Source organism: Mya arenaria, chromosome 4 (genome assembly GCF_026914265.1).
Source record: "Mya arenaria isolate MELC-2E11 chromosome 4, ASM2691426v1".
Taxonomy (NCBI): Eukaryota; Metazoa; Mollusca; class Bivalvia; order Myida; family Myidae; genus Mya; species Mya arenaria.
In genome coordinates this window covers 5,221,795-5,335,890 of record NC_069125.1, presented here as the reverse complement: position 1 = coordinate 5,335,890, position 114,096 = coordinate 5,221,795, and the positions used below count along the sequence as shown (strand labels likewise).

General features: G+C 35.7%; 7 protein-coding genes across 13 annotated transcripts; 6 read left to right on the top strand and 1 right to left on the bottom strand.

Moving 5' to 3' along the window:
• The first annotated feature begins 15,975 nt into the window (after positions 1 to 15,975).
• Positions 15,976 to 23,297, top strand: LOC128229692 (myelin P2 protein-like). Its single transcript, XM_052941484.1, has 4 exons — positions 15,976 to 16,140; positions 18,526 to 18,701; positions 19,106 to 19,219; positions 21,343 to 23,297. The coding sequence occupies exons 1-4, from the start codon at positions 15,999 to 16,001 to the stop codon at positions 21,394 to 21,396; spliced, it is 486 nt and encodes a 161-aa protein (XP_052797444.1). The 5' UTR covers positions 15,976 to 15,998; the 3' UTR covers positions 21,397 to 23,297.
• A 3,769-nt stretch (positions 23,298 to 27,066) lies between these two features.
• LOC128232827 (myelin P2 protein-like) lies at positions 27,067 to 30,654 on the top strand. Its single transcript, XM_052946582.1, has 4 exons — positions 27,067 to 27,203; positions 27,971 to 28,140; positions 29,220 to 29,333; positions 30,367 to 30,654. Exons 1-4 carry the CDS (start codon positions 27,107 to 27,109, stop codon positions 30,418 to 30,420), a joined length of 435 nt encoding a protein of 144 aa, XP_052802542.1. The 5' UTR covers positions 27,067 to 27,106; the 3' UTR covers positions 30,421 to 30,654.
• Positions 30,655 to 33,494: 2,840 nt separating this feature from the next.
• LOC128231391 (uncharacterized) lies at positions 33,495 to 48,174 on the top strand. Its single transcript, XM_052944162.1, has 8 exons — positions 33,495 to 33,592; positions 36,558 to 36,721; positions 37,123 to 39,564; positions 40,626 to 40,801; positions 42,305 to 42,384; positions 43,476 to 43,565; positions 44,764 to 44,849; positions 45,751 to 48,174. The coding sequence occupies exons 2-8, from the start codon at positions 36,584 to 36,586 to the stop codon at positions 46,537 to 46,539; spliced, it is 3,801 nt and encodes a 1,266-aa protein (XP_052800122.1). The 5' UTR covers positions 33,495 to 33,592; positions 36,558 to 36,583; the 3' UTR covers positions 46,540 to 48,174.
• Positions 48,175 to 52,533: 4,359 nt separating this feature from the next.
• LOC128232275 (TRAF-type zinc finger domain-containing protein 1-like) lies at positions 52,534 to 69,410 on the top strand. Of its 2 annotated transcripts, none has more exons than XM_052945746.1 (12): positions 52,534 to 52,583; positions 52,788 to 52,860; positions 53,481 to 53,673; positions 53,949 to 54,390; positions 54,711 to 54,899; positions 58,340 to 58,401; positions 58,800 to 58,990; positions 61,042 to 61,159; positions 63,287 to 63,935; positions 64,497 to 64,599; positions 65,855 to 65,984; positions 66,858 to 69,410. In XM_052945746.1, the coding sequence occupies exons 2-12, from the start codon at positions 52,823 to 52,825 to the stop codon at positions 66,879 to 66,881; spliced, it is 2,139 nt and encodes a 712-aa protein (XP_052801706.1). In that variant the 5' UTR covers positions 52,534 to 52,583; positions 52,788 to 52,822; the 3' UTR covers positions 66,882 to 69,410. The 2 variants fall into 2 exon arrangements, with proteins under 2 accessions (XP_052801706.1, XP_052801705.1); XM_052945745.1 differs by having other exon boundaries at positions 52,536 to 52,656.
• Positions 69,411 to 71,025: 1,615 nt separating this feature from the next.
• On the bottom strand, positions 71,026 to 103,294 carry LOC128231315 (protein-tyrosine sulfotransferase 2-like). Of its 6 annotated transcripts, none has more exons than XM_052943968.1 (5): positions 92,114 to 92,136; positions 91,662 to 91,738; positions 89,977 to 90,046; positions 85,575 to 86,419; positions 71,026 to 78,207 (listed from the first exon to the last, which is right to left on the bottom strand). In XM_052943968.1, the coding sequence occupies exons 4-5, from the start codon at positions 86,399 to 86,401 to the stop codon at positions 77,853 to 77,855; spliced, it is 1,182 nt and encodes a 393-aa protein (XP_052799928.1). In that variant the 5' UTR covers positions 86,402 to 86,419; positions 89,977 to 90,046; positions 91,662 to 91,738; positions 92,114 to 92,136; the 3' UTR covers positions 71,026 to 77,852. The 6 variants fall into 6 exon arrangements, with proteins under 6 accessions (XP_052799928.1, XP_052799926.1, XP_052799925.1 ...); XM_052943966.1 differs by having other exon boundaries at positions 91,961 to 92,129; XM_052943965.1 differs by lacking the exons at positions 91,662 to 91,738; positions 92,114 to 92,136 and adding an exon at positions 103,208 to 103,294.
• Positions 103,295 to 107,307: 4,013 nt separating this feature from the next.
• Positions 107,308 to 109,926, top strand: LOC128232628 (X-box-binding protein 1-like). The gene is made up of 3 exons (XM_052946293.1): positions 107,308 to 107,620; positions 108,192 to 108,509; positions 108,683 to 109,926. Exons 1-3 carry the CDS (start codon positions 107,445 to 107,447, stop codon positions 108,852 to 108,854), a joined length of 666 nt encoding a protein of 221 aa, XP_052802253.1. The 5' UTR covers positions 107,308 to 107,444; the 3' UTR covers positions 108,855 to 109,926.
• LOC128229666 (uncharacterized) lies at positions 108,890 to 109,546 on the top strand. The gene has a single exon (XM_052941443.1). The coding sequence runs from the start codon at positions 108,890 to 108,892 to the stop codon at positions 109,544 to 109,546; it is 657 nt and encodes a 218-aa protein (XP_052797403.1).
• Positions 109,927 to 114,096: the final 4,170 nt, after the last annotated feature.

Sequence of the window (114,096 nt, the reverse complement as noted above, 5' to 3'; positions counted from 1 at the left end):
TAATTTTTACAATTCTTTAAGCTTTTTTGAAATCTTGGTATTTGAACCAAAATTGTGTTTTCAGTATCAAATATAAGCGTTACATTTGACAAAATCAATATCAGTAATACATTTGAAGGAAAAACTTTTTTATGACAAAATCCTAAAACCTTGGTTTTAAGAACAGTTTTTTATACTTATATTAAATAACATTTGGCTATTTAAATACCTAGCTTTAGTGGGCCTTTTAACTCTACTCTACATAAAACTTACGCACACGATCACGTGATCAATACGGCGGATAGCCTTGAACTTCATTGATCTGAAAGCGTCTAACTAGGTTAGTTTATCATAGAAAAGGTGTGAGATTTGGTGTGTGGAAGTGCTTTCCAGCTACGGTGATTTTGCTTAAATATTTAGTTGGAGTTGCCGAATGGTTAAGGTCGTTGTCTCCTAATCCAGCGGCCCGGGTTCGATTCCCAGGCGGGAAAGCTGGAAATTGTGAAACACATGTTTCCCACTCAACTAAAGGAGTTTTGGTAAGCAACCCAGCGTTACAGGATTGAACTCCAGGCATCCTTGCCGCTTGAAAACTAGCCAATTCTGGCTATCTAAAAGAGGGTGTTAAACCGAATATGAATAATATGAATATAAACAAATTTATGAAATATAAAATAGGGGTCTTACCATCATTTTTCACAAACAGCAATTACATAAAGATTTTGTAACGTTGAAACTTGTTACGTCGAATGATGTTTAGGCTACTTCAATGATGCGAGCGATGCAAATATTTACTTCTACCACATTTTGTGAAATATTTCACGGAAAGACCCCCTTTTTTATTTCATAAACTTGTTCGGAAATTTCCTAGCAAAAAGACTGCGTAAGTCGTTAGTAAATTGAATCGTTTTTCGTCGACCAAATCGTTCACCGAAGCTCGTATGGTACTACTCTAGGGTCAAAAGAATCGCGCATTTTTAAAAACACGCCCATCATAGTGACATTTTATGAAATTTCCGATTGACAACACTGACTTATATCATTCTGTTTCCCTTGTCAAGAGCATCCGAATGTTGTTTTTGAAATTATTGCAGCGAAAAAGCCAATTTTACTCCAGATACATGTACGTCAATTTTTCATTAATTGTATGAAACAGCCCTTTGATCTGAATCGTACAAATTGAAGGAGATGTGTCCGTGTATACATATGAATACCAAATATCAGGGCAATTTCTTATCTTTACTACATGTACCATTATTACGTCGACCTTAATGCACTCTATTCAAACGAATTGCGGTAGCATAACATATTAACGCATCTTAAAAACCAGCTATACCGGCTGATACCGATGTTGTTGTTGTTGATGTTGTTATTTCCCAGTTTTAGGACCCCCCCCCCCCCCGCCTCTATACGGGGACATTATGGTGTGGACATACCAGCTTTACATGGTATAGAGGAAGACCCCAGGTGCCTCTCCGGGTAATTTTCAGGCTCGAGTGGGCACCTGGGTAGAACCACCGACGTTCCGCAAGCTAGCTAGCTGGTTAGCTTCCTCACATGAAAGATCTTAACCGTGATCCTCAGTGGCGCAATGATAGCGCGTTTGTTTGATAAAGCGGATAAGTCTCGACAAAAGGGATATTTTTTTCGCCGTATCAAACCTTTGTCAATAGATGGATTTCAGATAACCTAAATTTATAGCGATAAACATAAAATAAACAATAAAGACCACAGATATTTGCTTTGCGTTTCTTGTTAGATGTAAACACCTAGTTCTATGTAATAGTTGAAGGCATCAAATTGTCATTCAATAAAGTAAGTTGATAAACAGGAATACTTGAGTCCAGTATAAGAAACTTTCTCATTCTCCCTATGACACGCTCAACATGTATTCTCACATGTGACAATTTTCTGGACGGTTCATTGCCAGAAAGTTGTTTTTTGCCCGGTGAATGAAGGAATCCTCAGTACAGTGCCGGAGGCTGCCATTTCCTCGGCAACAAGGACCCCACTATCTGTCAACTATTCATCACCGGGCAAAAGGATGGACATATATCCTGATTCCAAAGTTATTTGCTTGTCCCCCACACGTCCACCCCATCCATCAGTAATCAAATTTACTGTCGGCGATATAGATATCAAATATTTTATTGAATTGTTATGTTTGTAGTTGCTCCATGTTTGTGCTCTTGTTGTAAGATTATGCGGGCTTTCAATAAAAAATAAAAGATAATAGATTATTGAAATAACTTTGTTGTAACCAGGTTCAAATGCCTCAGGTATATTTGATTGTGCCACCTCCCTCTCTGGCCAAACAATTAATTGTTTCAAACATTTAGCTAAAATTGGTACCAATGTGTTCCAAATTCGAGGAACTGTTGCCCCAAAAGTGTTAAGCTATATGATATGTCTTTGTTTGAAAGACCTATTCCAATTTTTATTAGGACAATCAAGAGGTGGCCTTTAAGTGAAAGTCTTGCCAGTCTTTTTTTAAAGTGAAACTCTGATTCAAAATCAATACATGCACATGTATAACAAACATAAATTTTGAGTGATTAACCTTTAACTTCTTACTAAATGGTGCATTTATGAAAAATATTCATAACTGATATCAAGATTGTAACCGTGTATTTAATATCTGAAAACGCAAAAATATTAAATGATTGGTGAGTGCTAAAAGATTCACTGCAATCTTCTTTTGTCTAATTAGGTAGAAATCCCGTGTTTTCTGCACCTTTCTTTCAAACTCAACTCGGTATCCTTCAAGAACATTGTTTTTGACATGTATTTATCTTTTTTTGGTATATCAAAACATTTATATTAATTGTGGTAAATCTTATTTGGGGGAGAGAGTGCAACTTTAAGTACATAGGGTTCTATCTGAGTATATATCCACACAAATAAATCACGGGATATGCTTGTAAAAAATGTCACCTTGGTGTTGTCTATATTGTCATATGTTACTTCAGAATCTTTTTTTTCTGTATTGTCTGCAACAGCCTACACATGTATTCAATGTGTCTACTCAATGGGTATTTAGGAAATCTGTGCAAAGATATTCCCTTTTCTTTGTTTTGTCTATTTGCACACCCAACAACACATACACTATAAACCATTTCACCAATTTTACTTACAGAAAACATGTATAAACTGACCATACAAACACCAATGTATTGAATTTACTACTGGGGGCTTATCAGCAGCAGAGCGTTCTTGCCCCCACTAAATAATTCATGAGCTGTTCAGTCAGCCATGGTCTTAGTGAAATCCATCTATAGGAACAGATGACCTAATGGAATGGGGGTACATACAGGAATCCTTTTGCAACTTGAAACCCCTACAACTTTCAAGGTACACGGTAAAACATACTTAGAACATAGATCACGAAACCCTTGCTTTAAAGGTGCATGACTTTTTGTTAAGAACATGTTTTAGATCTAAATCTTTTTGTTACCTATAAAGGTATCATGCTTCAAGTATTTCAACAGGCTTAAGTTTTATTTTTCCAAGATTCGTTGAGATAGTACCTTTAACAGCCTCGTAACTTTGTGACATCGCATTATGTTACGCATACATGTACATGTATATAATTATTAATTTACATTCTGTACAATGTAGTGTAAGCATTCTGGAACTTATATTAGCGGTGATTTTGTCCTAAATTTTAGAAGAAACATCATTTTGTTATTGCATCCTACAAGTTGCACTAGTTTTGTAATAGCATGGGCTCGCGGGCTCATTACGAAAAATGCTATCGACGGTAAAATAGTACATTTTCCGGAGAGAAAGATTGTAAAAAAGGCAATTCATACGTGGAAAAGCACAATGTTTATGCCACCCCTGAAAGTGATGTCAAATACCCTTAACCATCTTTATGTCATTCATATATACCTCCAAAAAAAGGTGAAACGGGTGTGGGGTAGCCCAGTGGTTTTATTACCTGTGACGCTCCTCGTCGTTAGAAATTATTCATATTTCAGTATATTGTTGAAAAGACATCCTTCTTTGGATTTGGGGTATTTGTGTCACTTTTCGGGCGTTTTTAAGTAGTAAAAGTAAACAATTATATCAATATAAGGCATAGAATATGCAAATCGGTTGTGGGGAAGTCCCATGTTTTATGACCTGTGACGCCCATGACAATACGATGTTGTTCGAATTTAAGGGCCATAACTCCCGAACAGGTGGAGAAAATCCATTTTTTTCTTTCTGCACAACTAGGCATGGGTAGTAGTAATCCCTGAAAGTTTGAATCAATTCCGTCCAATAATGAATGAAGAGTTGCGGTCACAAAATGTTGCACGGACGCACGCACGGACGGGTGCCATTACCATATTCTTCTCCGATACCTATCGGTGGGGATAATTATGTTGTAAGTGTACCTTAGATGGGTTATGGTTAGGGTTTGGGTTAGGAGTTATTCTATAGGGGGTCACAATTATATGTGAGGGTCATTTTTCTACGTGTGGGGGAGTCATAATATTATGACCGGGGAGTCACTATTCTATAATAAATAATGGCCGGTGGTCATTATTCTATGGGGGTCAGTCTACAACGTTACACTGGCTCGGCGTTGATTTCACGCTCGGGGTTAACGTTAAGTAAGCCCATGCCTGACATTCGCTCGATAGACATGGTGCTACGTTGATGTCTTAACTCATCGCATCGTGAAAAATGAGCGTTCCACTGTTGCCGTAGCTACTGGTATGCACAACAGCACCAACATGCAAATTCTAATGTTAGGATACGATGCATTTGTAGATACTTCTACCTTTCCAAGGTTATGTATGAAGTAGGTGATGACATTGTCCACTTGTGTCGCTGTCATCTACTAGGTCTAGATGAAATTCGTCGTATATTTCCATCGTCTTTTCATATGCGAGACCTTCTACCTGCAATAAGGGCGGGGTTATTTTTTCCATACATTACAAAGACTTTGGTTTAATATAACAGTCTCGAAAGTCAAATGCCTATAAAGGTTGAGTTGTTTTCATATCTGTACAAGTGCAATCTTATTCCATAATTATTTTATAAAATGAAAACGGAAACAGAACTTGTGATGCATGTAGATAAAAAAAACTTACAGAACGCAAATTTGTCTACCACTGGCGGATCCAGGACTTTCTAAATGGGGGATGGGGGGCACAACTAATTATAAACATATAAAACATTTTTGGAATGCATTATTTTAATCATATAATGCCATGGAATAAACATTTGTTGTCGCTGTCAATGATGTTTGGCAGATCAATTGAATTAAAAAAAAATAGCATTAACAAATATAAGATAAACCTTTCACAAAAAGATATTATGCCGATGAGAAGAATCGAACAGGACTCGCCGGAATTGAAGCCAAAGTCGGTAACCACTTGTCCACCTGAGATACACATATATGAAGTAGAATAAATACTATATAAACCTACACAGTAACTTAAGTTTGTATTGATTGCACTCAACGATAATGTACTTCGGATGTCGATGTCATTCAAGTTAACTAAAGTAAAAACAACTTGACAACAAATTCCAGAAAAGGGTTTCAAATAAAGTATTCCGTATTAATTTACAAAGGCTGCAGCATGATTCCAAGAACTGGACGTTAATAAAGCTGCACTCTCACAGATAAACCGTTTTTACAACTTTTTTTTATTTTTTGTCCTAGAAAGAGCAAATGTTTGCATAAATATCTGCAAACCAATGGTACAAGATTGCTGACAAAAGATCAGATCGCAGATTTTCATATTTCTGTGCGAAAATTAATGTTTTATGGCTTTAACCGTTTCTTACCGTCCGATCTCGGATAATTCCGAAGCAGTTCGCCATTAGACTAGTTCCTGTTCGATTTTGCAATAGAAGATTAAGATTGGTAATCTTCTGATATGTGAAGCCTTGAAAATATAAGCAAATTAAAACCAGAGATTTTTTTTAAATAACTCTTTTAGAGAAAAATATCATAAATGCACAGTTGTTGAGAAAACTTCTCTTTTTTTATTTAAATATTTTTACATAAAAGAACAAACCACGAATGCGCAGAATGTATCTTACAATAATCTTAGAAAATCGGTGAACTAGTCTATTATCTGATTACCCGGTTATGACACGGATCAGATGCAAGCGTCCAGCAGACTAGGAATATCGAAGTGCTGGCTGTTGGGGAAAGGTATTTCCATTTTCTTTTTACGTAGTGAACTGAAAAACTATTGTTATTTTATATTTATCATTTTAAAAGCAGGTTTCGTGTCTTTCGATTTAAACAGTAGCACGTTTTTTTGCGTTATTTCTACTTTCATTTTGGACAACATTTGAAGCACAGGGGCAGGTTGCGTTGTTTTGAATTTGACACACCACGCCCACGTCGATTTTTTTTATCAATTTTTTTTTATCAAATTTTAGTAAGAATCTGATGTGGTAACTGTAACTTGTGAAATTTAAAACATATGGATGTTTCGATGCATTTCAATAAATAATTTAATGTATTTACAATTATTCACAATTTTATATAATGTTTAAAAAAAATAACTCTACAAGCTTACATTATTTCACAATATAATCTATTTTTTAGACATCATTTTGATATTTATTTATTTCGTACAAAATACATGACCTATAAACAAGCCTTCCTAAAAATTAATAACATTTTTTTCACTTTTTCTAACAAAATTGAATGGCTGAACAAATGAATGAAATCATTACTTGTATATAAATACTTAATCTTAATTATTATTCTGTAATTCATGCATCAATCTTTGATTTGTATAACCTGATTCAGAATTGACATCAAATTGCAAATTACCTGTCAATTCAGTCTTTCACATTTCGAATAAAGCTTATGAAATCAACCTTGAAACCTAACAACTTCACCTCAGTTTAATGTTTAGAGTTATTTTATTTCTCATGTTTCATGTTACCAGGTCTTCAGTGCTACACACACTTATCATGATATCATAACAAATTCCTTTCATACCTTTTTAGAGTGTGGCAACAAGTAAATGGACCTTGACAAATGTCCTCTATGTTAGAGCCAGTCCCTTACATAAGTGGCCTACTTTTGCACAGCTGAGGTTGTTATCAAACGCAGCAGTAGGTATGAAATGCGAAAACTGTTCCAACTTGATCTTCAACAGTTGAGTTACTCCTCATCACAATACCTGAACTGAAAACAATCGGTGACGATCCTTCACTTCACTTCTACCTCACAGTGCTCTTCCCTATATATAAACGCTAGAGGAAAGTTTGAAAATGGAAAACTTGTCATTGCAAGCGTGAAAAGACCAATTGATTCTTAACGAAACAACCTGCCTCAATGCTTTAGCTGACACATCAAGTCAACACAAGGCAATTTGTTTTTCTCGCTACCTGACCGGTATGTTGAATCTGATCAAAATTGTACACAACCACTGGTCAAGAATATAGAAATACAAGTTGTTTGATCAGTTACCTAAACTATTCTTGAATATTTGAACATATAATAAAAGGATATTTGTTAAAGTTATTCATATTGGGTGTATTGTAGGTAAGATCAATGTCAAGGTTATTTTGGCTAAAAAAAAGAAAGAAAATGAGTCTTGATTCATAACATCGATGAAATAGCAAGCCTTAAGTATTTTCGATAAAGTGATACATATATTTTGATAAAATATCACCAAATGGAATCTACGTCACGGAGGAGACGAGAAATTTGTATGCGTTTATGTTTGCGGATGATGTTGCTAGTTTCGCAGATACAGCCCGTAATCTACAAGCTCAAATTAACCTTATCGATAGGTTCTGTGACAGGTATGAACATTAATACGGACAAATCAAAAGTAATGGTTTTCCGAAACGGGGGCACGTTGCGGCATTATGAAAGATGGTGGTACAGGGAAATACAACTTGAAGTTGTGTCATCATATAAGTACCTCGGCTCATTTTTTACGCCTAAATTAAGATGGACTATGACAACCGATCATCTTTCAAAACAGGCAACGAAAGCAATTTCAGTTATATTCCGCTACCAAAATCATTTTGGTCATTTTCATATCAAAGATGCGTTTAAACTATTCGACTCTATGGTAACGCCAATTTTATGTTACTCGTCAGAAATTTGGGGATACAAATACTGCCAGAACATAGAAAAAGTGCATTATAACTTCTGCAAGAAACTGTGTGGGCTTAATAGAACAGTTTCAAACTTTTTTGCTTTGAGTGAGTGTGGTAGACTACCAATGCTGACAATTTATCTTCCAAAATGTGTTAGATATTGGATCAAAATTATGAACATGACCAGTAATAGATATCCACGTCAGTGTTACATTATGCTTTTGAATATGGATAATGCTGGTCGTAGTAGTTGGGCAACACACATTAAAAATATCATATTTGAACACGGCTTTGGATACGCATGGATAGCGCAAGATGTTGGTCAACCAAACATATTCATGAAAATGTTCACGAACAGGTTGAAAGACTGTTCCATACAGAACTTGTATGCAAATATTGAGTCGTCACCAAAAGCTGAACATTATAAACACTATAAAACTCTTCTTGACCCAGAACGTTATTTGTCAATAGACCTACCATATCCTTGGAAAAAATGTTTTGCAAACTTAAGATGCTCAGGTCATACGCTTATGATAGAAAAAGGAAGACACTTGAATATTTCACGGGAAATCCGATTCTGTCCATTATGCTCGAGTACTGGTTACAATGTAATAGAAGATGAGTACCACTTTCTTCTGGTCTGTCCTTTTTACGATGGTTTACGACGTGAACTGTTCCGGACTACCTGGCTCACTCATTCAAGCTTTCAATTGTTCAATAATATAATGTGCACTGATGCCACTAGTGAGATATTCTCGCTAACTAAATTCGTGTATAAAGCATTCGATTTGAGAAAGCAACTGATCTTACACAGATAATTTATTGTACAACTACTAATACATGAAATGGAACTATCTATATGTATATGTGTGTGTGTGTGTGTGTGTGTGTGTGTGTGCGTGTGTGTGTGTGAGTGTGTGTGTGTGTGTGTGCGCGCGCGCGTGTGTGTGTGTGTGTGTGTATGGTTATATGTTTACATATATTTGTATATGACCATTACTTTGATATGCTTGATTTGTGCAACAACATAAAACATGTTTTTATAAATATCCAATATAGTTCATATTTGACGTACTAGTATACTAAATACTACAATTTGTTACATGTATTCTGGGCTGGTGGCCTTATATTACAATAAACACAATGTTATGTTATGTTATGTTATGGTAATGTTATGTGGTGATGTCATAACATTGTTTTACTGTTTTTGAAGAGAAAGCACATGTTATAAATATATTATCACATTTGTGTTTTTTTAGCTCGACTATTTGAAGAATAAGGTGGGCTATACTATTCGCCCTGGCGTTGGCGTCCGGTTAAAGTTTTAGGGCAAGTTGGGATTTTCACTTATAAGTCCAATACCCTTCATTCAATTGACTTAATACTTCACACAGTTGTTCAGGGCCATCATATAATGGGAATAGATAACTCCTTTATACAAGTTATGGCCACTGATTGACTATCAAACTTAGGTTAAAGTTTTAGGGCAGTTTGGGATATTTATTAATAACTTCTATACCATTCTATACCATTCGTTTATTTAACTTAATACTTCACACATTTGTTCAGGACCATCACACAATGAGGTTACATAACTCTGTATTATCCTTAATACAACTTATAGCCCCTGATTAACTTAGGTTATAGGTTTAGGGCAGGTTAAAGTTTTAGAACAAGTTGGGATTTTCACTTATAAGTCCAATACCCTTCATTCAATTGACTTAATACTTTACACAGTTGTTCAGTGTCATCACATAATAAGGTAAGATAACTCCATATCATATTTTATACAAATAATGGCCCCTGATTGACTATGGAACTTAGGTTAAAATTTTAGGGCAGGTTGGGATATTTATTGATACCTTCTATACCCTTCATTCAATTGACTTAATACTTCACACAATTGTTCAGGACCATCACACAATGAGGTTACATAACTCCATATTATCCTTAATACAAGTTATGGCCCCTGATTAACTTAGGTTAAAGTTTTATGACAAGTTGGGATTTTAATAAAAAAAAACTTCTATACCTTCATTCAATGCACTTAATACTTCGCAGCTATTGATGACCATCTTACAACAAGGAACAGAACTTCATGTTAGCCCTAAATACAAATTATTGCCCTTGAATGTTTTTTTTTCTTTTTAACTCTTCTTATAATTTCTTTTATAAGGCACAATTTTATATTCCTTACCACATTTTCATAAAGGAAAAACAAGTTATTTACATGACCTGTGTCATTGTTCGGACGGGCTGGTGTTAGGGCAGCGTCAAAGTCAACTTATGTATCGAATAATTTTAGCTACGTGTGACATAAAGAGACCAAACTTGGTATTTGCAAAGAGTTTATGGAGACCTTTTATGGGAATGCGTTTGCGGCCCCTATGATCAAGGTCAAGGTTAATATTTATAGAAAAAGGGTTGGTTTTAAATAACTTAAGTAAGGGTCTTCATATTGGTACCAAATTTGGTATATACCGGTAGGAAGAGTTTATAGAGACCTTTCCTGAGATTGTGTTTTTGGCCCCGAGAGTTATGGTCTAGGTCAAGGTCAAAATAGAAATATGGAAAGTACTGAATAACTCAAATAAGGGTTGATACAGTGTGACCAAACTTGGTATATAGGACAAGTTTATGCAGAGCTTAAATGGATGATTTTTGGCCCCCTAGGGTCGAGGTCACTTTTACTAAAATAGATTACTGTTTCAGTTAAGGCTGACATACTGTGAGCAAACTTGATATATGTAAGAAGAGTTTATAGCTCGGACACGAGTTTGTGTTCTCTGACATTTAAATAGCTCGTGTGACCTTGATCTTTGAGTTATGGACCCTGGTCAATGTCACAGCTCATCATCTCAATGAGGACAACATTTGTACCAAGAAATATGGTAATCCATCAATGCATAAGTAAGTTATAGCACGGACACGAAATGTTACAGCCAGACGGACAGACAGACTGACGAAGTGTTTCTATAATCCCCTCCCCACTCTGGCGGGGGATTTGAGATTTGATATTTATGAAATAGTGTACTTCCATTTTTGCCATTGTTGTGTTTTACCATTATGTCAATATGTTAAGTAACAGTCGTGCCAATATCTTACAGTCACCATATATGACTACAGAATCGTAACATTATTTAATAACCTCATCATAATGATTACTTATCTTCCTATTGTTTTCTTAAATGTTCTGCAATTTCAATAATTATTTACAAAACATGTTCCTAAAATCAGAGACATTTGACAGTATTATAAGACTTCAAGGTTTTGTCTATCTGAACACTTCGCTAAGTTTATTTCCCATTAATGTTTAAATTAATTTCTTATATGTACATATATTTAACAATGTTCTGTTTTTCAACATCTTACTTAAACAGTTACAAAATGTTAATTTACAAGAAAGACTTGTATTTATATCACTATGTCATTTTGCCATGTCACCCTTCTTTACTACCTGTTATGCTTAAAGCTGCACTCTCACAGATTTACCATTTTTACAACTTTTTTATTGTTTGTCTTGGAAAGCGCAAATTTTGTGTAAATATCCGCAAACAGATGATTTAAGATTACTAACAAAAGATCAAATCACAGATTTTTATATTTCCATTTGAAAATTAATGTCTGGCTTTAAAAGCTGTTACTAACATTTTAAGAAAATTGCATAAAACATCAATTTTTGAACTTAAGTATAAAAATCTTTTTTGTCAGCAGTCTTATATAACTGGTTTCAATGGATTTTCGCAAAATATGGCTCGTTCCAAGTCAAAAAATAAAAAAGTTGTCAAAACGTTCAATCTGTGAGAGTGCAGCTTTAACTTTGATGATTATATCATTCAATGTCTCTTTTATAGGCACTGACTCTCCATTTACAAACATTAGAATTCATAATGCTTAAAAAAGTATGCCTGTTTCAACTTCTCAACTTACCCTGCTTTTTTGGCATGACCCTTAACCATTCTATTGTGTGTTGTTGTTTTTCATTTTCGTGATTTATGACTTTTCAAACAAAAAATAATGGCCTTTTGGCTATCAACCATATCAGCAATGCTTATACTGATAATATAAAACTCCAGGCATATCATTTATAGTTTTAGGTCTGACAACTTTCAACTTTTAAGTTAGTAAATCATTTAACAAATATACCTATTTTCAACCTGATTCATTCCAACATCACAACTGAAACTGAGTCTTTTTTAAGCCCCCCCCCCCCATGTAAAAGATATTATCACCCTATAAATAGTTTCATTCAAATACTGTGCATTTGCATATTACATGTAGGTACATATTACTAGGTTTTCATGTATTTTCATTTATATTCTTTTCTTTCATACCTGTTCTATTTCATTGCTTATGTCTTCTTGTATTGATATTCAACAATGTGAATACTTCAGTGAAATAGTGGCAGCATGTGTTTTAGTATTGTATTAATTTGTCTGTGTGCATTCTTATTCCATGTATTGTTCATAATGTATATGTCGCACTGACACCAAATTATAACAAATATTATTTCTATTGTTTATTACATTTTAGTACAACTCTACCATTCCCAGCATGCATACTAATTCTGTATATTTTTGTTATCATGATTGGTACTCATTTTTTGCATACAAAATGCATATAAACTGTCATATTGCTCATGTTCTTTCTTGTTTGTACATATGTTCACATTTCAGTAATACTCAATGCAGTATTTATTCTTATATTTTAATGTCATATTTTAAAGAATTGAGAAGTTCTACAGGCGAAATAACATCAACACATTTTCACCAAACTTTGTACAAATGCTTCACTTTTCATGTATTAAAACATATTCCACACTTCATTTCATTGTAACCTATAATTTTCAGCACTTTCTTCATAAATCTTTTGCGTCATTATATTTCCATACACATTAAGTGATCAACTTCCTAGTCATACCACTATCAACCTGCATCACATTTTTCTCAACATCTGCTTATATCTTATGCCTTAAAAGTGCATAATGCATGTTGATTACATTATAATGTTATTACCTATAAGTGTCATTATATGCAAAACTGATTTCTAAGTCATTACTCTGTGTCCACATACTTTTAAACTACTATTTATGTTATTTTATTCTTATGTTTGGACTTGAAGAGCATGTTCATTTCAGGAACAAGGTGTGTTTTTTTCACACTTAGTACCATGTACACTTCGCACATTTCTTAAAACAGCTTTCTTGTTCCATCCTGCATGCCTATAAATCATCTACGCCACAGAATAAGGAAAATGACATAAATAATGATGATCACACTTCTTTCAGCTCATGGATAACCAACTTCTTTTAGTTTATGTTAAATATATTTTTTTAATTGTGTTAAAATCTGTTACAAAAGCAAACAGTTTTATGTGTTTTTCAGTTAGAAGCAATGGCTTTGTAACACTTAATTATAACGGTCAACTTGTTTCGCGGATTATTAGCCAAAAGTAAACATTATTTTAAGCAGATGTCCTTAATTAGTTTTTGGATAAACCTTTGGTGCTACTCTTGTTTAAAGTCAACATTTCACCAAAGTACTTCAAATTCTCAACCATTCGAACTTTGCTCAGACTTTACCAAATCATGTTGGCATATTTAACATTTCAGCTATCATAACACCCACTCCAAAAGAAAACCAACACTGTGTCCATGTAGTATTTTATAAATGTGTGTATATTGATACAGTTCATGAATAAAGTTATATGCTACAATTATGGTTTCTGTCATAGACATACCATCAGTTGTACAATTGTTATTGTGTTACGTTTTATTTTCATTTCAAAACAACAGCCCAATTCTGTCATCTTTTAAGTAACCTCTTTTCACTGACATCTACAATCAATGTTAGCCCTTACTTTACTTACTTCGTTCTGACCCTACATATAGACTTGCATAACCAATAGTTGGCCCGCGCTAACATCCAATTGCTGCATCTTGCAGCAACTTTTTTACTTGTTCTCCAATAGTCGGAAACTGTAACAACATCCGGGTTAGCGCGGTGTTTTTTCCTACCAGCCCTTCTTGGTTTCGACGGGATTATATCAAATTCCGCGTCAACATTTGTAGCTTTTTCAAAGAGAGCGCCCCACACGTCTGGGTCGTTTTGCTCATTGTTCATTAGCTGAATGACGACCTTAGCCTCACCAATTGCATGTAATAGATTGCTGATCGTTTGTTATCTCCGTCGTTATTTAGTGTTTCAAGCGTATGAACTACAACGGAAAATGCGTTCTTGAAGTTCGCCAGGGCATCGGTGCGAATCGACCACCTTGTTTCGCACCAAGTACGCAGTTTCGTTCGCAGCTCCATTTCCTCTTTAGTGGTGGCATCTCGAGACAACTCGTCCACGAAAGCTGCTAACCGTTTCGCAGAGTAATCGAACATAAAACTTATGTCCTGGACAGTTGAAATCATTGTTGGAACACAAGGAATAATGAAGCTGTGAATAAAACGCGAGATCCGGCAATGCGATTTGCAGTGTACGTAGTTAGCATGCGGTGATCTTTCACGAACAAGAGCCTGAACTCCTCGATATTTCCCCGACATGTTTGATGCCCCATCGTAACACTGCGCTCGAACTTTTAATACGTCAAGGTCGGCTTCCTTGAGAAATGACATGATATTGACACAAAGTTCAATTCTTTTGACAGAGGCACACTGAACGAAGCCCAACATTCCTCTCTTACTGTACCCTTAATGTCAAATAATCTGACACAGAGCGACAACTGTTCTTTAGTTGATTTATCGGTAGCTTCATCGACAATTATTGCAAAGTATGGACAGATCCGACAGTCGCTAAGAATCCTTTCCTTGACTTGTTCAGCGCAAATGTCAATAAGTTCGTTTTGGATGTCAGGGGAAGTGTACTTGGCATTATATTGAGCTCTAGATATGTGCTCCGACAGAATTCCATCATTGTGTGCAAATGCAGTAAGTATTGCGTAGAAATTACTAGTTTCCTCTTTATGCCCTCGTAGTGGTATGTTTTGCTTTGCACAGAAAACTATTAGTTCAATTATTCTATGCAAGACATGTCTGTTGTTCTCCACTGTTGCCCTAGCGGAGTCCGACAGTTGATGTTAATGGACTCAATTTTTCCAAACTATATGTCTTGATAACTTTCAGCTCGAGCGGAAGCATTATTATGACACGTTTCATTTTCATGATGTTTAACCAACGATGACAAGTTCTTCCGGTTATACCAGATGTAAACGTCTTCTCTCGGTCATTAGTACCTCCAAAAAGGCAACAGTTCACACAATATATCGCATCCTTTGACTTAGAATACCGCAAACATTTGTTCTTCAATAGCCATTTACTATTCAGTTTTCGTTGTTTGTCTCCAAATGTCATGTTAAGCAAAAAACACGCGTCTAGTTTGTGCTTGTTGAGCGATTGCACCTTGGAGATTACTTCCTTCTGAACATGCATGCGACGTATACAGTTGTTTTATCGAAAAAATCTTGTAGATCTGGCTCGTGTCCATACATATGTCTCAATCTGAAATCTGCTAACCTTCATAACTTGTGAATGATAAAGATTGTATGAAATTTAAGAATATTTAATATGTAAAAATAAACGACCAAAGGTGGATTATTTGTTTATTATGTGTATCATAAAGTACTAAAACATATTTATTTTTTATTATCAGTACAAGAGATCACCCTTCCTTCGGGACCAATCGCTCGACTGGCCAAAAAATGCAGTCCAAATACCAAGTAACTGTGATTTAAGCATGAGTTTTAATTTTCTCAAAGTAAAAAAATATATCCCAATTGTGAAAAACAGGCGGTGAAAATAATTCCAAAAAAGTCACTGAATTTAGATAATTGCAGAAATGTGACATCGAAAGTGGAGAGATACGTTTTCACATTTCGTTAATCTTTCATTAAGAGCTGCACCATGTTTTGACGCTGTCGAACACGAGTGTTCGCTCTCTATGTCTCAAAACCCGGAAGTAAATTTTATATTCTTCTGTCAAAATATGTCATCCGAAGATCTCGCAGATATTAAGGAGAAATTTGCAGGAACATGGAAAGTTGACCGAAATGAACATTTTGAAGATTTTCTGGCCGGTGTTGGTAAGCAATTTTTAAACTTTTTAGACTGGAATTAAATTTCGGATATACGTAATTCGGACACTTAATTTATTTAGTTTCTTCGATAAAATAGTAAAAAGTAAATAGTGTTAAACTGATTGTTATAATTAAGTGTATATTTAAATAATGTCAGGCATAATTTAACAATAGCTTCCATAGGGACCTGTCAAATACGCCATTTCACAGTGGTTTGACTACGAGGCAAGCTGATAGGGTCTTCTTTGAACAACTTCAAATCATATTTATCTATCAAGTCAAGTCATAGTCATTTAATCTATCCTTACTAATGAATCGGAACTAACTATGCATAACCATTAATAAAACATGCACATTTAAAGTGATGAAACTCCAATTAAAATAAACCGCTGTGCACTATCACAGACACAAGGAAGTATGATGTAGAACCACATTTTTTGGTTGATAATCACGTCATGGGACATAATGCAACAACTTTTCATGAGTCCACGACAATATTTCCACATACAAGCAAAAGCTTAACATCCTCGAGGAATATGTTAAAGGACTAAACAGACAAATATTGTGGCCCACTGTATCATGGAGGTTGGCCCTGATTTCTCGAAACTGCTTTTAAAGTTTAACAGGCTTAAGTAGCTTATTTTGATTAGAAATCTCCTTATTTAAACTTGTTTTAATGAATAAAAGTTAGTTTATTGTGAATTTCTGACAGATAACCTTTATTAAAAGTTTTGAAACTTTCAAAATTAATATTACACAAATTATAGAAGAAGAAGTTTCGAGAAATCTACCCCTGTTCTGGTGTCTGTGGGCACTATGTAAACCGGATTACTGTCAGTGGTTGTGATACAATGGACATGTACATACGCAGTCTTTTGCAAATATTTGTTTCCAACAACTTATTTTTAATGAAGAATTTTTTTCCATCATGGACACTAATGGTCAATGCAGCTGTGACCCAGATATTTTGATGATATTTCGCAAACAAGTTATAATTTTGATTTGCTTACAACTTCCATTACTCGTAGTTAATTCACTTTACGTACATTGCAGTTTAAAAGAAAGAGATTTCGGAGATGAGATTCAATGAAATTACACGTTGTGTCAATGGTTATGCATTGCTAGTTCTAATTAATGTATCCGGGTATATACATACATACTCTGTCACGTGTCATCACTCATATATTACACAATTTTATTCAACGAGTCCAGTACCCTTTTTGTTTGGCGAGCTAACTTACATAATTTTTGACGAATAAAATTTTGTATGATATGATGAAGAGTGTCAGATTCATTTTATCACATGCCCTTTTCATTTAAAAACAAAACAAAGAAACTACCTGCCATGCCGTTTTCTATGGAAGGGTATTTAAGAAAAAAATGCATCTTGCGTTCTGACTTGTACGTTTTGCTTTCAGACATTTATTTACATCTGACTTGTACATCTTGCCTTATTGCATCCCTAATTCGTCATCTTAGCATCTTTTGGGTTAAAAGTTATATTGCCATGATGCTTGATGCTATATTCTGTTAAGTTTATTTTCAAAGTTAATACCGGATTTTTGATATCTGTTAACTTAAGTTACATGGTGCTATTTTAGGAGTATACACATTACTAAGAACTTCACATTCTCCTAATGACTGAAGAGCACACGTAAGCAAGCACTTTGAAACATGCCACAAAGCATGTAAAACAGCTCCTTCTTTTGAAAACAAAGGGCGCAAGTTTGTAAAGTTATAGAGAAGGGCGGACAATTAAACATTCGGCGCTGAGAAAGAGTTCCCTCCCTTGATAATTATTAAATTTTCTCAAACTTTGTTGAATTAGAAAAATGCTTCTATCAAATTGACCAGGACAACGTTGTCACAACGTTAAGTCTAAGGAATCATCGACAACAAGGTCTCGCAAAGTATTTTACACAACTTTAATTTAATGTTAACGTCCCATCAATAAAATATTGTTTTAATACTTGCAAAATATTATCAGATGGTTGCCTTGAATGTTTTAATCAATTACTCATAATTTAAATAATAATAAGTGAGAAATAGTTCCAAATAATTTGAAGCACTAAAGTTGACACAACGTTTTAAAGCGTTATACAATAACCTTATCATGACACAACCTTCACACAACGTTAAATTAATGTTATTTGTTTGCTAGAGTTAAACCGGAAACAAGGGTTAGCTTGTGAACAATCACTTGGAACTCCTCGGCCATTTTCTATCGAAAACAACCTCGGATGTATGCTGGTGAACAATATGATGTGTAAGATTAAGGCCCTAAGTCGCTCACCTTTTCTCCAACCACTGTGGTTCTGTACGGTGAATACATTTTTAAGGGTTATTTTGTATGACGGCAAGTCACTATGCCATGCTATGTAATATCTTCAGGCGTCAACTTCTTCATCAGAAAAATGGCGGGATTGGCTCGACCCACATCAGACATAGTCGTAGATCTCGACGATGAGACGATTACAATCACATTGAACTCCAAATTCATGAAGAAATGCAGCTCTTTCAAACTTGATACTGAGTTTGAAGACGAATTCCAAGGCCAGAAAACAAAGGTTCATTTTCTCTTTGGCTCTAACCCTAACCTGAGCTCAGGGCACTGTTCTTGGGTGGTATTCAATATTCTACTTAAGTTAATCTTATGGTCATACATCATTGACTCCATTCATTCTATCGGTCAGTGATTAATAAAAAGCGATCCGATTAGCTACATCAGTCTTAGATCCAATTAAGACCAGTATTGAATACCATCCCTGAAGTATTTCAATAATGATAGGGTCCTGTTTACATAATGATTCGTAAAAAAATCAAAATAAGAATTTCGGTAAAGTCAGTTATAGCTAGAATATACAATAAGTATAACGTCTTTGAGCCTTACAATTCAATTCTTATTTAAATGAAATGATATTCGAAAAACGTGTTGAATATTTAAAGTGAAACACCATTCTATCTTGCATAGGCAATAGCTACGTATGAGAATGGCAAACTTACTATTAAGAACACCCCAGAAGACACTTCTGTCAAACCAACGACCGCCACACGGGAGATCACTGGAGATGGAGAACTTTTACAGGTACTTGTACCAGTTATGCCCCTCTTCGAAGAAGGGGTATATTGCTTTGCACATGTCGGTCGGTAGAGAAAATCGTATCCGATTTATGACAGAAGAACGCTCTGGCCTAAGTCCCCAAACTTGGTATTGCGATTGATCTTGACCAGCAAATGACCTTGTGTTAAGAACAGTAGGTCAAAGGTCACGTTCGCGCTGACATTGAACACAATTAGCTTATCTAACTCAAACCGCCGCCTCTTTTGTCAAGGCATTCACCACCTGCCATTGGTCGTGACGATGACATACAAAAACTGAAAGAGATTTTGGATGATGTTTTGAGTAAAACTGACAGCACAAAAGATACATCTCACAAGATTCTGCTTGCTACTGACCATAAAATTGCTGTCAATTTGATGAAACTTATATACTTAAACTTAAATATTTCCGCTTATTGAGTTAAAATATGTACAGTAAAACAATTTAGCAAACTGTTTTGCAATACGATTTACAAAATTTAATAAAAAAATTAAAAATGTGTCTGCTGGACTGATTATGGTCTTTTTTTACCATGTATGTTTAATTATATTTTGCTGTTCCCAGAAACTAATTCATGGGCTGTTGATCAGTTTATTGCTGTAAATTGTGTTCAAACATTTGAACATTTACACTTATATAAATAAATCAAATAGTTATGTGATTTTTGTAGATTCAGTTTGCCTTTCCAATTTAGCTATGGAACTCTAAATTGTAAAGTGGACATGCATTCATGTATCAGCATTTCTTATCTCAGAGAGGCCAATTAAACCCTTAGATTTATGGCCTCTAAGGGTGAACATTTCTTCACACGGACCTGATAACATCTCTTAACCGTTAGCCCATTAGGCTCAGATCTGTGGGGAAATTCTGAAAATTGGAGTAACTGGGTAGGACTGAACTGGTAACTAGAGAACGCTTGTGCTTACGATCCTCAAACTCGGTATGGAGGATTTTCATAACCTGCAGATGACCCCTGTCGAATTTAAGGTCAGGAGGTTAGAGTATGAATAGGCCTAAATTTCTCAAACTTGGTAGGGAAGTTGGCCATGACCAGCAAATGACCTTATTGATGTAGAGGTCACTATACCAAATGAAACGGTCGCGGTGACCTTGAACACAAAAAGCTTATTTGGAATGAATGTTCATCAAATCCTAAAATTACCTATTAAACATAAATAAATGCGAAATTACTGATGGGCTGCCATCAATGGGGGAGCGCGATACAAGTTTCACACACATCTCTTGTTATAAAACGTGTCTCATGTTCAAGAAGAATAAAACTTTTAAAACTCTGCGATTTGGAGATTCAAGCTGATATTATTATATGATATTATTTTCTGATTTACTTGTAATTCCAGAGTCTGAAAAAAGTTTGATTTCTGCAAGCATCGAGTGTATGTGTAAGACTCTGTGTTTTGGACGCTATATTATCTCTCTTTTTTACATATTTAGATTTATAACTACCACCTCTCACGTTTTTTTCTACTGTATTTGTGATGAAATAAACATCAGCGTGTTCCCGTATACTAACTTATTATTACTTTACATGACATCTTACAAAACGTAAAGAAATAAAACAAAGGAAAAAAATGATAATTATGCACACTTTACAATTCTTTAAATTTTCAAAGCTAAAAGTCAATTACACCTATTCAATATTGATTGTACACATTATAATGACCGCTTTAAAGTCTCTTGACACTAGACATTTAACAGCAATGCTCTCTGGACATGACTGGAATTGGAAGTCAGAGTCGAAACATTGGTTAGCTCGAGATATTGGTTAGCTCGAGATATTTGGGCGGTCCCGAGAGTCCTCGAGTTCTCCGATAGTGGAGATATTCAAGGGCGGTCCCGAGAGTCCTCGAGTTCTCCGATAGTGGAGATATTCAAGGGCGGTCCCGAGAGTCCTCGAGTTCTCCGATAGTGGAGATATTCAAGGGCGGTCCCGAGAGTCCTCGAGTTCTCCGATAGTGGAGATATTCAAGGGCGGTTCCGAGAGTCCTCGAGTTCTCCGATAGCGGAAATATTCGAGGGCGGTTCCGAGCGTCCGAGACTTATCGTCATTCTAATGCATGTGATAATTTGATAATAATATTTGTTTTCAGACCATGTGTGTTGATGATGTGGTTTGCAAACGATACTGGACAAAAGTAACGTAAGGAAAACAGATTATCAACTCCAGTATTCCACGAATGACACGTGCAACAAGCCATTTAACTGGTCAATCGGCATATACATTGTAGACACTCACAAAACGCTTTGTCGACAGGAGAATTTTGTAAACTCTGCCAAGAAAGTAAAGATCCCTTGAATAATATATTAAACAAAAAACTACCTGTGAAATATTTGACTTTTGGGGCTATGGCTTGGTCATATATTGTAGCTCGTTTTTGTCCGCTAGGTCGCGAAGCCATGTATGACTACTGGGCTTACCTGTTCAATTGCTTTTTCGTGCTTTTTGCGGTATAAAGTTATTATATCATTTTAAGCCAATGAACCAGATCATGTAATAATTCTAGATTAAATTGGCATCAGGTTTCAGGGTGAACATGTGCATGTATATATGGCAATTCTAGGTTGTGCATCACAATAACCATAAACGGATTTATAATGAATTAAACACAGTTGCAAGGTATTATTAGGCTTCAGAAAATATGCGCGTTTAAAAAGAAAGGCAAAACAACAAATTTTGCTTCCGGTTGAAAATTCGAAATTCCTCGGCCATTTTCCATCGAAAACATTAACATACATCCGAGGTTATTTTCGATGGAAAATCGGGCCGAGGTGTTCCGAATGCCGATTGCACTGCCGAGAAATATATTGTTTGATGGGCGGAATTATGTTTTTCTAAATAAAGTTGTGCCTGAATATCATTTCCACACTGAAAATAAATACATTTTAGCATCTTTGTGCGTTGAATTCTTGGTACTTACTTAAATTGTGTATTATGATTGAATTGTACATGTACCTACTTTTACTTGTAAAAAGATTGTTATGTCCTTTGTCAATTACTCTGCCATTTTTTGCCATACGTATTTTAATTATGATGTGTTTATTTTTAGCTTACCTAAGCACGAAGTGCTCAAGGTCAGCTATTAGGATTGGTGTTCGTCCGCCGGTCGTCCGTCCGTCTGTTCGTCCGTCAACAATTGCTCTTAAACCATCAGGCCATTTCCAATAAAACTTCACAGAAAGCGTTCTATGGTGACCTTTTATGAAATACAACAAGACAAATATACCAACAAAACACCAACATGGCTGACTTCCTGTCTTGCTTTAAAAAATATCTCTGAAACTTCTGAGTCAAAATAATTGAAACGTATTGTCCAACAAAGCTTACACTGCCGAACTGATATCACAGCATGAACCACCATGAACCACCATGAACCACCACCATGAACCACCATGAACCACCACCATGAACCACCATGAACCACCACCATGAATCACCACCATGAACCACCATGAACCACCACCATGAACCACCATGAACCACCACCATGAACCACCACACATAGATTTCTGAACTTTTTTCCTGCCCTCCGAATATATAATAGCCAACATACTTACCACAGAAAGTCATGGATTCCATTAAATTCCAGACTGGTTACAGTCATCATCGAAATATAACAAAAAATATACGCCGACAACCACTTATTTATGTCAGGCGGCTGTTAGTCTCTTGCAATGATTGTTCTGGTTGCAGTGCTACTTACATTACTGATGCATGAACACAAAGATGAAAAAATATAGACCGACACCATCTGTAGATGACCTACTACATTGGGAATAACACATTTTATAAGCATTGCTTTTCCTTACATATATATCTCAGGTGATCGATTTAGGATCAACATCGACCTCTTGATATTTTAGTACGCGGATAGAATTTGCAATATTGTTTTGTTTTTTTGTTGTATGCTGTTAATGCCTATACGTAGATACAAAATTTATATGAGTGGGTTTAATTAATTGCTAGACTGAGCATTATATGTGCCATATTATATATGATATTACTGCATAATACTATTTGTATGACAATAAAATATTTTTAAACATTGACTCGACTAAAACATATTCCTCTACTGTTTGGCAAGTATCTCTATTTTTGGTTGACCGGTAGGTCCCGAATTATACCGGCTTTTGCAGTTAGTCGGTAGGTCCCGACCCATACCGGCTTTTACAGTTGGTTGGTACCGGCTTTGACAGATTGTCGCTAGGTCCAGACCGAAACCGGCTTTAACAGGTGGTCGGTAGGTCCCGACACATTCCGGCTTATACAGTTGGTCGAAAGGTCCCGACGAATACCGGCTTTTGCAGTTAGTCAGTAGGTCCCGACCCATACCGGCTTTTACAGTTGGTTGGTACCGGCTTTGACAGTTTGTCGCTAGATCCCAACCCATACCGGCTTATAAAGATGGTCGGTAGGTCCTAACTCATACCGGCTTTGCTGTTGGTCAGTAGATTCCGACCCATGCCTGCTTTAATAGGTGGTCGGTAGGTCCCGACACATTCCGGCTTATACAGTTGGTCGAAAGGTCCCGACGAATGCCGGCTTTTTGCAGTTGGTCGGTAGGTCCCTACAGATACCAGCTTTTATTGTTGGTCGATAGGTCCAGACCGAAACCGGCTTTAACAGTTGGTCGGTAGGTCCCGACCAATTCCTGTTTTTGCAGTTGGTTGGTAGATCTTGAACCATACCTGCTTTAAAGTTTATCCGTAGATATCGACCCATACTGGCTTTAACAATTGGTCGGTAGGTCCCGACACATACTGGCGTTTACAGTTGGTCGGTAGATCTCGGCACATACCGACTTTTTGCAGTTGGTTGGTAGGTCTCAACTCATACCAGCTTTAACAATTGGTCGGTAGGTCCCGACACATACTGGCGTTTACAGTTGGTCCGTAGATCTCGGCACATACCGACTTTTTGCAGTTGGCTGGTAGGTCTCAACACATACCAGCTTTAACAGTTGGTCGGTAGGTCCTGACCTATACCGGTTTTAATAGTTGGTCGGTAGGTTCCAACCGACACCGGCCTTTACAGATGGGGCGGCAGTCGATTTGTCCCGACCCGTACAAACTTTAACAGTTTGTCGGTAGTTCACGACCAATTCCGGCTTTAACAGATGGTCGGTAAGTCCCGACCAATACCGGTACTAACAGATGGTCAGTAGGTTCCGACCATGCCGGCTTTTACTGTTGGTCGGTAAGTCCTCACCCATACAAACTGTATCAGTTGGTTGGTAGGTCCCAACCCATAACGGCCTTAACTGTTAGTCGGTAGGTCCCGACAGATACTGGCTTTAACAGTTGATCGGTAGGTCACGACACATTCCGGCTCTTACAGTTAGTCGGTAGGTCACGACTCATACCGGCTCTAACAGTTGATAAAAAAAGTCACGACTCATACCGGCTTTAACAGTTGGTCGGTAGGTCACGACTCATTCCGGCTCTTACAGTTGGTCGGTAGGTCACGACTCATACCGGCTCTTACAGTTGGTCGGTATGTCACGACTCATACCGGCTCTTACAGTTGGTCGGTAGGTCACGACCCATACCGGCTCTTACAGTTGGTCGGTATGTCACGACCCATACCGGCTCTAACAGTTGGTCGGTAGGTCCCGACCTTACCGTCCTTTTACAGTTGGTCGGTATGTCACGACCCATACCGGCTCTTGCAGTTCGTCGGTAGGTCCCGACCGTACCGTCCTTTTACAGTTGGTTGGTAAGTCCCGACCCATACCGGCTCTTACAGTTGGTCGGTAGGTCACGACCCATACCGGCTCTTACAGTTGGTCGGAAGGTCACGACCCATACAGGCTCTAAGAGTTTGTCGGTAGGTCGCGACCATACCGGCTCTTACAGTTTGTCGGTAGGTCCCGACCATACCGGCTCTTAGAGTTGGTCGGTAGGTCACGACCCAAACCGGCTCTTCGAGTTTGTCGGTAGGTCCCGACCATACCGGCTCTTACAGTTGGTCGGTAGGTCACGACCATACCGACTCTTACAGTTGGTCGATAAGTCACGACCCGTACCGGCTTTAACAGTTGGTCGGTAGGTCCCGACCCATACCGGCTCTTACAGTTTGTCGATAGGTCCCGACCATACCGGCTCTTACAGTTGGTAGGTAGGTCCCGACCCATACCGGCTCTTACAGTTGGTCGGTAGTTCCAGACCATACCGTCTATTACAGTTGGTCGGTAGGTAGTGACCCATTCAGGCTGTTACAGTTGGTCGGTAGGTAGTGACCCATTCCGGCTCTTACAGTTGGTCGGTGGGTCCCGACCCATGCCGGCTCTTACAGTTGGTCGATAGGTCCCGACCATACCGGCTCTTCAAGTTGGTCGATATGTCACGGACCGTACCGGCTCTACAGTTGGTCGGTAGGTCACGACCGATACTGGCTTCAACAGTTGGTCGGTAGGTCACGACTCATACCGGCTCTTACAGTTGGTCGGTAGGTCACGACCCATACCGGCTCTTACAGTTGGTCGGTAGGTCACGACCCATACCGGCTCTTACAGTTGGTCGGTAGGTCACGACCCATACCAGCTCTTACAGTTGGTGGTTAGGTCACGACCCATATCGGTTCTTACAGTTGGTCGGTAGGTCACGACCGATACTGGTCCCAACAGTTGGTTGATAGGTCCCGACTCTTAACGGCTTTAACAGATGTGCCATTGGTCCCGACCCAAACGAACGCACATACGCACGCATGCAAACATATATATTACAGCAGTCATTCGTCACAGCATTTTGGAGAATACAGTTGGGGGTATATTAAAAATAATTCTTTTACGTGACTTTTAAAGTCACCCTGGAGGGTGACAAGGTCAATACCTCCGTAACCCCCCCCCCCCCCCCCCACCCTCCCCACCTCCTCCAAGAAGCTACAACAAATCAACAACAACAACAAAAAACCTCCCGCTCATTTTTGTATTGGGGAACAAAAACACCCTGATCATTTTTACAAGGCGGGTAAACAGCAGCTAAGGTTTTTAAAGGGGGTGACATTGGCATTTTTGTCCACCCTTGTAAAACCTTTTGTCCGCATTGTAGAAATAATGATAGGGTGTATCCACCTATACAACAAGAGCTGTCTCAGAGACAGCGCGCTCGACTATTCCGCCGCTTTTCCGTGTATGGATTGAAAAGTTTTAGCGAAACATGCATGGATCACTGTTAGATTATATTTCAGTGCAATACATGATGTGCTGAGATATGTACATCAATTGAATTGGAAAATAAGGGTCCCGGAGGTTGTACGCAAACTTTAACGTAAATTCTTATACGAAAAGGGGGCATAATCCTTGATACAGTGACATCATCCTGTGAACAGATTGGTGGCATGATGGTGAACAAGCGTGCAAAGTTTCAAAGCCATATGTCAATGGACTTTGAAAATATTTGAGGTGGTACGCAAACTTTAACGTAAATTCTAAGTAGAAAAAGGGCATAATTTTGTCAAAATGCTTGATAGAGTTACCTCCTCCTGTATACAGGTTGGAGGCATTATGGTGAACAAGTGTGCAAAGCTTCAAAGCCATATGTCAATGGACTTTGAAAATATTTGAGGTGGTACGCAAACTTTAACATAAGTGGTTACGCCGACGCCGACGCTCGGGTGACTAGGATAGCTCTCCTTATTCTTCGAATAGTCGAGCTAAAAATGAGCGGGGGTGTCTTGCCCGGGCCATATTTGTCCTGCGCTCATGGACTGGCTGTATGAAAAACTTCGCTCTTCATGTGTTATCACACATTATATATATTCTTCCCCCTGAAATTGATGCAAAGTTCATTCGATTGTATTATCTGAAAACCACGGACAGCTTCAGTCATATTTAGTTCACATTTCAATCTACCAAAATGTCAAATGCAACGCTTGTTGAAATCAATGAAAAGTTCGGCGGAACTTGGAAACTGGACAGAAGTGAACATTTTGCGGATTTTCTCAAAGAAGTTGGCAAGTATAGAGTTCCTTTTTTTGTAATCTTACTTGTAGACTATTTTGAAAGGAAAGATGTCTATAGAAATAAAACCGTTCAATAGTTCTTTAAAAACAGATTAAAACAAGCAATAAAATTTGTCAAACATGCTTTTAAAAATGATGCCTAGTGTGATATTCTAACACGCATCGTGTACATGTACATTTGATAATGATTGTATGCAAATGTGATAGATAAATGTTCGACATGAGACACAATGTAGACAATCACTACAGCTACATGAATGTACTAATAAACAAATGCCCTGTACTGTTTACAAATATACGCGTATGTGTATGTATCATGACCACATTGTAGATAGACGTACACCATTTTAATCATTATTATTAAGGTAAAAAACAGTCTTAAGTTTTAATTTACGAGACTGATACATGTATATTAATTAAACAACTTCAGATATTAACAATTCTAAATCATGTCACTTTGGAGACGGACCCCGACCGCCCCGGGCAAAAAATGGAATAAATGGTTGGGAGGATTTTGGTCCGTGGTGTGTATAATTGTGTGTGTGGGGGTGGGGGGAGGGGGGGGGGGGGTACACTCTTGACATCTTGGCATATAGGATCTTGATCTTGATTGGACGTTTAACACTAAATGCACACTTTACCATCTATGTAGTATGTACTATAACTATGTACATATTGATATCCAAACTTTGGAAAGGCAATAAATGTCAAGATGAATGACATGCAATTTACAATAATAGCGCATTTATATATTTCAGGAGTTAACATTGTCGTGAGAAAGATGGCCAGCCTCGCAAAACCTTCCTCAACATTATCTGTAGAAGATGACGTCATCACTATCACACTCAACGCTGGGTTCATGACGAAGTGTGATAAATTTAAACTTGAAGAAGAATATGACACTGATTTCCAAGGAGATAAGGCAAAGGCAAGATAAATTATAATAAAATGCTGAATAATTTATTTGAACATAAAACTTTCCGTTCGGAACACCTCGGCCCTTTTCCATCGAAAACAACCTCGGCTGTGCATGTACGGCTAACAATATCAGATATATTAATATTTAACTACGCTGCAAGTAGATCGCGTAATATTTTCAATTTAGCGGTTATTCAAAAACTTAATGGCTTTACTTGACAAGATTGTTTGTGCTAAAATTGCGTCAAAAACAATCTATGACTTTGAAAATATTTCGATAGGGGTCTTATCCCCTTTAAGTCTTCTATGGGCATGATGAACAGACTCCGGTTATTTATCAGGATTGACAATTATCACGTTTAGAACGCATGTAGACTGGAACACGCCGTTCTGCAGGCACAAGAAAATGATGGAAAATTTAAAAACATACGGTAAAGATAAGGACAAGTTGAATATACATGTATATGCCAACATTGCTCAACTGAAAGTTCAGTTAAAACTCGCTATGTCGAATTCGTTTGAACCTCGGGAAAAACTGTCGAGATAACAGAGTTCGACATAGCGAGTTTCAACTGTACATGAGAATTATTTAATGGCAAGAACATTTTAAACAATATTATTCAATATGCGAGTGTGGTACTTTTTTAACTGGTGTTAACGCGATTGTGCCTCTCGTTCCGTGTCGTTTTGGCCATTACCTTGTGCCACCGAGCAGGGTTTACGAGGGCGGTTCCAGGATTTGACGTTAGAGAGGGTGTAACTTAGGGGCGTAAGTTTGATACTGGCGCCCATCTCTCAGACCCGAAATGTATTTGGTTTAAAGTGTTGACAGGGGGTCTAGTTCGAAAATGTGCGTTTGGGCGTATGTTATTAACTAATTTGTAGTGTACCTATATTGAAATTAAAATTAAACTTTAACGATTTATGGATCCGCAGTGGGTTTGTGTATGAACCTTTGACTAATGAGCATGTCCCTGTAGTTTTCATGTGTCATGTGTTGCTGTCAAATTGAGTGAGACTTCTGGTACACAAACAGTAGCTTGGATGTTACGATGTTCAGGAGATTGATTTGTTCTTGTAAATTTACAGGGCATTGCAAGCTACACGGAGGGAAATTTGGTTATCAAGAATACACCGATAGGAGACAATATGAAACCGACAACTGCTACCAGAGAACTGCTGGAAGATGGCGAAATGCTCATGGTAAAAATAAAGTGGAAACTATTTTGATTATGAAATTTGTAAACACTTAACTATTATTATCAATAAATGGTGGGCTACCTGGGGCGGTTCCAGAATTTGACGTTAGAGGGGGTGAACCTGAGGTGAGTAACGTTTTGACCTGCGCCACTGTCCAAGAACCGAATTATATTTTGTTTAAAGTATAAGCAGAAGGGGAATGGTGCTCTTTCAAGATTGTTTTGACAATTTTTGGTCCAAAGCTGTGCATTTTGGGCGTATTCTATTATTTTTTATCCTATAATGAAATAAAAAGTAAACTTATTTTTTAGGGGGGGGGGGGGGGGGGGGGGGGGGGGCGGTTTTGGGCGGTCAGTGAAGCCATGATTCACTGAGTGCTATTTGTCGGTTCATTCACGCTAAACACTATTCTTGTTCCAATATGTATCAATGGGAGTGGAATTTTAAACATCATGAACATATTTAAGAAGCATTATCGACATGCTGTTGGAAAATACGTGCGTATATCTTACTAGTCATTATTTAGGCAAGCCTGAGAGATTAAGCCAGAAGTTTAATTATCAATAGTATTTCGTAGTAACTTTTAAACAATCAGGCTATATAATCTCTATAATTTGAGCCTGGCCGAAAACTTCCAGGTTCCGTACCAGTCGTAACAACTCGGCCATCTCCGCCTCTGTTTTCTTTTAAAAAATGGCTGGTTACGTGTTTCCCCCCGACAAACAAAGTACAGTTAACTCCGGATATAACGAACTCATCGGGACATTTCAGACGTGTTTATTATAAGGAGTTCCTTATACCCTTATATAATGAACTAATTCCATATATCTGGAGTGTGTTTATTACGAACAAGCTAGGCTTCTAAAACCCCTCGTCGAATGTTAACTTGCTGTTGGATCTTTGAATACACTGAATATTTTTTTTAGAAATAAGATCGTTATGGCAAATGTATGTCATCTATTCATTGTTCGGTATTGTGTATGATATTTCTGAATATCGTTAAACATATAAAAGTAACAACTATATACCTTTACAGACAATGTGCGTTGGCGACGTTGTGTGCAAGAGATGGTTCAAGAAACAGCCGTAGGTCTGCAGGCTCTCCCTTACATTCATTTCGGACGATTTTGTCCGAGTGTACCCACCGGAATTGACCGGAAATACACGATCTTATACGGAAACTTTCAGTGTTTTGTACACGTGCAATCAACTCTTATATTGTTATGTCGAGGTAAAAAATATAATAATTTTTGGCCGTGCATTGAATATAAACAGACTTCATCGGATTCCATAAAAAGAGCGAAAATAAATGACAGTAATCAAATGACTTCGTTCAATTAATTCGTGAATAGCTATGGCAACAGTATCAAAATATACAGACATAAATTTTGTAGAGGAAGTGCCCTCGAATCCCCGTATCACATTTAAAAACATATACTTATTGCTTGATTGGAAATGAATATACGTTCAAAGATGTCCGACCCTTCGACAACAGATTTGAAATCCTATAGCCGCAGTTAGTCATGTATATTAGATATTCAAGAAAATTCTGACATCGGCGTTGGGAATATAAATCATAATAATGTTTCATTTTGATCAATGTATAAGTGTAAAGATTAACACTATAAACACATATTTAAAAAAAACATTTAAACTCAAACACTATCCCAGGAACGTGGCAATGTCCCCGGCGAAATTTGGGCCTTTATTGCCCATTTTCGTACACATGAGCGATGTTGCTATGGAGACGACATTTCCATGCAGTTTGGACTTATTGGTCGCTAACCCTTTTAACGATCCAAGCATGAACACGAAGATGAAGATGTGAACACTTTACCGAATGTTGGAGATATTTGCCAGGATTCAAAGTTTTTATTAAAACATGGTATGAACACATTTAACTAAACATATTATGTTAAAGAGAATGAAGAAACAAAATACTAGAAACTACCACAGGGTAACTTTTAGGTAAATGCTGAAGGCAAATGGCTTTGTTATTGTTTCAAAAGGGCTCATCCGCTGGTAGTATTCAAACTGCCTACCAAGTTTGAGATTCCTATGTCCAAGTGTTCATCGGTTATTTATCTTAACCTTTGACCACTGACCTCAAAATCAATATAGTTAATTTGCTGGTCATGGTCAATGTGTTTACCAAATTTGTGCTCCAAGGCCCGTGTGTTCATTGGTTATCGATAGGAAACGAATGTTCAGGCCAAGATTGCCACGACCTTGACATGTGACCAACTAACCTTAAAATCAATAGAATGCAACTGTTGGTTATGACCAACCTGCATAACAAATTCTAGATCCATGCGCTCTCTAATTATTGATCGGAAACCTTATGGACGAACGACCGGACGCAGCAACTTTTGGAAGCATAATAAAACTAACAAGATCTGTCGTGGGACAGCGCGCCCCACTACGACGCTTTGTCTTAGAAATGAATACAAAATTATGTCCTGTCAAACGCAATAAAAAAGTCAAATTAAAAAAAAAAATGAAAATCCGCGATGTGACAAAAACAAGGTTTACAATGATTGACAGAACCTACGCCTTTGTTGTGAGATTCAGTTTTTTCCTATTTTAGTAACAGTGACCTTAACCCTAAGGGCCTCAAACGCGATCCCATAAAATGTCTCCATAAACTCTTCCTATTTACCATGTGTGTTCACAATATGTAAACCATTACTTAAGTTATTCAGTACTAACATTTTTTTTTCTGAATTAGTAACAGTGACCTTGACCTTGACCTTGACCATGACTCTCGGGGCCCCAAACACAATCCCATGAAAGGTCTCTATAAACTATTCATTTATACCAAGTTTGGTCACAATATGTCGACCTTACATTAAGTTATTCAATACAGACCATTTTTTTCTATTTATAGTAACAGTGGTTTTACCTGAAACCTAGGGGCCTGAAACGCAATCCCATGAAAGGTCTCTATAAACTCTTCATATATACCAAGTTTGGTCACAATATGTCGACCTTACATTAAGTTATTCAATACAAACCATTGTTTTCTATTTATAGTAACAGTGGTTTTCACCTTGATCCCAGGGGCCCCAAACGCAATCCCATATAGTTCTCCATCAACTATTCCAATATACCAAGTTTGGTCACTATATGTTTAACCTAAGTAAAATAATTCGATGCATTAGGTGAGTTAGACGCTGCTCTCCCACCGGCCCGCCCGAACAACAACGCAAGTCATTCTTATAACCAGTTTTCCCTTTGTGAAAACCTGGTTAAAAATATAAAATTGTGCCTGTCAAAGGAAATAAATAAAAAAAAGTCAATCAATGGCCATAATTTGTATTCAGGGTTAAAACAGAGTTATGTAACCTAAATGTAAGATGGTTCAAAATAAGTGTACGAAGTTAATTGCATGAATGGTATAGATGTTAGAGTTATGTAATCTCATTGTGTGATGGTCATGAACAACTGTGTGAAGTTCTAAATAATTGTGCGAAGTATTAAGTTAACTGAATGAATGGCATTCAAGTTATAAGTGAAAATGCCAGCCTGTCCTAAAGCTTTAACCGGACGCCGACGCCAACACAGACGCAAACGACGGGGCAAGTAGTAAAGCCTACTTATTCTTCGAATAATGGAGCTAAATCTCTCCTCAGCCTATAACGGATATTGTTTCCAGACATGTCCACCGTTTTGAGTGGCTTCATTTTTTATGTTTATTATTGTAGGTCCGCGCAATTCTATTTAACGACTAAGCAGGGTCTGAACTGCATAAGATTGAGCTCCAAGACGAATATCAGTTAGGTTGCAATTGTCAGGGCCTAATTTTAGAGTGACTCTCAGTCTCATAGATTTTGACCAAAATTCAATGCCATATTTGAATGTTCCCTCCCTTTTTCGCCTGGCAAAGGGACAAAACTATAAAATGTGTGTACTCATAAGAAATATTTATTTTCTCCCTTAGTCCGTCAACAAGAATTGGTTGTATGTGGCCTGGGGAGAAGTTGATAGCATTGACAAGAATGTTCCATAAAGTTAATATTTAAAAATCATATGGGGACATTTTGCTTAAAATACTTAAGGAACTGGAGATTTATATTTAATTTTATAGAGTTTGTGATCCTAATTTTCTTATATCAAACTTTAAACAAACATATAATCTCCAGTTGAATAGTTACCCCTTCACCATCGCCATTTGCACAGCAAGGTGCGTACGAAATAATTAGGTCAACAAAGCTGACAAATAATTTCTTTTCATGGACAAGATTTTCATCTAACCGCCTAAGGTTTGTTTTTGGTATAACACTTTCACTAATTCATAGTTCAACAGGTACAGTCAAGAATCTATGTCATTCAAGGTTGTGACGTTTGTTCTACGCAAACGATTGTATGGCAAAATGGCGTCTTCGTGAATTGATGAAAATCATTTCTTTAAACAATCGAATTCCAGGAATGCGATGACATTGTAATGATATACAATATAAATGAATATGACGGAAATTTTTGTTGGTTGTGTGCCATCGATTCCTATTTATATATAGTTTTTTTCTGTTCAGAATACATCCGACATTCTTAGTTACCTCCCTTGATGAACGGTTTTAAAGGGAGGTAACTGATCGTATCGCCACACTCTCTAAAACCATTTAAATATTATGTTTTTGAGTGGCCCTGTTTAAAGAAAATTTCGTAAGAAAAGCTGTTTAAGGCCAGAGAAGATAGCCATAACTGGTATAAATTGTGATCCAGTGCATATATATGAATAAACGCCATGTGTCTAGGAATTTTAGTAAATGTTTAAAGACCTGGGCTGACTGAGGCATCTGTTTATTACTCCTGAATTTAGTCGTCCAGGCTAACCATCATAAAAAAGAAGCTTGGACGGCATTTTAGAATGACTACTCCTGAATTCTGCACACTATTGGTCTTTTCATTCCATCCATGCCAGGTCTTTTTCACCAAAAATGATGAAGAGGCCTAGCCTTTTCATTTTGGGATATTTAAACACATGAAATTCTGCAAATTGGGAAATTTAAATGCGTCAACGCAGGGTTCCCCCTGGGTTCTTACAAGTTGTCGCCACTTTTTCGCAGGGGGTTAAGGGGGCCCTGGGTTAAGGGGGCCGCGAAAGGCGCTGTTACGGGTACGGGGCAGCACCCTTGTGGGGGTTGAGAGGGGGCGAAGCGCCCTTGAAGCTCATGGGGTTTAAGCATTTTAATGCCTCAAAATGGGAAATTCCACATATGAGGATTGAAGACACCTTTTAAACATGGGTCAAGGTATCCATATGAAACTTGGAATTCATGTTACAATAAAACATGTGAGTCTACTTTTAGCTGATTTTTTTAAATTCATGAGAAATCATGTCTTTGACTTTGCTTTTTTATCATGACATTTAGAGAGGGAGAGAGATTAGTTTTAATCTTCATGGAGTTGATTCTAAATCAAGGGAAAGCATTAATAACAAAATATGGACTAACTAGTCCTCGAATAACGTTTAAATTCTAGAGCATTCTTCTTATATCAACTGTAAAGATAAAAATAATAATTTGCTCAAACAGAATAAATTGTAAATTTTTGAAGTAAGATCTTCCTTTTTGGGAAAAATATCTGGGAATTGTAAAAAAAAATAATCTGGAAATTGGGAAAATATGCCATTTTTCCCAATTGTGAAGTAGTTTAAATTCAGCCCCTAGCAAAGAAGGTGAAAAAGCCCTGCATGCATCTGTGCGTTATATTTATAGAGAAAAGAATTGTCAAAAGACTTGTCTGACGGCCATTTAGGTGTACTAGGCTGTAAATTTGTCATGCAGAGAGGGATTTTAGATTAAATTGGCACATGCGTTCAGTATATATTTAGGTGATGTGTTGTATGCAAGACACGCAGCCCTACCTCAAAGTTCAAGGTCACACTTACAAGTTAAATCATTAAGGAATGCTGCATATATAGAGTACAGTTGGTTCTGTCTGGGCTGTAACTTTGTCAAACACAGAGGGATTTTGAAATAAATGGGCATATGTGAACGGTATTTAGACATGTTTGGTCCAGATGCAAGACCCATGTCCTTACCACTTACTGCATCACAACTCTGAACTTTATGTCAACCATCATATCATGGGAGCTGGCATATATGCTTAGGAAGTTTATACTATATCTTTTTGAATGTAAGCATACATTATATTCGTCATTGCATAATCCATTATACTGGAAGGCACTTTTGAGAAATTTTCAATTACTGTGACAGATCTTCTTCATTTAAATTAAAACATCCTTTTTTTTCTTTCTGAGATCTCGAGGACCCCAGAGATATATGGGGTCGGGGCCATCCCCATGGGCCCTTACAACATTCAAAAACAGTAATATTCAAAGTGCATGCAGTTATCAAGTTACAGTTTTGACAAAAATGTTTAGATATTTAGAATAGCAGTACTGTATATTGCATATGTTTAATAAATCTGAGTTTGAATTGTTTTTATCTTTGAAAGCAAAAGAGGTAAAAGCATAGCAGCAGATACAATGCACTTCAAAAGTGCCTTTTTAATGACTGGGATCATTATAAAAATTTACATTGTACTCGTATGATCATGTTTGTTTTTCTTATCCGAAATAAGATATTATTTTACTCTTGAAAGCAAAATGAGTAAAAAAAAACAACCGATGTTTATCAGCAATACATAAATAAATAACAGCTAAAGCTTAATAGTAAAGCTGGTAAACACTTATACAAGTTTACACATGACAACAGTCCTTAAGGTGTCTGACTAAGTGTCATACATTCTGAAAAAAAGAGCCAAAAGGAGACATCAAATAATAAAGTACTCTTTAACTAGTTCTACTACTAACATTTAAAACATTCTTCAGTTATTTAGCCTTTTAAAGTTTATTTTGAAACAATGCATTACTGATTGTGAAATTGAAATAGAATTTAGGCTTAAATAATTATAATACTCAATGTCAAATTGACATGGGCTATACAGTAGATTGGCATTAAAGGGAAAAATTATCATTATAAAACTTTGCAAATGATAAAAAGGTATCTCTGAAAGCTCATTTTAGGGGCTAACTTTTGGTCAAACCCTTAACTAAAGGGCCTTTTGCATCAATCATACTTGATTTAAAAAAGTTTCATGTGTAAGGCAACTGTTGTATACAGTTTATTTATGTGCTATTAAACATTATTGAATTTATGAAATACCCCTAATAATAAATAAAAATATTGAGTGACATTCTTTAAATAGTGTATTTTGTTGCAGGTGGTGTCTTGTCATAGTCATTCACTATGACGGAGGACTACTATACGATCCAGACACAGGACCATGCCTCCACCATGCTGTCCGACATGTTTACTCTCCAGAAGCAGGGGGTCATGTGTGATGTCATACTGTCAGCTGAGGATGGAGAGGTGATGGCCCACAAGGTACTGGATTTTCCACCACTTATTTGGAATGAGGCCAAGGCACTTTGATTATGACAGTACACATGAAAAAAAAATTGAAAATTTTATTTATTTCCTAAAAAATGATTGTTGATGTTGCATCATTATCTAAACAATCAGTTACATTTATTTAACCAATCTTGCCTTAGCAACCATGGCTTTTTTTGTTGTTAAAGTTTTTAATGCTAAAAAGAACGTTTTTTCCAAAATGTTTGAAAACATTCACCTTGAATATTTTAAGTCTTCAAAGAATTATTCTTTGTGTGAAAAAACGACATGCAAATCTAAAATCAAAGGGTATATAGGTAATTGGTTAAAGATTCCAGGACCCCCCCTCGAGTTATTTGATAAAATCAGCTTGTGTTTAAACAATTCATTTACAGGTGGTGTTGATGGCAGCAAGCAAGTACTTCAGAGAAAAGCTTTCACCTGTGGTTAGTCAAAGGGCGGCCAAGATTTGTTTGAAAGGCATTTCCGTGGTTGAGCTCGCAAATCTGGTCAAATACATCTACACAGGCAAACTGCTAGTTGCCAAGGAGACCATGGATATAACTCTAGAAATATCAGAGATTTTGGAACTGAATGGAGTCATTCAAGGATACAATGAGATTGTTTCTTATGAAACTATGAAAGAGAAAGAAGCGAGTCAAACTACAGAAGCTGGTCAGGCAATTACTCCGGAGAAAAAAGATGAGGCTATAAAGGAAGCATTGTCTAAACCAATTAGTGGGGAAGATGGACATCTTTCACAAGCAACATCTGTTGCATCAGAAATTCAGAATTCAGGTTTGAAGTTGCCAGTCATAACCTCAAGTCCAAGCAAACCTGTAACAACAAAAACTATTGAAGCAACTCAGACAGTAGCAAGCGAGTATAACTTTGAGGTTAATCCGTATGAAGAACAGTATGTTGATGTAACTGTTGGGTCTAAAACACCAACAAAAGATTCGAACCAAACACAGAGTATTCCTATTGTTACTCCACCAAGATTACAACAAATGGTGGATATCCCAACTGAAGGGCCAAATATTACTGCAGAAGAGGCCCAACATCAAGATTTACTAGCTGTAGCAATAGAATCTCTGACTGATGGTTCAAATATGATTAATCGTCAGAAACAGGGTCCGGAAATTGAGAGAGCTGTTTCAAGTATAACGCCAAAAACTGCTCCAGAGAACGTAGTAATAGAAAAAGTCAATGTTGATGTTGAAGTAGGAAAGTCTGAAGATTTTATTAATGGTAAAACTTGTACTAAAACTTTGACCATGAATGCTGGTAAGGTGAACAATGAGTATGGAGGTCAAACAGAGGTCTACACTGTATCCCTGGATCCATCAACATTGAAATCCCCTATAATAATGCCAAGAAAGATGAAAAAACGTACATCAAAAGAAAAAAAGGCAGAGGAGGCTGCAAGGACATACAGAAAGAAGAAAAACGAGCTTCTACAAACCCAGTATCCCATTATTCCTATTGGTACAGTATTTGATGACGCAGAAGGTCAACAGCAGATTCCAATCGAGTCAGAGCAGCAGGATTTTCGGTTTGCCAGCCTTTCCAAATTAAGGAAGAAAAACCAGATTTCTGAAAACTCTATTGCAACCAACTTGAATCTTGAATGTGATGAAATAATAGCAGGAAGAGATTCTTTCATTCTATCCAATGACACTGCAGAACTTGTGGTGGAGCAGGAGAGTGTAGTTTCCTCAACCTCAGATATAGCAAATGCTGAAGGAATCGATGAAGCAACAAGAATTATCAAATCAGAAACAGATGATCACACACCATCAAAGAGTGAACAAGGCTCTCCAAAAACACCATTGAAAGATGATGAAAAATCCAGCGCCACTAAGAGAAAAACCCGCACTCCGAAAAAAATTGCCCTGTCAGATGCTGAGACGGATAGTTCCGACGATAAAAGGCGGAAAACCAACATTGAAGGAAAAGTCTCGATGCCAATGAAAGATGATGGAAAAATAATCTGTATAATTGATGATGAAGAAAGCAATGTCAAAGGGTCTAAAACTAAGTTTTCAGCTAAAGAAACTGTTCCACAGGTTTTGCAACCTAAAGTTAGATTGAAGAGGCATACCGATAGTGAAGTAGATGAACTTGTTAAAAAGGTGAAAAAACAGGGACAAAGTCCCAAAGGTAAAGTTGGACAAGAGGACATGAATGAAAAACAGAATGCGGAAATACAAGTAGATATTGAATCATCTAAAGTTACTGAAGGATCCAAAGAAGTTGAGGATGAGGATCCTTTTAATGAAGTTATGAAAAATATGAATGTAGAGCTACATAAAGCAGGGAGAATGAGTAAAAGGCAGAGGAAAGCTGTTAAGAGACCTGATTTTGAATATGATCAACAAGTTGCAAAGAAATCTAAAGTCACAGAATATGCATGTCAGCATGATGGATGTAAAGCTTTGTTCAAGAGTGTAGGTGAGTTGATGGAACATCAGAAGACTTGCTCTAATAAAGGTGCAAAAAATCTGTTTAAACTTATGAAAAATGAGGCCAAAGATGAAGTGCCAGCATCACCTAGTAAGACAATAGAAGCTTTTCAAACAAAGCTAGTAGAACTACCAATCATTATTACGCATAGAAATATAAGGCCTGAAGAAAAGCAGTCAGGTGATGAACAAAGTGGTAGCGAAGACAAACTGGTAACAGATGTTGGAGAGGAACCTGTTGATAAGATATTGCCTCCGAAAGAGGAAACAAGAAGCCCAAGTCCAGCTTCTGGTGCACAGAAATCTGATGCTTGGTCACAGTATGGGGAATCTCCACTGACAGATAAGGATCTCTATAGGTGTAACTATTCGGTAGGTTAACAGCTTAGAATTGTTTTTTCCCAACATTTTTAATGGCAATTTTGAAAAATAGAATCCTTGGAAACAAAACTAGTTTTTTTAAATAATAAATATGAAAATACATGCTGGAAATGAGGTTTTATCATTGTTTGCTTTTAAAACTAAGGTAAAAAAGTTGGTCAGGGATTTTTTACTGTAATTAATATTAATACTTATGTTGTGTTTTGCTGGGTTTTAAAAAAGGCTACAGAAAAGGGACAGGATGCTGAGGGACAAAAGGGCACATTGTATCGGGCAGTTAATAAATAAAGCATTATGAATTTCATGGAAAATGTTTAAATTATATACCGGGTAAAGCTATATTAGGTTTCAACTACCAATATATATATGTAAAGTTAAAATGTTTGAATTCATAATCATATTTCAAGTTTTAATCAAAACATAAGAAATAATTGATTATCTAAATTATTAAGCATTTAAAACTTTGAAGGCAGGAGGGTGCACATGTACATTCTGGTCCCTTGAAGGCAAAATCGGTTCTTTCAAGAAAGATGAGAGTGCAAAACCATTCCATAACTCTCTAGATAAAACCCTACTTATAAATGTGTTGTTCTTGGAAATACTTTTGTGGAAAAAGTAATCTTTTTTTGTTTGTAAATTGAACCCGCTTTGGTGCCATTTAAAGTAAAGAAAAAATGCTTACATGTTTTATTTAAATGAGTGATTTTAATTTTGTTTTGGTTCAGGTTATTTTTTAAGGCACATCATAACTGCTTACCACCGATTCCTTTTAAGTTACATTAAAGATAAAGTGTTATCAAGAGCGTATACCTTCTTAGCCCTTACACATAATATTAAGATGCTGAGTAAATCTAATACAAAGTTTGTAGTTTCATAAAGAAAATCAGACAAAATTTAGTAAATGATATGTATATTTGTATACATTGAATGGGAGGGGATATAGCATGCAAAATGAAACAAACATTTCATGTATTGAATATTATGAAAGAAGGAAACATCTTTATTCCTGGTTATGATTTTCATTGTTGAATTAATGAACATATTTTCTTTAGAACTGTCAAACGTTAGCTGACAATCTGGGCTGTTTGAAGCTCCATTATGCCAAGTTCCACAAGAAGCGCTGGGACAGCGGTGATGAGATCATGTTTCAAAAGAAACTGAAGAAGCTTGATGAACTACAGGGAGCAATTTCTTCTGACCCCGCTGGTTCTCACATCAGGACAGAAGTGTAAGTGCAGGGGCTTTCCTGACCTTCATTCGAGCCCCATTCACAAAGTTATTTAGTCTACAATAATTAATTGACTGAAAAATACCATCTTAAAAATGTACTTTCAGAAGTGACTGATATTTTAATACGGTAGTACTTCACTGTGCTACTAACACAAACTTAATTGTCACTTCTTTAAATTTTACCAAATTTTAAGTGTTTTATATGAAATTCAAACTGCATTCAAATTCATTTTTTCCCCCAAATTTTCAGTAAGGTCTTTTTCTCCCAAATAGCTAGGAAAAACCCCTGCTACATCTACAGGTACATAAAATAAGGCTTTTACTTTGCTTTGAAACTGCATTTAAATATAAAACTTTAGCAGATTTTGATAACAAGATATAGATACATCTAGTGGGAAAAAAGAACTTAATGTGCAGACAGTTTATTTTTCAACAGATCTTTTTTAATGCCCCCGAAGGTGGGCATATTAAAATCGCACTGTCCGTCCGTCCGTCCGTGTGTCCGGCTCAATAACTTGTGTCCGGGCTGTAACTTTCCCTTGTATGGACAGATTTTAAAATAACTTGCCATTATGTGTTCGGCATACCAAGACGACGTGTCGCGTGCAAGAACCGTGTCCCTACCTCTAAGGTCAAGGTCACACTTAGGTGTGTTTTCACAATGGAGTGCTGCATATAAGGACATAGAGTATAGGTTGTCGTGTCCGGGCTGTAACTTTCCCTTGTATGGACAGATTTTAAAATAACTTGCCACATGTGTTTGGCATACCAAGACGACGTGTCACGTGCAAGACCCATGTCCCTACCTCTAAGGTGAAAGATACTCTTAGTGTTTATTTACAATGGAATGCTGAATATAAGGACAAAAGAATGTAGGTCGTTAAGTATGGGTGGTATTTTTTTATGTTTAGAGGCAATTTAATAACTTGCCATATGTTTTTGTTTGATCTTTAACTTTTCATGTACTGACCTTGTTCATAGGTCAATGTCACATTCGGGGGCATTCGTCACATACTGTGACAGCTCTTGTTTACAAAACATTTGCACCAAATATTGTTCTCACTTAAGTTCCATTGTTGTGTGTTTGACTTTGTGTTTAGCATTGCTTAATCATGTAAATTGAATCGTAGTGTGCTATATAATTAAGTGTAAACTGTTATGGGAAGATTCATTGCCCTGTTGCATAAAGTTGGTTGAGAGATTCAGGCAGCCAAATTAGATTTTTTGATAAACAGGAAGGATTTTTTGCACTTATTTCTCAGAAACACAACATTTCGTTAAGCCTTGTTGTCTAAAATCTTAAATTTAACGAAGCCAAGATAACATTTAACTCGCACATTTTGGTTTGTTTATTTTAACCTCTGGAGATTAAATAAATGTATCTTGACTAGAAGACAGGTCATAACAAGAGCATGAGGCCTATGTTAATATTTGGAGACTTGGGTTTATACAAGTTCGCTTCAAATAAATGTAATCATGACTGCCCATTGTATCTTTCCAGGCTGTACAAGTGTGTGGCATGTAACATGACCAGTATAGATGTGAAAGAGCTTGACATCCACCTCGCAGATGAACATGAAGGTATGGGGAAAACTGTAACTGTGTTCCAGTCTTCTAGTTATAAAGATAACGCTTAATTTATGAAAGTTTTTTTCTCAAATACAGTCGAACCCCATTTTGTCGGACTCATACGGACTAGCAAAAAGACATCGAGCCTCAGAAAATTTGAACCGAGCGGGGATGTTTATCTTTTGTATATATTAATCGGTCCTTAACATCCAGTTCCAGCCATCAAGGAATTTGAGCCAAACAAGTTGGAGCAAACGGGTTCGAACAATTTCTATAAACTAAAGGTTAACATCCCCACTTTGCTCAAATTTTCTGAGGCTCAAGGGAGCCGGTCTTTGGGAGTTCTAGGCAACAGGGTTCAACTGTATATAAGAGTAGTATATTTCGAGGTATTGTCGGTACACTTATAGCCTTGATGTTGTCGCCATCAGCGTTGTTGTGCAAAATATTAAGTAAGGTCATAACTCATTAACTAATAAAGATATTCAAATGAAACTTGGTACTCATGTGACAAGGGACAATATCTTTATGCAAAGTAAGGCCCATAACTCAAGACTGTCATACTTATTGACTCTTCCTCTTGTTTGACTCATAATAACAACAGAATAGTTTAAGCCCTGAGTTATAAATATTCTGGTTTTCCCAAGCTTATCTTCCACTACAAACAAAATTATACTGTTTTAATATACACACATTACTTCGGAAACAATAGTCATTAGTCTGTTACACGGTACATGAATTTCAATAGCTCTAAATTCACCTTTTATTTGTACCAGCATGGGAAAACCCAGTAATGTGATTTCCGAGCTATATTTAGCATGGGTGTTTGCTTCTTCACCCTTGTTACCACAAATCTGAAATATTGCTGAATACTATTTCCATTTAAACATATAAACCTCAGGGGGAAGGCACTTTTATATTATACCCCCCCCCCCCCCCCCCCCAATCTTTGTGTGATATTTATCAATTAAAAAAAAAAATGAATTAATAAATTCAAAGAATTACAAAACCCCTAAATTGTTACCGACATGTTTATGTATTCAAATATAAGTGTTTTTTTTGTATGAACAATATATAATAGTAATACATGAATTTATTTGCAGGTGCACAAGTAAAGTGTCGAAAATGTTCGGAGGAGTTTTCCTCATTTTCCGAGAGGATAATTCACGAGAATAATAATCATTCTGGATCATGTAAGTCAGATTTTAAAATCTGTGTTTTCCATTTACTTCTCATTAAATTATATGAAGTGATAATTCCGTTTATTTACATGTGTTTACTATATACATGAGTTACCTACTTCTGTTACCCTTTGGCCTGTGTTTACTGCTCGTACAATTTTGGCCTGAAATGGACTGGATTTTTTTTTTTTATCAAAATGTAATACTATAGATATACTATACCGGTAGGTAGGATGCAAGTATTACAATATATTTGTTATTTTGGGTGTTAAAAAGTGTGTCTTATTCACAGTATGATATGGTATTTTCCGCAAATAAATTTTTGCTGTATAAAGCTCAATGATGATGGTTTGTGTTTAGACCCTAATTTTCTCATTCATGGTCAGATTTTAAAATGATTTTGGTGTCTGGTGTCAGTATCTTTCTCATTAACTTTGAAATTGTTTTGGCAGAAGTGTCCGCCATAGCCTGAAGGCATGTCACTCGCATGATCCCCTGCCCCTACTTCTGAGCTGAAAGTCACAACAACCTAGTTTGATACCAACTTGTACCAATATTTTCTTATCCTCTCATGTGAATACATTATTGACAATCCTGTTGCACAATAACCTTCAGTGAAACACATGCCACTTGATATCTCCAGTTCTTATAGGACAATATTTCCGACACTTGGGTGTGATGGTATTTAAATCACATAAATATGTGATAGCTCTTGTTTAAATTTGAGTTCAAAAAGAAAACTGAATAAGACTGAATCTGAATTTTGTCAAAGATTCATTTATGGCTTGGTTGAATTTTGGCGGAGTGAAAATATTAGCCGAGTCCTTCTTGCCATCTGTGTAATTTGATGGTATTAGTTGAAAAGCAAACTTTTTTTATACAGGTCATAATTTTTCTGAGAAATATTTGCTGTCTTAGAATTTAAAAAAGAAGTTTTAATTTATGTAGTTAAATACTCCCACTTGTTGGACATAAGGGGGTCTTGAATTAAATATTTTATTTATTGAAGATGTTTCATTATATATACATATACTAAAACTCTATAAGTTAAGTAGGCCAAATAAAAAATGACTGACAACCAGGGCAAATGACCCATTATTATCCTGCCGCCAGGGCTATTTCAATATATTTGAACAAACTGTTTATGCAGATTGGAATTATATAACCAAATTTTGTTTTTGTTTAATACAGCACTTGCCTTGTATTTCAGGGACAGATTTCAAGTGTGATTTGTGTAGCTCGGTCTTTGATACTTATACAAAACTCCTCAATCACAGAGTCAAGAAACACGATGAGGTGCGTAAATTATTACTTAATGTGTGGACACTGGCTTTCGTTTAGATTTTCAGACTAGGAAATTCAGTATTTTTCCTGTTATAATGTCTCCCCATTTCATGGGGAGACCTATTGTTTTTGCCGTATCTCAGTAAGTAAAAAACGCTTACACCCAGGAACTTCATACTTGGTACGCTTGTTGGTCATGACTAGTAGATGACCCCTATTGATTTTGAGATCAGTAGGTCAAAGGTCAAAATGGTACTTCTTACATCCATCTGTCACATTAAGTCTAAATATTCATAGGATCACTGATCTTATGCAGTAGATGTTCACTATTTAATATGGGTGAATAAACCAAACTTCACTGTTCAAGTGTTGGTTCGTCTCCAGTCCAAAATTACAAAAATTTCATGTCCATCATTTATTTTTTCTAAGCTACGACCCCACAATAGGGGAGACTAGTGCTTTTTCAAAAAAGCAAGATTGAAGGATGTTTGACTTTCCGATTAAAGTTTATTGTTGTTTGACAAACTGGTCTTGTAAATATTTGAACCGAGTACCAACTGCATTGTCATGTATGCTTGACCCGGGTTCAACCCATAAAACATGTTTCTTTAGTGCTATAGATGGAATATCATGTTATTTTTGGCTGTTGTTTTCACTACCCTTACAGATTTTGGTTCTTGTACTGCATACTAAAAGTACTGTGCCGATTTTAAAATGTTTGAAATAAAATCACATAATATGCATTCTATTCAACCAATTTATGCAAATGAATTTGACATATTTTTTTCAATTTAGGCAAAGAAGAAACAAAACATTTGTTGAGAATTGCTTTGAGGTTTTGATTTGACAAGATTTTTATAGGCAGTTACGATATGATGAAATGAAAACCCATTGTTTCTATATTATCTTCCAGGAGGTGCCAACGAGTATTTTGCCGTTAAAATGTTCTCACTGTCCGAACATTGATATTAAAGACTATGAGGCATTGACGAAACACCTTGAAGAAGTGCACGACTTTGTGATTCTCAAAAGAAATATGCCGGATAAAACTAACAATGGAAACTCATCTAGCGTCAACAAAACTGGCAGAACACGAAAGCGGATTTCTCTTAATAAACTGCCGACTGAAGAATTCACTCATGAACTTCTTCGGCGACATCAGGAATATTTAAAGAAACCAGAGAAAAAATACAAATTCATGTCATCAGTTTTAGCAAAGAACACGCTCATGCCCTCGTTTCCACAGGCTTCACCCAGCATTCGTAACACAACAGCAAACAAGCTGTACAATATGCCCAAGTTCAGTCCGAAGTACACCCCTATTACAGATTTTCCTGGTCTTGGTCAACTATCAGGGCAACTATCAGGGCCATGGGTTCCCAGAGTTGGTAGTGAAGTTGTTGTTGAACAACATCATTGCCATCATGGTGAAGTGGTTATTGAAAATGTAGCCGGGGATCCTAGGGTGGGCTCAACCATTTTGAAACTCGTAAGCGGACAGGAGGAAGGTGAGGAGCAGATGATAATGATTACAACCAATGGAATACAGTCTGTCGTGAGATCAAAGGATTTCTATCAGACCTTGTTGGAGTCAGGCAACGAGTCCGCTCAGACATTGAAGGTGATTTCGACGCTACTGGAAGCGGGAGAAGAGATTGAAATACGGGAAGAAGGGGAACAAGTGGAGATTCAGAACATCTAAGTTGTACTTAATATGAGTGTTGTGATCATGCAATTCTAAAACAATCATTAAGACCCTTGTAAATAACAGGATTTAGTTCAGCTAGACACAACGCTGTACAAGACAACACAACGATCAAGGCCTTACTCAAACTGTGAGCAGAGTTTGTAGACTTTAAACGAAAATTATTTTTAAGATTATCATGAAGTAATTGTACAATCCAGCTAAAACAAGAAATTTGGCAAAATTAAGTTACATTTGTAGCTGCATAAATGTTGGTTTGAACTTGCTTGGCTCGAATTTCCCGTTTGGTCGAACTGGATGTAAAGGACCGATTTCTATATACTGAAGGTTCTTTCACTGGTTCCTAGGACTTTAAGCCAACAGGGTTTGAGTGTAAAATATTTCAACTCCTTATCCATCAGTTCTCTGGTAAGATTTCAGATGAGCCATACATGACATTGTGTTTTTCAAGCTCATGATAAAACCTTAAAGGCCTGAATTTTGAATATTTTTCTAAACATGAATGAAGCTATCGTATAAAATGGCATCTGAATACAAATAAAAAATTATGATGAAAGAATACATGTATTTGTACACTCAATGTGCAAACTTTAAAATTATTATAACTGTTCAATTGTATCAGCTGGCACAACGGTAGATCTAAATGTTTAAAAGTAAGGTATATATTAAATATAACCCAGGGGGGCTAATGTTTGTATGTAAGATAAATGTTTAACAGTTATTATCTTATCTTGTTCTGTTTGCAGCCCTTTTGTTTGTCATGATGGGTTAACATACTGTTTGATTGTGATGTCGTTAAATATATGAGAATGTAAATAGATGCAGGTTTAAAACAAGTGAAAATCATGTGTTCAAAATGTTAAGATAAAAATATTTGCGTTGTTGTTTTCTACTGAATTATGTTTTATTAAATTTTGTGTTCATTCTTGGTAGAATTGAGTGAATGATAATGGTTTGGAAAACTTGTGTGTATTGTTCACGCATATACAATGTACATGTATAACTCATAATGCTGAGCATAAATAGAGGTTCAAGTGACACTCTTATTCAAATCAATACATACAATTTGAGAGATAAACTACTTTACTTGATAATGGATTTATGAAAAATATTAATTACTGTTAACAAGATTGTAAATGTGTATTTAATAGCTGAAAACACAAAAATATTAAATGATTGGTGAATGCTAAAAGATTTACTGTGATCAACTATAGTCTCATAAGGTAGAAATACTGTGTATTTTACTCATATCTTTCAAATTCACCTTGATATCCTTCATAAGAACCATTGTTTTCGACATAAATTCATTCTTTTAGGAATATTATAACAATAGTATTAATTGTGGTAAATCTTATGTGGGAATAAGAGTGCATCTTTAAAATGAAAGGATGCTTTGCTGATGTCCTGTTTCATGTTCAGTTTGGTGCGTGAACACATACTCGTCAAGATCACGTAGCTGTCGAGACTGATGCTTGTTTTCCAGACAAGGTTGTACAGTCATCATGAAAGTATTCTTTTGTAAGATTCCATTTGTTAAATGCCTCTTGATTAGTTCCATATTTTAACACAATGTTCATAGTTTTAATTGACGAAACTGTGCTTAGCTTTTACTCCATAAAATTAGATATTATAGAGATGTCTTTTATTTTCCATTGGCTTGAAATGCTTTGATATAATTTTGTACGCCTTTTCTTGTAAAATGATTGTATTTTGTACAGAAGCAATGAAAATCAATTTTGTTTAGCCTTGTGCTTCATTGGAAACATGATGACTTTTGTGTATAGGAATCCTTAGTTAACAATTTTGTTTTCACCTATTTTCCGTTGGAAACGTGATAAATTTTGTACACAGTAGTTTCATTGTACAGTTCTTGAACATTGAGACAATGTTACTGACCAGTTAATGAGTAAAAATTTGATATGAAAGTTTTAGTTATTTTATTTCTGACTGGCCATATATTTTCCTATGTCAATTGCCATTTTCTCACATTTTCTACCTTTAGAATATTCATGAAACTTCAGAATGTTTGTTCTTACGAAATTTATATCAAGTTTAATAAAGTTTGGTCAAAATTTACCATTAGATCAAATGTAATAATTTTTACCACATTTTCTACACAAACCATGTCAAACCAAATAGGTTACTAGGTGAAATCATTTGATTAGTAGAGCAAAAATAGGTCAACTTGATGGTTGTATTTTAAAAAACTGAAGTTTCCACCTCAGCACATCGTGCAAATATGGTGAAAATCTGTGTCAAGTTAATTAAAATCCTTCAAGAGATTCAAGAGTTTTGGAGCACCCATAAAATGTAGTCATATGACCTTTGATCTCATATAGTGACCTTGAACCGAGCTTGTTGTAACATGTGCTCTGCACATCGTCTCAATATGGTAACAATCAGAGACCGATATAGTCACATAATAGTTAAATGACCTTGGAACTCTTAGTTTGACCTTGTCCTTGAATCTAGCGGGCTGTTACATGCACTATGCACATTGTCCCAGTATGGCGAACATTCGTGACAATTTTTTTTCAAGATCCTCCTTGTGGTTCAAGAGACACGGAGCGGACATGGTATGTAAGTCATATGACCTGTGACCTCTAAATGTGACCTTGATCATTTGGCCTTGACCTTGGTTGTAACATGCGCTCTACACTTCATCTACATTATATTGAACATCAAACCCGATATATATCCATAGGACTGTCATTCACTCTGTACATAGTACGAGGGGGAGTCAATAAGTTCGTGAACGACCCCTTTTTGTCGCTTATTGTACATCTTTTTTTTTCTTGAATTGTTTTTAACATCATATTACACTCGTACTAATATGATGAACACTTGTGGGTAGTTATTTCAATATCCTTAAAGCGGTTCAAGAGATATGGAACAAACACAAAATTTAGAAATATGACCTTCACGTTCTAAGAGTGACCTTTACCTTGAACCAAGCTGGTTGTAACATGTGCTCTGCACATAGTCACCATCTCGCTTTGGTGAACATTTGTGACAAGTTATTTCTAAATCCACGATTTGCGAAGGATAGACAAACAACAGCAAAAACGATATGTCACCCATTTACGGGGTCATAGTTATGTTGAATACAACTTAACGTTTTCTTCCATCATTTTTTTATGGAAGCACCAAGTGTCTTTATTATAAAAGAGATGTTTCCGAGCGCTCATCATAATGCACAGATTTATAATTATTGAATTTAAAGTATTGTAAAAACACTTAAACAAGAACATCTAGTGGTATACTGTGTCTCTGCATAGCGAACTTGTCAAGTACCACGCAGTAAAATTTTATTATCTTGCTAATGTAATCCTACAAGGCTTGCAGTTATACAGATTGTTCCAATTTGAAATACTTGTAATAACAGTGAACTTCATGAAACGATTATCGAGTACAATCGATAAATCGTCGCTGAAATTGCTGTCGGCGACAATCGATAGTGGTTGTCAAAAATCGATGACCCTACGTATTTTTTCTGTTTTGTGGTAAAAGTCGTGTAAATGTAAAACAAAAATCCGGTAGATTATCGTTGTGTTCATTTTAACAAGGGAGGTCACTCTCTTACCCAAATGCAGTGAATGAAAATACTTCCACTTAAAAACTAACAAACTCTCCCAAAATAACATATTGTTTATAATTGTTTATATATTTCATAAAACCTTCTTCAATAACCTATCTCTATGGTGTAGTGGGTCCAGTCTTCCTGCAAATGCAGGGGATCCCGGCTCAATGCATTCTGTTTTTGAAACCTTTTTTTGGTATCGTTTGTAATTAACTAATATACGTTTTTGTGAAATGTTCAATATAACAGGTTATGGAATATTAAGCTGTTTCACAAATATTTAATATGCTTTTACATGGATAAAATGCTATGATAACTTGCGGTGTGCACTTTTTTGCAATTTATATGCAATTATTAAGTATATGTTGTGTTATGTTTTTTTCGTTAGTTATTAAAGACAGAAAAAACGTTATGAAAATGAACTTACTGTTGCGAGAAGCATGACTATAGCAGAACCTGTACTGATTCCAGGTTTAACCATTTAAATGACCATGATGATACTATGAATAAAGAATGTATTCCTTACTGATATTGTGAACTTTGATTATTGTCCGATAGAAAATCGAATTGCTTGGTCCGATTTGATTTGATTATCGATAGCAAATGGAGACTGATTTTCAAACACTACTATAGTGCCAAGTAACTAATTACTTCAAGCAACATAATATATCATGATATGCGATACCAGATATGGGGACAATATCACCAATGGAAATACTACACATAAATGCTCAACACTAAATGCCATTATGGGCATTAAAGAAAACTACTATAAATAGTGATTTAACTTGGACTATATCGAAAGACAGTTCAACACTACATCCTCTGACCAAGGATATCATTGAGGTAAGAGTTCATAAATCTGTGGAAAGTATGAATGAAGTATAAACTTAAGCAACACCCAAGACTGATTAAGACTTAAATATTTATGATTGTTAAAATTGTCTTTTATATCATTAATATAATGCAAGACTTTCAAAAGGTACATATATAAACCTAGTAAGGTGTAACAAAGGTTGCAAGAAACAGTTTTGAAATGTGCTCTGACACAATTAACACATTTACTATATTAAGACAAGTACACTACCTATCACTTAAAAAGAACTGAGCCAATACACTTCATATTATGCATACCATTATTCAAAACAGCATAAAATCAATCTGAGCATAGAAGTGAGTAACCCTTCTTATGCATAAATGCCACCTCAACTTTTAATAGATGCTGCTCTGTAAATAAATTTCTAGAGCACATTGAAAACATATTGATCACTTTAAATCGTATGTGTTCTTGATATTTTTAAGTTGCTGTAGATAAAATGATTTCATTATAAAAAAACAACCTTTGTAATACAATTCTAACAAGATGCAAGCATGATTATTATAAGACAGCAACTTGGTCTTTTATTTCCTTTGGTGTTTTGCAGCAACTAGCAGATTTATTGACACTACTTAAATGAGATCACCACCAATCAAACAGTAGTTCTTTGCAATCTGCACGAAAATGTAACTTCTGTGGATTCAACACTTGCTGCATTGTTCATCTTGCTTGGCTACTGGTCACATTTCTAAATTAGCCCTTTGTCCAGTCTCATTTTTGTCCAGTCATTTGTGCTTGCATCTGTTTCATTTTTTCTTCATCCTGCTGTGACATTGTTGTTAATTTCTTCCCAATTAAATCATGCAGTTCCATAAACTTTGTAACACATCTGTCAATGCAAACTGTTTCTCCTTTGGTCAATTCTGCATCTTTGTATCGAGGCGGTATACACTTTTTCTGACAAGATGTACTCATTCTGAAAACCAATGAACAAGCATTAAACACAATACTTAAAGAAATATAATAAACAAATAATTGAATAAATCAATCATAATTTCTACAAATCGTCTTATTGTAGAATTCATAGTTGAAACATTTTACTTTATACTCGCGAAATCATGTGACGAGATTTAAAGTGCATATAATTTAACTGCGTTGCAATGACATGCAATGAAAAATATACTGTGACATAGATATATTACATAAACAAAAGATAAATAAGGGCTTATTCATGTAAGCCATCGGAAACTTAGAAAATCCCACTGAATTCCAGTGACCTCACATCTACCCCACCCACTTCATACCGGTTGTACATATCTGCCATCATTTCCATTTCTAGGTCCGCAACTAACTTCTCCTGTTGTTTAGTAAGCCCAGACATATTTATCTTATATCTTGTGTACTCCTTGCTATTGCAATTTGTGAAATAAACGAAAACTTGTAAGGAAATCGGCTGATGTAAAAACACGTGAAATCTGTCAAAATTACCGGAAGTTTACATCTTCGAAACGCTTGCAACTTCCGTATTTCATTTATCCAATTAAAAGTGGTTTAACATCTGGAAGAAGAAAATACCACCAATCAAATGACGCAACACATCTCCACTTTATATCGGAATGTTTTTGTTAGAAATAGAAAGTGAAGGCAGATGTTGATTCCATTTCTCTTGCATTTTTAATGAACAACGAGTTCGTTTGTAAATCTCCAATACAAAAAGGTTAATGATAAATCTATCTTTCATTAACTTTCAAATAGTGTTCAGTTTTGGTAACCTTTCAATGTGTTTTATTTCCCCTTTCATTTTCTGGTGAATGAATTGCTGATTCATTTTTTGAAAACTCATTTCAGAGTGCCAGTTTTAAGACAGTGCCTTAAGACCAACCATGGCAGAAAATGATGAAACAAAGCTTTGCTCAAACTGGTAAGGGTTTTTTATTTACTATATCCGTCAGTGGTAGAGCTTCCTCTTAGACTTCCAATAGATCAGTTGTAGTCTCTTTTTCTTGTGCGGCTGTTCACATGTTCAATCTTCTAATGTGTCATACCAAAGATGATTACACAAATAGTACCAGTGGCTGCCTTTTCTGAAGCTCAAAGATAATTGTAAAACTAAGAAACTTGGAATCCATATAACATTGCTAAATATGAAGATTTACACTGAAGGTTACTGGGCACACCTTTAAGAAGCAAGAGTTGTATTAAAAATAAATGCATGGGTAATTCATCTGGACACCATTACTTTTTGACCACTCTGCTGTCACTTCAGCTACAATGATAGGACCCATTTGGATATATTAGAAATACAGTGTACTTTCATTGGCTATCCTAGGTCACAAGATCTGAATGATATGCCAACACAGTCACACATGCATACATAAATTTTGGATACCTATTTTTGCACTTGCCAATTTTAACCCATCATGGTAGGGTTGGGGTTATTGAATGATAAGCAGCATTAATTGTCAGTTTCATTCCGCACATGCACTGAATGATACCTCTGGCTATAAAGTGTCTCATGATGTGAACATTACTTTTTTGCAGCAAAAAGCAGATTTCAGCCAACAATTTCGTTATGCATGAGATGCATTGTCGAAGGCATATTGGTCTGTGTGAGCATTGCAAAGAGCCATTCCCTAGGAATGAGATGGAGGCACATTTTCAAGAGAGTCACGCCAAGATAAAGTGTCCAAAATGTAGCACAGAAGTTGAGATCATGCATTTGGAAGATCATGAGGTAAAGGTATTAATGCCAGACAGTGAGACTGATATGCTGAAAAATTAAATACTTACCATGCTACCTAAGTTTTTATTTATTATTCCTTTGCATGAGCCTTGAAGAATATTTCCATGTTTATTGAATTAAATAATTGCATTATGTTGAGTATTAAAGTAATGTTAACCTTGTCAATACATTATGAACAATATTTTAATTTGTCAAATGTTCTATAAATGCATAAAAAATATTGTGAGTTAAAAAACGCTTATACATTTGAATGTTTAAACTTTCAGGAAAATGACTGCCCTAAAAAGCCAATGACTTGCATTTACTGTGAACTGGAATTCCCTAAATGTGACTTGAATAGCCATTTAGACTACTGTGGCAGCAGAACTGAGCCCTGTCCCAAATGTGGGGTCTTCATCATGCTGAAAGAACAGCAAAAGCATGAGGAACAAAACTGCCAGAAGCCTGTTGTAAATAATAACAGATCTGACGGCGCACCTCAAAGACCTAACAGAAATATTGGGGTCACGAATAATGACATTGGTAGAAATCCATATGACCTTGAAGCAATGTCAAGAATGATCGGGAGCTATTTTAGGGATGCGGAAGCTGCGAATAATGCTCAATCATCTGTGGTCCCTAAAAGAACCATATCTTCAAGAAGGCCTGTGGAAGAAAAAAAGATACCTAAGGTTACGAATAAGACTTCAAATGCATCAAGGAAGAGAGGTGAATGGTTATGATGTTATGACCAATGCAAGCAAATACAGTATCTAGAGTCAGATAATTTTGCCAACTTAAATCTGCCCATACTTTAAACATTCTCTAGAAAAGAGACACCAAAAGTATTACTTCTCAATTTTGTATAATTTTATAGCTATACTTTTATTGGCACTTTTCTTTATAATATTTGAGTTCACTATAAAAAATATAGTTATTTATCAGGCTCAATGCTCATGATTTCAGTATCTGAAATAAATATTGGTTCGACCAAACACCATTCAGTACAGTGGTCATACAGATAAATGTAGATGATGTAAACTTTACAGAGGAGGCCCCTGCTGACAGAGGGGAGAGTGAGTATGACCGAATGTTGGCAATGCAGCTGGCAAACGACCTTAACAACACCCAGGATCTCCATCGGATGGTCGAGGCATTTGAGAAACCAACGTCTCCAGTGGATAGGATGTATGATGCCACTCTTACTGATACTTATGATGTGAACTCGTTTTCTGATGGTATGTTTTTAGTGTTTAAATTGTAAAAAATGAAATATAATTAAAACATATAAGGCCACACCAAATTGATATTTCGTTCCGCGGATTTACCGCTCCTATTTTTTTGAAAATGTAAAAAAAATATTTTTATTTTTTTTGTGCGCCCGCACCTTCATTTTGATCGCCAAGCAGATTTTTTTCAGGTAATAATTTATTAAAAGGCTAAAAATAATCAAGTATAATTTTTCTACGCTAGTTTTCGTGTTTTTGTAAAGGGAAATTACCGACGCGTAGTGTTTTTATTAGGGATGCAAACGAATGGGAAAATTGATATTCGAATATTCGGTTATTCTTTCGATCGAATATTCGAATATTCGATTAACAAAATTAATATTTAAGAAATGTAGTTAACTACTATTATTATTCTCTACATTTATAGCCGGGGCTTTTGCCATAGCCGGTACACGCGACGGACCCTGATAAATCCAACAAAAAGCAAAATATTTTGAACAAATAAAAAGCCAAATTAATTTCAATTCCACAGCATTCATATTTGCAAAAAAAACATGATCGTAAATTCCCGGTCGAATGTCGTGATCACCAACGGAGGGTCTTTCCGTAGGACGAGAGGCTCGTTCTGGGATTGATCTTTACTTAATATATCTATGTAAATCCAAACCTAATCGGGGATTAGTTCAGTAATAAAACGAAAATGACCCTGAATTTTGACTCATGTATTGTACAACATTATCCTAAAACGCCATACTATACAGTTACATTTCATCGCACGAGCGACATATTGAAACATGGAAGATAGTTAAGAGCACATAACTAGCACATGTCATTCATATTATTACGGCGATTTGAGCTATATTGCACAGCTTAATTGGCAGCCATGACACCACTTTGGTTGCTGTTTCCGTATATCTTTTATTGGCATGGTCATTAAAATTTACCGAAAATAATTGTTTGATGTCACTTGTCTAATAGCCATTTTTCGTAAATTTACGGGTACTGTTTATATAGTCGCCGACGATATGTCCCTTATTAACATGTGACACTTGTATAGTGTCATAGCGTTCACGCCCCTGGCATAAGGGATCAGTCGTTGTAAAAAGACAAGTGAATAAATACAACAACACAGTTGTAGGCAAAAGGTTTATTTGTTATCAAACAAAAAAACATCGAATATTCGAATACCGATTTTGACATTCGAATATCAAACGTTCGATCGAATATTCGAATATTCGTTTGCATCCCTAGTTTTTATACTGTATATCGATTGGTTTAGCATGGGTTTCAATAAATTCAATCAAAGTGGTGGCTTCCGGTATAAACAATGTGGCTCGAATTTTGGAAACTAAATCTTATTTTTGACAATAAATATGTTTTGAGCATGCTTGAAGTCATTGTTGAACGTCTCATGCACTAAAGGATCATTATTTAAAGCAATCATTATGCAATAAAGCATGTGTATCTGAGACTGGTAGCGATTTTATTGTGTAATTAGTGACTCGTTTTGAATGGAAATCGGACAGGTCAACTTAACTGTAACATGAGTCATTGTTTGGTCCAAATTGATGTATCAAGCTCATTTTTGATCAAATTCTGACAAAACAACAGTTTTGAACAATTACCTTTTCACAAATAGCGATATAAACACTGGTCTGGATATACCTCAACATAAGTAAGCCTAAGTTTATCACCTTATATTTTGTTTTTATTTGCAGCATAATCTGGGATTGTAATGCACTTGTCAATTGTAACCACTGCCCCGCCCACCCCTTGCCCTTGTTCCAGGAGTATACCGGGGACAACAGAGGCAATAGGCTGTGTTTTGACCTTTCAGGTGGCCCTGCAGTGCCTAGTGAATGTGGTTTTGTCTTCATATTGAAAATAGTCGGGAATGGGCCTCACATAGGTATTCGGGGTTGCGGGGCCATTTGGCAGGGATTTTACCAGCAGTGTGTCCCTGCAGGTCGGGTATTTTACCCGGGTTTTAAGAGACCGGAAGTCAAAGTCCCCGCTATTCCGGACTTAGGGGGGGGGGGCATATACAATTGGCTGGTGCATAAAAACATCTAAATAATAAAAAAGTACTCTGAAAAATACCCTTGTACTTTTTGTTTTAATAAGCACATGTCATTACATTTCCTGTGACAATAAAAACAAAATTTAGTCTATGTTATATGGAGTCTGATGTTTGATGATGCCTGTGTAAGTGATCATTTTTTACAAATCCAAAATCAATCCTAAGTTATGTCTAAATACAGTTGCATAATTATGATGTTAAACTGATTCAGGTAGATTTATATAAGTCGTTTCAAACTTTCTACTAAAAGCAGGGTTATTTACTATTATGAATGATCGTCATATTAAAGTACGTTTTAATTATATAAGAAATTAGATTTATCCATATAATGTTTGTACTAAACACGGATGAATAAATAGTATGTTTTTTGACATTTTCCCAATGTCCATTAGAGGTTCAGTTTAAGATGGCATTAAAATGGGTTTTAGGGCAATTATATTGAACATTCTTTCTTATTTATATTGAATATAAGGAAAAATATATTTTTCGCTCTTCGCTCGCTTCCGTTTTTATGAAAACTGACAAACTTTTATTTTTATTTTTTTTCGCTCGCTCGCTCCAATTTTTTTTGGCAAAAAATCTGAGGAACTAAACATTAATTTGGTGTGGCCTAAGTGTCATATTGTGAAAATAAATCTTTGGAATATTTCAGTCTGATGCATTGCATGTATTCATTAAGTCTGTTAACCTTATCCTCATAATTGAATAAAAAAAATAAAGGTTTATCAGCAACACATTACGGTTTTACCTATGTAAAGTTCTTGGTTTGGAAGAAGCTGATAATACCCATGCTTTCATGATTAGTAATTTTTACATTTAATGCTGACCTCTCACAGATTCACCATTTTGACCACTTTTTTATTTTTTGTATTTGAATGAGCCATTTTTGCGTAAATGTCTGGAAACCAGTTATACAAGACTGCTGACATAATATCAGATTGCAATTTTTCATATTTTTGTTAAAAAGCGTTATTTTCGGTTAAAAAGAATTTTCCAGCAGTTTTCTTAACAATTGAGATCTGCTCTATTGTGAGTTTTCTTTTATGACTGAATTGAAGGCATTGATTCCAAAATAAGCTGATCTGAGATAAAAACTAAAAAAATGTTTAAACCGTCAATCTGTGGGAGTGTCGCTTTATTTTTAAAAGTATTTTGAAAGCTTTGGTGTCATAAGCAACACAAGAATTATAACCTTGGCTGTAACAAGGAAACTATCCCACGATATTCAAACACAACTTGGGAAACATGTTTCCAGGGACGACACACACATTTAACAAAAACTCTGATTGCACTTAACACACATACGGTAGTTAACAAGGACAATAACTCAGTCTGTACTTTACATGGTATTATTGGTTTGCTTTTTCAGTGCCAATACCATGTGAGTTTTGTGGAGTGATGTGTATTGCAGATGACTTGGTCCTACATCAGGTAATATCTATAAGTTAAGAAATGGATGAGTATTGTGTCCTTCAGCTATTGGTAACAGTTTTAAAATTGTTTTTGATTCTTAACCAAAACTTTATTTAGATTATTTTGGCAGAGCTATAGTGAAGATATAAGATCATATCTTAAGATTTTAAAAGAAAATCATGTAGCATATTGCACTTACATGTACAGTGCCTTTTATCAATCTTTTGAATTGTGAAAACAGTGACTCAATACACTTAATTGTGAATAAGCAATACTTTTAAAACAGTGGTTATTATGCATGTACAAATTTACTAGTATCTTTTCCAGTATATTTTTATTAATTTTCAGATTTGGATTTTTCCCCCAAAACCTACTGAGCGCTCTTAATATAACAGTAGCCTTCATTTCATTTTCAGAGTGAATGTTCACTCGACCGTATCAGCTCCATGTTGCCAGATCGAGAGGGCATATCCTCAGATGAGCCCAATAACACTACAGGAGTGGTTGGCGGGAATGAGGGCGTGGCCATGTATAGAGATATACAGTCCCCATTGGTCCAGGAGCCTGCCTTTATTGACAACCTCAGGAGATTCAGGGGAGATGATTGGTAAGTCACTGAAGTTTACCTTTATTACATGGCAGGTTTCTTATTATGTCTCCCCCTCTCTGGGGGAGACATATTGTTTTTGCCCTGTCCGTCAGTCCGGTAGTCCGGTAGTCCGTCAGTCCGTCCGTACGTCACACTTCGTTTCCGATCGATAACTGGAAAACCGCATGACCTAGGATCACCAAACTTGGTAGGGAGGTTGGTCATGAGGTGTAGAAGATCCCTATTGTTTTTGGGGTCACTAGGTCAAAGGTCAAGGTCGCGGCGACCCCCAATGTAAAAAACATTTCCGCTCAATATCTTGACAATGGTTTGACCTAGGTTCACCAAACTTGGTAGGGAGGTTGGTCATGAGGTGTAGAAGATCCCTATTGTTTTTGGGGTCACTAGGTCAAAGGTCAAGGTCGCGGCGACCCCCAATGTAAAAAACATTTCCGCTCAATATCTTGAGAATGGTTTGACCTAGGTTCACCAAACTTGGTAGGGAGGTTGGTCGTGAGGTGTAGAGGATCCCTATTGTTTTTGGGGTCACTAGGTCAAAGGTCAAGGTCGCGGCGACCCCCAATGTAAAAAACATTTCCGCTCAATATCTTGAGAATGGTTTGACCTAGGTTCACCAAACTTGGTAGGGAGGTTGGTCGTGAGGTGTAGAGGATCCCTATTGTTTTTGGGGTCACTAGGTCAAAGGTCAAGGTCGCGGCGACCCCCAATGTAAAAAACATTTCCGCTCAATATCTTGAGAATGGTTTGACCTAGGTTCACCAAACTTGGTAGGGAGGTTGGTCGTGAGGTGTAGAGGATCCCTATTGTTTTTGGGGTCACTAGGTCAAAGGTCAAGGTCGCGGCGACCCCCAATATAAAAAACATTTCTGCTCAAAATCTTGAGAACGGTTTGACCTAGGTTCACCAAACTTGGTAGGGAGGTTGGTCATGAGGTGTAGAAGATCCCTATTGTTTTTGGGGTCACTAGGTCAAAGGTCAAGGTCGCGGCGACCCCCAATGTAAAAAACATTTCCGCTCAATATCTTGAGAATGGTTTGACCTAGGTTCACCAAACTTGGTAGGGAGGTTGATCATGAGGTTTAGAAAACTCCTATATTTTGGGGGGTCACAAGGTCAAAGGTCAACGTCGCTGTGACCTCTAATGTAAAAAAATATTTCCGTGCAATATCAGGAGAATGCTTTGATCTAGGTTCACCAAACTTTGAAGTGAGGTTGGTCATGATGTCTAGTTGATTTTGCAATCAGTTGGTCAAAGGTCAAGGTCACTGACCTTGAGGTGAAGAACCGGTTTCTGCTCAATAACTCAAGAACGTTTACACCCAGGAACTTCATACTTGGTATGCCAGTTAGTCATGACTAGTTGATGGCCCCTATTGATTTTGGGATCCATCATTGATTATTTCTCACCTACGACCACACAATGGGGGAGACATGCGCTTTTTCGAAAAAGCAATCTCTAGTTTTTACATGAATTTAAACAAAAATCCCTTGTTTGTTTTTTTCCGATTGTATATTTGTCATAATGAAGAAGCATAGAAGGCTAATATGAATACGTACGTAGCTGTAGATTGTAATGTGTTTGAGGTCATGCTGAACTTTAATGCTGACTTTTGTTACACAATGCGGTCTTGCATATTCACATGATCATAATCCTAGGTAAATACCTAGGCTACGGAGGTAGCTAGGTGAAATCACGTGGATATGACGTAATTTGAATATTGAGGTGAGGGCTGATCGCCCATAGCTCCGAGAGTCTGGTTCTTGCTTCCAAGCTAGAAAGTCTGGTTTTTCCTCTCGAGCTAGAGAGTCGTAGATTCTACAGATATATGATGACTTGTAAAGAAAATGTAGAACGTTGAGGACTTGTTTCAAACATAAGGTGATACTGGACTATTGTGTCATAAATATGACAAGGACATTGTGCATATCAAGGGCAAATTTCATCCTAAAATAGAATATTTTGATACCATGGTAGAAGGTGATTACTAGGGAGCTGTTGGAATCGATCGTGTTTTGGTCTCATGATAATGCATGTTCATGTCTCACAGGCCTGGGGAGAGTGTATATGCTGGAGGGGACCATCTGGACCAGAATGGCTTGGACATGACACTGCCCTGTGAGTTCTGTTTGGAACAGTTCCCGATGGATGTCCTTATACAACATCAGGTATGATATATGCACTGTATGTGGGAGAATACCCTTTGTACCCGGAGGGGGGGGGGGGGAAAGCTTAGCCATGACCCTGCCCTGTGAGCTCTGTACGGAAAAGTTTCTGATGGATATCCTTATACAACATCAGGTATGATATAGGCATGGTATCGGCTGGGAGTATGAATGTCAGTGGAGAGAATCTGGACTAAAATGGCTCTGGTATGGCTATTCCTTGTGAGTTCTGTACGGAATAATTTCTGATGGATGTCCTTATACAACATCAGGTATGATATAGGCACAGTATCGGCTGGGAGTACCGTATGTATGAGGGTTGGGAATATCTGGAACAGAATTGCTCGAGTATGACTCTGCCATGGATGTTTTGTGCGAAACAGTTTCCGATGGATACTCTTATACAACATCAGGTATGATATAGGCATGGTACCGTATATTGGGAGAATGCATGTGGGCAGAATTATGACCATTCCAGAATGCCTCAAAATTGACCCTTCTCTTTTGGTTTTGTTTGGAAGGGTCTTCGCTTGTTTTTCATAATAAATATCGGGATAGGAGTTTAGACATTCAATGTAATATTAAGGTTTTAACCAAGGGTGTTTGAAATGATGGGGTGAGTTATTTCTTTGAAACAAGTTTCAGTTGTTTCAACACTCAGCAAGTTTCTATGCTTCGTAGATTATTTGTTTTAAAAGCATGTTTGGTTTCAGTTAGTCCAGTTCTGTTAATTTCTTTTTCCCTTCGCTTAATAGCAAACTGTTGTTTTTAGCTCGACTATTCGAAGAATAGGTTGGCTAAACTACTCGCCCCAGCGTCGGCGTCCGGTTAAAGTTTTAGGGCAAGTTGTGATTTTCACTTATAAGTCCAATACCCTACATTCAATTGACTTAATACTTCACACAGTTGTTCAGGGCCATCACATGATGAGGTTAGATAACTCCATATTATTCTTTACACAGATTATGGCCCCTGATTGACTATGGAACTTGGGTTAAAGTTTTAGGGCAAGTTGGAATATTTATTAATAACTTCTATATCCTTTGTTCAATTAACTTAATACTTCACACAGTTGTTCAGGACCATCTCACAATGAGGTAACATAACTCCATATTATCCTAAATACAAGTTATGGCCCCTGATTGACTTAGGTTAAAGTTTGAGGGCCGGTTAAAGTTTTAGGGCAAGTTGGGATTTTCACTTAAAACTTCAATACCATTCATTCAATTGACTTAATACTTCACACAGATGTTCAGAGCCATCACATAATGAGGTTGGATAACTCCATATTATCTTTTATACAAATTATGGCCCCTGATTGACTATGGAACTTAGGTTAAAGTTTTAGGGCAGGTTGGGATATTGTTTAATAACTTCTATACCCTTCATTCAATTGACTTAATACTTCACACAATTGTTTAGAACCATCACCCAATGAGGTTACATAACTCCATACCCTTAATACAAGTTATGGCCCCTGATTGACTTAGGTTAAAGTTTTAGGCAAGTAAAAGTTAAGGGCAAGTTGGGATTTTAATAAAAAAAAACTTCTATACCGTTCATTAAATGCACTTAATAAAATTCAAAATTATATACAACCATCTTACAACAAGAAACGTAACTCCGTTTTAAGCCTAAATACAAGTTATGGCCCTTGGTTTTGTTTTTTTTAATTTCCTTTGAAAGGCATATTTGTATATTCTTAACCACATTTTCCTAATGGGAAATCAAGTTATTTGAATGACTTGCGTCATTGTTTGGGCAGGCTGGTGGGAGGGCAGCATCAAAGTCACTTATGTATCAAATAATTTTAGTTAGGTTTGACATAAAGAGACCAAACTTGGTATTATTACATCGTTATTGTATTCTAAGTCAAAGAGGCGTAGTCGAGCACGCCGTCTTACGACAGCTCTTGTTTTGTTACATATTACATAGAATTCATGATATTGCTGTGCAAGGTGAAATTATATTTTTTTGTAACATGTAAGCCGGTGCCTGGAATATAAATATGCAATATATTAACATATACATGACAAGTAGTTCTTGATCAAGTGTTCAAATAGATTTGGTGTTAGGTTATTTATTAAGCTAGAAATTGCCAAAACTATCAAACAAGCTTGTTTTCTTCAGGCCATGTGTGATAGTAACAGAACAGTGACTCCAATGCCTCCAAAGTCACCCACCGGTCAACCGAGGAGAAAAACTGGCATGTATAATGCCCAGAGACTCACTTCAGAGTTCCCAAACCTGAGAAACCGAGGTCCTCCTCCCCCCACATCCCTTCTCACCCACACCGACAGTAGTGATGACGATACCAACCCTATACAACGTCGTCAAGTGACTGTTACACACAAGGTGCAAAGACCTAAGCCAGCTGTGGCAAGAAATGGTGCTAAGGGTAATGCTAGTAACCCACTGAGTTCTATATCAACAAATTCATCTACAATCTCCCCGAGTCAAGAAATACGAACTGTGTTAAAGAAATATGGGGTTGAATCTACTGACAGGGGAGACTACTATACAAGGCAAGGGAGCTCATCCAGACAAAGTAATGATGCCACATCGGATTCCTGGCTTCAGCCCAGCTCAAAGAGTACTGAAGCAAGCAGGAAACCGGTGCAGGTGGGGTCAAGAACTAGGAGAACTTTGGACAATCTTCTCAGTGATCCTAATGACAGGTCGTCACATGACCTTTTGGGCCATATAGGAGCTGCCAGCAGGAAAAATGACGTGAATTCAACAAGACAGAATGTGACTGTGTCAAAAACAAATACGAGAGGTAAATGAGTGAAAAAAATATTTCTATGATACTAATTTAACTCTATGCTCAGCATCCCATTTAATTTAGCCATTTTCCATCGAAATCCTCGGATGTATGCCGGTACATCAGTAGAAGTAGTAAAATATTAGATAATAGTTTTAATAAATTGAAGTGCTTTAACTTGTATTTTCTATATCTAAATTTAAATAGATTGCCAGTGAAGTGTATTATTGCATAGATAATCAAAGGAGAGTCATTAAGTTTAACTGGTAAATTGAAATTACTATGCAATCTACTTCCAGCATAGATGAATGTAAAGATTTCTGATGTTGTAAACTGTCCATATACATCTGAGGTTGTTTTGATGGAAAATGGCCGAGGAGTTCGGAATGTTAGCGGCCTTGTTCCAGAATTCTTAAAATCATGCTTTTTTCCGTACTGTTTGAACCCATGCTTTCAAGTGAGGACTTGTTGTTTTCTCTACATAAAAATAAAGAAACATTTATTTTTACTGAAGTAATACTTGTGATAATGTCTGTCTATAGATATTACCTGTAGGTTATAACACATTTCTTTCAGGTGTACCGAAGGTGCGAACGTCAGCTCGAGATGTACAGAAAGAGTTTTCATTTAAACCGCCGAGTACCTCAGGGACGGGCGCTGGGGTAAATGGAATAAATAGGTAAATACATGCATGCAATGGTTGGTTCAGATACAATAAGATTATCTTGTTAGGGAGTATTAATATAAACTGTTCTTTTAAAAGGAAAAATTCACAATTTGGTTACATAAAGCTCTCATACACAATAAAATGTGAAAGTTATCAAAAAAAATCCATTCAAAATATGTCATATTTCACATAAAAAAATTAGGTTTTTAATTTCATATATGATCTTTTTCAAGTTTCCAAATTAAGAGCACAAACATTGTGGGGGATATGAATTACATGATGATCTGTATATAACTACCTAATATGTGTTTACCAAAATGTCAAGTTTTGCCTAGTTCAGTCAAACATGGTTTAAGGGCTACCAGCTTTAAAAATAATCTACCGATATTTAAACAAAGTTTAATTGGCAGAAAATTTTCCACCTGGATTAAGTGGCCACCTGTGCACCTGTCTTAAGCAGCCACTTTGACCTTTCCCCAAAGTTGGCCACTTAATACAGGTTTGACTGCAAATTTAAATATATGCATACATAAAAACATCATTTTCAAGGTCCTGATCGACTTGATTGATGGACATGTGATCATTCTCAATATATCAGTCAAGATTCCTCAAAAAATGAAAAACACAGTTGCAGTTTTGGAAATATTTTACCATTTTCACTTATTATGGTGTTTTTATACTAAATAAGTGTTGGTTAAGATACAAGCCATTAACTGGAAGCAAAATTTTATGTATATTATGTCATTGAACAAATTTAGAGGATCGTTTAAACTTCCCTGTTTTTAATAGAGACTTTGTAATAGTTTCAGGTTAGTCACATATCTTCCGCTCATGACTAATATATCTGATAGAGAACTAGGGCCAGGAATGATTGCGGAATGTTTTATTTCTGTTATTTAAAATGTTTTATTGTTCTATGCTATTCAGTCATGAGATATTGTTGGGCAGAGAACCATAGCCAATGTTTTTTAGATTTTAAATGTATAATTTACAGAATAACTGTTTGTTTCAGTGTAAAAAAATACATATTTTTTTTTGTAGCATAAGTGATATTCACTTTTTGTGTCATCAAGGGGAAGTATATATGTATTACAATTTTGCACTGAAACAAACATTTTTACTTTTTTTAAGCTTTGATATTTTAAAGAAAAAACACCAAACTGCAAAAAAAAATATCAAATTGACCTATATTTCACTATTAAATCTCAATAAATCTGCTGTAAGCATATAATAAGTCAATTCAGAAAAAATCCTACTGTCTTCTCAGGTCAGGTCATCCAGGATTTGAGGTGCGCGTTCGACCTGCCCAGGCTGAAGAGACATCAGACCTTGTGAGGCAGAGAATCAGAGCCAACAATGTGTTTGCAGGCCCGACAGGAAAATCTTCAAGTACTGCCGTAAGCACATTTAGTAGTCTGGCTATTTTTAACTAATTGCTACAAACTGTGAAAAAGAAGTGGTCCGAACAAACCTGACAGCAAGTCAATAGATCAAATTTTGTTTTTTAATGACTTGACATGAAAGCTGAAGAACTGCTAGCCTCATAGTCATAAGTTAAAATAATTAAGTTGGTGCATATTCAGTGAGCTGGTTGTGTAGCGCTACATGTACTGTAAACAAACCATTTTTATACCTCCGCCACTTGCTTTGATGGCTGCTATATGGGAATCACCTTGTCCCGTCTGTCCGGCCATTGGTTCATCTGTCCTATGACATTGGAACAAGTTTACTTTCCTTCATAACATATGTTTTGAGGTAGTGACTTCAAACTTCATACACATTTTGACTGTGTTGAAGAGAAGTGCTGTCCATTATTAGAAACATTTTGTGTATGGTATTTTTAGAGTTATTGCCTTTTTATTTTTTTATACTTATTTTATACTCTCCATAACTTTATAATTTTTGAGGTATTGACTTCTCACCACCATAGGACATTCTAAGAACACATACCAGGTATATTACTCCCAGTGATATTTCTCATTGCAAGAAGGTGGTGTAGAGGGGGTATTAATCACATCCAGTGATAGCTCTAGTTTAAGGATGCCTTATTGTATTCAGCAGTATGAAGAAGCTTGCATCATCACCTGGAGCTTTTATGTTATGTGGCTAGGAAGTAATCACTCAGCTAGATGTGTACATTAAAATGTAAATGTTGCTAAAACTTAAAAATAGGCATTGTAGTATGATACACCTTCTGAAATATGCTTATATATAAATTTCCGTTCTGTTTAAATAATGATTGTTTAACAAACGGTTTTTGTCAATTTCAGGGCAAGAAGAAAGACAACAGATGAACTGACTCGCATTATATGCAATACAAAACATTCCATTAACTTCTTGCCTGTGATAGATAACAATGATACTGCTTTATCATAAACTATGATACCATACGTCTGTGTCATCCTATACCGTGATACCATACATCTGTGTCATCCTATACCGTGATACCATACGTCTGTGTCATCCTATACCATGATACCATACATCTGTGTCATCCTATACCGTGATACCATATGTCTGTGTCATCCTATACCATGATACCATATGTCTGTGTCATCCTATACCGTGATACCATACGTCTGTGTCATCCTATACCGTGATACCATACGTCTGTGTCATCCTATACCGTGATACCATATGTCTGTGTCATCCTATACCGTGATACCATACGTCTGTGTCATCCTATACCGTGATACCATATGTCTGTGTCATCCTGCATTATGATACCATACTTTTGTGTCATCTTACAATATGATACTAAACATCTGTGTCATCCTGCACTATGATACCATACATCTATGTCATCCTACAGGATGATACCATATGTTTGTGTCCTCCAATAATATGATGCCATACGTCGGTGTCATCCAATAATACAATACCATACTTCAAATTTTTGTGTCAAAAAGAAATATATCTCTGATCTGATTGGTGTTACTGTTTTGGGTTAGGGTAAGGGTTATGGTTAGCCTAGGTTAGGTTATATGTAACTGAAGAATGGATGTACATTGTTAAGATTCATTTGAAATTAACATTCAGTCATTAAGTTGGGGTTTTTTTTCGAAAAAATATAGTAGAGTTGTTGTCGTAAGGGTTGGTTTGCAAAAACTTGAACAGGGGCCGTAACTCAAAAGTGTTCAAGATATTGTCATGAAATTTGGTACACATGTTGCCTGTGACAATATGAACATGATCAAGAAGGCCCAAAACTGTGGTCTTATTAATTAAGTTGTTCCCTTTGTTTGACTGGAAACAACATTTTACAGGAGTTTACGTTTGTTCCATGGGGATTTTGTTACATATATGTGTGAAAGAAACACATAAACTGTTCATTTAAGAGAATTTATTATTTTGATGATGTAAGTTTTCATGTCTGCAAGTTCCTAATATGCCATATTTTTCTAACTTGTGAAATGCAGAGTTTGTGTTTATATTTTCTTCCTGAGTTAATCATCATTTGTTACTTGTGTTTTATTGAAGAAGCATAATTCTGTATTTCTGTACATGCAGGGTATTTGTCCAGAACAGCGGTGGATGGCTTTGCTCTCAATTTTTAAGAGTCATTTTCCTTATTAGAGGAGATATTAAAAAAGGATACCACAGAATAAAAAATAAACACAATAATGATCAATTTCATTTAAGACTTCTTTCCAAAATGAAAAGGATTTATAGCCAGGCCTGATTGATAAGCAGACGTGATTTAAGCCCAATTAAACCTGGTATCAAATTAGAAAGGGGAGTTTGGGGCTGTTTCAGGGGTGAGGGGAATCACTATTATTTTTACAGTGGGAATGAAGCCGACTGGAGCTTCAAAACACCCTTGAAGACATGTTGGCCCAGAAAAATGTTCAAATTTTCAAGAATCATGTTAATAAAATAGTTCAAAACTGGTACAAGGAATCAATTGTTCGATTGTAGTGATTTGTTTATACTGTAGTCTGCTTAATTTTCATTTCCTGCACAATTGTGACATTACCATGCACAGTGACTTCACTGATCAAAGAAGTATTTTGATCAAGTAGTTATGTTTTCATGCGAATGCTAGTAGCCTCATGTCTTTGCTCTCTTCAAGTGCCTAATTACTGCCTAATTGATTATTATATATTGTCATTTTGAAGGCCAAGAAGCCCTGATGATGCTTTATGTTGAAGTGTTTCATTTTTATCAGTTCTTTTTTATCAGTTCTACCATCTTTTGTGTGTGGTACTAGGGCAAGAAACAGGGCTGAATATCAAAAAATATTTAAGTCATATCTTTTAAGTCTCTGTCTTAACTGATTTTGCCACACATCTTAAAAAGTAATTGTATGTTACGTTTTTATAGCACATTATATAATAATATGATGGTTAAAGCTTTGTGCAAGATTCCTAAGAAAAAATATTGTACAAAACAAAGTGTGATTGAGAAATACTCATTGTCTTTAAAACACTTACGTACATTAAAATTGTGTTGCTCCAGAATACTTTTTTTTTGAAATATTGAAAAAATGTTTTTATCAACACATTCTATTAGAAAGTGTGTTTCTAAAAAGAGCAAAAAGATTTTGAATCATACTTTGCTTTATAGGGTAAAATTGGGTGAGATTGAGATTCAACATTTTTGTGATATTGGGCCCAGTTCTAATCATTCATTTCTATATACACTCAATGTTCATTGATGTTTAATAAGTTACACCTCCCATTTTGTTTATACCCCCACCAAATAGTATAGGTAATACAGCTTTTGAGTACATGATATGAATCATGGTGTTTTATTAATCCTTATGTTTTGTTTTTTTGATTATGGCATTGCCTATTTTTATTTGAAAATATATTTATTGAAGAAAAATACATTGGTGTTTTTTTTACTTTGTTGTAAGACAATCACACATTGTCATCTTTTTAAATTCCAGCTGAGGTGAGCTTTTCCCATCACCCACTGTCCAGCGTCCCACAACAATTTGTTCAAATGACATTTCCTCTTAATCCATCTGGCCTATTTTGATGAAACTTCACTGGGATGTTCCTTGGCTGGTGCCCTTTCAAAACTGTTCAAAGAAATTAATTCCTCACAGAGCTCAGGTTGCCATGATATGAAAGAAAAAGCTTTAAAAAACTTCTGGACAAAAACATGCCCATGGGTTCAAAATAGTTCCGGAGTTTCTTGCAAACTTGTATAGGTAAATCTTTGAAAATATTTTAGTCATGGCCTAGACCCATGATATTTTGGGTATAGCGCCATATAAATGGTCTCTTATCAAGCTTGTTCAAATTGTGTTCCTGGTGTTCAAACTGGCCCAGCCTGGGGGTTACCAGTTTCCAATAGTCTTAAATTAAAAAGGAAAAACTGAAATTCCTCTTATCTGAAACTGCTAGGCCCAGACCCTTGATTCTTTGTATGTAACATCATACAGTGGTCCTCCACCATTTTTTTTTTGTGCCCCTGGGGACGAAACTGGCCACGCCCCTTGGGGTCAAAGTTTCCTGAAGACTTCTAAAGGGAAGTCTGAAAACCCTGTCTTTCTAAAACACAGAGGCCCAGATCCTTGATGTTTTGTATTTAGCATCAAAAAGTGGTCCTCTATCATGTTTATCAACTTGTGCCCCTGGGGTCAAAACTGGTACAGGGGTCACAAATTTCCTGAAGATTTATATAAATAAAACTTGCCCGTGTGGTCACAAGTTTCCTATCTTAAAATTTTATTTTCTGAAACAACAACCAAGACCCTTGATATTTGTTATGCAGCATTAAGTTTGTTCAAATTATGCCCCTGGGGTCAATGCTGGCCCTGACCCTTTTGACCTACTTTTCTCTTTAGAGGCTACAGCAATGAAAAAAGACAATGTGTACAGTTTTGAAAACAAATATAAATGTTGTGCTTGGATGACCTTGACTGTGAATTTTTGGCCTTCTTTCTTATTTTTGAAGCTATTTTGAACCACTACAGTATTTGATGATGCTCGATCATAGTTTAATCCCTAGTTGCATTGCCATAAACCAATAAACTCATGACTCATAACTTTCTGGTTTTTAAGTAACTTGGCAACAGGAAAGGATTTCAAAGGGCATGGTGACACTGAAAGGTCAACCGCTGTACCACATGGCTTTAAATGTCCTGTGTGAGAAATATAACATTTTGAAATATCTTTTTCACAAGATTCTGAACAAAATGGGATAAGTGCAGTCCCATAAACAAGTGTTTTCTTTGGCTCTATAATATTTCCCAGTGTTTCAAGTTTGGACCGATTTGACGACCAAAATTTCACTCTGTTAGATTAACTTAATTGTTCATAAATGTTGATTTGAAGTGTCTTGTACTGAAACAAGGGTCAAGGTCACACTTGGAGATCACTATAGAAATGTTGCATATATGACAAATATTTCTCACTGTGATGCTGCAAGTATTGGATAGAAAATGCCAGAAACTGCGTTTAATTGACAATTACAAGAAAGATGAACTCGTAAAACAATAATTTTATTCAATATTTGTTCAATACAATACATTTATGACTGTAATAGGATTTGCTCAGTACGAGAACAGTATGAGTATAATAATGTGTACAGACAAAATGCAACATATTACAAGCACTGTTTCATTTGTTCCAAATCTTGTTGTTCTTCTATACTTTACATGCATACACAATTCATATTCCATATCACATAGACAACGATGATGAGTACCAACTATTTAACAAACAATGTACTGATGATATTATGAAGTTGTATGACCAGATTTGTTCCTTTCCCCTTTGATGGCCTGAGGGTTATATATTTTGAAGTTTTCTCTGAAAATTAGTAAGATTTTAAGCATAATTTCCCCCAAAATAAAAGGGCAGTGCATCTTAACCCTGAGAAAAAACCTGCATTAATACCAAAGCCATTAAAAACATGTGGAACAGGAACAAATGAACCGAGATATGCAGAAATGGGTCTTCTAATACCCTTATGAATTATGAGTTTTTGGCCTCATATCAATGATATTATACACCAAGAAGAAGAGAAAACTACCTTAAAATGATTATGGACCTTAATGGATTGGTGCTGCAATTTTAGTTTAGTCCATCATATCCCCCCCCCCCCCCCCAATAATAATTCCTGCTAATACATCCTATTAATCATAATTCCTACTTACACATGAACATCGTAATTCCTACTTACACATTTACATCATAATTCCACATCATATTTCTCTTTATATTTCCTGATTACATAATATTTCCGGCTTACATCATATTTCCGGCTTACATTATAATTCCAACTACCTCATATCTCCACAATATATTTGCCAATAACATAATTTTTCCCGCTAACATCAGATTTATTATTAGACCTATTTCTGCCTGGCATGGTACAAGTTATGGTATAACATACAAACATACATAAAGACACTATTTTAAAGGATTTCATTATAGTTATTTTTTTAATCTAAGACAATCAACAGTACTTAATCATTACATAGATGATCAAAACAAGTGAAATATCAGAAATCATACTCCCTATCAAAGTCTCGTTCAATTTTAATTTTCATATACACACATTGTAGCAATACTTGTCAACAAAAAACTCAACTATAAACAGTCATGTAGAAAATCAGTTTGAAGAAAATGTTAAAAATATACCATTGGGCAATCGGAGCTCCTCAGCCATTTTTTTTTATCGAAAACAACATCGGATGTATGCCCGTACATCAGTTGAAGTAGTTCCTAAATTTTCTAATTATATCATTAATTAAATATAGTGTTTTAGAGTTGTATTTATTGATCTAAGTTTAAATTGATTGCCAGTGTAGTGTATTATTGCGAACATAATTAACATTCCCAAGAGTAAAGTCCTTAAGTTTAACTGCTAAATAAAATTACTACGCAATCGACTTGCAGCGGACTTAAATGTACCATTTTTGAGAATGTAAATTGTCCAAATACATCCAAGGTTGTTTTCGATAAAAATGGCCGAGGAGTTCCAAATGAAAAATATACAAATCATTCTCAAAATACTATTTATGAGATAAAAGCGAAAGTGTTTTAGGTAACATTAAATTCAGAAGCAGTTAGAACGTTCTCCCTTAAGCTCTCCAAATGTTCCTACTAATTTGATGTTTTTTGAATGCAGTGACCATTATTTAAAACTAACACCATGGTAAAATAAAACACCTGGAAGTACACAAATTCCACCCAAACACCCGAGTATTCTCCACAGTTAGATTATTTTGCTGTTAAACTTTTTGATAAATGAAAAAGAGAGTCAAGTTATAATGACTTTCATGAACAGGTAGGCCACAAATATACCCTTCAAAGCAAAGTTAAAACTTTGAGCAAATTATGATGTCTAAATATTTCATTCATAATCTTTTTCAGACCAGTAAATTGTTTTTATAAGATAAAAAATAACTCAAATAAATGAATTATTCATAAAAACAAATATACCGGTAAATCAAGATTAAAACAGATTTGGGGAATTTGAAATTTAAAACCAAATCAATTCAAAAGTTATAAAAACTAACAGTATGGAATGAGCTCCGATGAATAATTTAAAATATTGTTGGAATTGAATAAACTTCAATACATTTCATTCAAATTCATATAGCAATAATAAAACATGAAAGAACACTGAAATTGAAATGTAAAATCAATACTTTGTAAAAAATATTATGCAAATATCAGATGACCTGTACACTGAGACACTGTATGGATATAATTCTTAGTGATAAAAAATGGTGATTAAGACTAAGAGCCCATCTTACCAAAGATTAAACAATCATTCTCAATTCTATTTCATTATATCAGTTTTTTAAAGAAAAAAAATAAATACACTTCTAAGAACAGTCATTTTATTTAAAAAATAAATAAAAAAATTGATATTTTTTGTTCATGCGCATTTTACACTTATATTTTACTTCATTAAACTTTTAAATGCCCCAGCATCTGGATTATTCAACTGTAAGGGCCTTAAATAATTCAGGATTTGTATCTGCCACTCTCAGTGATGGTTGAAATACAGCTTATCCATAAGGGTGTCATAATTTCTTATATCACGCCTCCAACATAAATGACGCAACGCCATTGGTCCAGGACTGGTCTCCCTATGACCCCATATTTGGGTCACCAAATTTATATTGTACCAAAATGGCTTCTATTTTCCAACTCCAGTGAATGGTCCGATGAATAAAAGAAATATTTAAACATGTAAACAGGTTGTCAATATGATATACCAGGTATAGGTTATGGGGTAGTTAAGGTGACCCGATATGGGATATACGAGGCGCAGGAAACCCGTAACTTATAACATCGCCAGAGATATTTTTGGTCGAGCAGTCATTTTTAAAACATGCTGAAGATTTAAAAACAAATGCTTTTTCTATATAATATAGTAGTGATTTCAACTGGTCAGAATGAACTAAAAATTTTTTTAAAAAGTTGCAACAAAATTTTGGCTTCGAAATAATTCAACAAATCCCTCAAGGGCAGTAACTCAACAACTTCATAAAGATGTAGACGCAGTTACTGAGTTCTTGGATTAAGATGACGATTAATAGAGATGTGCAGTTTCAGGGAATATGAAACACAGGCAGCATAAAATGTTACAATAATTAAACTGTAACAAACAGAATGGGCTCTTGTGGTAAATTTCATGAATTATCCGCTTTAGCCTTTTAAAGTTGAATCAAATACATTTTACATAATGGGTTCTATATAAGAACCTTATAAATGTGCTACAAACTTGGTGCCACCATTCTGTTTTCAGTCACAGGAATTCATGACCTTCATGATCCCCGAGGCCAAAAAAATAATTTGTGTGGTTAGGGTTAAAAGTAATCTTCAGTGTAAAGCTTTTTCAACTACATATTAAAAACAAAGAATTAAAAAAAAAAAAGATATGATTTGTGTCATTGTAACAGACAGACTATAAAAATGTAGGGGCCGCGTCAATTTTGTTGGTAGGGTCGAGTATCCCGAACCAGAAGAACTTTTTACTTCTTCTTTAAAGCTGCTCTCTCACAGATATACTGTTTTTACAACTTTTTTATTTTTTGTCTTGGAAAGGGGAAATTTTTGCATAAATATCTGCAAACCAATGATGAAAGATTGCTGACAAAAGATCAGATCGCATATTTTCATATTTTCGTTCGAAAATTAATGTTTTATGGCTTAAACCGTTACAAATGATTTCAGAAAAATGCATATAACATCAAGTTTTGAGCTTGAATATAAAAATCTGCGATCTAATATTTTGCTAGCAGTCTTATATAACTGGCTTCCATGCATTTTTGCAAAAATTGGCTCGTTTCAAGACAAAAAATTAAAAAAAGTTGTCAAAACGTTCAATCTGTGAGGGTAAAAGCCTGATTACATAATATTTACTAAATGACACATTTCTGCTAATCGCAGGTTTTCTTTAAAAACAAAGAAGTATAATTTTTTAATGAAATGCAGGTATACGAAATCATACAAAAAAACTTAAGAAATAAAAAATAAATAGAAGTAAATTTGATCGATTGATTGATACATAGATAAATAACTAAAACTTAAGCAATATTGCAATATAATAAATGACAAGAAAATGAACTTAAGAATAAAGAAAATAAATTCATAATTAAAAATAGGCTGTTTTTAGGACTGAATACATTTTGTTCAACACTGTTATACATTTACAGTAGGCAAATAATTCCTATTATTAACAGTTTTTCTATACGTCCTTAAACCCAAAACATAGATTAAAAGTTTTTTTCTCTAGTTTTTCAAGGATTTTTTTGCCTGCGTCTTATAACCAGTCATTTATGGTAGTTCTCGGAAAAGTAGCAAATTTTGTTCACCTCTTTTTGGAAGTTACATACCAAGCATCTGGTGAATATGTTCAACATGATACTTGAAACACCTCAGTAATGATCCTTTTCATCAGGAAAGATAATTTCAATTTAAATTATAAAAAATGATTGAAGCTATTTACAAAAATAAAATTTCATTTCATGAAACATACATGTTAGCACATTGTGTATGTTTGTGCACAAAACAAATTTAATCACAGGGAAATTTAACATTGTTCATCCCTTTTTTTTTTAAAACAAATATGATCCTATGTGAAATACTTATTTATTTTCAACCTCTGATTAAATATTTTTGAAAGCTGCTCTCTCACAGATTTACCATTTTTACAACTTTTTTTATTTTTTGTCAAGGAAAGAGAAAAGTTTTGCGTAAACATCTGCAAACCAATGATATATGATTGCTGACAAAAGATGAGATCGCAGATGTTCATATTTCCGTTGGAAAATTTATGTTTTATGGCTTAAACTGTTAGTTACAGTTTAAGAAAAATTCATAAAACATCAATTTTTTCACTTAAATATAAAAATCTGTGATCTTATTTTTTGTCAGCAGTCTTATATAACTGGTTTCCATGGATTTTCACAGAGACAAAAAATAAAGCAGTCATCAAAACATTCAATCTGTGAGAGTGCAGCTAATTAAAGCCAAAAATATCCTCAGGAATATGATCTTCCCTCATAAAGATCCATGTCAGTGCTTTTTTTTTAGAAATATCTTTATCTATAATTTTATTTGGAAATAAATGTATTAAATGATCAAAAGTCAGTTCAATAATCAACTGAGATTTAAAAAAGTAAAGTAAACTAATACATAACAATCACTGAGGGTGTACCATCCATCCCACTTTCACTTATTATCCAAATACTGCCAGCCAAATAAGCTTTTAAATCCTGCAAACCATGTATCCCTAATACTCCTTAAAACACACCTAAATACTGGTACCATAAAAGGAAATGCACCCTCGTCATTTATTATGATTTCATAAGAAAAAAACGCTATAATCATACATAACTGTTCAGATCTTTTTACATATTATGGCTAAAAACCCCACATGCAGTTCATAAAAAAATTCAAACCAAAAGTGATTTATACATTTGCACACATGTGCACAGTGATTTCATCTTTAAATATAAATTTATAACATCAAGGGCAGTAACTCTACAAATCCTTCTGACTTAACTCAAGGGCAGGAACTCTGCGAATATTCATTAAAAGACTCAATAAGTGAATTGGTTTAACATCAATAAGTATTTATGGTAACACTTTAACAGATGGCAACGATATCCTGAAAGATTTGATAAACGTGAATTTTGGTCAGTATCCCCACTTTGATAGGAGAAAAACATCCGAATCACCTACTTGAAACAATAACTTCCATGGCAGCTATTTATAAGTTACTGTGTTTTTACTGCAACAGTCACTAAGAACAAGTTTATCAATTAGATAACATATGTATAAAATTACAAATATACCATATTATATCATTTGTTAGCAATTTGTGACATAATATTAGGAATTGAAAAAGATCGGTCAGAATTGCTATTCATCATTTCTCAGAATAAACAAGCATAGTAGTCAAAATATGTATGTATGAAAATTTCAATTTGATTTGAAATGATATACAGCACAAAACATGTATCATGTATCATTGACAATTCAAATACACTATGAATAATGAATACAATGGTGTCATAATAAATTTCATACTAGACATATACAATACATTAAGTACTTCACAAATTTGAGATAAAATGCACTTTATCACAAGTAATACACTGTAATATAATACCCTCATTATAAATATACTTTACACTTAACTGAATTCCTGTTATCATATTCTTTCCTTTAAAACAGACAATATGACAGTATGCCTCCAAGAGCACCACCAATTGATGCTACACACTTGTCTGTTGTTCGCAGATGTTTAAAGGAAAGAACTCTACAAATATTTCAGTTAGAGTTGAAGGTCTTGCTACACAAATGCACGTTGTCACTGTGGAAATCTGTACCACGTGTCATGTAATTTCAAAGTTTCAACTGGAACCGGTGTTCCTACACTCCAATGTAAAAATGTCACCAAGGCTATGGCAACACCTGAAAGAGTTTTCTTCCAATTATGGTGACATTAAAAAGGTATTAAAAAAATAGATCCCTTTGAGTTGCAAGCACTTGGCACCTGTTAACCTTATAAAAAAATATTTTCAAAAGTTCATATAAATTATAATTTGTTCAATTCTTATTCATATAAGAAGAAAAATATTAATGCCCCTTATTTCTGTCTTATCCCCCCTCTTCCCCACCAGTTATATAATCACACTTCTAAAAAGTCGTTTTTTAAGAAGTAATTTCTGAATTCAGAAGTATTTAAAAAACAGAAAAAGAAATCAGACAATTTTTGAACACCAAATTTTCCCTTTAATAAAATAGCCCCCACATTATCTTAAATTCTCCCATAATGAGCTCCTATCTCCCAGGAAGAACAGCCTGATGTTTGGGGGGCACCTGTTGGGGTTTTTGATTTGTCTCAGGGGGGTTGGCTGCAGGGGGACCTGCCTCTTGTGGATTGCGCTGTAATAGATCTTTTTCTCGCTGTTTCCAAAAGTCAACATTTTGCTGTATATGTAAAGTGTTGTCTGCCACCTTTGAATCTGGGCTACCATAGTTCGGTGGATTTCCATCCGGGTCATAACCAAGCGTGCGAAGCATGGGTGCAATTTTCGCCATATCCTTGACAACATTTTCTGGAATGTTCCCCACCCATTTAGTAAGGGCTTCTAGGTTTACTGGTTTAATGATCTGGTCTGATGATTTCTCTGTCCTGAAAGAAAAATGAACATAAGGTTAGTTTAAACATGTTTTTATTGCTTTTTCTTGCTAACCATTATGATATTATATCACATAATGCATATACAACAAGTTCAAAACAATATAAAAGCCTATCAATACAGGAGTAGTTTTAACAAAATTACATAGCAGGTTCCCCAACAACCACATGGGCAATGGGCAGATTATTCAGAACTTTGTTAAAGTTAACAATGTTGTTAACCTCATCATCATTACCTTTCAAATCTATATAGCTCTAATGGCTTCATGGATACACTTAAGCTTTGTTCAAGACAAACAAGTTGAACATTTTGTCAGACCATAGATCATTGTCAGTTATAGTTTTTTTTCTTTTGTTCCAGTATTTGAATTTGAAATGTTCGATACCTAAGTAAATATCCCAGATACAACGGCTGATATTAAATACGTGTTTAACTAAATGAGTCTCAAGTTGGTATTAAACGTATTAGGAACCGATGTTTGCATTCTCCACAGGGCCACATGGAAATAATATTGATAAGTGCTTACTGCAAACCATACATTAACTCACTCACAGTATGGTACACAACAATAAGGCAAAAAAAAATTAAAATTGTTCAGTTAGGGTGACATCCTTTTTAAAATCAGGTGTGGTCCACGCCTATTACGTAGGTGAGGGTCGGTCACTCGAACTGAATGTGTTTTTTTTTTCGACCTTAGTAAATAATTAAGGCTTGAAATTATGAAACAGATAAATAATTTAACTCTGTGGTATCATGCAGACAACATACTGAATATATCTATTTACCTGAGTTATTTTGAAAATAATAATATCTCATGGCCCTTATGATGACCAACACACATTATTATAAGAATGCTTTTCAAATCAATATTTCTATGCAGTTAAAATGACTTTTCGAAATTAAGAGCATAATTTTTTTTTGTCCTAATTTAGGCAACAAATTTTTGGTCTTTGAATTTGAATTGTGTCACCAACAAAATATCTTGATGAGATACCAGGTACTTTTTCTTGATAAATTATATTTTGTGGTAAGCTTAGTGATAAATATTGCTGCTCTGTCATTAACAATTGTCAGTTGCATATTACATATTTGATTTCTTATAATTGTAGCTGCATACACATGTATGGCTTTCAATTCTGGGCAATCAGGTTTAGGCAAATGGAACAACTTACAAGTGATGGTAGGCATACCCCAGATAAGGATTAAGGGCAGCGATGCAAAAGTGGGTGGGGAAGGTCAAAAACTAAAATGTTTAAAAAGTACATGTTTAATTTTGGTTTTGAGGAACGATCTGTTTTGGGAGTTAAACACATATTCTTGGCGACATGTTTTGGGATTGTAAGGAGTTTAACAAATTGAAACAAATTTTTATCAAATTTTGGATCAAAAAGCATTCACATTAATTATGGAAAGTCTGTCAACATTATTACTTCATTTTATGTCAAAATGCCCCAGACTACCTATTCAATAAAGTCTTGAGAGTTCTTGATGATAATTGTCTTGTCAAATAAGAAAGTTATTAAGAAAGATAATGAAAAGTAGTGGATGAAATTTATTTCCGGGTTACAAAATGCAAATTAATACCTTTTTTAAAATAACTGCAATCAACACAAAGCCCCCAAGATATTGATGATTGGGCAGTTCTGATAAATTTGACTCACAAACATTCTTTTTGTATTAAGACATTAAATTTCCAGGAAAACGTTAATATCTTTTGATTGGAAATCTGATAAAGTATTCTTTCGTACAAAAATGCTCAACTCCAACTTACAGCTTTTCATGTTGCAATGGATATATATGAATCATGCTTGTTAAATATTGAACCTCAAAACTAAACAGATATTGATTTTTTTAAGCATTTTAAATTTTGTCGACCCTTAAGTTGAAGAAATTACTGTGAATACATTGATATTATACAACTGTTATTAGAAGGTGATATTTAGAATTTGTATGTATATATCAATAACACATAAAAGATCATGATGACATCCAATAGATTTTACATTGAAGGCGCTGCCAATCGCCTCTCTATGTAAGATAGAAGGCATGACTTTCGTGACCTTAAAATGATGTCATCCTGAACTAGACATTTATCAAAATCCAATGATTGGTCAACAGGTGACAGTGATGTTGAGTGGCCCAAGTTTTGTGTCATCAACTTTTCATCAATGCTAAGCCATTCGATGATAATGTATGAATGTGTTACAATGAATGTGTTACCGATTTACTAAAGTCACATGGATACTGTTGACATTAAGGTAATCTTAGTTTGATCACTAACGTATTTTCAGCTTTAAAATATTTCTCCAATGCATGGCTAAGTCATAACCTTGACAATCCAAATTACAAGACTTTTTTCCAATGACCCGTAAGTGTGACCTTGACCTCTGACCTTGAGACATGGGTATTGTATGCAACACACCATCTTTTCATGTGGAACATACGGTAGGTAAATTTCACCTAACTATGATTATGAGGTATGAGAATAGCGTAATGATAATGTATAATGTACATTTTTTCATTGATTTATCATGTAACAGTCGGTAGAATATGATATTAAAAAAACACCAGTGACATCATCAGAATAACTTATTTAAGGTAAATTGTCATTAACAAAACAGCTTGCGCCTTTTTTACCAGTACCAAGGATAGCTAGATCAAATGATTGAATATATCATTTTAAATCGGGCAGAAAACTTTCAAATCTGAAGATTGTTGCAGAAGTTTCACGGAATTATCCCGCAAAAAGCACATATCTTGTTGAAAATGTTAGTAAATTTGTAAAAATTAAATTCAATGCAGTTTATTTATCCTTTTCATGTTCAAATAAAAGAATTCATCTTTTTATCTTCATTTTCCACCACATCAATTTCGTTCTTCTTATGGAAAAAATCGCAAACTTCCCAAACAACTTTTACCGATACAACAAACTGACTTTGTTTTAGACTGTTAAATAATTGAAAAGCTTGCCATGTTGAGCCAAGCCATAACACAATACATGGTGGTATCTAGTGAATTACAACAAATGACACAGACATGTGACAAATGCCCCCATTTGTGCCTTAGACTACAAGAAATATTTGTAGAAACATCTTTGTCCCCTTACGAAAGCTTATAAAATGTGTGTGGAGTAATTTAAGGTTTATGGTTATGACCAACATCTCTACAAGTTTGATGAAAGTTGGTCAAGTTATTATTTAATTCTATTTAATGTTGTTAAAGGAGTGGATGAGTAATAGTTTACAGAAAAAAAATGTATGTATCTGATCCTGAAAGCAGTGAATCATGTCTGAAAAATGGGCAATGCAAGTTAAACGGATACAAAAAAAGCTGTTAAAAGGTCAATCTAAGCGGTTTAAGTTTTAGGGCAATAGGTCCAAGCGTTCTCTTTGCTTAAAGGTCACTACTACATTAGGCAAAGCCTAACTTTAGTTATCAATTGTAAAAGATTTTTGTTTTCAAGGTCACCCTTCAACCTAATGACCTCAAAATCCATAGAGGTCATCTGCTGGTAACAACCAACCTCCCTACCAAGTTTTTTGACTGTAAGCATATTCTAGCAATAAATCAGAAAAGTTTTTGTGTTCAAGATCACTGTGACCGTGAACTTTGACCCCCATGACCGCAATAAATAATGGTCACCTGTTGGTCATGATCCATACAAAGTTTGAGGACCTCAGGCCCGAGCAAACTTGTTGAATGTTATTAATCTGACAAGATTTGTGTGTTCAAGGTCACCATGATCTTTGAACTACTGACCTCAAAATCAATCGGGGTCATCAGCAGGTCATGACCAAGTTTTCTACTAAGTTTGAAGACCCTTTGGCCAAGCATACTTTAAATATAAATTATCTATAAAGCTTTTTGCATTTAAGATCAGCATGACTGTGACCATTGACTTCAAAATCAATAGGGGTCTGCTTGTCATGACCAACTCTCATGATAAGCTTTTTTGTTTCCATGGTCACTGCATCGGTGACCCTTGATCTACAGACTTCATAATAAATAAGTTGTCATGACCAACCTCACTACCAAGTTTGAAACCTTAGGCGAAACTATAATCTAGTTATCAAACAGACCATATTTTTAGTTCAAGACCATCATGACAGTGTCCTTTGACCTACTGGCCCTATCAAGGGTCATCTGTTGGTGATGACTTACCTTCTCTACCAAGCTTAAACAAGTTTATTAAAATTGGATGCAGATACCTTAATAAACAATGAGGCAGAAAATGAACAGATTAAGAGATATCAAATGAAATATACTATACAAACTAAAACTGATAAGTGTAGAAATACAAACTGTATTTGCTCAGTGTAGTGAAAAACAATTCTGTTCCAATTCAAAGCTTCATTAAGTGTTGCATGGAAACAATATAAATATTAATATGATGAAATAGATAAACGGAAATTAATATTCCTTCAAGCTTCATGAAATGAGTAAAGCATTAAATGGTTTCAGTTACAGGATATTAAGGAATCCAACCCACAAAAAACTAGTTCCCCGAGAGCTCCATTAACTACAATTCATCTTTGACACCCAAGTCCTTGCAACTAAATACAATCCAACAAAAGACCTTTGCATGTGGAAGACGTACTAATTGAAAAATAAAGTGTTATCCAACCTGACCGAGGAGTGTACAACATAATATCGAGAAATCAAAAAATAGTAAAACATTGAACAAGTGTCACAAACTAAATTATTTGCTTTGTTTGTTTGGCCTTACACGACCCCCATTTTGAGCTGAGGGAAGGTAGGTTTTGCCATTAATGACCCCATTTTGAGCTGAGGGAAGGTAGATTAGGCCTTACACGACCCCCATTTTGAGCTGAGGGGAGAAGGGTTTGGACTTACACGACCCCCATTTTGAGCTGAGGGAAGGTAGCTTTGGCCTTAAACTACCCCCATTTTGAGTAAAGAGAAGGTAGGTTTGGCATTACACGACCCCCATTATGAGGTGAGGGAAGGTAGGTTTGGCCTTACATGACCCCAATTTTGAGCTGAGGGAAGGTAGGTTTGGCCTTACACGACCCCCATTATGAGGTGAGGGAAGGTAGGTTTGGCCTTACATGACCCCAATTTTGAGCTGAGGGAAGGTAGGTTTGGCCTTACACGACCCCCATTATGAGGTGAGGGAAGGTAGGTTTGGCCTTACATGACCCCAATTTTGAGCTGAGGGAAGGTAGGTTTGGCCTTACACGACCCCCATTATGAGGTGAGGGAAGGTAGGTTTGGCCTTACATGACCCCAATTTTGAGCTGAGGGAAGGTAGGTTTGGCCTTACACGACCCCCATTGTGAGCTGAGGGAAGGTAGGTTTGGCCTTACATGACCCCCATTTTGAGTAAAGAGAAGGTAGGTTTGGCATTACACGACCCCCATTATGAGGTGAGGGAAGGTAGGTTTGGCCTTACATGACCCCAATTTTGAGCTGAGGGAAGGTAGGTTTGGCCTTACACGACCCCCATTATGAGGTGAGGGAAGGTAGGTTTGGCCTTACATGACCCCAATTTTGAGCTGAGGGAAGGTAGGTTTGGCCTTACACGACCCCCATTATGAGGTGAGGGAAGGTAGGTTTGGCCTTACATGACCCCAATTTTGAGCTGAGGGAAGGTAGGTTTGGCCTTACACGACCCCCATTATGAGGTGAGGGAAGGTAGGTTTGGCCTTACATGACCCCTATTTTGAGCTGAGGGAAGGTAGGTTTGGCCTTACACGACCCCCATTGTGAGCTGAGGGAAGGTAGGTTTGGCCTTACACGACCCCCATTTTGAACTGAGGGAAGGTAGGTTCAGCCTTACAGGACCCCCATTTTGAGCCGAGGGTAGGTAGGTTTGGCCTTACACAACTTCCATTTTGAGCCGAGGGTAGGTAGGGTGTGTAATTGTTGCAGGGTTTCGAATTTAGACTCGCATACTCGCAAAAGTGACTTTTATTCAAGCTCGCAAAATTCTGCGAGTGGCTTTTTCTAGACCACAAAATGTTAAAGGAAAGTAGAATAAACATGAACTTAACTCCGCTACGTAATTGAGTGTAAACAGCCTATAAGTGGCATGTTTACACTACCAGTATAAAAAAGACAGTACGGAGTCACGCTCTAGTAAGTTTTCAAAAATAGAACAAATACGGAAAAGGCCGAGTTTTATCTTGAATCTTTCCGGGATGCTCTGAGGCGTCATAATACAAAGTGAATATAAATGACGTAATCACCTAGCTCAATCATTGGCTAAATTTAGCGCATTCGCGCACTATATGTATTGTAAACCCCATCAACCTTTGAATATATTTCTGCCCAACTGTAAAAGTGAATAGACTTCATAGATCGATATATTTCATGGTCCAAAGCATCCACACTACATTTACTGTTGCTTTTATTTATTTTAAATTTTATAATGTTATTATTTTTAATACTTAATGAAATCTGTAGCGTACTTGTCGAATGGGTATTACCCGATGGCGAGGGTAAATATACAAATTAAGTGAACGATGTCAAATTATTGGACAGCTTTGTTATCAAAAAGCGGCCAGCATCTGATGAGTCTTTCCGTACCCCCCAAAAAGAATAAGCCATCAACAAGTTCTAGTAGTCGAGTCACTCAAGATTGATACTTTTTAATACTCATAATATGTCTTAGGTGTAAATGTCTACTTTAATTAGACAATACTATTAGGAAATATAGCAAATATTAAAATTGCAAGTTGATTTTTCATTTTGCGAGTTGCCTCAAAAAGCACTCGCAAAGTGCGAGTGCACCTCAAAGTTAAATTCGAACCCTGTGTTGTGTCATTTCGAAAATTGCTTGCTAATTACAAATGTGTTAAATAAATTACCAAAACATTATATATAAAGCTATTGAATTTGGGGTTGGTCTTTATTTTAACTTAATTGGGACATGAAATGACCTTTTTTCCATTTTTCAAGGCCAAGAAAGCATGTTTGTTATATTTACAAAATACTATGACATCATCAGGCATCCAAAATTCTCGTAGAGGAGCTCCTGATAAAACCCTTTGTTGACATACATTTTAGTTCAATAAAACACACTTAAAATAAAGCTACGCTTATACCTGCTAATACTTTTTGGTCATTAATTGATCAATTAGCTCCTTGACAGCTTTATTTCATATTCATATTGGAGGGTCTGACATTTATCATGAAATGTCAATTAACATTTTCCATTGATGTTATTACAACAGATTATTTCTTTATCCTTTATTATGAGAACAATGGTATACTTTCTGTTGTGTTCAAATCATTGTTTAATTAATAACAATCGTTTTTGTCGATATCTCAGTAGAAAATTGTGTTTTTTTTTATATATTTTTTATCAATCATGAGATTTACACATTTACAAACTTACTTTGATACTGAGACACCTCCAGGCTTATCGATGAAATCTTCGTGGTGAAGGACAGACTCATTCCATGGAACGTCAAGAAACTTAACTATACGTCGCATCCACAGCTCCGGCTGTAAAACAAGTTGCTCGTAATAAACAGGCATGCAGCTTGAGGCCCCTACCTGCAGACACTGACTATACATCACTTCCATTGCCGTGCTCCATTTTGATAAACATTGTTTATAATCATTTAGATTAAAGCCTGTTATCGTCACTTTGCGAGAAATAATTGAATGCACTGTACCCCGGCCATCACGTATCATGAAAATGAATTTGGCATTTGGAAATATCCTTTTCAGGTAAACACTGGATTTCAATGTAAATGGATCTTTATTACATAAATGCGGTGCTGCTTCTCCATGCAGCGCTATGATTTCTAAAATAAACGCAGCAAAAGCTGAGTCTATTACGGTATCTGTAATCCCGGCCTCTTGCAAGCGCTTCCGTTCCAATTCGGAGCGCTCCCAATTTGAACGCATTCCAAGCAATCTAGGAATTACCCGTGTCTCTTCTCCACATCGTACATATGGATGAGCGTCCAACATCGCACGCATGAGAGTTGTACCGCTTCTTGGCATCCCGCCAATAAAGATCAGTGGCATTTCCCGATAATATGGAATAGCATTTTGGTTGTTATCGTACATGTATTTCTGGCCATCCCTCGGAACCATGTAGGCAGTGTTTCGATCACAGGGCGAGCTGTGGTAGACCATCAGGTACAGAAGTATGGATCCTGTGAGCAGGTAACATACCCCTTTCTTTGATATTCGCTTCATCTTCGACGGCATAGCAGCTTCCCCGTCTTTCTGAAAGATATGCAATAGTTTATTCAATTAATATATATATATGAGCATATTAAGCAATACAGCACCATAATTGTTGAAACTGAATTTATAGAAAAACATTTTTTTTACGCACAGTCATTGCTTAAATGGATTTGATAGAATAAATTTCAATTAAACAATACAAGCAACGTAACTGCTTAAATTATATCATATAATATAAGAAATACAAGCCTTATTAATGCTTAAATAATTTTAATAGAATAGAACTTTAATATCAGCAATACAAGCTGTATAACTACTCGAAATATAATCATAGAATAAAATGTTAATATAAGCAATACAAGCATCTTAAATGCTTAAATTATGTATTAAGCATTAATCTCATTGCTTAAATGAGTTTCAATCTGCTTCATATACTCTACTATTAGCCTGCTTACAATATTGTGCATTTTTCTGACATCAAACTTACAAAAATTAAGTCTAAAGTTAGACTCACTTTTTTTTCTTCTTCCAATCTGACCATTAACTTGCATTAATGCTCTATTTTTATCCACATTAAGAGCAAACAGACAAAACTATTAGAAAACACTGTAATCATTAGTCAACCACTGAGAACGCTGGTTATCCCTACTTCATTTGGTAACATTAACAACTATATACAATATACGCCATATATGACAGCTTGCTATGATTGGAGACTCAGATATTTCATACTTTTTCTTTTGATTATCTACAACAGCAATATCGAGCTAATAAAATATTTCAACACTTTATTATTGGGCAACAAAGTACATTCTTGAATAGTTGCCATGCAATGACACAGGGAATTTATCAATCCAATAAAATGAAATTAACATCACATGCCTTATTTAAAACATACATTTACTTTGATGCAAGTCAAATTAGTGTCTCTAAGCTAATGCTGTAGTGAAATTGGCAACAATGAACTGCTTCTATTATTCATATAATTAGGTTTATTATGCTCTTATACTTGCAAATGAAACCTTCACTTGGGCATTCTCTGTGTTTGTATGAAATTCAATTTCAGTTCACAATTATTTTCTAGGCATTTTCCCAGTCTTGGGGGACTTTAGAGGGGGAATATTTGCATCATTTCCCTATTAGGGGATTTTGTATGATAACATTTAGAATACCTAACAGATACACAATAGATATTAAAACAGTTATTTGAATTTTTCAAATTAAAATAATCCGTGTAACCAGTCCAAGTGTTGAATGTACCTACTCTACAAATCCAAATGATTAACGAAACCAGTCAGTTATGTTACATGTAACCAGTAAAAGTGCTGAACGAAACCAGACTAAATTTTAAATGTAACCAGTCCAAGTGCTTAACAAAACCAGTCCAAGACTAGTCCTTAATTAAGTGCTTTATGAAATGTTTTAGTGTGTAAAATGTAACAGTCCAAGTGCTAAATGTAACTCACATTTTATTTTTTACATTTTAAATTTTGAGATGAATATTGAAGGGGTATCAAGACATACTTTTCCAGAGAGGGGCTAGGTCAGTTATAGTTTGTTATGAAGACATTAGCTGTATTATTTTCTCTTCTGTCTTTAGTATCAAAACTATGTATATTTATCATTTATTAGTTATTTCTGAAAACAAAACAAAAGGGCACAGCAGGGTGAAGGAAAAAGGCATCAGGGTGCAGGATGCCCAACCCTGCTTTAAGGGGGCTGGAGGGGGAGGATAGAGGGGAGGGAATATATCTCATTGTAAGACCAAAACTGGCTATATATAACGAAAATCGTCAAATGTGTAAAAATGTGTATATTAAATATTTAAGTAGCGTTCATCCCAAGCATACAGGTTGTAAAAGAGTGCTATTCCATGTACATGTATGTACACTAGCATTGTAATAATCTACGATGTGAAACATGCACTTTGGTTCACATTGAGGAGCTGATACATGCAGAGAAAACTGAAATTACATTGTTATTGTATGGAGAGATAAGAAGAGCACCAAGTGTACGTGAAATCTTTGTGGATGCGCTGGACATATTGTCACATGTTTAAAGTCTACACAGGACATTTTTATGTTACATAGGACATTATTCGGTAAACATGTTAATACTCAAATAAGTTGTATTATATGACAGAAATGTATAACAGGATATGACAGCCAGTTTAAAGCTGCACTCAAACAGATTTATTGTTTTGACAACAATCCGGAGAACATTTAACAACATTCCTCAAGTACGGACTTTATTTCTTGTGCCAGTTGGGAAATATATACATGCATTTACAAGATATATAAAATAAAATGTTAATATACCATTCCAAGGCTGAAAGCAAATGGTGAATTCCGTGAATAACATATCAAATTGTATACACAAATGATATTTATTGTACCAAATATATTTTTGCTTAGTTAAAGAAATGCCAAGACATTAATTAAAATTGTATATTAACTATAATGAACCATGATTTTCACCAAAAGGTTCCTATCCAAAAAAATAAATGAATTGATTAAAATGATATTAAAATGCCATTTATGATTTATATAAAAAAAAGTTCTTTTGCACTTAATGTTAATTTTTTTAATAAAAATACTGTATAATTACATGATCTGATTCCATATACTGGATATATAATAGTATCCGTCCGTCTGTTATGTATAATTTCAATAAAACACCAACATGTCGCTACCGGAACTCACAAAGTGTTTTTCCTAAATTCTAGCAACCTTAACTTTCCTCACTTCTCCCATAGTAAATAATTTCACATTATCCAAAGCATTAATATTTAATAACCAGTTAGATACGTCAATAATACCTCTTTTAAAGAAATATTACCATTTTCAATTTGTTTGCTTTTCTTATAAGGAATATAACAATATTCTAAGAAAATTGCTTCAGACAGTATTGACATAGACCATTATTAAAGAAGCTGTTGTCATTGAACAAATATTATTTTTAATTTCATTGCAAAGGCACATATTAACAGCTGTTAGGATTCCACATTAATTTCCAGCTTAGTGGAAAATTATTTTCACTCCATACAAAATTGCGCTTTATGCCATAAAGTTCCAAAAGCACCGAAGTGCAAATACCAAAGCTCATCTGTTCTGGTTTTTCAGTCTAACAAGGGACATAATTCAATAATTATTCATGCCAGAGTTAATTGTTCTTTCATAAACAGGTGTGTCTTATTATTGGCAAGATGTGTATCGAGTTTCATCTGAATATCTAAAAAGTGTTTTTTTTGGTACAATGCCGATGACGTCAAGAAGAAGAAAACTGCAAGGCTACAACAATACCTTGATGTTTTTATTCTAAAATCCTTTAATATCACGTGTGTCCGCGACTACAGAAAAGTCAAGTATATTCTTACACATTTTTATCCTGTTTAACATTTTGAAATATGTTAACAGCAAAAAAGAACTTCCTATTTTACGCAAAAGTAATTCCTATATTATAAATAGATATAATTATACTTATTGCTGAACATTGATCATTTTATATGCTACACACTAAGCTAGATAAATATTCACCAAAAATAACCTACACAAAATATCATTATAAATATAATAAAAAAAAATAAAATCCATTACCGATCCTTTTGTAGCTATCACGACATCATTGGCTTAAGTTGTGTCGCTGGTTTCCATGGCCACACCATCTCTGAAGGATACAATAAGACAGAAAATTAACTTTCTTACAATTACCACAGTAAAAAATAATGAATTTAGATCAGATCTTTTTTTCTGTGATTCACAAGGACACAATTAAAAGTGATTCTAAAGAATTCATACATTATAACCCACATTTTGATACCAGTAGTAAGAGAAATATTTTCATGACATGCAATTAATCATTATTCTTCTCTCTAGAGAATTTATCAGAAAACATATAATTATCAGAAAGAAGCAGATAATTGAAATGTTGATATAATGGTTTGATTACTTTGTTTCTTAGTGGGGCTTTTACAAGTAATAAATAAAATTTCTGTGATAAAGGGTGATATCAATTTAGATCATACATTGAAATTAAAAAAAAAATGTTGCTTTTATAATAACATGTAAGAAAATTATCAAATAAATTGACATTCATTGGAAAATCATGAGAGAAACACAATTTGGTGACGCCATTTTGGTGATGTCATTTCAAACACTTTTAACCTGACAGAGTGAACGCTATGGGGTTTTTATTAAGCAAGACAGAATAAATAAGGTCTATGATGGCAGTGAATTTTACAATAAATATCACCAATAAGCATAAAGGGAATAAAATACTCGTTTTTTTTATAAAGACCAAAGCAAGTCACTGTATGTACTAAACAACGTAATGTTACCCATACCTTCATGCAACTGGCATGTCTTTTAGAACATAATTTTACTATTAAAGGGACTAGACACCAGATGATACAGCTGCTAGAGAAAAATAAAATTGTCAAAAACTAACATAAAACTGATATAGATGTGACCACAACACATTGAATCTACTGATCTTTACTGGTTCTGTCCATCTCATAAATCCTGATTATTTAAAAAAAAATGCCAGTATATGTTTCTGAACTTATAAAAATAATGACACATTTAACAGGGAAACCATTATGCTTTTTCTTAACTCAGGCTCAACTCAGCTGAGACTGCAACAAAATATTCTTTGAAACATTTTAAGTGATGCACTATTGGCCTCATACTAGCTGATGTTGACCATTCTAGTCTTGATGTTGACCATTCTAGTCTTGATGTTGACCATTCTAGTCTTGATGTTGACCATTCTAGTCTTGATGTTGACCATTCTAGTCTTGTTTGAGAAAATATTGTATGTGCCCATTTAGGAACCATCTGGTGTCTAGTCCCTTTAATGCTTAAACTTAACAACTTCCATCTGGTGTCTAGTCCCTTTAATGCTTAAACTTAACAACTTCCATCTGGTGTCTAGTCCCTTTAATGCTTAAACTTAACAACTTCCATCTGGTGTCTAGTCCCTTTAATGCTTAAACTTAACAACTTCCATCTGGTGTCTAGTCCCTTTAATGCTTAAACTTAACAACTTCCATCTGGTGTCTAGTCCCTTTAATGCTTAAACTTAACAACTCCCATCTGGTGTCTAGTCCCTTTAATGCTTAAACTTAACAACTTCCATCTGGTGTCTAGTCCCTTTAATGCTTAAACTTAACAACTTCCATCTGGTGTCTAGTCCCTTTAATGCTTAAACTTAACAAATTATGTTGAAAGGGACTTGTTTACATTTTTTTCCAACACAGATCAAATTTAAATATTTTACTTACTTTCATCTAGAAACACAAAATAACAACAGCCATTTTTTCATTGTTGGATGCCTTACCCTCAAAACATGAACTAATCCCTTTAAACAATGTGTGTATACCACGTGATAAATTTGGTCATAAATGCTATGTCGGAAGGCAACATTTTGCTTCGAATGAAGACTTTAAACAAAGATAACTTCACTATTTCTTTACCATTTTAAATGAAACAAAGCGCAGTCTACACCGCCTATGGAACCCCGCCTTCAGTCTTTTACTGGAGTTTGATTGAGAGTTTAGTTTGTTAAAACACTTCAACAAACCTGCTGCCCTCCGACATAGCATATATGAAGTATTTATCATGCGGTAAACACAGTTATTGTTTAAGTTGCAAAAGATTTTCACATAAAAAAGTGTAAAAAAAGTATCCAATTTTTTTTTCATTTCAATGAATATATCTATACATATGTACACACAATCCAACAAAAGAGCAATGTGTATAACCATGTCATCAATGCAAACAAGTAGTCAACAGGAAGTTCATTAAAGCACATTTTGTTCAATGCTTTCCAAAAGGAAACTGCCTCTTGACTGGTATAAGAACTAAACAAATAACCATATCCTGGTCATATTAGGCAGTATCGGTCAGGAAGGGTGATTGGTTTTCATGTAAATAATTACACACATATTTGAGTCATTTTATCCTCGCACTTATTTTATGATGGCTTATTCAAATGAATGCTTCTGTGTGTTGTTAAAATATCTATTTTGAAACAAAGAGCTTTCTGGCAGGACTGTTTGTCAAGTTTGTGGACAGATGCATATTCATTCTACCAATTCTTAATGCAAACAATATAACATAAACAACATTTCAGGCAAAATATTGTGAATATGTATTGAATATTTCATTTTAAAATTGGAACGCTTTCTACGTGCAGATTTTTACAGATGGTAAAAGCGAGAAAGAGGTTCATGCAAAAATATCCAACTGTCTGGAGGTTCAGATGGCTAAATCGAGTGTGAGTCACATGCAAAAATGTCAAATAATGTGTCAAAAGACCCAAAATAATGTGACTCTTTGAAAAATAAGATCAACATTACATAACTAGATTCATAATAAAAAAATATGAAGCCTGTCCACCAACATTACAAACAGCTCTTTGGTAATTTTCAGTAAAAATTATATGATTCAAAAAAGATGCAAATTACTCTTTTAACTGAATTTGAGACAAAAATTATATTAAATATTTAACTGAATTTCTTAATCTTATGATATTTTGTTTTATGCTCTTTGCCAAGATTTCCCCAATAAGTATATCTATATATGTTTGTTATACTCTCTGCCAATTGGAACAATTTTATACCAAAAAACACCAAGGCAATATCTGCCCTCTGCCACACTGTAACCCACTGACATCATGAAATTGAAAATACAGTTTTTGTTTGGTATGATGAATAAATATTGACTGCGTCAGGGTCACATAGCATTCGGTCAACCTTCGGAAAAACTTTCAACCTTGGCTTTGCCTCTGTCAACAGTTTTTACCTCAAGATGGCAATATGCACCATAACTAGTGTTGGGAATCGGACAGAAAAAATACTATCGATAATCGGTTCATGAAACTGATCAATGATCAATTATAAATCGATTTAATCATTATTAAATTAACTTTAGTCATCTTATTAAGGCATACATATACAGTACATGCACAAGTTATAAGCATCAATGTTCCCTTATAATATTGTTTGTACATTTCTTTGTATAAATTACATTATTTATTCTGAAAGTGTTTACAAGTTACTAGTACAGAACATGAGACCACAGGCTCTAATTTTGTCTAACATTTAATATTGTATAAATGTGTAAAATAAACAGAAAAAAATATCAATTTCTTTTTAATAATCAGTCAGTAACAAGTACAACAAGCAGGTGAACATTCTATATGTTTTACAAGAACATTTTCTTTCAGAAAACTGAGAAAACTAAATTCTTACATGGTAAAAAGTAAACGGGAACATGTTTTAAAAATCCGTTTTAAACCACAAACATGAGAAGTTGAGAACAAATTGTTAAGCAGTCAAATTACAAAAAAAAATGAATTAAGGTACTGTTAGAAAGTTACTCACTGACTGGATAAGAATTTGACTAGATAACTATATATAGTAACACCTTAACATTTCAACATTAACTAGCATTAACCAGAAAAAGAAAATGAGCCGGTAGTGGATACGTCCCTTGTTTCTATAATCTATTGTTCAAATTTCACTATCGATTGTCGCCGACGTAGGCCTTTCCAATCAATTGTCGATTAAAATCGATCATCGGCACAACACTAACCGTTACGCTAAAAACAGTCAATATTTATATAATATTATTATGTATATGAATATGTAAACAAATCATTATCCTGACCATAAGCGACACGTACGAACCTGTGACAAACAACCTCCAAACTCTGGTACACAAGAAACCAGCATTTTAATTAATCCGTCTTTAAATATCCAGATATTAAAGTAAGTTGTTCAAAAATATTCAATTTTTTTCAGCTTTTAACAAAATATTTAAATAATGCTTACATTGTTACAAGTATTTCCCATTTGTGTATTTTTATGAAACATCAGAAATTATGTTGTTCAAAAATATTCAATTTTTTTCAGCTTTTAACAAAATATTTAAATAATGCTTACATTGTTACAAGTATTTCCCATTTGTGTATTTTTATGAAACATCAGAAATTATGTTTCCACATGAGAAATATGTATGAAACCCTGGCAACTCACAATTACACATGATCTGTCATAATAACTTTTTTTATCCCAAAAACACCAAGCAAAATTTCTGTCTTTATATTTTCATAACACATTTTAGATTCACAAAACTGCCACATAGTCATTGGCGTAGCTCCCATAGGCACGGTAGGCCCGGGCCTACACTTCGTTTCCAAAAATGAAAATTACAAAACGTCCAAATCTGCTATAAAAGCTGAAAAGTAAAGGGGAGACAGCTTATGCCTATTATATATTCTAGTGAATCTCAAGGTTAACTAAGCGTATTTTTTCTTAAAGTTTAGTGCCTTTTTTTTTGAAGACAGTCGAACCGTTTAACAAATAGATTCGATAATATTTATACAGCAACCGGCAAGCGTCTGTTTAACTCGGCTTTACAAGTATAAGTTGCGAAGCGGGATTATATTTTGAATGTCATTCAACATGTTTCCCTCTTACCCCGATCCTGGAGATTCCGATGGATCGTGGAATAATGACTTCCAACTCAGACTTTTATCACAGATGTGGGAGTTAGTCAGTGTTTTCAAATTTTCATCGAGGTACGTGTGGGTGACAGAAAGGAATAAATTATGTTTGCGTTTGTTTTGCTTCAATGGTAGAAGAGAAGCATGTCGTTCGTGAACAGTCTTTAGGGTTTGTCACTTGCACTTGTCAATAAAGGGAGTATATTTTGCACAAGGCATACTCGAATATCGGCAAGGCACCGGCTTTGATATTTTGAAGATTCGGGGCCAGTGCTAGAAACTCTTCAGGAAAATGGTGCCGTCAAAGCCAGCGATCACCTCAACGCTATACTGTAGTTCCAGTTTATTGTTACTCTTGTGACAACAGAGCACATTTTGAGCAATCGAGTAGGTTTTACAGCAGAACTTAGCAGTAATAGTTTGTGCTTATTACTACATGCGACTTCAGTTAATATTTGAAAAAAATGGGGAAAAAACACAGCAAAAACATAGATAATAACTTCATAAATTTTAAAATTATTCTCAGAACAAAACGTGTTGCATCTAGAGACTTATGTATGATATTTTATAATAAAAAGTAAATGATCAGTTAAAAAGTATCTGCCTGCTTTCTTTTATTTTTCATACACGATGAAACAGTGAATTTATGCATAAACATAATATCTCATATACATCTAGGTGGACATTGATCTGTTGGAGGCAATCGAGCAAACGCAGGTGGTCATGCAGATATATCGAGCTGAGAGGGTTGACCCCCTTGTATGGGATGCCCTTTATCAGGAAGCTGTGACTTTAGCTGACGAGTTCCATGTTCATGTGTAAACATATAACCTGTATTTACAATCCGCCCAGTTAGCTCAATCGGTAGAGCGTTGGACTTTAAATCGGACAACCCGGGTTAGATTCCCAGGCGGATCAGGTCACTTCTGTTGTGATTTGTTATGAAATCCTTTCTACGACTATTCGCACTGTACCACTGCCCCTGGCATGTACAGAAGTTGTCAGTTCCTTGCAAAGGTGAAGGCACATAGTACTGGTTAACCGCCTGATAGTCTGCCCAGGATAATTGTGCGGTGGTTGAACTGCCACTCTGGGACCCTTCAATGTGCTCCACCGGGACCCGGAGTATAAACTACTAACACCACCACCTGTATTTGCATGTTGATTTCATGTGGTTGCCAATAAATACATGTATTGATCCGCTGGTGCATATAGCAAAGCGTCTTAACGCAATAATTTACAATTCAACGGAACACAAATAAATGATAAAAAACGTTTTTGTAACAGTTCTAAATGCATCGAGATCCGTATTCAGATATACGCGGTAAACTTCTATTAGGTATTTTGCATTATTCTACCTAGAACAGTTCAATCGATTCGGCAATTAACGATATCGATTGAATGTTTTATTTTTGTTTTACCTAGATTGACCCAGCAGTGCCAAGACAAGCAGCCAGAGAGAGAAGAAGGGTGAACTATGATGTACAGGACCCCGGTCGGTATTGGACGGTTTTCCTCCTCTACGTTTTTGTTGACCACCTGCTTCAAGAAATGGATACTAGTATCCTAAAGAATGAAGAGCGCTTCCAGGCTCAGTGGTTAATTCCGACCAAATTTGAAGTCTCCAGCTGGCCAATGTGGACAGGATCTACGAGGCATATGAACCAGACATGCCCAAGACTCGCCAAGAGTTCAGCGAGGAAGTAAGAAGGTGGAATCTGCGATGACAGCTGAAAGATACAAAGCCTTCGACACTGCTGGCGACACTCAACAAGACATCGGAGGCAGCTTATCCCTGCATATGCATTATACTGCAGATACTGCTGACCATGCCTGTCACATCCGCCTCATGTGAGCGCTCCTTCAGTTCCATGAGTCGCATGATGACATGCCTTTATTCTACAATGATCGGCGAGAGGCTATCCGCACTTGCCGTCCTCGAAATTCATCGCGATATTGCGATAGACATAAACAAAATCATAAACACATTTGCTTCAGTCAAATGCATGAACTTGGATTTCATTTAAAGACACTCAATATATCATCGTAAACAAAACCAACTAGACACGCTTGTTTAACCATTACAAACATATTTTCTATTTTGAAGCTTTTTTGACAAGTTAGTATCAACCTTTGTATTTCAGTTCTGTTTTTGTACATCATACGTAAGACAAAACTGAAACTATTTTGAAGACTAAAAAGGCTCCAGATATACGCCAAATCGCACCATATCGGATCTATAGTTTAAAAAAACTCTAGGGGGAGGGCCCCCAAACCCCCCTACCAAGTGGGCCTATACTTCTAAATAGGCCCAGCTACGCCCCTGATAGTCACAACTCTATTATGCTAGTAAGAAAAATACCTTAAAGGAAAATAACCCTATTACAAGGAATTTTGACAGGCATATGGATTGAGCTATGTTCAGTGTTACAAACCTCTGAAGCCCTTATACTCATAATATAGTTGATTTAAATCATCCAGATATCCTTTTTATCAATCCATGGTCACAGTTTACTGGCAATGCCTTTCAAACAAGTTCATCCAGAAATAAAATTGATCAAGTGTTTCACAATCATGGAACTAATTGTGCATGTAAAATAATATAATACACTGTGTCTTTAACAAGTCTATTTGAAGTGTCACGTACAATGTAGATGGAAATTCAAATGACAACCATTTATATAAAGCATTTAACGTTGTTGTTTTTGTTTTAATCCATTTTCCCTCATCCATATTCAAGACATTGCTTAAACTCCATTAGATGTAAATGTTCATGCATTCATGATCAAGAAATGCAGACTGCATTCTACTGTCACACAAAGATGCAACCATTAACCATAAACTTCACTGTGTCATTATCATTTTAACTGTTGATTAACATGTAATAAATCTTGTGTATTTAGCTTATTTCTATAGTTTTTTTTATAATATGTTTTATGATGAATTTAGCTAAAATATGCAGACTTAAGCAGACCTTAAGTTATGTAAAATATTTTTAAAGTTCATATGAATTTATCCATGTTGGTTTAAACCAGGGCCCATTATTCACTCAAGTCTTATATGTGAAAACTTGAAGTGAATCATAAAATTGCTCTAAAAAGAGTAATTAAAAAATAAATATTCTATATCTGTAACAAATAATTGGTTCTACAATTAATTAAACATCTTTTATGGAAAATAAATGTACCGTCCCTCTAATCCCCACAACACACAGATTTACCAGTTTGACAACTTTTATATTTTTTTCTTGGAATGAGCCAATTCACTCATAAATATCTGTACCATTGATACAAGACTGCTGACAAAAGATCAGATCACACTTTTTCATATTTATGTTCGAAAATTAATGTTTTAATGGCTGAAAGCATTACTAATGCTGAAAAATGCATTAAACATCAATTTTTGAACATAGATATGATTTTTTTAACAGCATAATCCATTATATCACTAGTTTCCATAAATTTTCACAAAAATTGTCAATAAAAGAAAATAAAAAATTGTCATAAAGTTCATTCCATGAGACTGCAGCTTTAAAAGGTACAAAATAGAGCGTTTCAATTTTAATGAGAGTTGTTGTAAGGTGAAACAAACTGTCAACTAAGGGCCCCAATTTTCACTGATCTAAATAAGCAAAGGTTTAACAGCGGTATATCAACTCATTTCTGCAGTTCTCCCAAAGGCCCTTTACGGTAAACATGGAACACCATTGAGTGAAATATTACACCTGGAGCGTGCGCATAGATTTTGTTGAAAGCACATTCAACAAATGCCAAAATATGTCAATGTAAACGTTGCATTTCTAACATTAGATGCATTACCGATAAAAACATACATCGATCATAAAGAGCTGGTCATGTTCGGCCAATTATGTTGTTTGCATGAGGACTAGTTAGCGACAGTTATTTTTAATGTTCGCTTTTCAAACGGCGAACACCAGTGCCTTGGCTTAATACAAGATATTGTGAGAATCTTAAACAAGTACGGGCTGTAAAATGTTTTCGATCTACTTCTAGCTTGCAGGAAATTTCCTTCAAAGTTGACCTGGAAATATATACTTAAGAGAAACGTGCTAATATATGTGAAAACATCATTGTTGAACACTCTGGTGTCTGATAATGAATGGCTATATCCACTGTTCAAAAGTTTGGACTGTTGCGAGGAACGAAAATAAAAGAACGATAATGTGCACTTCACTTCTTAAAGCTGCTGGACAGTTAATTTCAAAACACTTCTTTATGCGCTGCAGCTGATGCGGTTTGCTTACGGAGAATGGTACAGAACACGCACTATGCTTTTGCCCTGTTAATGAGGCTAATAGAAAGCTAGTTTGGGATGCGTTATGTGATTTAAGTCAAACATTGTTCTTACAAATATTTAAGCATTAATTTAAACGAACAGTGTCAGTTCATTTTCAAAATTTCTACTGACAACAATGGCAGAAGTCTTCACCCTTTGAACCTGGCAACTTCGCTGTGCAGATAATTTCGTTAACGGTGTGCCGATATTGTACTTATTAGCTTGGGCTTAAAGGTCTTCATTTTTTATTTTTGTTAAGACAACCTTGCCACTGGCTGTAATATAGAGCTGCGACTAGATATTGCAGTATAATATGTCATGTGTTAGTTTGAATATTAATTGTTACCACCTTTAAAATTTCTTTACAATCTACAAACTATTAGTATCATTGTATGTTGACAGTATTATTATCACTTTTGTATTATGTCCTTTGTATAGGTATACTTGTATATTGCAATAATCCATATATACACACTGTTGAAATTAACCTTCTGTATATGTATATATATATATATGTTTTGCTCTCCAACTTGGAGGAATATAAAACCTATCTACTTCAATGTAAATGTCAAAACAAGCTCACACAACAAAGAATCGGCTTTTGTTGTACATTTGTATATATAAAAGTCATGAATGTATTAAATAAAACTATGAATTATTTACTTCCTATAATAATGTTTCATTTAAAATAATTCTTTGCCATCACCGAAAGTATTTCTCCTTATTTTTGAAAGCTGCTCTCTAAACAGCAACAATTTTAAACTTAAATATTGTAGCTTATATACCAGGGCGCGACAATAACCGTAACCCAGTGACTTGAGACATATATTTTTTGTTCAGTGTAAAAAAACACCTTTACAAAACTTAAATGATCTCTTCATGTTTATAGCACTGCCTGGTATTTGGTAAATATAGCAGTCATCGAAATCAGACTTTTAGATGAACAAGCTCAAATTCTTATACTATTGTTTGGCATTGCAAGCCATTCTATATAAAATTCCCAAAAAACATTTTACCAGTGCAGGGCTTGCGGGCTTGTGTTAATTTCGACTACTGATATAGTACATAAAGAAAGCCAGTCTTCCTTAAAAAGGCCATGATTAATGGATGTTTAGGATAATTGTTAGCCTATAATTTTATGAATAATATCTACGAATAATGACATTATTTATGTATTACTAAATATTATGCCAAACTTTAGTGATGTGAATTACGTCATTATTTTTTCTTGATGTGGCGATTCATAAGGTGTACTTCAGAGAATCCTAGTGGGAATGTTGAAGCGTTCTTATTCAACAGGGGAATGCGCAGTTTATCAGAAGACATTATTAAAGCACTTTTAAAGCTGTCTATAGAGTATTTGTAAACAATACTGTCACTGAGTTTATTCCAATCTAACAGAGTTCTTGGGAAGAAAGAGTTTTCTAACTTTTTGCATTGATGGGTTGGAAACACTTGCTATTGTTGGTTTCGGACAATGTTCAATGTATGAAGACTTTTAGGCCATATAAACAGCCGCTTCAGAGTCTTTGACAATTGTTGATTTTGCGACTCTACGCGTCCATATCCCACTTGTTGTTTTCCTAGCCAAGAATGACAGATCCCAGCGCTAAATATATTGAGCGAAAAATAACGGGCACCTGCTGGATGGTTTCAAAATGGCGATACTTAATTGACAGAAGTCGATCTAAATTTAACTTATTATTTGTGTTTCACTTAACACTTAAAGTGTAATAAGTAAAAGGTATTGGGTAAAGTAATTAAAGTGTAACTTTTGTGTTTTTATTTAACAGTAAAGTGTTAAGTATTGTGGAGTAACAGTTGAAGAATATATTTTACATTGGTATGGATCAGTCGCAAATTTATCACAGGGTTTAATTATATATGCCTGTTTACGTTTAATTATATATGCCTGTTTACAGTTATAATGCCCTTCCTGTCTTGAAGCTTAATTCGATTATCAACTGATGGTGTGTTTTAACAACACCTATTGGGTGACACTTAATAAATCAGCAGGGCACATTTCATGCATTGTTTTGATTGAAACTGACAGAATTTGCGTAAGAAATGTCAATTAGACTGGTCAGATAAAAGGTCGATCGATTTTCATTGGTTAAAACTATAATTTTTATCCAATCAGAGAGGATGTAACAAATTAAAGCGTTCTTCATAACATATGTCATTGTCATCAAAAGGATTAATAATTTAAAGGTGACAGTAAATTATTCAGTAAAGAAAAGGATTAAAATAACTAATAGACAATGCTGTTCTTTGTTATGCCTCACTAATATGTTTACATACATGACATTGACCTTCATCGCAAATATCGGAAAATAACAGAACTTCCAGAAGAGAAACTGAAAGTAGACAATTCGGATGAAATGACTTTTATTTATTTATTATGGTGGTGATGTTTTTATTTTTTGATCAATGCCAAAAGAAGATATGTTTATGAACTTAAACAATAAATTATGCATTTGCTTTTTATCAGAAGCAAACAAACCTGACTATTTGGGAATTGAAATGAAAAATATTGATAATTCATTCCATTCTCTCTATTAGTCTGAAAGTCATCATTTATGATCATAGGCAGCAGATTTTGTATCCAATTTTAGAGGAAGGTAAGCCCATTAAATTGTCTCTGAAACATATTTTTCTGTGAAGTATTCTATTTTGCAAGTGAGTGATTTTATTATGCAATATGGTTGTGTCTCATAAAAATATAGATGAAGTGCTGGAAAAAGAGGTAAACAAGGTGAATTGGCATGTGTGTCATGCCCGTAATGCTACATGGCGATGATGAAAATCCCCTGGTATGTGACCAAAATCCCCTTAAATTCTGGACATAATCCCCTCGGGAGCCTTTCAAAATTATGGCAATTTTTTTTTTTTTTCGTTCTTGCATCTTAAAATACTTTGAAATTTTGCCGAATTAGATCTGCTAAAAAATCCCCCTGAATACTACCAAACTCCCCCTGAATTTTAAGACTTTTGAACAAATCCCCCTGAATGGTCTCCAGAAAATATGGCATGTACGAGTTTAGCCCTGATTGTTCTTTTTTGTCTTAGCATTTTCAAATAGTGTTTGATATTGACGGCCGTATTGACAACAATATTACAGCAAAAAATTGTAGTTTGAAACGCCGTATAATGAACCTTAGAAAAGATGTCATATAGTCTAAAATAATAGACGTGTTATACGGGATTCTTCCAATCCCTAACGTCTAAACGGGAATGTGCATAAAACGGGGGTGTTTTAAAAATATTGAAATTGTTTTAAGTGAAGTATTTTTTGGTTGAAATTGATCATAAAGAGTTATATTCATATTTTACCATGTAAGTGAAATGTTATTTTGCACTTAACAAGCATTTAATGCATTAAAACAAGTTGTTTACCTTTCCAATAAAACGAAAGTTGACTGACACAGAAAACAATTATGCGAAGGGGAACAACTCGATACAATCGTAATAACTCGACCTCCTCCGACAAAGCTTCGAGATAGACCTCGTTGCACAAACATAACAACTCGGCCATGGCCGAAATGTTCCGAGCGATTTAAAACTGTGCCCTGAAGCCTTGCAGGTGCCCTTCATGTATATATCGTTATGTTTTGACAGAATGAAATGAAGAAAAGCCGTCAAACTCATAATTATAAGTTGGATATTTATTTTTTGTGTACGGAACTAATATAAAATAACATTATCTGGTAATATTTCTTGTTTTTATGATATTTTAAAGACGCTATATGCTTTAACCCAGATTCCTGATCGGAACAACTACCCACTTTTGATACTAAACAATTTGTACGTGAAGGATTTGCCATATCAAAAATCTAAAAAAATCCGTCAGCGTACAATTATTTGGACTAAGATGTCATAGTCCAAATCGGACAAAATAATCCGGGTACTAATGCACTTCAATTATTAAAGAAAAGAATCATTATAGAGATTAAATTAAATCAATAATGTTTTCGGTTAGTAATAAGAACTAATATTGCAGATCAAGAAGATAATATACTCTACCCGAATATTAGGGGAAACGCATTCATTCATCCAACTTTGATAAAATAAACAGATGCTGGCTGTACCCGGAAGTAAATCAGTTATCGTTACTGACTGGTTAGATTCTATGAAAAGACAATATAGTACAAATTGGAATGGATTTCAAGGAAATGATACGGCCTTTTTATGCATAATTAAATGTACATGGTTTCTTTGATGTTCGACGAGGACCTCTTTCTTCAAAAAACATTGTTCACTAACCCTAACCTTTAAGATAACGTTTGTCCACCCTGGGAATATGATGTAAATTGACTATCCATGCCCATATCACTTAAAGGGGTGAGGACCATGCCCCATATCTTTCCGGCTAACAGGAGGTCTCTTGCTCTGGTCGTGGACCAGGATGCTGGGATCATATACTTTACATGTATACTGGGTGCAATGTGGCAAATGCAGCACGTGCACCTGAAGCGCGAGATTCTCGCTTGAGGATATTCTAGCTAAATGCGCGCAGTCTAGAAGCGAAGAAAGAAATCACCGTAAACTGATTAGCTGCATGTGGATATGCACTGGGGCGCTTCAGTGTCTTAGAGATTAATGACGGTTGCAATTACATTCATTAGTGGCTAGAAGACGGCCTGCCATTTTCTGTTGGGTGATGTCATAATGGTATGTCACCTGAACCGTTTGACTGTAATGTGAACAGCATAGCCGACACTAATGAGAAGAAACCTCACCCCAACACACACACTTACGGGAATTTACCCGTGCAACATTTCTACTCCCAGTTCATTTTGAAAGACAGTATAAAGCATCAGGCGATTTTGTCTTTATATGCAAAACATGGGTGGGGTAGTTTTACCCTAATCGCACACTTGGAAACAATGTGATTTGGAAACAATGTGGACTGGATGCTTGTATGTGTATAACGGCTTCCGGCGTCTCTGTTACATATACACTCGACGAAGCACGGTGCACTAATGTAATGTATGAATTTAAGTTTTGGTTTTGTGAATGCAACATGGAGGAAAAAAAATGAAAAGTAATAGTCTTGACTTTCACCTCCTAGCGGTATGAACATCGTATTGCTGGCTTCTGCATACAGGTTCAGTGTACACTAACAGTCTACAGCTAACCCAAAGCAAAGATATAAGTTGTAATTTGATTTGGACAAATTCGATAATGAAGATGCGAGGAGAGAGGTATAAATGATAAGCTCTGAGCTACCTCCTCAAACCTTAATTATCATGTATGTAATTTATGTCTTTGCTAAATGTACTCATATATACAAAAAATATTGTTTAAACCAAGAAGCAATCCATTGCACATTGATTTATTTTCATAAGATTACTAAATAGTCTATGGACAACTGACATATTTACACGCAAAATAGCACTGATTCCCAGTGCTTCGCGACCCCAACACCATGTATGGGGAGAAAGTCCACATTTGGACCAAATATTAAACAAGATTAGAAGGAAGTTAGTTTTTTATAAGAAAAATAAAAATAAGTTGAACGTAACCATTATGTGTATTCGATAAAGTCTCCAAATCCGGCGTACGTGCACAAACAATGCGGCGAAATGATAAACAAAAAAATGTTGATAAAGTAGATCCCTCAAGTTCAGCCTGTTTTTGACATCACAAACCACTCAGCTTCAGAACCTATACATATGGAAAGTAGCCACTGGTCAGAGATGGTATAGCCATGCTTTGAATCACTGTCATGTGTAAATTAAAAGAAATAATGGGCAATTGGTGTAGTTTGCCTGTACTCGCCACTGGCAAGAAAGTGCAAAATTTGCTGAATAGGTTTTAGATGAAGCGAAAAGGCGTGGTTTCAAGCCAGATCTACGCTGTACGTATGTGTCAACAAAATAGTTCCATTAGCAGAGGACCAATCATCTATACATATGCGACCCTTTTTCACATATCCAAAACGACACGCATGTCAACATACACGTGCGAACTTGTTCATCCAACTATGTAAAGCAAAGGATAAACTAACTACTACCCAGCCCCACACAGGAGGCGGAGCTTATCATGTTGCGTGCAGCCAGCGGACCATTACAGCCTCTTTTTTAGGTCATTGACTCGTACACGCAGGAGCTGAACAGGGTCGTTCCAGTAGTCGCACTGACTTTAAAGAAAAGACTGCCGGCGGCGATTTTCATTTTGAGACAACATATTCAAATTGCCGATGAATGAACAGATACACAAACTTGCCAACAACTTCGTTTATGCATTAGATAGTGCCCTATACCACAACCTGTACGTAAACAATAGCAATCCATCAGGAAAGCAGATATAAAGGAGCTGAGAGCATGTGCGTTTCGGATATTAAGCTTTAAAAACGTTGTTTTTCATATTATTTTTGTTCATATTGATCACTCCCCTGGCTAGGGAGTGCAAGAATATTGCGTACATTGTAAGTTCGAATCTCACCGGAAATACACACGCGAAAATAATTGCTAACAAAATGTATAAAAAGCATTTAAAACTGTCAGACATTTATCCCACTTACCCTAGGTTAAATTGCACATAGTTGTATTACGGTAATTAATATGGCAATCAAGCATGGTATACAATGTACATAACCCCGATATACTTTGGAGTAAATGATTCCTTTTAATTACATAAAAAGGCATAATATTAGCATATTCAAAGATTCAGATTTTCTTTTCAGACTATTAAGGGAATGGGTAATTAAGCACACATCAATGCTCGCCTCCCCTCCCCTCCCCTGCATGGTGCATTTGGGTACTTTTTACTCATCTATTGAAATTAAAATAAATAGTAATCTTGGACGACTGAAGGCAGGGAGGTGGAGATAAATAAAGAATATTCATTTTGTTTAGCCATAGTCGGAAAACTACGAACTCAACCGCAGTTTTATTCGGTAGTGTTCGCGCAGCTACGATGTTGCCGATGTAACATTTTCTAGTCCAAAATGATACATTTTGGACGTATTTTATTACTGTTTTCTCCTATATCAAAATGAGATAAATAGTAAAGTTGGAGGATTGATGTGTAGTCTGCTGAGAGAATAAAAATGAATATTCATGTTGTTTAGCCATAAAAAAAAAGAGAAAGAGGGTACTAGTCTAATCTAAGTTCAATCGGAACACCTCGGCAAGTTTCCAACTGCAGGTCTATAGACTGGTGTCAGACAACCTTGTAACCAGAAATCAGAGGCAAAAGTACAAGAATATACATGTGGGATAAATATGAAGATGACAACCTCACAACATCTCAACTGCTCAGGGAAGCCAGTCACCTGATTGGTATGGGTCCAATCCCAGCATCAATCGAAAACCGCAGCGAAGACGATGAGTAGTATGACAATAAATTGACTAATTGTGTATTGTGCTGTATGTTGACAATATGTATTCAAGTATTTGTGATCTTCATGTTGATGATATGTATTGTATATCATGTATGTTTCCATATTTACACATGTTGTGTATTGCATATGAATTATGTATTACCATGTTTTATGCCCATATCATTGAATTTAATTTATTTATATAGTGCTTTTGTTATAACCATGTGCTTTAAACATTATTATTATTAACATCAATTATTTGTACTGTAACATGTGTTGTTCATTTATTGATTTGTAACAAATAATATTAATGCATCTCTTGTATTTATGTTACTATCATAAAAATAGCTACTATATTAATTGTCATGAACCTTAAAAGTCAATTTCTAACAGCTAAATAAACATCTTTAACAGTGTAGCAAATGTGTGAAGTCTTGCATTCAAATGGCGATAATTACTAGTTATTATCACCTTTCAGGCAGTGTGCCATCACACAATAGCCACTATATAATACATATGTGGTTCACTTGGTCCAGAAATGGTACACTTAGGAACTGGTTCACTTGTGAAATGGTTCACTTCCTCCTGCACCCATCTCGAAGCTTGCCGGAGATGGCCGAGTTGTTACGATTGTATCTAAGTTATATTCGGTAGTGTTCGCGCTGCTACGATAGTTGCCGATTGCATCAGAAAACGGAAAACCCAGTATCCGCGTCATCGCTAAAATTAGTAACATATGTAATTTTCGTCCAATTGAATGCGAATATGTCTATTTACGTCAAACCAATACACAAGAGCCACATCATCGTTCAGACAAGCCAAGAGATGGACACGTATACATAACAAACGCTTTATTGTTGACAAATTATGTAGCGCACTTTTTTCACGGATACCCGTTGAATTATACATTCGGAATCGACAAATGACCTCAAAATGACTACGCTTCAGCCTCAGACGATTGTGATAAAAACGCTGTCGGCTCGGACGCCGACGACGTTGACAGTGTCCAGTAAAATCGAGCAAGATATGCTGGACGACCTGTACGGGGACGGGCAGCGGAAACGCCGCCGCCTTACACACCTGTCCCCGGATGAGAAGATGCTTAGAAGGTAACTTTGATTAATTAACTTTCGTCAATATGTCACACTACATGTAGGTGACAAGTTACATATACTACAAAGACTTGACTGTACATGCACCATATTTTAGTAACCCTTGGATGAAAAGTGCGCCCGCTGTGGGCACTCGAAACCATGACCGCTGAATTGCTAGCATGGATCTAACCAAATGAGCTAAATATGTGGCTGGTTCTAGCCCTAACAACACGCCTTCCATATTAACCTTTTTGGGCCGACAGAGGGCTCTGAGGCACTCCTGCCATTTACCGCAGCCACCTTTAAAGCAAACCGGTTGTGGGGCTCAGACCTACAAGTGCAGGAACACTAGCATATGGTGCTTAACCAATTGAGCTAACCGGGCAACTGCTTCTCCCTCCACACACTGCAATATACAATAACACTGGATATTGTTTTTGCCAACAACATACAAACAATACAACATAAGGTTGTCTTTTGAACTGACGATGAGAAAGATGCTAATGATACTTCAGCTTTAAGCTTTAAATAGATAAAACGATAAAAATGATGTATTGTAACGGAAAACCTTTTACATAAATTTCAGAAAACTGAAGAACAGAGTGGCAGCTCAGACAGCGAGAGATCGTAAGAAGAATTTTATGTCTGAACTTGAGGAACAAGTTGCACTGTTACAAGAGGAGAATCGCAAACTTGCTAGAGAGAACCAGTCCTTGAAGTCAGAGTCTGGTTCCCTGCAGCATGAGAACGAGAAACTCCGTGGGCGACTGTGTCAGCTTAGTGGTGCGTCAAGCGAGGTAGAGGCGGGGCGATCTGCAGTATCAACTGACCTTCAGCAGCGAGGCCAAACCCTGCCTGTATCTTGCTTGATGAACACAAACGCAATACAGATGCTGACATTAAGGTACATTATACTTGAAAAGTTCTAATATCTTTTAAAATGATATGTTAATTAATATGGTTTTTAACATGCATTCATTCTGGTTGTAAAATTGTATTCTAGAGGCTTAGAGCTCTTTTGTACTATTTGATGTTAGTTTTAACTGATCTTCTGTAAAACTTTTGTTTCCTTTCCAGCCTGACAGTCTTGTTAGCCTGTTGCCGGCAAAGTGCAAGCCCACTTGGCAAAGTTCCGACATCACGGTCACGCCCTCGACCATACCCTTCCCCGTTACAGAGGCCGACCAAACAGATGAGAGCCCAGTGGTGGGGCCCACAGCAACAGAGCTGGAATCCTTCAAAGAACTGATTCAGTTTGACCATGTGTATTTTAAGCCTCAGCCCATGGGCAAGATTGACTTGAATGGTCAAGCTAAACTCATTTCGTCAGTTTTGAATAAAAGTAATGATAAAAATTCATTGCTGAAAAAAGAAAGTGCAAAAAATTATCTGAAAAATGTTCAAATAATCATCACATCAGATGAGTTGAATAGCAATAGTGACAATGTTGCAGAAGAGAAGGTCAACAATCAGGTTTGTAAAAATGAAAATGTGTTTGATATTGACTTTTTGAAAACAGAGCCAGAAAATGAAATAGACTCTGACATGCTTACAGATTTGAACTTTGACCTCTTGGAAGACTTGGAAAAAATTCTCAAAGCTGACTCTGATGGTCTGTCTTGTCCAGGAGACGATACACTTATGACCTCACAGGAAAATGATCATGTAAAAACTGAACAGCCAAGAGGCACAAAGCGAAAAAGGAGTGTTAATGAAATTGGCGCCATAGTTGACGATCTCAAATCAGTGGAAGTCCCATCATCACCTGTGAAACTTGAGCCCGTGGACTCAGACTATTCAAGTTTAGGAGTTCCTTCCCCTTACAGTGCTTGCTCTCCTTACAGCAGTGTAGACATTGCCTCCCCTGAACCAGTAGAATCCCCATTGGCAGACACCTTCTGGGAAGAATCATTCACAGAATTGTTCCCTGACTTAATGTAATAGCCTGTAAACTCAGTTGACCTCAGGTTTCATGGGGTTCAAAAATATGAACAGCTCGTCCAATATTTTGTTGGTCATATCATGTTCCATAGAGCTAAATCTTATAAGCTTGCATCTTTGTAAATGAAATTCATCAAATCTTCAAATTTAAGTATCTCTGCTACTTAATGCATCATATTTATTTGTTCAAAATGAGCAGTCATACCAGTAGTGGAGTTATTCATTCTCAGTGGTGGTGGGCACAGCCACAATGATTTTAGGAGGCCAACTTGTACGTCTCTTTTAATGACAATATTGTTATGTATGTTATTTATTTGATTTTATTCATGATCTTTTCCTGTGATGTAAATAAAAAAAACATGGACTGATCCTTAAAATAGGTTTGTGTTATAGTTTTCTCTTTCCAAAAGAAAAAGTAAAGATATTGCGTTTGTTAATTATGCTGAGAAGAGTGGGCATATTTGCTTTGCACTTGTGTGGAAGTCGGTAAACCAAACCTGGTCCGATTGAAAACTACATGTAGATAACGATTGATCAGAGGAGTTTTCTTGATTTAATCATATTTTATTCAACATATACAAACAAACTGCATAGACTATACACACACACACAAGTTGTATATAATATTGAAATGGATTGGAACGAAAGCATAGCTTATAGAATTCCTCTGCGTAGTTATTAAATTACTCGTTTACCAAAAAATGCGTATCATTGAGTGTTTTCTTGTGACCTTGACACTGGCAAATATTAGGTCAACATACTAAGTAGGGACATATGTCATTATTTCAAAGGTCACGGTCGTGGTGACCTTGAACACAAATTCTTGTCTAAGTGATAAGTGGAGTATACTTTGACCTGCGGTTTTCAAATTTGGCATGGCAGATGCTCATGACCTTGAGATGACCCACATTGATTTTGCTTTTAGTAGGTCAAAGGTCATGCTCGCGTTGACCTTGAATACAAGAACAAAGTCGGATTGATAAATAGAGAATGCATGGGCTAAGTTCTCAAACTGAGTAGGAAAGTTGGTCATGACTTGCAGATGACCACATTGCATTTGAGGTCAGTAGGTCGTGGTGACGTTAAACGAATACATTTTGTCCGCTTGGGTATGTTTGGGCCAACGGTCTTCAAACCTGGTATGGAGGTTGGTCATGATATGCAGTTGACACCTATTGAACTTAAAGTAGAGGTGACATTGAACACAAAACGACTGTCTGAGTTTTTCTAGAGTAAGCTGTGTCCTAAGGTCCTCTAATCTCGGTAGGGAGGTTGGACATGATGTACAGATGACCCCTATTGGTTTTAAGGTTAGCAGGTTACGATCGCGGTGACCTAATACACACACCTTGTCTGACCAATATAGAGAGAACGCTTGGGTCTACAGTCCTCAAGCACTTATAAACATATTGGTTACTATTTCAATTTACCTTTAGAAGCTATATGTAAAACTTGCATTGACTATATCCCTAAAGCACTGCTGTCAGAGGGACGCATACACCAAACACGCTATACTGGAAATAGTAACTCATCAAATCATGATATAACAACATTTAGAAATTGTCAGTAACTTTACCTATTATCCTCAAACTTAAAGGGATGTTGGTCTAAACCTTAAAGTACGGCACAGACATTTTATTCGAATGACTAATTTACAAAGATCTGTTGTGCTTTTATAATCCGCCCGAGAAGGCCAAATTTGGGGCATTTGTCGCATGACTGTGACAGCTCCGGTTGCCATTGCCTTGGTCTTTATTGCCTTTAACTATAATGTGAACTGTTTTACAAAAAAAAAAATTATATATTTGTCAAGTATGTCTCGTGACAAGACGAGCGCTGGCATCTGTTTGTTAAATACTGTAGCACATCCTATAGAACTTGAAGAACGGAATGAAAAGATGGAATTTTTAATGATATAAAACTACATGTCAATCTTATATAAAAACAACTTGGCCGAGATTGCACATATTCTCATGGAGTACCAGTTTTGGGCGGTATTCCGGATGCCGAGGTCAGGTACGCCGGTTCCGGGCAGTTTTGGACGGTATTCCGGATGCCGAGGTACGCCGGATTCCGGGCAGTTTTGGGCGGTATTCCGGATGCCGAGGTCAGGTACGCCGGGGTCCGGGCAGTTTTGGGCGGTATACCGGATGTCGATGTCAGGTACGCCGGGTTCCGGGCAGTTTTGGGTGGTATACCGGATGTCGATGTCAGGTACGCCGGGGTCCGGGCAGTTTTGGGCGGTATACCGGATGTCAATGTAAGGTACCCCGGGTTCCGGGCAGTTTAGAGCGGTATTCCGGATGCCGATGTCAGGTACGCCGGGTTCCAATAATACAGGAAACTGGATTCGGATAACATTATAAACAATAGAATTGCAGAAATATAATTTATAAGTCATATACTAGTATACACTTTTGTCTCACAACAGTTTGTGAATAGGTTAAGATGTGCCATCTGTGATGACGTGTGCTTTAACCAGTTGACATTGCTGTTTATAAGTGTGATAAATATAAAGTAGGTCAAAAGTTTTTGGTAAAGGTCACCCACGGAAAATATTATAAGCTTCAAAATTGAGAAAATAGGTCAAATGTCTCGAGATAAGTCATTCAAGGGCAATATCGAAATTTGTAAAACTGCAAACATTGTCTAAATTACGAGGCATTAGCATCATAATTGAAAGAGTAGGTCAAAAGGTCAACCTAAAATTCTCATGACATGTACAAGGGTCAAATTTTATTACTGTAGCTTCAAACATATGATGACTTCGTAAAGTTAATCCAATATCGAAATTCGTTTACAAAACGAGACCCTTGGAAAAGCCATGGTTAAGACCACTACGGAAGGCGATTGCAAAACTCGTCCAAGTTTCAATGCTGTAGCATAAATCTTTTCTGATGAAGAAGTGTTTGGTTTCGGTTACCATGGAAACTGCACTTCTGCATGGAACTACTTTAATTAATATATAAATAAAGTATAATAGTAGACATTTCCGAGAAATAATTTTGGAACTATACACGAGTCTCAGAGGAGATGTCCCTACAGCCATATAAGGAGAACCAGGACCTGGCGGCGTTTTAGCAAAGAAATATTACTTCAAGGAATTTGTTAGAGGATCACTCAAAGAACGTTTTTGTGAAATTATTTGGAATCTGGCTGACTTTTTGTTGGGCAAAAAACATCTATAAATATGTACATACTTTCCCTTTTGGTTGCCATGGCAACCATATTTTTAATGGAAGCATTTCAAGGGAAGGAATTTAAAAAAGGGCCACTTCAGGACAATTTCAACTATGATTTTTTTTAATTGGCGAATGTGTGTATGATGAGAAGCTGTTTAAAACGGAAGTTGACAGCCATCAACGTTTGACGGACACATAAAAAGTGATCACAACAGCAGTTCACTATGAGCACTTTGTGTTTATTTAAGCCATACAATAATTGACGCACATGTGATCCACCATGATACAATTTCCCTTAGTTAAAGTTTGATCGAAATGTCATTAATGGTATCAGAGCTATGAGTTTAAAATAACAGGGTGGCGAAATCAGTTGGCACTTCACACAAAGTGAAACCTTGACCGCTGATTTTAGAGCCCGAGTGTCTTGCGCTACACGTTTACCATGGTGCATAGACGAGTTGAAGTAAACAATCAAATTGTGAAATACATCGTTCTTGAGGTAAGCCCCATATGAAAAAAGGCAGACACTATTGCTGCAGATGTGACCTTGACCCGTTAGTGCACGTTAAGGGCTGGAGGTGCTTGCACGACCAACCTTCCCTCTGTGTTCGACACAATGACCAACAATTTAACATATGTAACGCAATATTCTTAAACCAGAATAAGGAATAAAAGGGAATAACTCGATAAATCATGTTGTTTATTTAAACAGCGTAATATATTTTTTTAATTTTTACTGTGTCTTTGTAAATTTACGAAAAGGCTTAAATTACTTTCATGCTTAAACCATCAGCATATTGAAATAAACTTGATTTTTATCTTCATGTCATTTTAACTTGTGGCCTGGATTTCGCAGAATGTGTCTCATACATTTTTTGTGACGTCGCTTATATTTTTATTAATTTATAAGGTTTAAGTCTATGTATGAGTTGCCTTGGTCCATTTACAGATGCTATGACCTCCAAATTTGACATTGATTTCTGTCAAACGCACTAGCCTGTGTGTTCTAAATCATGTTAATGATCGAAGGTCAATGAGTTATAAAAGTGAAGTCCAAGATACAAAGTATGTGTTATACATCAAACTGTGCCATTGACCCTTGAGTTATCGGCAGAAGTAATTTATGTAAGATTAAATGTTAAAAGTGTATACATGTACATTTCGAGTCAACGAAAACCCAACCAAAAGACTTCAACTTGACTGTGATTTGATTCCCATCGAAATGCATCCATTATAATGTTCTTGCTAAACAGATAGAAAACAAAGTGATTACGTTTGATTTGTATTTGTTTTTAGTTTGTGACACATATTTTTAAAATGACTTCAATCCTCAACTGGACTAATAAAAGTTTTTACATATGTTACAGA

What these genes read in the sequence shown, in the direction of transcription:
- LOC128229692 (XM_052941484.1), top strand. Translation starts at nt 15,999, where the DNA reads ATGTCTCAAAACCCGGAAGTAAATTTTATATTCTTCTGTCAAAATATG. An exon ending in TCCAAGGCCAGAAAACAAAG is followed by an intron (nt 18,702 to 19,105) that starts GTTCATTTTCTC and finishes TATCTTGCATAG; the next exon opens with GCAATAGCTACGTATGAGAA. An exon ending in GAGATGGAGAACTTTTACAG is followed by an intron (nt 19,220 to 21,342) that starts GTACTTGTACCA and finishes ATTTGTTTTCAG; the next exon opens with ACCATGTGTGTTGATGATGT.
- LOC128232827 (XM_052946582.1), top strand. Translation starts at nt 27,107, where the DNA reads ATGTCAAATGCAACGCTTGTTGAAATCAATGAAAAGTTCGGCGGAACT. An exon ending in GGATTTTCTCAAAGAAGTTG is followed by an intron (nt 27,204 to 27,970) that starts GCAAGTATAGAG and finishes TATATATTTCAG; the next exon opens with GAGTTAACATTGTCGTGAGA. An exon ending in AAGATGGCGAAATGCTCATG is followed by an intron (nt 29,334 to 30,366) that starts GTAAAAATAAAG and finishes ATACCTTTACAG; the next exon opens with ACAATGTGCGTTGGCGACGT.
- LOC128231391 (XM_052944162.1), top strand. Translation starts at nt 36,584, where the DNA reads ATGACGGAGGACTACTATACGATCCAGACACAGGACCATGCCTCCACC. An exon ending in GAGAGGTGATGGCCCACAAG is followed by an intron (nt 36,722 to 37,122) that starts GTACTGGATTTT and finishes ATTCATTTACAG; the next exon opens with GTGGTGTTGATGGCAGCAAG. An exon ending in TAATAATCATTCTGGATCAT is followed by an intron (nt 43,566 to 44,763) that starts GTAAGTCAGATT and finishes CTTGTATTTCAG; the next exon opens with GGACAGATTTCAAGTGTGAT.
- LOC128232275 (XM_052945746.1), top strand. Translation starts at nt 52,823, where the DNA reads ATGGCAGAAAATGATGAAACAAAGCTTTGCTCAAACTG. An exon ending in AGATTCAGGGGAGATGATTG is followed by an intron (nt 58,991 to 61,041) that starts GTAAGTCACTGA and finishes CATGTCTCACAG; the next exon opens with GCCTGGGGAGAGTGTATATG. An exon ending in GAAAATCTTCAAGTACTGCC is followed by an intron (nt 65,985 to 66,857) that starts GTAAGCACATTT and finishes TGTCAATTTCAG; the next exon opens with GGCAAGAAGAAAGACAACAG.
- LOC128231315 (XM_052943964.1), bottom strand. Translation starts at nt 86,921, where the DNA reads ATGGTCAGATTGGAAGAAGAAAAAAAA. An exon ending in GATTGGAAGAAGAAAAAAAA is followed by an intron (nt 86,420 to 86,894) that starts GTGAGTCTAACT and finishes CATATCTTTCAG; the next exon opens with AAAGACGGGGAAGCTGCTAT. An exon ending in GGAGGTGTCTCAGTATCAAA is followed by an intron (nt 78,208 to 85,574) that starts GTAAGTTTGTAA and finishes TTTTTCTTTCAG; the next exon opens with GACAGAGAAATCATCAGACC.
- LOC128232628 (XM_052946293.1), top strand. Translation starts at nt 107,445, where the DNA reads ATGACTACGCTTCAGCCTCAGACGATTGTGATAAAAACGCTGTCGGCT. An exon ending in GATGAGAAGATGCTTAGAAG is followed by an intron (nt 107,621 to 108,191) that starts GTAACTTTGATT and finishes CATAAATTTCAG; the next exon opens with AAAACTGAAGAACAGAGTGG. An exon ending in ATACAGATGCTGACATTAAG is followed by an intron (nt 108,510 to 108,682) that starts GTACATTATACT and finishes TTTCCTTTCCAG; the next exon opens with CCTGACAGTCTTGTTAGCCT.
- LOC128229666 (XM_052941443.1), top strand. Translation starts at nt 108,890, where the DNA reads ATGGGCAAGATTGACTTGAATGGTCAAGCTAAACTCATTTCGTCAGTT.